The 124,546-nt window shown below is 44.8% G+C and overlaps 4 protein-coding genes across 7 annotated transcripts; all 4 read left to right on the top strand.

Moving 5' to 3' along the window:
* The first annotated feature begins 3,485 nt into the window (after positions 1-3,485).
* On the top strand, positions 3,486-68,023 carry PPP1R16B (protein phosphatase 1 regulatory subunit 16B). 3 transcript variants are annotated; one of them, XM_074843062.1, is made up of 11 exons: positions 3,486-3,631; positions 22,224-22,626; positions 51,740-51,810; positions 53,881-54,026; positions 56,237-56,340; positions 56,663-56,787; positions 58,795-58,920; positions 59,262-59,337; positions 60,389-60,518; positions 61,264-61,432; positions 62,044-68,023. In XM_074843062.1, the coding sequence occupies exons 2-11, from the start codon at positions 22,380-22,382 to the stop codon at positions 62,560-62,562; spliced, it is 1,713 nt and encodes a 570-aa protein (XP_074699163.1). In that variant the 5' UTR covers positions 3,486-3,631; positions 22,224-22,379; the 3' UTR covers positions 62,563-68,023. The 3 variants fall into 3 exon arrangements, with proteins under 3 accessions (XP_074699163.1, XP_074699164.1, XP_074699165.1); XM_074843063.1 differs by lacking the exon at positions 3,486-3,631 and adding an exon at positions 13,893-14,378; XM_074843064.1 differs by lacking the exon at positions 3,486-3,631 and adding an exon at positions 16,106-16,127.
* A 948-nt stretch (positions 68,024-68,971) lies between these two features.
* LOC141931130 (protein FAM83D-like) lies at positions 68,972-74,927 on the top strand. The gene is made up of 4 exons (XM_074842916.1): positions 68,972-69,439; positions 72,256-72,423; positions 73,309-73,433; positions 73,789-74,927. The coding sequence occupies exons 1-4, from the start codon at positions 68,987-68,989 to the stop codon at positions 74,741-74,743; spliced, it is 1,701 nt and encodes a 566-aa protein (XP_074699017.1). The 5' UTR covers positions 68,972-68,986; the 3' UTR covers positions 74,744-74,927.
* Positions 74,928-75,050: 123 nt separating this feature from the next.
* On the top strand, positions 75,051-82,773 carry LOC141931129 (protein FAM83D-B-like). Its single transcript, XM_074842915.1, has 4 exons — positions 75,051-77,798; positions 79,555-79,722; positions 80,323-80,447; positions 80,695-82,773. The coding sequence occupies exons 1-4, from the start codon at positions 77,346-77,348 to the stop codon at positions 81,083-81,085; spliced, it is 1,137 nt and encodes a 378-aa protein (XP_074699016.1). The 5' UTR covers positions 75,051-77,345; the 3' UTR covers positions 81,086-82,773.
* Positions 82,774-83,792: 1,019 nt separating this feature from the next.
* On the top strand, positions 83,793-116,321 carry DHX35 (DEAH-box helicase 35). 2 transcript variants are annotated; one of them, XM_074842914.1, is made up of 22 exons: positions 83,793-83,851; positions 86,088-86,221; positions 86,591-86,683; positions 87,524-87,601; positions 89,838-89,942; positions 91,162-91,223; positions 91,859-91,928; positions 92,497-92,556; positions 94,593-94,705; positions 95,043-95,139; positions 96,235-96,393; positions 97,654-97,864; positions 99,605-99,729; positions 100,520-100,574; positions 105,510-105,605; positions 105,955-106,049; positions 106,645-106,722; positions 107,880-108,009; positions 108,730-108,811; positions 109,370-109,441; positions 111,836-111,947; positions 114,568-116,321. In XM_074842914.1, the coding sequence occupies exons 1-22, from the start codon at positions 83,812-83,814 to the stop codon at positions 114,610-114,612; spliced, it is 2,112 nt and encodes a 703-aa protein (XP_074699015.1). In that variant the 5' UTR covers positions 83,793-83,811; the 3' UTR covers positions 114,613-116,321. The 2 variants fall into 2 exon arrangements, with proteins under 2 accessions (XP_074699015.1, XP_074699014.1); XM_074842913.1 differs by having other exon boundaries at positions 111,836-111,974.
* The last annotated feature ends 8,225 nt before the right edge of the window (positions 116,322-124,546 follow it).

The following is a 124,546-nucleotide window of genomic DNA, read 5'->3' as shown; positions in this document are numbered from 1 at the left end:
CAGCTTTCCCTTGGTGTTCTCCTGTGTCCTCTCTTCTCTTACTGATTTCAGCACTTTCCAAGCCCTTCAATCTGTTGTTTGTTTTTCACAGAGAATAACCAATGTCAGTGGTTTTGCTCATGTGTTCTTTCTCTAAGATAGTTTCACCACTGGCAGCTCCCTGGTTTGAGCATCGTTTCCTTTTCCTGTCCCTCATTGCTTCCTTCGAGACAGTGCACACCCCACAGCTGAATCACTCCTCCCCTGTCACCACCCCATGATTCCCCTTGCTCTGCACCACCGATTTCCTCCCACTATCTCTGTTTGAAACCTCTTGTCCTCACCATTAAGTCTGCAAGATTGCCCATTTCCTTCTGTTTCCTCATCTCCATCTCTCCCACCCTCATCTCCCTCACCCTCTGCTTTCTGTGCCTCCCCTGCCCAGCTGGCTTTGCCTCCTGCGCTGGGCAAGCCCCAGTGCTCAAAGCAGCCCCTGTTCACCAACTGCGACCAACTTCTGTCTTCGCTTCTTGTCTCATGGCTTGTTTCTTCTCCCCAGCCCTTACTGTGCCGCCAGATGTTGCCCATGAGCATTGCCCAGCAGTGCTGGGACACCAGAGTGTTGGTTGCTCCTCTGCTTTGCAGAGACTCGTGCTCATTCACAGGAGGTTTAAATATGGACATTCTCTGCTTGCTTGCCCCAAGCCTTGCTTCTTAGTGGCAGCAACTCTTGGCTGGAATAAAGCACATCAGGAGACTTTGAAAGATCATGAAAAGAAAACTTTGCCAGGGAATTAAAACTGTAGAGATGGAAGTGTAAATTGAAGAGGGGAAAAATGGGGCAGCACCTTCAGGTGGTGCATGGGGCCGCTGGCACAGCTCCTCCCACGGCACTCGGCTCCTGCTGCAGCCTACCTACGCTCAGCCGGTTTCTGCTTTGACAAGCTGTCACCACGAGAGCGTACGATGAAGCAGCAATCACAAGCACACGTACTCTGGATGCCTGCAGAATGAGGATGTGATTTTTACTGTCCCCTCACTTCTACATTTTCAAACTCCCAGCACAGCCCAAGACCGGCAGCTCCTTCTGTGCGTCCGAGTTACTGGGTCTGCTCAGTGTCCTTTAATCACTGCAGCTTTCTACCTGTTTTTTTTAATCCAGAAGACTCAGTTGGTTGACAGCATCTAGTCTGACCACTGAGTAACTTATGTATTACAAAAGCACAAGAGAAAAATCCTATCCTTAAACCTGGGTGAAATCTTTCCAGCAAATAGTGAACTTGCCAAAGGAAGGAATTCAAGGGACCAAAACTACCTATGAAATTGGATTGAACACTGGATGAGGAAGGAGACACTAGGAACTGGGTCTTTGAAAATGCTGGATGTTTTAGTCATGCTTTTGATGAATCTTTACTTTTGAAATATCTTTTTTCTTAACCTAGATCTTTGTAATCTTTTTAATTTGTACTCCCCCCCCAAATAAAAAAAAAGAAAACTTGATGCAGTGAATTCTGACTGTATCAGAAAACAAACAAATTGTATTTCTGTTCTAGCTCCAAATCTTTGTATTGGCAACCAAGGCAAGAGCTTTGATTAGCCAGCAAAAATGAGGATGACATGGATGCCTGCGGGCTCTCCCCTATGCTCTCACCCCTCCCTCTGCCCTGAAGATCTACACCTTCTCCATTCCTGGGCTCTGGGCACCGCAAGAGCCTGCTGACGTGGTAGCTGTCCTTATCTTCCCAATCTCAATGCTCATACCCAAATTTGAACAGAAAATGAGTCTTTTTTTTTTTTTTTTTGATCCTCTAACTGTTAAGATGCATTTCAGGTCTTTACGCTGACTCACTGGTCTGGCACGGAGCCAGTTTATTTATGTGACTCCCCCCATCATTACCATACGTGCCTCAGAAAGCAGCTGTGCTTACAACACATTTTAAATAAACAGACAACTGAATTATGGACTTCAGAGACTGATCCAAAGTTGCTCGGCTCTGCAGTGCTCTGGGCTAAGGCTCCAGCTGCCAGACTCATGCTCCTCCACCCTGTGCAGCCCAGGGCTGCCAAGGTCTCTGGCTGGTGAGGATCTAAGTCTAGTCTCAGATCCATAACTAACCTTTAGCTTGGCTAAAAATTTTCCCATTCCTCCCATCCCGCACCTACATCTCTCTGGATCCAGTGAGAAGGAGGACAAGGATGTACTTTCTTCTCACCATCTTTGTTTTCCAGATTTTTGCATGTACAAATGCAGCAAAAAGACAAGTTTGTACAGTTAAGGCACATCTCCATGTGTCACTTGGTGACTCTTAAAACATGGTTCTGCCGTGTTGCAGCAGTAATACGTGAAATCTGGACAGAGCTCCCGGACATTCATCAGAGGGAATCTCCCAACTTAATCAGACCTTCACACTCGGGACGCTCTCTCACACTCATGTACAATTGCAAAGATCTGGGTTTATTACCTGTAAACACTTATCCACGTATTGTCCTGTTCAAAGGAGCAAGTCACATTTCAAACCAGAAGGCATTAGTTGAGCTAGAACGTTTCAGTGAAACCCCACAGCTCGATGGTCAGCGCTGTCTCCCCATTGATCTGTTAGGTCTGGGCGGGGGCCCTTTCCCAAGGAGAAATAAGGCCGATGGTGATTAATCCTCCAAACCTTCCGGAACCTATTTCACCCCAGAAAAGGCAACCGATCCCAGACACAATATCTGACAGCGGCATGAGGAATCCTCTGTGCTCCGCTCCCGGCCCATGCAGGGTGAGTGTTGCTTTCTGGCCCAGGAGGCTTCTTGGCTTCGCTCCCAGCCCCGGTGACTGGCTTTGACTCCTGGCAAAGACTCTTATCTGCCTCTCTTTGTCTGTCTATAAAATGGGCATGAGGCATTCTTCAGGAATGGTATTTGTTTTCGGCATCAGTCACTGTACTTTAAATCCTGATGTGAATGTTACATTGTGTTGGGGGAGGGCTTTGAGTTTCTCCTAAAAAATGCTCTGGGACCCCGTCCCTAGCACTGCTCTGTGGCAAACAGGAACCTGCTGCTGGGCTTGGCTATTTGTGCTGAAAAAAGGGCCAAACAGTTTCTAACCCGGATTTCCTCCCCAGGCCTTCCAACTTCAGCGCAGGCAGCAGCATCCCCCATCCCGCGCCCAGCCAGAAGTCAGGGCAAATCCCCTCCCCAGCACCCTCGGCAGCCTCAGGAAGGCCGAGGCGCGGCTGCAACCTTCCACCAAAACTTGAAGACCTTTTTTTTTGAATATTTTATATTCCTTTTAATTACCCCACCACCACCACCACCACCCAGCCAGCCCCACCCGCCCAAAGGCGGACAAGCCCTGGTTTCCCAAAGGAATGGAGGGAGGAGGGACGCTCGGCACAGGCTCTCGCGGCACCCCCGAGGATGCTCCGCCGCTCCGCGCCTTCCACCTGCCGGGCCGGGCTGCGGCGCGACGGCTCCGCGCCCCCTCCGCGGCCGCGCCCCCTCCGCGGCCCCACCCCGGGGCGGAGCTGCGGCCGCAGCCGGAGCCGGAGGCGGGCGGGGGCCGGGGCTGTGCGGCGCCGCTGCCTGCCCTCCCTCCCTCCTGCCTGCCTGCCCGCCTGCCTGCCTGCCGGGGCGGCCGGGCCCGCTGCGCCGTGCGGAGCTGCCGCGGGTGAGTGCGGAGCCGGGGCCGGGGCCGGGGCCGGGGCCGGGGCGGGGGGCAGCGGCCGGGCGGGGGATGCTGCGGGCGCGGCGCCGGGGCTCCCCGCTCGCCTCCCCCCGGGAGCGGGGTGTGTCCCCGGGCGCAGCCAGGGCCGCGGAGCGCTCCGCGGGTGCGGAGCGGGGTCCCCGCCGCGGCCGGGGCAGCGACTGCAATCACGCCGCGGAGTTTCGGTAACTCCAGCCCTGTGCAATCTTAGACCGGGCTGGCGAGAGTGGCTTAAATCAGGTAGTCCGCTGCCTTCCCCGGGTGGCACCGGGCACCCGGCTAACCCCTCGGGAAATTCGGTTGCCCTTATCTTGGACGCGTCTCCTGATGAGGACGCAATTACCCCTCTCGAGGCAGTTTTTACTCCACTGAGCGATCGGCGTTAGTGTTTAAGTGCGCGCTTGCACCGTGGGTCATCATGCGAAACCCACGGCGCTGAAGATGCGCGTTTCTTGCGTTTGTTCGTGGATGGGTTTTGCTTATTGTGTTAAGAAATCCTCTTCCTTTTGGCATGATTTGGATGTGGAAGAAATATACTGGAGGTAGCATAAACACAAGCAACCGTAATCCCTGAAATGGCATCAAGGATTGCAAGTGCTGGTCTCTGTGTGAGGTGAAGGTCTTTCTCAGAGTCTCCTTCAGACACTGGCAGACCAGGTGAACTTCAGCCTAAACTTCACCCCCTTCTCCAGCTCCAGGGTCTGAGGTGTCAGTGGCGGTAGAGATGCTGTCAGTTGACTCTGTTGACAGGCCGACAAGTTCATGTTTGTATCTTTGCCGACTTATCGTGAAAAGATCTTTTCTGCACTGTGATAACTGCTTGAGGAGGAGGAGGATGCTTCAAGCTACGATGGAGGAGTAGAGAAAGTGGCTTCTCACAAATTGTCAAGGAAAGCAGAGGGCTCACAAACCTAGGGGAAAAAAAAAAGCTCAAACCTCTTGATTTGAGCCCTCCTGTGTTCCCTAACAAATGCTCGGGGAGCCTCGGGGGAAGCGGCTGCCTGGGCTGCCCTAGCGTTCACCTTGACCCAGCCTTCCTTGACCCGGGTGCCCTCAGCCCTGCCGTTACTGCTAAGTGCTTTTTCACAGATGGAAGGGCCAAGTGCTGTTACAGCAGAAAGCAGAAGGGGTTTTTCTGACTGGAACTGAATTTAATTTATCAGGGGATCGTGTTCGTTGTGAAAGACATAATGTATTAAATCCTGAATATGAAGAATACTTTTTCATTTATGTTTTTCCCTTCCTTGTTTAATCTCTACACTATGGCTTGGGCCAAAAACTGGTGGATGATACTGAAAATATTCTTATGACATTATTTTTATGGGTTTTGCTTCATGTCCTGAGATCTCTCATGAGGTTTTTTTTTTAAAAAAAAAAGTGCTTATTTTCCTTCTCAATGGAAAACATAAGTGACTATTTCATAAGAAAAATATGTTTAAAGTGTTGAACTTCAGATATCTGTGGTGGATGTGATGAAATGCTGAGATATCACGTCTTCTTTTTGCCATCAAGACCACGTGTCCAGGCTGCCCGTTTCTAACAATGTCTTGTTGTTGAGTCCGTCGTTCTAGGAAAAATGACTCTGTGTGAGTGTGCTGGTACCAATTGTACCGGCTCCTTGGTGCTTCTGCAGCCACTTTGTTGGAACCTTATTTTCCCTTGGTTTAATAATTTATAAAATGCCTGTTGCCTCTAGGCACATTTCATCCAGTAAGAAGAAAAACATCAACCAGTGTTTACTGGTTACGGAGCCTGAGGTTGACAAATAATAAAGCTTTTGTGGATGAGGGGATGTCTCGTTTTTATCTTATATAAACTCATGAAAATGCAGGGTTTGTGCTAAAAGTCTTCTGGGGATGTTGTTCCTTTCTTATCCGCATCCTTAAAAAGTTCTCTTGCCTGCTGGTGACAAAGTGGGTTTTAACTGTGACCTTCCTTAACCTGTTTTTGGGTCTCCTTCTCCTTTTTGCTTTTACCAATGTCGGACTCAAGTTTGGCAGCTCTTGGCTATTTAATGGTTGTGAATTAAGATAGCAAAATCAGGTCTTACATCTTCACAGGCTTTGTTTCTTCGGCATGAAAGAGGTCAATCTCTTTTTGGGCAATAAATTACCCTCTCAAATCCTCTGCCAGATACTTATGAACCACTATCACTAACTGCATTTTGAATCACTCATTGAGCTTGTGGGGGAAAATTGGCCTGCAGTTCATCTTGTCTGCTTTGAAACTGCTAAATGATGATTCAGTGACCTTAGTGGGCAAATTATATCACCAGCTAATTGGCCTAAGAAGAAAAACTTGCCTGATATCAAACAAACTGACTGCTACTGTTCTTCACTCTGAAACCCTCTGCTGCCCCAGGTGATACCTCCAGTTTCAAATACTTGTGGGGTTTTGTTGAGGCACTGGAAAGGGGACATAGTCAATTTTTTCTGTTAGCCATAGCTATGCATGGTCCATTCCACTTCCAGCAGGTTTTGAAGGTATCGTCCCTTAAAGTATAAATATCTTAACATTTCAAGCTTGCCTTCCCCTGTGGATAGCCCTCTCCTCTTCCTCCTCAGAGGGTGAAACTGCTCACTAGGGTGTAATGTTTTTGGAGGACTTGGCTCTGCCGGGGATCCCAGCAGAGCTGAATTTAGGAAGGAGGTGAAAGCATGACACAGGGATCCTGCTCGTCACCTTGCTGTCCCCATCTCTGCTTTGGCAAAGACCTTTTCAGGAGTGATGTGCCTTGCCCCCCCAGATGTGCCTCCCCCCCCCCCCCAGGTGTGCCTGGCAGCTGCATGGCCCAGTGTGGGTCAGGATTAGCCCCGGCATGGGCAACAAAATGTGCTGTACAGCTGGTCAGGGCTGGGGAGAGGGGGATGGTGAGCTCTGCTGACGCTAACGGTCAGCCCGACCTCGCTGCTTGTTTGCTTGTTGAAACTAATTCAGGGCTGGTGGCTTCTCTGCAAGGAGGGCTGTAATTGCAGGTGAGTGCCGGTGTAGAAGCATTCACGCTCCACACGTTCAGCCTTCCTTGCTTAAAGAGCTGCAGGAGTGAGCCGGGATGTGTGAAAGGGGTCAGCTGTTGGCTTTTTGCAAGGCTGTTAGTCGAGTTACACCACCTCCTAGGATGGCCTTGCCAGCTGGCTCATCCTTTAGGGAAGTTTAAAGAGGCTTATCACAATCTTACTAGAAATCTGTCGTCTTCTATTAATCTACTTGTCTCTCCATCTCCTTTCCATGTGCTCCCTTGCTCATTCATCTCAATGGCACTGTTCTGCCTGCTCTGCTGCTGGTTGACACCAGCTGTGCCACTTGCTAAAGCCTTGTTTAGGGCGTGTTCATTTGGAGATTGTCACTTTGCTGTCCAGCATGTTTTTTCTTTATATATGTATACATACACCATATTTAAAAAAATTTTTTTGAAGATGACACTCTTGAAAGGACAGCAGAGCCCGGGTGCTTTACTGGCTGGGGTGGGGGTGCAGGAGAATCACGGTACCCAAGAGCAGTCAGACTCCAGCTCTGAGTAAGCCAAAGCCCCCTCCTACGCCAGGTCCTGCCCAGCAGTGGGCTCAGCGTGGAGCACAGCTTGCCTTGCTGCTGGCAGCAGCATAAGGGACTGGTAATTGTGGATGTGAATCACTGTCTGTGCCTTCCCCTCTGAAATCAAGATAGTTCCCACTTCGGGGGGTAATGCTGCACTTGGCGTGAGAAAAGAGCACAGATGAAGGGCAGCAGGAAAAACTGCCAGACTTTGAGAGGTGAGAGGAATGAATGCTACAGGCCAAGTCTCATGGCAAAGCGGGCAAGGGCTCATCAGTGAGAACTGGTGATACTGGACTGAGTCTGAACTCAGTGGTGCTCCTGGGCACCTCCGCTAGCTGGGACAAATGTTACTTTCAGAGTAATGGGGTTCTTAATGGACCTTTTCCTTGCAGGTCTCACAGAAGCGTGTCAATACTGGGGTTAACAGCCACGTAGGCACCAAGGAAAAAAAAAGAATAGCTTGAGGAAGGCTAAGCCTTAATACCCATACAAAGCAAACAAATGGTATATCATTTGACATGGATTAGGTGAGCTGCGAGATGCCTGGCTCTAGAGGCCTGGGTAGGGAATGCAAAGCCTTTGACAAAGGTGGCTTGGCCATCCCTGCTCCCAGAGACAGATCCACCTGCTGATGCAGGTACTGGTGCTGCCAGGAGCCGTGTATCTCCTCGACTTTCACAGGGATGCGCTTTCTCCTGTACAGCACGTTGTTTGCTATCCTTGAGTGTTGCTGGCTGGCAGGGAAAGTGATCAGTGTGTTTTTTTCCAGAATAGTCAGCTGATTTCATCCCATGGGAAGTGGTTGAAAAGCAGGAGACAGGTGGGTTGGCATTCCTGCTTTGTAGCCTTCCGTAATTCCAGCAGGAGAAGGATAAACGGAGAAGTGCAGTTGCTGGGTACTTTTCTATGTTTGCATTTGAAAGAGCTTGATAGGCTGTGATTAATGAGGCTAAATGGAAGCTTGATAAATGGTAAATTCAAATGAACCTCAAACAAAAATGGCTTTATAAGGCTTTTGGTTGTGTGCAAAGTGCAGATTGTGGGTTTCATCTAGTGCTGTTTGGTTTGTGGTTGGCAGAGCGCGGTCGTCGCATGGACTGTGCCGGTGCCAAGGTGTGTCCCCGTGTGCCTGCTGCAGGGGTAGCTGCCGTGCAGCGGGTCCTGCCCAAGCCCTGTGTGTGCAGACCCTCCGGCAGGCGGTTGTTTCTTTCCTGGTTTAGGTTAATATAATCTTTCCAAATTTGGACTATGACATCTACATCCCGGAGCCCCTCATGTCCCCATATCCAGGCTCTAATTAAGGATGCTCTAAAAGCAGCAGGCCAGCTACCATGGCCTTGCAGATCAGAACCATTGGCCTAATCTATTTTTAAAGTGAATTAAACTAGAAAAAGGTACTGCCACTCTAGAATAAGAAGGCACCTGGGGAGTTAACCCAGAATAGTTGTTCTGCTTTGAATTCACACCCTATCTCACTTCAAGATAACTTTCCTTTCCAGATATGCAAGCTCTGTAAGCACAGAATACGGGGCATCACTTAAGCAAGATCACCCAACAGAGCTAGGAAAATTTTCCAGAGGTCTTCTCTGCATCATCTCCCAGTGATCTGCACACACTCCTTAAGTTAAGCATCGTTTTCTGTAATAGATTGGCCCTGTTTCTTGCTCTATCTTCTGCAGAGATTTGCACTCTTTTCCCACCCCCACCTCTGTGGTTTGCTGTGGACTGCCAGCTCTCTGCAACCTCTGCTCTCCTCCCCTGTCCTCTGTCCGGCTTTTGTGTTGGTCGAAGGCGGTGAAATGAGCATCCCGAGTGCTCATCTCCCCAGAGGTCCACGGCAAGATTGTGCAAAGATCTTTTCTTAGGCTGGATGGGACCTTATCACCTTTCTCAGTGAGTCAGTGTGAGCACTAGGTAAGAGGCAGCATCAGGTGCCTTTTTCTGAGCTGGGGCTGATAACCCGAGCTGGGCAGAGGTGGCAGGCGTAAATTATTTGCAACAGCTGACCTAGGCGCTGCTCTCGTGCTGCTCTCGTCTTGCGTTGGCTGGGAGGAGGAGGAGGAGTGGGGATATTTGCATGATGTTTTCAGTTGTGCTGAGACACTCTGCTGTTACATTGCTCCTTCAGATTTGTCAAGCTCAAGTTAAATGTATATAATTTTAACATCTCATGATTCTTTGGGGGCTGACTCATGTTTTTTTGGCCTGAATGAATCATAGCTCTTGAACTCCATTGCTAAATTCATTATGCAACAATTACAGGGTTGGAAATGCCACCCTAAGTGCACACAAACAAGCTGGCAGCAATTTTCCCCTCCTTTCCTCTCACCCTGTGTTGCCAAGAGACCTCCCTTGTGAATTTGCTCATTAGCTCTGGCCTCCGCTCTGTAGGTAAGGGACTGGTCGGCACGCTATGGTCTTGATGCTTTGCCCTTGAGCTGGAAGGGGCAGGAGTTGCAGGTTGGGTTTTTCTGGAAGAGAAGAGAGGCAACAGCCTAGGAGGGAAGGCTAGAGATGTGCAGCTTTGCTCATTGGTGCCAGTTGCCTTAATTTTGTCCCAACTGCTCCACGTGACGTTATGGCATAGTCATGGCATCTCTTATGATCCGAATGGGAAAACCCCAAGTATGAGGCATTGCTCTACAGTGACTCCATGTGGCAATAGTGGATGTTGGCAGCATTTCACAGGCACAAATTCTTCTTGGTTACCTGCTCAGCAGCTCAAAGGTCAAATACACATCTGAGGAGAAAGACTAAGGAAGGCATGAGCCCCATGCTGGCTGTGAAGTAATACCCACCATCATTTTCTCTACTTTGTGGTGCTAAGCTGAGATTTGGGGATTTGTGTAGGACTTGGTTTTTTTATTACTGAGGTCTTGAGCAGGAGTTCATCTGGTATGTGAAATTAAGAGGGGCTTTGTACTGGGTGGGCTTTGCTTGCTGACTTGCTTAACCCACCAAAGCAGCTGGTGGGAGTTGTGCTGTAGATCTGTCAGCGGGATGCGGAAGGGCCATCTCTGCCATCTGCAGGATCAGATCAGATTTCTGGCTTTAAGATGCCCATGCTACCGGAATTTGACTTTCACTACCAGAACACTGATTCTTCTGGCCATCCAAATAAAGCTGCTTCTCAGAACAAGTATTCAGCTGAGGTACATACCGAATGGCAGGGTGGGTATCTGTGCCCAGGAAGACTTTCAGAAAGTCTCCCTTAAGAGCAGCTATTCTTCCCAGCTGAGTTCTGGCCCTTAAATCTCAATATCTTTGGGAAGAGTCTCTCCCCTGGGCAGGTCTGGCTATTTGCACATCCAGGCACGGCTGCACATTGAGGCCGCAGGGAAGGATGTCTAAACCTTGTGATTATGGGTGGATGAGGTTCTCCTTGGCCTGTGGCAGCAGAGCCTTAGTACTTGTCCCAGAAATGGCAGAAGCAAAGTAAGAACTAGGTTGATGAGGAGGAGAGCAGTACCAGCAATTCTGGTACCATGTTCATAGTCAAGTTAACCTAAAGTATCCAAAATCATATTTTCAAACTAAGAAGTGGTAAATATTTGATGAAACTGAATGTCAGAGCAACTGTGTTGTCAGAGCAGCAAGTCAAGTCAATGTACCATCTCTGAGTGTGGCCAAGAGTAGATGCAGAAAACATAGAAAGTAGGGCATGTATGGTGACGTGCGGGTTGATAACTGCGCCTAAAAATAAGGTACTTTAGAAACATAAAATCTGCCTCGCAAGCAAGGCAGTGGCAAGCTGCTCTGAGTGTCTGATTTAAGACCGAAACTGGTGATGTTGGCACTGCAGAAAGCTGTGCTAACGTTTTGTTAGCATTTTGCTAGCAAAACATTTTGTTTCAGTCTGATGGTTTGCATCTAAGATAAGGCAAGTTATTCTGGAGCTGTGCTTGGGCAGAGGTGGAAGGGGGAGGCAGTGGTGGGGCTGTTGGCGGAGATGCTTTTCCTCAGCCAAGGCCCGCTGGCAGCAGCTTGCCTCGTGTGCAGGGTTTCTGCTGATCTGCGTTTTAAGGAGCCTTTGTCCCCTCGAAGTATTATGGTTTAAACTTTCTAGAAGATGTACTTGTAATATTCCTGCAGGCTTCAAGGGAAAACAGTCTTGATTGCTGTGTGGAAACAGTACCTGGTGGTGCTGATCTTTGCTGCTGCTGTGAATGGGCTGATACCAGAACCCTATAGCACCCATATGGTGCTACCTGTCAGCATGCTGCAGGGATGCCTGGCCGTTAGTGTTGGACCAGCAGCCTCAGGGCCCCCTTCTTGCATCCTGATGGCTGACCTTGACCTGCAGAGGCTAGGTGGACAGGAGGATGAATTTTTTGTGAGTGGTGGAATGTGTGCGGTTTAGCTTTGAAATAAGTAAGTCATTGTGGAGTTCACCAAGGTGAGGGCTGTGCCTTAGACAACAAATCCAGATGTTTGAGCCGTGTGGAGCAAAGCACCCCACACTGTAGCGTGGATAATTAATTTTTCCTGAAGTCTCACTTCTTTACTCTCCCAGCAGAGCCTGCAGGCACCCCACTGTTCCCTGCGCAGCAGAGGCAGGTGGACAATGCCACCTTGGGTAGCCATACAGGCTCCCTGATGGATGCAGGATGGGTCAGAGGGCACCTTTTTGTGTTATTTGGTTAAGATCTTTCGAGGATTATTGGAATGGTTATAGATAGGCTCAATAGTGTCTGTAAACATTAGAGTTGAAAGCATTTTGTTAGCAATAATTAAATACAACAGCTATTTAAAAAGGATAAATCAGATTGTTGGGAAGAGCAACCTCTCTTAAATCTCCCACAAAATCAATATTCCTCCTGTCAGGTGTGTAGCAAACACTTTCAAATCTTGCCAGTCGTTTCCAAGCCCACCACATCATCCTGACAGCAGCGCTTCTTGCCAGTCTCTCAAAACCTCTCTCCATGCTGCAGCGGGCTGTTTGACGTGGTTGGCTCTGGCACCTGGGTGCTCTCAGCTGGGTGGTGGTTGTGCCCAGTGGGTGACATCTGTCCCATGGCTGGGGGGTGGAGAATGCCTGGTGCTAGTGGGCTGCATGGTATTTGCTCCTGTGGTCTGGTAGTCTGGGGACTCTCCTACCTCCTGCAGGAGCTGATGCATCCCTCTGGAGCTGACCTTGGATCACTGTGTGCTATGTCTAGGTGTCCAGCTTGGAAGTAGTTATTATCTCTTGGTGTTAATGTTGGTATAGAAAACTCCAGTATGGATGAGCAGGGACAAGTCTTCTCTTGCACACCAGCATCATCTCACAGCATGAATCCAACATGTGATGTCCACTCCTCCTATCTGATTGTTGTTGTGGTGGCTTTGTTGGCCACTGACATTGTCACCACGGTGCCATAAAGCTGGCAGAATCAGGTCTTTGCCTCAGAGAGAGAAGAACGAGGCAGGACTGTCTTTTGGTGGCAAAGAAACCAGAAAAAAAATTTAAAATAGAGGAATGTAGTCCCATCGGATGGTAACTCCTTGGGGGGATACTGTGTCCCCCAGCCTGCTGCGGAAAGGCACAGCCACGGGGGCTGTGTAGCTGTGTGGGGGCAGGTGGGATGCCCGCTCTTGCTGTCACCTCTGGTGCATCGCACAGAGGTGACGATGAGAGCGGGTGTCCCCTGGGAAAGGCACATCCCTGTCAATAGCTGAGAGCCTGCAAAAGCCCTGCCGCTGAAACATCCCGTGTTGGCACGGCTTGAGCTGCTTAGGAGCTGTATATGGAAAATCCAGGCACTTATCTAGCTTGTTGCTGTGCCAGAATAGGGCTGTTCCCAGGATTTTTTTTTTTTTTTTTTTGTTCCATGGGCCAAAATGTGTGTAAGTGGCTTTAAACAATGGAAGGATTTCTGTTAAAAAGGTTGGGGTGCGGGCAAATAGGGCTTTAATTTGTATCTTAAGGGAAGGGTGTGGGCTCTTGCAATGGTGTTTTTGAGATTATGTTGGAAATTAGCTTTGGTTTTTTTTCCCATTTTAAAGCCTTTTGGGGAAAAAATTGTTGTCATTTTTCAAATTACACATGTCTAAAATGTAGTTTAAAATGTCAGGAAGGGGGATGCAGTTTTGGAAGCCTCCATGCATCTGTCTGTTGCAGGGCTGATAAAAAATGGAAGCTTTAACCAGAAAAACAAATAAAAGGAGGTAATATCACTGTCACAGATGGATCGGGCTGCTTTCCCTGCAGGTGTCTGCATTGCAACACACTCTGACATGTAATGTGCTGTGGAAAAAATAAACGGAGAGCCGAATCGGAGACTTATGCCCTCAATTAATTTTTGTTCCACATAATCGGAGCTGCTGCATGCCTTTCCTTCAATATTTAACTGCCTAGCTCAGAAGATGGGGCTGCTCTTGTGTGAGGGAAGTTGGGATTCTGTTCATGTTTGCACAGAAATCCCATTCTGATCTTTCTTTTTTTGCCTAAGGGCAGGGATCCTGCTGCTCCTCTGATGCTAGAGATAAATTTTGTTAGCAGATACTTTTCTTTGGGAGAGCAAAGGGGAGAGGGGAGTGGTGTGTAATGAATTCTTGAAGGAATAAAATTTCCTTGTCTTCAGCCATCGTCTTCTCTGGAGTCCTGTGTGCTGCCTCGAGCCTGTGTCTGCGCTGCCTTGGGTACAGTCCGTGGGGAGCAGAGGGGAGAGCTTTGCAGACTCTTGTACAGTCCTCATCTGAGGAAAAAAAATGAATTGGTACAATTAGTGCGTGCTCTCTGTGGATTTACAGGCTGTTGAATAGTTTTCTCTTTTTGCACTAGGTTAAAAGGAGACAACTTGTTTTGGTGTGTAGTTTGAAATTGAGCCCCGAACTTAGTTTCTGATTTTTTTTAACTCCATTCAAAATCACGGTTAGATTTTCAAGTTCAAACTAACTGAAATATCCCTCTCCCTTCTCTGCGTGGCACGCTGATGGCCAAGAGCCCAGAGCATCTGTTTTTACTGATTCACCAGTCGACCTGAAAGCAGGAGGCAAACCCAAGGTTTCACCTTAGAAAGCAAAAGGGATCTGAGTGGTTTCTGCAGCTCCAAGGTACCCTCGAAGGTGCACCCAGCACCTGGTCTGGAGCTACACCTCAACCCGGGGGCTGGAAGAGCCCACACTGCCCATGGATGTGGAGGGACGGCCAGCGAGAGCGGAGCTCGGCTGCCGCGCCTCGGGAGCCTGCTTGGTGAGTAGGATGCTAGGGAATTAAAACGGAGAGGGGAGGAAAAACCCGACTTCTGTGTGGATAATTTTTATGTTCACTACAAGTTCTGGATTTGAAAATCTACCCAGGCAAGGACAGTTTAATGTAGAAAAGTTGGCAGCCTTGAGAGAGCTGTGTGGAGCAGACATAGAAAAGAGCATTTGCTCTACGGAGCTTCTAGATTAAAGTTTTCTAAAACGCCCCCAAGTCCTGCTGCCTTGCACTGGGAATTGGGCTTAAGGAGCAGCTTTGCTCCTTGTGGAGGGAAGCACTGAATCGGTCTAGCTTTAATGCTCTGGCTTGCTCCTACATCATGCGTGTAAGCTGTGCTTGGGCTTGTGTCGTACTAAAGCAAAGCCCTCCGTGGCTGTGGCCACGTCCAGTGAACCCAAAGATGCAGCTCTCCAGCTCTTGATAAGAGCTTAATGGCCAGTGTGTATATGTCTGGGGACCACCACCAGGTTTCCTTTGCTTGTCACTGAGGTGCCACTAGAAAGAGCAGCGTGTTTCCAAGCATGCTGATGTGGGGGAGGACTGCTTGGCACAGAAGGTCCTTTTTTTAAGGAAGCCCACGTTGAAATATTGATAGGAAAAAGAATGTATATTGTGCTGTGTTGAGTGTTTACAGGAAATATATAGTGAAAATACTGAGGGGTTTTGCTCAAACAACTGCCAATATTGTTAGGAGTGGAACAGTTGGGAGGAGAAAAGAATGAATCACTTAAAATTTTCTATTACCAGCACTGGCTCCAAAGAGATCTTTTGACTTGCTGTTTTTGCTGTTTTCTTCTTGGTTGTATTTCATTCCCACTGCTAGGAAAGAGCTCGTTGAAGAGGGAGAGATTATCTGGAACTAGAGATTAAGCGGTCAAACCAAAACGTTTTTAATTCTCTGGGGAAGAATTTGGCTTTAAATTTTGAGCTTTCCACTAAGCTAGAAAAATAACTTACACTGATGCACCTTCACCACCCAACTTACCTTTGCATCAAGCAGCAATGAAACTTCCTTTGCTGCAGACGAGTAAAACAGTATCTTCACTTTAAGAAGGTAATTGGGGCACAGATTAAGTTACTTACTTTGCATACAAGAAACCTGCGGGAAAGCCAAGAATCTCTCCCGAAACTCCCAATTTCTGATGAGATCTCTCACCCAGAAGACTTCTGTACCTGTTCTTCCTCACCAGCAGTCCAGGGCAGACTGTAGGAGTTGTGTTCCCTAAGGGATCTTGGCTGAAAGAAATACCTTTTTTTTTTTTTTTTTTAAAGTGATGTTTCCTGCCACTTTCCTCTTCATTCCTTCAGGAGGAACCATTCGTCTGGTAGTGCTGAGCATTTGCTGCTTAAAATGCAGCAGAAGCCCCAAGTGAGGAAAGGAGCTGTTTGCTTCAGAGATACCAGCGAAATTAAATCATGCATCAACAACTCTCATAATTTTCACTCCTCTATGTGGTTAACCTGCGGGTGCTGTGGGGCTCACAGCACGGTACAAGGAGAATCACATGGTGCACGCAAGAAGAATTTGCTACCAGAAGCAATAGCCAGAGCTGTTGGAGTAGCACCGAGGGACGAGTAGGGTTTCACCAGTGCCTCACAGCTGGAGCACAGGACTAGAAATAACAGTCCTGAGGTGTGGTGTAGCTCTTGCAGTGCGTTTGATGCCTGAAGTCAAGCAAGTGACCTTGTTCTGTATTCATCTGTTCATCAGTGGATGCTCTTGACCTCTGGAGAAGGGTTTGTTGCATATTATTTTGAAAGTACTGGCTTAGGTGTATGTCAAGCTGTTGTTTAATGTGCTGCCTTGGGCTGCGTTCAGGGTTTGTGTGTTACCAGGACCAGGTTTCTGACTTCATCTTTGCTATCATCCCTGACGTGGTGGTCAGTGCCCACTTGCATCGCAGGTGTTGCACAGAGATCCAGACAAGGGAGATGGTACAACCTGTCTGGCAAGGTGTGATGATACTAGAGAAAAAAATATTTCAGTTTCAGAGAAGAAATTAAACCCTTCAGGAGGCTGGAAATGCTGCGTTTTGGATTGCTTACCACCGCAGCCTTTCACCTCGGGCATTCTCTCCTCCTCCACTGGGCTTTGTAGGAAATGTGTCTGTCTTGTAGCATTGCAGGCGAAAACAGGTGTTTTGGGGCTGTGGTTCCTCGGAGGGGCAGGCATGTCTCTTGTGATTTGAATTCCCCTTCCCATTTTGCTGTATGGTCGCTGTTGGTGTCTGACCCTCTGTCTGTCTTCATTTGGAAGACCCAGTGGCTGAGTCCCGTTATAGGTGTGTAAGTTTACAATGGTTTGGGTAGTTGGGTGGTAGGGATTGATGTAGTGTCCTTGTTGATGATGCTCTGATGAAATTTTTTTCCGAAAGGCAGGAGGCAAGAGAAGCAGTTATAATAAGGAAAGAAACCCTGGTTCTAGGCTATGCTTGTCTTAGCACAAAAGACCCTCTTGTCTTGATGCACCCTGTACTAATTTAAAAAAAACCCAAAACTGTACAAACCCCAAGAGCTCTTGATCCAGAACAGGGCTTGCTGTTCCCATCAGCAAGCCAGAAGAGGGGTTTAGTTTCCCATCTTGCTGGAGGTATTGCAGATTGCTGCAGGGAGCAGCTTGCGTGACGGTGGTGGGGTGGGGAGCTCCTTGGCAGAGCCGGCACGGTTACGTGCTCGGCAGTGACACAGTTTAGGAAATGACTTGGAGTGAGTTCCTCTGGGGAGGGCGGGAGGGGGACGCTGCTGCCCTTCTCACCCCCGGTCTGGGCTGTGGGGAGGGAGGGAATGGACCTTGGCTCTCTGTGTATGGTCAGCCTCATGGTACATCCATGCTTTGGGCAGCCCCGCTGTGTCCCCCGCCTTATCGTCCCTTGGGGGCAGTTGTGCCTTTCTTTCCCTGCTGCTTCTGCCTGTCCCGCCATCTGTCACCTCCTTCTCTCGGTGGCTTTCTGGCTGTCTCTGGATGGTGTTACTGCTGCTGGGCTGCCAGTGAGCTCTTCCCCTCATCGGCGAGGAAGTGATGAAGAGCTGCTTTGCTGCTTCCTCCAGACCTTGGGGAGATCCTGGCCAACAGCAGAAACAACAATACAGCACACACGTCTTTGGCTGCTTTGTATCAGCAAGCAGTGACAATCCTGAAGGTGATGCCTGAAAGAGAAGCCTGTGAATTCTTCACTGGTGCTCATTGCCAGAGGACGGGCTCAGCAAAGGGGCTGCGATGGGCTGGTTATCTGGCATTTTGTGGGGCACGAATAGCACAGGTTGGCCTTGGCCCTTGTATAAAGGCAGAAGGGGTAAATTTGGCAATTCCTCACCTTGCCATGGTGCAGGAGTTGACTCTTAGTGAAATAAATAAATCAGCCACCTCTTCTGCAGGCTGCCTATGTGCTTAGATCCCTGCTGTAGGCTTTCATGCTTAGCTTCCAATTCCAGCTGCGAGAAGATTAGCTTGGGGTGGGGAGGAGAGGGCTATTTCTGTCACTCTTCGTGCCACTGACTTGACTTTATGCTGCAAACGCAGACGCTTTGCCGAATCGGCTACGCCCAATCCTGCAGGTGCCTCCTCACAAGCAATCCAGTGAATGAGAGTGATCTCCTTGACTTCAGAAGCGGCTGCTCATGTGCCTGGGTCTTGAGTTTTACCTTTGCTTGAAAGATGTACAGCTTAGTTCAGCAACTAGAGAATTCTTCTATTTCAAGGTGTCCCATTCAAGGGTTGCTCTTCCATGGTTTGTGTTTATTTTTTTTAAGTGCAATAAAACCGATGTCAGTTGATGACACTTAAGTGAAGGGCTCTTGTGTTTATGTTCTGCTTCAGTGCCGTGCTGTGCTTTAAGTAGTGCCTTGGGGAGATGTGATGGAGGTTTTGCAGGTCTTAGCTCCAGCTTCATTGTCTGGTGGGGAGAGGAGGAGGCTCTTCAGCATCACTCAGCAGTGTGGCTGTTTTAATGGATCCAGCTCCAACCTCAGCAGCATTATGGCAAAGTGTCTGCAAGTTGAATCCTTTGTAGGAAGGTTGAGGGGGGCAGCTCTGAGAGTGTACTGGAACAGGAAAATAAGTGCACTCGGTTTTCTCCTTTGCAGGATGCGAGTGCCAACCTCTAAATGTGAAATGGGAAGAAGGGGAAGGACCCCTCCAGGCAGGGTTGGTGGTACGGGGTAGGCAGCTTGTTGCAGCCACTGACTCAGTAAACTCTCACTTCACAGAATCGCTGTCTCTTGTTGTATTGCAAGTGAGTAACCAGTGCCCTGAAAGTCCTTTTGAGCTTAGTGAGATGAGTATTGTACTGAGGTGAGACAAAATGTACAGGAAATGCAAACTTTTTAAAAAAAGATTGTGTTTGCCAACACTCGTGTGCCCTTTGTAGGGACTGATCTTTGACACAGCTCAGCAGGTCTTTCTCTGCCACAGCACCGAGAGAACAGCGATGGCACAAGTGCAATACAATAGCGAGCGTCTCGTCTTCCTTTTGGCCCCTGAAATAGTCGACTGTTGTCCCTGTGGGGCTGTGGGCTGCATGTGTCTGGCAGGATGTGCTCGGCACGGCAGCAGGCAGATCTGCTGAGCTCATGGAAACTCAGCTCGGTCGAACACAAGGAACGGCACTTTTTTTTCCTTCTTTAAATAAAACAGAAACCAAAATGTGATGCCTTGCAAACCACGGCGCCCACACAGCCAGCTTCTGTGTCGCTTTGCAGGTAAACAAATGCTGGGGCCTGAGACTGTGCTATAGTTAGACTGACCAGTTTGTGCAATGAGAAGTCAATGTGCCATTTTCTTGGTACAGGGAAGAAACTAGGTCATCAGAAAACAAGCAGCCAGAGTGATGGAACCAAAGTCTGAGGCTCTGGAGTCTGTGCAGGGTGCTAGGGGACTTGTACCTAAGTCTGGGAGAAGTTGAGCTGTCACCCTTTCAGGAAGACCTCTCAGGGATTCCTCTCTGCTCCTTTAGAGGTTCATTGCTGCTCAGTTTGAGGAGATGCTGGTGTCTGGTAGTTGTAGAAGATGTCTCTTGGTGTTTGTGGATCTCCCCTCTCTGTTTCATTCCTCTCTGTAGGCCACTCAATTCTCCCTTTTGTTCTATTGCGAGAGAAGCTGCTGGAGGTCAAGGTGCATGCAGGAAAGCTGAAACATGGGCAAGCAGAGCAAGCGATGCTTTTGCTCTCCGTATAAATCAAATGTCCTGTTGCTTTTTCCAAGGTGCAGTCCTAATACCACCAGGAGAGCTTCCAGGTTTTTTTGGATAAACAGGGAAACACTGAAATAAGGTTTCTTTACACTGATAAACCTGCAGAGTTAGGTCCTCATTTCTACTTCAGGTGTGTTTTGGAAAAAATATTTGTTCATCTTTCAGCGAACAATGGCAGAAGTGGCCTGGAAAAGGATCAGGGTGGGAGTGCCGCGTGTGGTATGCCGAGAGGCATTTCCTGCCCTTATCTCCCCTCCTTCGAGGTATTGTAAATGGGGCTTCAGATCTGCAGCCTGTGTTACTGGAGTGGAGATCGCCAAAAAAGATACCTTCCCGTGGATGCCTGCAAGGGGCAGGAGCCCTGCCGAGTTCACGAGAGGTGGTGAAGAGCTTTCCAGCTAAGTGCCTGTGCTTGGAAAATGTGTCTGCCCCAGAATAAAAGCTTTTTGGAAAGTGGGCTGCATTTACACTGCCGTGTTGTCAGCAGAGTTTCTGGGGGCCATGGTGAGTCCTGGCTCGTGGGGGCTGCAGGCAGGGGTCAGGGAGAGCTGTGCTGAGCTCTTATGCCGTGACACACTTCCCTTGCTTTCCAGTGGCATGCTAAAGTTATGAGTTGATATTTTCCATCTCAGGCAAGTGTTTGAATTTCTAGGTAGTATCTCTCATGAAAAACTTTGCAAGGATTTGGGTTTGCCCCTATGAGGAACTAAAGCTTTTTTTTTTTCCCCACTCTTAAGTTCTTATGGGATGGAACAGGGGTTTTTTGTTCAGGTCTATCCTGAAAGCCTCAAAATAAGGTTTGCAGGTGCTGCTGAAGCTGCCCTTGGCCTTCTGTTGGCCACTGGGTAAAGCAACTGCCCAGGACCCACCTGCGTGCTCTGGCTGAGTTTGTTTGCTTTCAGTTCTCAAACCAATTATCTTGCGGAGGAAATGGTGTGCCTCGCTGTCAGTCTGCTGAGATATTTATAGGTAAGGTCAAACCCCTGTGGAAGGTCTGTAGCAATGTTTGGAAGGAGTGGATGTATCAACCTTGCAAAATTCACTGGGATGTGGAGGATGTGCTGCGTGGCATGGATGTTTCCCTGCAGCTCCTCAGAGTAATGCCTCCCCGATTGGGCTGCTTTGCCCTCTGAAGAGGGATGAATGGTGGCTTTTCCTGGCTTGGCTGGATGGGTAAGGTTTGGTATCCTCACCACATCTTTCACCTGGGTCTAGCTACCTCTCTTCTGCTGCTATTTTTCCCATAGATGCTTTACATCCATTACTTAAAAGACCGTTGCTTCCTCTCTTTTGGGCAGGAGAGTTGAGCAAGGAATGGTTTCAGCTGCCTTGCTGGGGCTTTCTCAGGTGCTTGTGACTGCGTAAGCTCTCCACAGTCTCCCTTCCCCATCAACTCTTTTTATTTCTTCCCCCCCCACCCCCCCACCTCCAGGCTGTTTGAACCATAAAAGCTCTTGTTTCATACGTGGTTATTTGCAGCTTACCTCGATTTGGCATGCTCACCTTGATGTGCTTGGCATGGATCTGTTTGGAAAAGACTCATTCAATTTGCTCGTGACATTGGCTTTATTTCAAATGCACTTTTCCCTGTTGGACTGCTCCTTAAATCTGGGACATATTTCCTCCTCCTGTGCAGCAGATGATTGGGTGGCTGTCCATGGGTCCTCCGGCTGATCGCTCTGTGGGTAGTGCTGCTCAGAGGTCTCTGGTGTCATGGTCACACCGAGAGTCTGAGGCTGTGATTTAACTGCTCTCGTCGTCGTGCTTGTGGAGCCTGTACAGCAAAACCAGGATGAGCTAGTGTGTGGTGAAGAAAAACCTGAAAAAACACAGAAATTAACACAACCCCCCATGTTTTTAAGTAGCTGAGGCAGTTTAAGTGTTAGTAATACCTCTCTGGGAGCCACGTCCTATCTCTCTGCCCTCGGCTAGGGCTGGGGTGAGAAGGGGCCAATGGATGAAGTAGAAGAGCACAGATGATGCTCCTGGTGGGTAGAGCTCCTCTGGGAAAACCTGCCTGGCCTTGGGGTGCCGGATGGGTAGCCCCATGCATCTCCAGCCTCTGGCTTCTGGGTTATTTGTGCTGGGATGGCCTCATCTGGTGTCTGTGGCTGCCCTGGGCCCTGCCACTGCAGTCTTGGTCCCCTCTGCCCTGTGTTTTGCTACTCAGACTGAAATGCTTCAGGGAGGTGGCTGCTGGTGTGTATCAGTGCAGCACAGTCCTGGCTGCGGTGTTGAGGACACCTGTAACGAGGGGTGATAGTTATGCTGGAAGGAGCCAGCTGGAGGGAGGGATGTGTCAGTCCTTGAATCTCTCCTGAGTTGTCTGAGGAATGATATCAAATACTGTGAAAGATCTTTGCTCATTAAGACTTTCTTCTGCTCATGAGAGGGCTATCCTGAACCATAGACATGAATGGATTGCACACTAAAACTACTGCTTAATCAAGAGGGTTTTGCTTGGGTGTTTGGAGTGAGTGAAGGGCGAAATCACAAAGGCCAGTGAGAACAACCAAGCAATTAAAGTGAGCTGCCTTTTGAGATGGTAGGTGCTGTCTGTCATGTTTTCCAATGGACTGGTCTTAGTTGCTTGTCTGCATGGGATGATGAGACTTGATCCCTGACACTTTCCTCCTCATTTCAGGTTTCTACCATATTCTCCTCAGAAGCTGGAATGGGCCCTTCCCAGCTCGGCCTCAAGATGCTGGTATAGCAGCAGGCAGCTGTGAGCCAGAGGACCTGCGGTGGGACGTGGTTTCCCGCTGGGACATCCTTCACCCCCTCTCTCGCGGCAGAAGCGATGGATGCCCACGTGGACCTCCTGACGGAGCTGCAGCTGCTGGATAAGGTGCCCACGCTGGAGAGGCTGCGGGCAGCCCAGAAGCGGAGGGCTCAGCAGCTGAAGAAATGGGCACAGTATGAGAAGGAGATGCAGCACAAGAAGCGGAAACATGAAAAGAAGAGAAATGCTGTTAACCGAAAGAAAGTGTCTTTTGAAGCCAGTGTTGCTCTGCTAGAGGCTTCTCTGAGGAACGACTTAGAGGAAGGTACAGCGTTTTTATCTGGCAGTTTCTTTGGCTGGCTGCGTGTGAGGTCTATGTAGTGCTGTGGTGTGCAGAGGCATCTGTGTTGACATCCATGGACTGGACTACCCTTGATGTGGAGTTGGTCTCTAGAGTGTTGCCATCTCTGATATAGCTATGGGGTTCTCCAAGCACTGTGTGACACCAGTGTTACCTAGATTGACATCAGGAGTGGGCACACGAATGCCAGGATAGGGCAGGAGTTATGACTGAGATTTAGGGAAAGGTAGGCGGCTGTCATCTCTTTCCTTTTCACACTTTCTACTTCCAGAAGGTGTGATACACTTCTTTGCCTTCTGGATGTGCCTCTTAGTGGTTTTACAGAAGTCTGTCGCAGGGATTTACATGTCAGTGTAAATCTCTTCAGTCTCCCTGCTTGGGGGGATGGATTGAGAGCTACATGGATGTATGAATTTTTTCCCTATTCAGAATACTGAAAAGCATGGCTTTGCTTAATGCTTCCTATACAAGAGAACTGAAAATTGTTCAGAAATTGGTTTAATTGCACCATTTCAAAGTGGATCAAAGTGCTTTGCTTTTGCTTCAAAATCTGAAGGGAGGGAAGAAAAAAAAAAAGTCTAAAACTCAATCCCCATTAGCCTCAGCACAGCACGGGGGAAAACTGTAAACTCTGGAGAGCCAGAGCTTACTTCTCTGCAGAGAAGTAAAAACATTTCTTGGAGAAGACCTGGAGCAGCCTTTGAGGTTGCTGCTCTGCCAGGTAGCAAAATCGGTGTGATCCTTCTGATCCCTTGGCATGGCAGAGACAAGGGAGGTGCTTAGGAAAGCTGGCCAGTTGAGTTGCATCTCTGCTGGTTTCCAGCATCTTTTGCAAGAAGCAGTATATACTTGCCTGGTATGTGGGTGGAAGGCAAGGACCTCATCTTGTCTTGTGAGGAATCTCCCCAAGGTGGTTCCCTGTTTCTGAGAACACCTTTTGAGCGCTGTAACTTGTCCTCGTGCACGTGTTTTGCACCTGTTGGGAAACGGAGCACTTTGGTGGTGGGCAGTGGTGCCTGCCTGGGCGGTGTGTTACAAGAGTTTGCCAAGCCCTGCTGTGAGTCTCTAGTTTTGTGTGTATTTGTAGCCTCTCTCTGGGAGAGCAGACCTGTGATAATGCCCTGGAAACTGCAGGCTTTTATTTGTTTCTTCCTTGCTTTAAAGGTTTAACAGTTGCTTCCAGCTCTTTGCTTCAGCGAATGTGTTTCTCACTTAGAACCATTGTAGTGTTCTAGGAGAGCCCCAGCAGTGAAGCCAACTAGAGCCCTGCTGTGAAATTGTGTCTATTGGCATTGCCTGAGATGACAGATTTATGACTTGTATCACCTCTGCCTGTGCTGGCAGATACTTGGCAGGGCATGGCTTTGGGTTTTGTACCCAGCTGTCCACCTGTGACAGTGACAGCGCTGGGGTGGATAACGAGCGTTTCATTGTCCTCCTCTTCATGCGGCAGCAGCACCTCTGCTCAGTGCTTGGGCTGGAGGGTGCCATGGGGCTAACGGGTCTGCAAGAGGCCCAACCTTGTAGTTTTGCTTTCTGCACTTTCTGGCTTTGGATCTGGGCAGTTTGAAAGGAGGAAAGCTCCTTCACTGTCTGCCTTACAAATATTTTCTTATTTTGTGAGAGATGCCCAAATGGCAGAGGCGTTTGCAGACGTGGCACTGGCAGAGGGTAGTTGTGCACCCTGACGGCGGCGAGCAGGCAGGGCTGGCGAGTGCTGGCCACGGCACTGACACTCGTGTCAGAGGTCCTGTGGATGTCTTGCGCCGCATGTGGGCATGGATACTTTGCTGTTGGGGGTGCAGGAATTGAGCTTTCAGCTCACAGCTTCGCTCTTTTCCTGCTGTAAGGGAAAACCCATGGCTGCAGGTCTCTTTTGGTACTATAATCGTGTTGACCTGTTTCCATAGGCGAGCCCAGGTAGTGGGCTTTAACCATCGGTCGCTCTTTCCGATGCGATTTACACCAAACGTGATAAAGGCACTTCCCTGCTTGGTGGAAAATCCACCTCTCCACCCACCAGAGAGGGCAGGGGCAGTGTCCCTGATGCCACAGGTGCTTCCCCTCTGTATCTAGATTTTTCAGATGCCTCAAGTGTTTAAATTCCATTTGTTTTGTGGTCAATTAGTTTAAGTCCTAAAAATAGTGTGTGGGCACGTTCTGCCCTCTCTGTGCTGTGGGGGACCAGTATGAAGGGGAGGAGGGGACAGAGTCAAACCCAGATGCCAAACTGGGAAAATTCCTTATCAAGTTCCCTAGACCAAAGTGAGGGAATTCGTGGGCTTTTGGAGGTCCCAGGTGATTATTTTGGTGTGTGAATCATCTTTTGTTTCCATGTGGGAGGTGGAGGGGGAGGTGAAATATAAATGATTAAGAACTTGAGAAGTTAGCATGAGGGAGGTTAGAGAGCCGGGGGTGCAGCTGGCACGTGTCACCTCTAAGCTACCTCTGAGCAGGGTGCCATTTCCATTCTTTGTTACTTCTCTGTACTTTTGTATTTATTTTTAACATTCTCACTCCTGAAGTGGAAGAGGGGATGGTAGTAGGCACTGTGCAATGAAATCTGGGAAAAGAAAGCAGAGTTGGATAGTGAGTTGGCTCTTTGTCCAGAAGGTGTCTTGTGCTGTGGCGTAACCTCCTGATCAAGGCAGTATGTCAAGCCCTGTAGGATGGAGTCAGTGGGTGAAAAACCCCGCCCTGCTCTTCAGGGAGCAGCCCCGTGTCCCTGAGGCCCTGGACATGCTGACCTCACTGTCTGCCTCCACCTTGCCCAGGTGTAATTGAAAGAGCAGCGCTCGTTTTGCCGGGCTCCCGTGCGCCCACGGGTATCTGCAGCACCTTCCCTTGTCCCTGTTTCCTTCTGCCATCAACGTCACGGCCACTGGGCTGAGCCACCCCAGCTTCCCACCTAACCTGTGACCTCTCTGGCTCTGCAAATGTGACAGCCTTGGAGAAGAGGACTTCTTTCCCCTGTAAGAAATCCAGGTTTGTCTATGGCTGATGAGTCCACGGGTGACCGGGCGTGTTGCAGAATCGCTGTATCTCAGGGTGGTGGCAAAGCAGGACTGAAGGCAAGGGCTCCTAGGGATCCTCAGCCCTGGTGCGGGCAGGAGCTGCAAAGGGGTGACTGCTCTTGCCTGCTTGTTCCTTGCATCTTCTGTGACAGATCTGTCAAAGTATGCCAGGTTTATCAAACAAGCTGCTATTAAAAGCTCCTTTGGATCAGATCTCTGCTGACAGAACCAGGGTAGGGAGCACACCACAAACATGCTGGTAGCAGATGTGAGTGGACAGTTGCGCTGGGGAGAAGTAGGTGATGGGCAGCAACCCCAGACTGAGGGCAGCAGTCCCCCTGGGCTGCAGCATGCTGGCTGGGATTTTCGGTTTGGAAAGCTGAAGCATCTACAGACAGGTCATGGGTGAGCTCTGAGGTGACAGCAGAGCGCTCCCAGTTGCCACCCTGGACCCACTTCGCTCTCCCCCGCGGAGGAGCTGGGGAGGGCATGCTGTGGAAGGGCATCACACACAATCACCGTTTTAAGTGGAAATGTGTTCAAGCCCTCACCCAGCTCTAGGCATCATCTGAGCAGGTGACAGGGGGACGGTGCCATAGAGAGCTTACAGGGAGCAGCAGTGTGTATACCACCTCTGCGCTGTTGTAACGGCTGCGAAGGAGAGTTGCTTTATAATGCAGTAAAGCAATGCTTCATAAGCTACTGTACTAATTGCAAAGAAGTTGTGAGGGCTGCTGAAGGCTGTGGCCCTTCGAGGCCATCTGGCAAGGTGATGGACTAAAACCATGGGGAGGAGGCTGGTCCTGCCATTCCCAGGCGTGGCACCTCATCCCCGAAAACAGCCCCAGATGCTGCAGGGCTGTCGTGTCCAGCTGAGTGATAGATGTGTCTTTGTGCATCACTGAGCTCCTATAAAAGCAGCCCCAGAGCACAGGGAGAGGAGCTCGTGTTCTGTAAAGCAAAAAAAGATCCCAGGGGTGGGTATATTGGCTGCCTGTACAGACGTGTGGCATTTGCTGCCTGGAAGTCCCTTTGCACACCCAGCCCTCGAATGACAGAAGCTGGAGGTGTTTGTGTTAGCGGGGGGGTGAACTGTGTTCCCTTCAGAGAACCAACGCAGAAATAAAGCCCCCGAAGGGCCGACTCACCTTCCAGCAGTGCTGGAGGTGCCCTGGTTTCTCCTGCTCTGGGGACAAGAGCTGCTCCCCCGCGGGTGCCCGCTGCCCCCCTGGCCGTGGCTCAGGGAAGCTGCAAAGTCCTTCAGCTCCCACCTTCTGGCATCTCATCCTGCAAGCAAAACTTTGTCAGAGTCAGTGTGTTGCATAAACTAGCGTTTCTGCAGAAGTTTAACCATGCGGATCCTTACAGCTGGTGAGCCAGAAAGTGAATGAAAACTCGGGTTTGATGACCTTGGACTTGGCGTCCAGGAAGACAGTTCCAGTTAGCAGAGCAGTGGGTGCAAGCTTGGGGCTCACAGATCCTGCACCAGCATGGAGAAGATTTCCCTGGGGAGGGTAACAGTATTGTATGGCTGGCTTGTATAAATACATCCCCCATGTTTCCCTTACTGACGACCCTTAAATCTCCTGTAAATGTGTGGCAATGACAAGTGTGACAAACCCTTTCGGGAGCCATCCCCAGGCAGCTCCTACTGCGCTCCCTTTGCACCTTTCTGGAATAAAACCAACCTTGTCATTTGCAAAGACACTTTAAAAAGAGGCCCTAATTAGTGTCTATAAATTGCTTTCTTTAACCTTTCCAAGTTGATGTGAACTGTTCCCTTGTTACTAAAAACCTTTTATGAGGTGCCTTAATTTTCCACCCACATTATTAGTCTCCTGAAGCTTTTTACATGGGGTTCCTGTGTCCATATCTATGAGCAAGTGCATTTATCTGTCTGAGAAGATTTTTCTCCTGGGTTTCATGCCCTTTGAAGGGCTCTGAAAAAAAAAAATCTCTTTTATCGCCAGCAGTATGAGTGTATATCTGGGTATTTGGGGAATGACTCAAGTCAGAAATGAAAAGTTTCTGTTCAATAACAAAGGTGCTTCTTGAGTTTTAAGCTCCATGGGTCTGGAAATGAAAGCTGTCCTCTTTGGGAAGCTGCACGTAGGAGACCTTGGCAATGATGGATTTTGTTAATTTTGTTAATGGTGGTTGGTATGTCTTCCAAAAGCAGATTCACGTATTTGGCCACATTTAACTTGGCTTTTTCATTCAATCTGGATGTGATGCCAATGCAGGGTGGCTTGCATATGGCAGCTAACTAGATGGCATCTGGGAGCACAAGCAATATTGAATATACAACTTTCTCTGTTGTCATAACAAGTAAATAATCTTTTTCTTTCTGACTTCCTGGAATTTCAATCAAGTGGAAAAATTGTTTCCATTTTCATAAGAGCTTGAAATGCCAACTTTTCTGTTTGGAAATTAATGCTGAAAGTCCATCTCAGGTTTTCCCGGGATGAGGCCCTCTTCCCTACCCATATCTGGAGTCAACTTAAACATTTTGTTTCAAGCCCTTTCTTTAAACAAAAAAGTTTGCTCAGAAATACTTTTTAAATTTTTTTAAATAACAAAATGAGATATTTCCTTAACTTCAGAATGTGTTTTCTAAAATGTGACACCAGCTGTTGTAGAAGAGCTTTGGTTTCAGTGGGTCAAGCCTCCTCTTAATCCCTTTCAGAAGGATTGGGGTGTCTGTTCTTGGGGCGCTGGCAGTTGCATGCACTGAGCATTGCTGCTTGCTGCTGCAAGATGTGCGAGTTGGGAAACAGATTCTTTCCATACCAAGAGACCAGAAATTCTGCATCGACTGTGTTTCTTGATTCACAGCAAGGCTCATAGCACAAGCAGTCTCCCTCCTGCACCCCACACAGTGAGCAATTGCGTTTCTTGACTAAAACAAGAACTGGAAACCTGCACGCAAATGTGCTCTGACTGTCCTTGCTAAGAAAAAGTGATGTAGGGATCCCAGCTGGAATTTTTTTCTTTCAAAATTTAAACATACCCCCCACCCCCCCAATCTCTTGCAGGCCTGGCTGCCCACCCCCCCTTCCGTGGGCACATCTTTCCACTTACACCACATTTCAGCAGAGCGCATGTTCTCGGCTTGCGTGATGGGCGGGTTGGTTTCACGTCGCTTCAGTTTCTGGCTTTTACATGTGTGCCAGCTTCCACCATTTCTGATACCACTGAACGTATTTCTTATGTATCTTGCAACAGTATTACAAGATAATAAACACTGGATTCAAACTACTTGTCCCTCCAGTAAGGACGGTCTGTTTAGATTCAAGGTGTTTTAAATCAAACAGGGATTGGCCAATGACTGTTGCCCATCCCAGATTTTGTTTCTTACTAGAAGTGGCTTAATTCACTTAATTGGCTTCTAAAATTTGGCTGCAGTGTGTTTTGGAGGAGAAACTTGGAACCAGTGTCTCCTTGGTTGAGTGTAGCACTAAATGCAAATTGGGCGTTTCTTTAGTTTATTAGTATTGTCGATGGTTGCTTCTTAATGCAACCATGAGTAAGGAGTATTCCCTTTCGAAAGGGGATCTGGGCAGTGGGGAGTAAAGACTGAAACTCTTTGGGTTGTGCATGCAAGGTGCAGTAGGTAGGATATGTAAGGTCACCATCTGCTCTGCAAACCCTGCTTGGCCAAATCACAGCAGGGAGAGCTCAGGATGCAACGGCCGCCTTCGCTGGGAACGTCAGGAGTCCTGTCAGCTGAAGGCAGGTTATTGATGGGACCTTAATTCAACCAGGTGCCTGGGGATGTTCATGCATACAACCAAGTGCTAAATCCCTGGCATTTAACCTTTCCCTTCCCTGTTCTGGCTGCTCTGCTTCCAGTGACGTGGAAACAAGCATCGAAGCCTGAACTTCCCAATATCTGCTGATAGATCAGTGACTTTTTCTAGCCAGTAGCTTCCCAGCTTGGTTGTCCTTGTGATTTTCCCGGGGATATCAGTGGCTGCTGTCCACAGGAGGGGAACCAGGCATGCGAAGTGCAGCAATGGCTCTGGATTTGGGTCGGATCAAGCACTGAAAGCAGCATGCCTGGCTGCCTGCTCAGTGGGATAACGGTGTGGAAGGGCTGACGCTACAGCCCAGCCAGCTCCTTGCTCCAGGGGCTTCTTGCAGGCAACGTGTTTCTTACTTGCCTGGCTGCCTTCCAGGTGTGTGCTGTTTCCTATGCTCCGATTAACTGTGTGTTTTGTCCCACTCCAATAATGAGAAACCAGAGAGCATAAATAGCAGCTCAGTGGGGGACCTCTGGTATCTTCTGCGTAATAAGCTGCAGCAACCCGGAGTGAACTATCGTCTGTCTTCCCACCTTGGCCATGACCTCTGAGAGCCAAGGCTCTGTCTCGCTGTGGTGCTGTGTTGTGATATCTAATCCAATTCTGACAAAAGGACGTAAGACACTAGCCTGATCATCCTGAGAGCTCGCTGGTACCTGGCATTTTGCAGCATCATTCTGTTTTCAAGTGTATTTTGTAAAAAAAAAAAACAAAACAAACAAACCAACAAACCCACAGCTCTGCGCCAAGTTACTAACTCTTCTTTGCAAATGAATACTGATGGAGAAATTAATATTTTTGGAGGTGAAGCCTTCTTGCAGGGCTAAACCTCACGTGGCTGCTTTACCCTAATGCAGTTGAAAACGCAGTGCTTGGATATAGTTTCTAGACAGGAAGAACCTGGCTGTAAGCTGTGGCTGCGGGGTCTGCTTTCTGCCCCTTCTCCTGGTCAGGGAGAACATTAAAAGTGGATTAAATCTATTTTTTTTTTCCAGATTTAAATTCCTGCCTTTCTGGATTCAGACCAGCTCAGCTCCACTGGTGTAGATTTCTTCCTCCTAGAATCATGGAAAATAGAGGTTGAGAGGCCCTCAGGAGGTCATGTAATCCACCTCCTGCCCCAAGGCAGGATCAACTATATCTAAAATGCTTGCTAATGAGGTTGGAGTTAGGTGTCTTAGTGTATTTATAGGCATCTCCACAACACAAGAGCATATATACCTGTGCAAGTGGCACTGCTTCTCATTCAGTTCTGCATGTTTTTCCTAATTGCTTATATTTATCCTCCTTTATTTTGCTTTGCATCCCATCCTCATGCTTATTGACTGCGAGTTTTCCTACTTCCGTGAAGAATGCTCTAATTCTTTCTTTAATAGCAGTTGCTATGGCAGCTGGTTCAGGCAGTGCCTTATAACCTAATGCAGAGCTGCTTTTACATACACTTTCACTGCTTGTTTTTTCCTCTGGAGCCTGGCCAGATCTTTGGGAAACCTTATCACCTGCTGCAAATGTCTTGACAAAAAATTAAAGAAAAAAAAAAGTCAGATTCTGGCACAACTGTTAAAAATGTCTCATAAGCCTTGCCTACCCTCTAACCCATCACCCAGAGGATGCTAAATAGGCCAGGAAGTGAACTGTTTAATTCTGTCTGCTGATGCCTTTGTAATCAAGAGCCAAGATGCAATCAAGCACCCTGCACTCCTTTTAATTCGGGGAACAAGAGCCCATGTGCAGCTACTAGCAAGCGGATGCAGTTTCCACTGAGGTCCCTGCAATTTGCAACTGCTTATTGCTGAATTTGGCCTCTGAATTCCCTAGATAGCATGAGGTAAACTGACTGGAAATGTTACTCATGTAGGAAACTGGCTTTAGTTGCTCTGTGTTTCTCATGCTCCATATACGTTTTATAACAGTTTGCAGCATCTGTCAGTTTGGCCAAGGATTTCAAGCTCGATCTCAATTCCCTTTTTCCTGGTGGTCTCGTCTTCTCTGCCTGGATTTGCTTTCAAAGTGGCACAGGGGAGTGGTCCCTGCCTTGAGTATAAGACCACCAAGCTCTGAATATCAACAGGAAACTTCTAAAGTCTCATTTATTTTTTTGTGCCTTTGCCTGGGCTGACAAGAGAAATCCTATTAGTTAAAAAAAGAAACCAAACAACCAACACCACCACTACCCATTCATTTCCCCCCTCAACAAAAAAAACCCACTTTTTTTTCTCCTAAGGGCTACTGCTATAGTGTTCACCTCGAAAAAGCAGAGACTAGAGCAGGAATTAACCTGAAAGTCACTCTCACACCGTTCTCATTGGTTGCACCAGCCCTGTTTTAACTCGGTTGGCAGCTCATGGTTTCCGCAGTAGGGAAGAGTTGTCTGCACACAGCTTGTATTTTACCCTGTGTTACACCTACATCTGACTGGAAACATCCATGTTTTGAGTGGGTGGGGGAGATTCTGGCACCTTCAAAGTATTTCCGCTCTGGTCTGATTCAGAGCAGCAAAGGTTGGAGATCAAGTGCTGATACTTGCACGATTCCAGTTGAAATGACAGTAGTGAGACACAATGGCTTGGTGTATTCAAAGTCTCTCAAATTATCCAATCTGAAGGATTCTCTGTGTCAAAACCATCTATTTCAATAAAAGCAAAATTTTACCAGCAGAATATTATTGAATGAAAACCATGAAGTCCTCGCACAGGAATGGAGCAGCTCTGCTGCATCAAGGTTTCATTGGTGCAGGACATCTATGGTCTGCCCAACAGCCTGGGACAAGGAAGTCACCTGGAAATCCATGTGAGTTCTCAGCCTCTTGGAGTTGGAAAGAAGCAATGAATCTGCAGTAAAGAACAGCCATTTCACTCGTGTTAAGGACATGGAGAGAAGAGCACTTTCAGCATCTGTCTGACAGCGTTGGGTTCAATTCTCATGTGTTGTCAGAGGAGACAGGCGAGATCCAAACTGGGGTGCCGTGATTATCCCTTTGGAGAGTCCATCAGCTCTACCGAGACCAGGACCTAACTGAGAAACATGGGGCTGGACGACGCACGGTGCTCCCATGGAGAGTGAGTTTCAACCTACTTAGGAGCTCAGACTTTTCATGACTCTCAAACTTTTCAGACCTGGTTTATTTTTTCACTTCAGATCCTGTCGGTTTGTCTTTAATTAGCAAGGCTAGAGCAGGGCTCCTCGGGAACTTAAATGGGACTATTCTTTTAATTAAAATTTTGCTTTGGTAGCCTGAAATAGCAGGCATCAGAAAGAGCGAGAGCTCCAGCAAAGGAGGACAGTCCCTGTGGATCTGCAGTGACATCCTCCTGATTGTCAGGCAGTTGATCACAGGGTTTTCTTTCCTCCTAAAGCTGATGCTGTCAAAACAATGATGGAAGTCCTGAATGTGATATGAAGCTCCAGTCCAGGCTGTAACCAGTCAACTTCCAACCTGCTGCTGGATGCTGTGCCAAAAACACTACGTATCTGGGTTGGTAGGTGACAGCGGGATGTGGAGGGATGCTGGAAGTCCATTTTCTTTTATTAGAAGGGCCAGTGAGTTTAAAATTTCATCTTAAAGGGCATCTAAGCAGGATTTCTTGTGTGCTTTCATAGTAAATTTATTCTTCCATAACTTCAATCATGCAGTTGTGAAATAGCTATGAGCAAGCTGCTATTCTGCCCCCTGACCCAAATTATTCTCATCTGTGGCAATCTTCCATCGCTCTTCAGAGCAAAGAAAATTGTCATTTGAGTACTGATCACCACTGAATCTGTAGCGTGGATTCAAGATTTGGGTTATCATTGCATTGTATCACTCAGTGCTCTGAGATTTCCCATGTGTTTAGCAGCAGGAACGTTTGCAGCATTGATCTGTCCAGTTATCCTAAGGGGAGTAAGAGAACAGGAAATATTTCTTGCTTCACTTAGATTCAAAGACTTGCCTTCTAGCTGAGTGACAATATTTGTTGACTGATTTCCTCCTGTGAAGTGGGATTGACAGCTTGAATTGCAGCTAGAGGTGGAAGGATCTGTGCCCAGAGCAGTGCAAGGGTGATGAGACAGAGGTCTGGCCATCTGGCTTTGCTTGATCATTCTCTTGGGTTTAAAAGCTTCCAGAAACATGTTGCTTATTTATCCTTCCTGGACCAAGCTCTGATAAGAACACATTCAGCTAGCACTAACTGTGGGGGCTTCTGGTGGATCCCTGGGCATTTTGGCACAGATCTCTAAAGGTATTTGGATATTGTAACTTTTGCTGAAGTCAGTTTGGTTTGGTCACATAATGCATTTGTGGTCCTTAAGAAAACAGAGTCCATCTGAAAAATGCTCAGCTCTTTTCTGTTGGGTGCTGGTGTAAAGACCACCCAGTTGAGCACTCGAGCCCCATAGTATTAAAATATACTGACATGACATCTTGTCCCCCTTGGGGACTGCCATGATCAGCACCAGGAGTTCCCAGCAGCAGTGGTAACATCTCGCCTCTTTGCTGTGGGCAGGAGCGGTTCCCTGGGGCACCCATTACCACGTTTTGGAAACCGACCCCCGGTTCTGTGGGCTCCCCACCCTCCTCCTTCCCTTCCCACAGGAAGGGGCTGTGGGTTTTCCAGCCGTGGAACAGGGAAGATACTGGGGATCCTGTTTACCTACCCACTGAGCTGCTCACATCTGTTTAAAACTCTTCCTCACAACATGCAGCTTATCGCTGTGGCACCTGGTTTGCCAGCTGTCCTGTCTCTGCTGTGCCCTCTGGAAGGAGCTCCTCCATGGAGCGTTGTGTGTGGAGGTCCTGAGATGCCACGGATGGGATGCTGGTGAGGGCTTCAAAACCCAGCAGACTGATTCGAGGGGGTAAGACACCAGCGCTGGCTGCTGTGTAACTGGGAGATGAAAATAACAGCTTGGTCACCCCCAGACCATGCAGTCTTGGGACTGGGGAGCAAGAGGATATTTATTCACACTGCAGTGGGCCAAGTTACTCTTGCAGTTTTGCACTGTCTCAAAGCACTTTCTGTGTTGGACCCTAATAACATCCCACTCAATATCAGCTCCTTGGGAGGTGTCAGATAGTGTCTGACCTGAGCATGAGCACGGAGGTTTGGTGAGACTCATGCAAAGCCTTGGCCACATTTATCATCTCTCACTAAAATATGAGAGAACACAGGGAACTGGCTGTTTTGTTGTGGACATCCCTTTGCTCTTGTTGGGAAGTCTCTGAGCTCTCCACAGCTGCAGTAGAAGCCTGCAGCGTGGCAGACCTGCTGCGTGGGAGGCCGCCTTCCCGCAGTGGAGAGGAGATGGCTTCAAAGTAGGAGAACCAGGCATTCCTCCGAGGGCTGTGCTTCTGCATGGGAGCCGTTTGCCTCATCGTTACAGCTCTGGGGGCTGTTAGCAAAGGCAAGCAGGGAGACAGAGCTGTGACTGGAGAGGGTTTGCTGGTGGAAATGCTTGTGGGGTAGGTGAAGGCTGGAGGTTTCCCTGCCAGAGCAGGATGGACACAATGCAGGAGCAGGGCGAGCGGTGCAGCTCTGGAACAGCCTCCTGGAGCGAGGGAAACCTCATTAGATTTGGCACAACTTGTAGTGTACAGAGTGATCATGTAAAATGCTGACTTGTGGGCTTGGGCATTTAGCCTGAGCAAAAGGGTCATGGGCTGGGGGGGGATCTGCTATGGAAAGAAAATATGTACCTGTGCTTGTGCATCCCCTGGGATGTGCACAACTCCAGAAAGCAGCGGGACTGGCAGGAGCGCGCAGGGACGCGGCCAGGGCAGCCCTCCCCGAGCCTGCTGGTCGGGAAGCCTTTGGCACTGTCGTCACCCCGCGGGAGTGAGTCGTTCCCGTGGGGTTTGGGGAGAGCGGGTGCGTGAGGGGCTCCGTGGGGCTTTTTCCCCTGCCAGCCTGGCTGCATCCCGCTGCAAAGGTGATTGCACCGGCCGGCCCTGGTGTTAATGAGAAGCCTGGTAGCTGTGCTGTGCGTGCCAGAAGGTTTTCAGGTAGCGGTTAACAAGTGACTGGTGGAGCAGGAGCCCAGGCACCCAGCAAGTCACTGAGTGGCCCCATTTAACTAAAATTAGCCCCTTGTAAGCAGTGGTGGTGGCCGTGCATAACAGTGAGCTAATCTCCACGGGGAGAGGATTTGCTGGAGGAAGCGATGGCTCCCAGGTGCCCAGGTCCAGGTACCAGGATCCTGGATCTCTGTTGGGCTTCCTTTTGGAAGCCAGGCAGGATGCTTCTGGGGGGTGTGTTCAAGATTCAGCACTGCGAGCATCCCTGGAGAGCACTGACATGCCCTGGCTTAGTCCAAATGCTGGCTTGTATTGGGGAATACATAACCACTTCGGCGTGCATCCTCGGGGTGGGATGCCTGGGGACCCACGCATGGGCACAGCCAGTGCTTGAATCAAGTTCATCCTGCGTGGCTCTTCCCGCTGGCTGAAATGGGCTGCACCAAGAGCCTTGGTCTGACAACGCAGCACCAACCTGCCCGTAATCAGGATAAGCTGCCCAGTGCAGGGAGAATGGTACTGCCAACAGGCAACGAGCATCACTTACTCTATTTAATTAAATTGGGGGGGGCTTTTTTTAATGGTCTATTTCTTTTTGGACAGCTGCTTAACTGGGAAAGTAAGCTGGGGGAGGGAAGATGTCCTTATTTAAAAGGGTCTACCCTTAGCCCATAAATCTGGGCCAGATCCGCTGGTACATGCTGGCTGCTTTGTGCGACCCTGCTAAGGAAACAGCCATAAATGTCGCTTTAGAGCTGTTCTGTTTTGCTCAATGAATCTGGATCAGTGTCTCCCTCCTAATCAGGTTAGTTTTCTTTTGTCTACCCCTGTTAGGGGAAACCTAAACTGATTTAGCTATTCTCATCCATTTTCCATTTGCCTGATGGCTCTTTTTGCACAGGTTGGCTGTACCTTAATTACTGTTGAGTTGTTTGATGCTGTAGCAGGTGACGCTCTAGTGTATAACTTTGTAAATCTTAGCCAATATTCACTGGGAATTTTTTGCCAGATGTTTTGTTTCATTTTTGGACAGATTAGTTTTAAATTGGCAAATGCACTACATTTCAAGAGAAGACAATTGCTACTAGCTGTCAAAAAGAAAACACTAATTATCAATCATGTTTTATTGAGCCTCTGTTGAACTGATTTGCTGTAGAAAACATAATTTTCTCAGTACTCTATCTTCAGGAAATCTGATTTTTGTGAGTTCCGCTCTCTCGATAATGGTGATGTATGCTAGAACATAGAAGAGAGGAAAAATTAGCTCAAGATTAAAATCTGTGACACCCTGGAATTTAAATCACCTGTTTTTAGGAGCACAAAACCATTATCTGTGCTGGTGTGCCATAAAATCATTGCAGATGTGCGTTCCTTGTCGCTTCTGCATGTAAACCCTGTCCCTGCACATGATTTACAGTGCTTTCCCGGACGCAGCAGGGTTTAGTGAATGCGGTGGCTTGTTTGTTTGCTCTGAATAGGCCCCAGTTTTGAAAATGAGCCTTGAGTTGCTGTGAGACAAGATAAGAATAGTTGGGGGAAATTTCAGTGTTCCTGCCTCGCTCCGGGGCTTGGCTGCAGCGCTGCACTTCCCGTGACTCAGAGCAGCAGCAAGGCACCGGCTTCCTCTGAAATCACCCGTGTTTTGCAAAGCTGCTGGTACGGTCATTAAGTAAATCGGGTTTTAAGTGAGTTATTCTCCACTGCAGTTGCGTGTGATGTCTAAAATATATCTCTCTGTGCTCCTGTTTTCTTTAATGCACTCGAAGTGACTGCCTGGAAGGGTGGGTGGAGGCAGAGGGGCATCTTCCAAAGAGGCTCACGTAGCCCTTTCCTGACTCCAAACTGGTTTTATTTTTCTCTTGTGATAAGTCAAACGGGGGTCAGCAGTTTTCACCAAGCTATTTTTCTTGCGAAAGGGAAGTGTTATCTGTGAGGGGAGGTATGGTATACCCTGTGTGACATGGGTATGTGGGAGCTGATCCATAAATGTGGCCAAATAGGACCTGTCAGTGGGTCAGCATAGCCTGGCCCCTGTCTCTCACTGCTGCTTTAGTCCTGGGGGATATGCTTCATCAACAGCAAACTTCTCCTTCGGGAATACCAGAAAGGAAGGGATTTCCAGCCAAGAAGTTGGGGAAGCCTTTAGTCCACTATTTGAAGGAACTCCTTGATTTAAATACTCTGGGGTGGAGGAAGGAGGGACCAGGTGGTTGCAAAGCATCGCAAAACTGCTGACAATGTAAGGACCTCTTTATAAGAGCTCCTGCTTCTCCCACAGTTCCTTGAAGAACCTCTTTCTGAAGGAGGGGTTGCATATCTTGCCCAGCTGCTCTGGGGCTCAGGTCTATCTGAATTCCCATCTGACCAGGGCTCTTGATGCTGGTGCTGGTGGGCTGGTGCTGGTGGGCTGGTGCTGGGGTGGAGGAGATGGCTTTGCCTTACATCTTGTTCCCTTCCCTTGGTGACTCTGCAGATCACAGCTGCCGTGATTTGTTCCTCTCCACCTGCAGTGGGGATGGCCTTGCCTGAACCTCACCTGCGTGTGCTGAGTGTTCATCTCTGCTTTTATTTACTAGAAATCCCTGGTGCGTATGTTCTCCTTTTTAATCTTTTTGATGCTGTCGTGCATTACAGGCACAAAACACCTGAAAACAATTTGGTTTATTAGGTCTGTCTAGAGAAAACCCTCTTGAGGTCAGCCCAGCTGGGGAGCAAGGCTTCAGCAGTGAAGAGGTTAATGTGATCTGTCCTGAAAGCTATCTGTGCCTCATGCCAAGCCTGATTGTCATCTTGCTCCTTTTAGCCCCTGCAGTTGTTCTGTCCCCAGAGCACTGTATGTGGCCATTTGATCTATGAGGGATGCATGTTTGTTGGGAAACTGTCCCTCGCTTCAGCGCTCCCAGCTCCCTGTTCGGTGGCAGAGGCAGCGCCAGGGCCTGCTGCTCCGTCTTGTGTCCTTCAGCTGAAGGTATGTGGTGAGGCGTGGAGATCTCGGCCAGCAAAACGTGCTCCGTCCCCTCGTGATAGGTTGCACAGATGATGCAACTCATGCAACCAGGGCTCGTTTTAACTTGCATTGTGCTGGTGATCCCCTTCTTCCCAGGTGTGCCAGGTGGAGGAAGTGTAATGGTCCTGTCGGGGCATGGAGCCAAGCCAGAGGTTACAGCTGTAAGAGCTGGCAGCAGCCAGGGCAGAAGCATGCAGCCTTCACACGCTCCCTTTGCAACAGGGCATAGACAGAATTTAGTTCAAGGTTTGTAGGTCAGGTTTCCATTATACAACTGTACTTGTTGCAGCTGCTTGTGTGAGATCCAGACCTTGTTGGATGCCCCTGGTGGGCTCCTTTGCCTAGGAATTATTCTTTATGATGAGATGTACAGAAAGAAACAGGATTTCTCTGTGGTAGCACTAACTGGGATGGTAATGGAGGCTTGGAGTTGGATTTGCTTCAGTCTGGGACATGTGGGAAACATCTCAAGAAGCATTTGTTACAAACAACTGCTTGGAAAGAAATCAATTTTTTTAAGACTATGTTTTTTGCAGGCAAAGGTAGGACCAAAAACAGTTAAGGAGAGATCTTATAATTCATCACAGATCAAGTGAAGAGGATCAGATCTCCTGCATTCCCCAAACAGGTACAAGTGCTCTTGGCACAAGTCACACTGAGCATGTGGATCTCTGCCCATAGTTGAAGGACAGGACTGATTGTGTGAGGAAGGTTATACCCCTGGCTTAGTGAGAGTACAACCCTCCTATTTCATCTCACAAGGAGAAAAATGGTCTATCTTCAGGAACCACAGCACCTTGATTCCTGTCCTCACAATGGTCTGTAAGGGCCCTGTCACCCTGGCTAGCCAGCCCCACTCCTGTTCTGGAAGGACTTGCTCTTGAGGATGTTGAGTAAGACACTACGGGCCTCTTCTGCTGGATGTTGGTCAGCAGAAAAATGCATGTTCTTTCACCAGAAGCTGCCAAAGTTGCTTGGTTATACTTAGTGCTGGAGATACTGAATTTTGGTTTTAGTAGCAGCAGAAAGTAGGGGAGTGCTGGATCCGGTCCGAGCGGTTGCGCGGGACTGCATGTCCTCCCAGTACTGTGGATGAGCCTCGAACTGACTCCTGGTTCCCTGCGCTGTCACTGCGATCCACCTCTGCAACCTGTAATTAGTGCTGTCAGCAGAACAGTGTAAGCAGCCACTTAAGCATTAATTACTTTAATGAACTTACTAAGGTGGGTTTAGCTACTAAAGCATTTTGTTTTTGTTACAACTTTTTAAGTCAAAATATTAGACTGTGGAATCGATGGGAGATGACACAAAGCTCAAGCCTGGCTTTCCTGTTGTCTTAATGTTCAAAGTGTGGGGTTTTTTAGGTAATTTAATCATGCAGTCTTTTCTCCTCCACTGCACAGAAGCAGCTGTGGCCGGCAGCGTGGCAGGAAGGCATAAGGAGGCTCTCTCCCCTTTGTTCACAGGCAGGTGTAAGGGATGCAGTGAGTGCAGGGCAATCTGCCATTCAAGCCCAGAAGATGGATGTCACCTTTCTTGCATTGTGACAGCTAAAAGGTGGCCCATGATGCTTGGGCTTTTGTAGTGTTAAATATGTAATGAAAAACTCCCTGATGTGAGGGATCTGCTGGTGAGGGAGCTCTCTTATAAGCAAACAGGATGGAATAAAATGGTTCATTAACAAAACTGGTTTAATACAGAAGTAGGCAGAGTTTTCACCACTGTGGAGAGGAGAATGGTCCTGCCATTGCTAATGGCAAAACTTAATGGGGAATTTTAATGACTGCTAATTATTTTGAAACCTGCAGTTTTCTTGGGAAATGTGATATACTTTGGCAAACAGAAACTTTTCGTCACTGTTGCGGAAGGGAAAACTGACTTCTCTGAGCTGACTCTTGCTGAAGGGGGTATGGGAGGCATTTGACTTGCACTACTAATGTGGAGAGTTGGACAGGGTCTTTCATCTGAGGACAGGAGGCCTCCTGAAGGGACAAAGAGGGAGAAGTGGGATATATTGCGCTCTGCTCCCTGCTGTTGCCTGCAATTCCTTGTTCCCAGCATCAGGGAGTCACGTCTTTAGTGTTCAGAGATACTGCTCTGATAAATGGGATGCTTTAAACCTGCATAAGAGCTGTAGGAATTATGTATTTTTTTAATTTGGTGGTTTAAACTATGTGTTTTGTTAGTACTAATAAGCTCAGATGGAAACACAAAGTGAAATAAATAAAATTTTAAAAATCACCGTAGGCACTGAGAATGAAGCGCTCATCTCAGAAGCAGGATGAAATGTCAGTGACCTGGTCTGACGCACTAAGGCAAAGCACTTTCCGGAGGAGAATTTCAGCTTTTTTCCTCTTTACATTAAGTAAAAGACTCCTAGGCTGACCCCGAAGGCTGTTAGAGCAGTCCCGTAGGTGTTGGGAGTCCTGAGCTCACCTCCCCGGTGTGTTGTGTCTGTGGGTTTGGACCCCAGACCTCCCCATCCTCGTTCCTCTGCCACCAGGTACACAACTCCCCAGCAGTTTGTGACAGCGAGCTGGTTTTCTCTCTCCACCCAGCTCTGATCTGAAGGGGTTTTCCGAATTCAAGCCGTGTTCTGCAGATTAAAGTTTTAAGCTGTCTGAGATGGCTTGTGAAAGTGAAGGAACCACTCACTAAAAACGAAAGTGCTCCTGACCCCGTGTGTGGTTTCTTTCTTTACTGCATCAAAGTGCAGGAAGCTTAGGAGAGGAGAGCTGGCAGCAAAAGCTCTCTTGTTTTGAGTTCGCATGAGGCTGACACTTTGGTGTCTGCAGATATAGCAGGGATGGGTGAAGGCAACAAGTTGGACTTTTTTTATTTTTCATTCTGAAAAGTGCGAATGACCTGTCAAGCTCCCAGGCTGCTTTCCCCTGGGCTAACCTGGTCATGAAGCTATATTGCATCATCTGGCCTGGGAACACTCATCTGCTACTTCTTGAGGTGGTGGGAAGCAGAAATCACATAGAACTTGTGACAGAAGAAGTTTGAGAGAGTTTTCAACTTTGTCTGATGGAGCACGTGAAATAACTATTAAAACAAGGTGGTCTGTAAGCAAAGCACTTGGCAGTCAGGTTATAGACCAACCCAGGTTGTATTGCTGGTTCCCGTTTGTTTTGACCTAATTTAAAGGTTCTTTGTGCAGTCTCTGAAGAGTCATGGAAGGTGATTTCAAACCTTCTTCAATGAAATTAGGAAATGTTAAGAAAACTAACCTTTTGTCCACTATTCTTTTTTTTTTAATTCATTTTTTTTAATGTGGATGCTCAAGATAATGGGTCTTAAATTTGGATGCATGACTAGCAACCTGCAGCAAGTTTATACTGTGATCTTTATTGAGCAGACCATCCTCAACTGGATCAGACCCAGGGCCCATGAAATGGATGGTGTCCAGCTTCGGCCCCTGCCTGAGGGGACTAGTGTCCTCTGTGCACAGCAGCCATCACACAGATTTCATTATATACCTTTTGTCAGGCCTGTCTCATTGATTATAATTATTACTGTAGCTGTGAAACCCTGCATTTCTGCCAAGCTCAGGTGCTAACTTCTAATTCAACTCTGAAGTGTATGAAGTGGTTTACATGCAGTGCTGAATACCTTTGATGATGATGTTCATGGATAAACTCTCTTTGACTTCTCTGACAAGGGTCTGTTGGTTGCTGAGGGCTGGGAGAACAGTCCCTGTGGCTCTCTAATCTATTTGGTTATGCTGAAAACAAATCTGCAATGGAGAGTTGGGGAGCACAGGTATTTCTTGGAAGTGCCCCTGCTTGGTATGCAGTGGTACAAGGAACACCCCACCTCCAGTCCAGGTCCCACTAAGGGGCATTCTGCCACTGGCTGTGGGACTTTGTGTGGTTGCCTGGTGGCCCGTGACAGTTGCCTGTGGCTCCTCTGCCCCGCACTGGTGTTGGGCTGTCATGGGCACTGGGAGGCAGCAGCTGCGTGGGGGTGACGCTCGACATTGGGGGTTGCTTTGGGATTGGAGGTGTTTGACCTGGAGAGCAAACTGAATGCGCTTTTTTGTTAATGCAGAAAAGTAGTTCTGGACTGATTTGTCTGTGTGTCGTAGGTGCTGAAATGAAGATTGAAAGACAAGTTCGAAACTCTGGGGGAATGCTGGGATTTGATCAGCCTCAAAAACTTGCAGACTTCTGGGACTTGGGCTTGTGAGAGGGGAGACAAAAAAGAGGTTTTTCTGGCTGGGTTGCTGGTGAAGATCAGGGATGGTTGTCAAATATAGGCTTGGTGACCAAACATGCTCTATTCTCCACCTCTGTGATGGCGTCATTCCTGATTTGTAATTAAATGAAGCGTGCTGCCATACTGCAAGCCCTCCAGATGACCTTGCTCCCCCACCTCTTGTGACTCGCTCTCCTGGCCCAGCCCAGGTCCTCGATGTGGTCATCAAAGAGGTGCGAGCTGAGTGGTGGAGACCTTCCCGAGGGAGAGATACCAGCCGAGAGCTGCTGCTGAGCCATGGCTTTGGTTTCTCTTTTTAAAATACCCATGGACACAGTTAACAAACTCTGTCAAATACAAGGTTCACCTTGGGGTCTGGGGCTGTCAAAGGTACTGAGACTTCAGCTGCTTTGCCCGGTTCCTCTTGGCTGAACAACCCAGAGGACAGGGGAGAGGAAAGGAGAGTTTTCTTGTGCTTAAAGGGTGGAGCTGGACCTGGGACTCAAGGGCACTGTCACAGCTGTGCCATGGACTGTCACTGTGACCTTGGCAAAGAAACCTGAGCCTTCAGAGTCTTGCTCTAACTCGGGCTGAGATGTCACATCTGTGAAATGAGGCAAATACTGATTGTAAAATCCCGGGAGACAGCCTGGAGCTCTTGGAGATCTCTGGATGAAAGGCTCTGTTGAAATTCAAATCTCTGAATCATGTAAAATTTGCTGCTGAATAATTACAGCTTGCAAAAACAGAAGGGCTGCTAAGGATCAGCCAGTGCTTCTCTGGTAAAGTTGAGGTTGCTGCTAAACTTACGTGAAAGTTTTCTTTCTGTAGTGTTTGCTTTGTAAAAGGAAACGACGATCTTTCTTTATTTGACAAAAAAAAAAAAAAGGGGGGGGGAGGGGAGGACTTTCTGCTTTTGTAGACATTTCCCCTCCAGCACTGCATGGCAATGCAGCATTGCCCGTAAGAAATAGTGCTGTTGAGCAGGGGGTGGTGTTTTAACAGATTACACTTTTACTCCTGGCGTGCTCCCTGCGTTCTCCTGTGTGGGGTAATGATGTGAGACACATCTGGGCTGGGTGTGACCTGGGGGCTGGCATCAGCTCCTGCTGCTGCCATGTCACACAAAGCTGCTTTGGAGAGGGCTGCATTGTGGAGCGTGTCCCGGCACAGCACGCTTCTGCCTTGTGCAGGTGTTCAGAGCTTGGCTACGTGGCACCCTGTTTGATGAATGCATGAATCCGTGTGATCCATGGGATGTGACTCGGTCCTGTATCTCTTAAAGATCTTCATCCCCAATACACTCATCCTAAACTAAAGGGAGACAAAGTTGGAAGGAAAAAAAGAAAAACCAAAATGTGCTAATTGAGGTCAGAGTGGGTGCTGCTGAAGGTGGAGAAGGTACTGAAACAGCGAGAGCAGCTGGAGCTTCTCTAAAGACCAGGACAAGGTTAGAGATGCACAACAGAGAAAAAGGGTCTCTGAAGTGGGGCAGGCTGAGGAGCAGAGAAGGGGGAGGGCCTGATCTGCTGGTGAGCTTCTGGACTGTGGGGAATCCTTTGGTATTAATTCAGGGCAGCTTGAAGAGCAGATACGTATTTCCCCACCCCACCACCAAAACCTCTTTTCCATTACTTTAAATAGAAAGTTTCCTGTTTTATAATCGAGACTCTTAAAAACATTCATGTGATTCAGGTCAACGTACAGCTGCTTAGCTGAGGCCATAGGATGCCTGAAATATGAGCTGGGGCAGAGGCTGTTGACTCTGGAACCTAATAACGCTTTCAAATGGCAATATGAACTATTTCCTGCTACACAGAGCATATTAGAGTATCCTCTTGCAAATACTGGCAGACTGGCTCTGCGTGGAGCTCGGGGAGGTATTGCCATTCTGCTCCTCAGATCACCTGTTATGTTATTGTGTTAATGTAACTGGGGAAGCTCTTCATGTACTCAGACAGCTGCAAAAGCTTACCTCCTGACACCATTGCTCCCTTTTATCTAAATACTTCTTAAGCTGTAATTTCTATTAAAACCAATTAATTTTTTTGCTGCATTTCCTTTTGGGTGCCCTGAAAGATTTATTTTTCTAATAACTTTAGTATAGACATCACAGGTGATGACTGCTGTGTGTCTCAGTAGATAGGTTTTGGTTCAATACATCAAAAGTAGTTTCTGACCAGGTATATAAGTGGGATCCTCTGTGCTACTCAGATAAAAGGCTTTGATGTTGCGTTGTCTGAATGGATTTGCACGTCATGACTTCCAAGAAGAGTTTTTTGTAGGAAGAAAGCTGGAAGTAGCCAGAGCAGTAGAACAGGAGCTGTTGGTCGAACATTTACTTACTCTGTAGGTGCCCTTTGTCTAACTCTGCCTGAAACACAAAGGGAAGTAAGATGTGTTGCTTGCCTGCTTGTACCCACTAAACCTGACATTTTAGGTGGGAACTCAAGAGATGGGGGATGCAGGTTCCTATCGAGCTGCTGCTGGAGGACATGGCTGTCCTTCATCCCTTACCTTCTGTTGGTGTTCCCTGCTCAGGCCACTGGCTTGTGTGGCTCTGACCACAGCGGGACAATTCCTTCTGTGCGCTGTCAGTGCCTTCTGCTGAGCACCACTGCACCCTAAAAGCCAGCATTGCTCTGCTCTTCACTGCAGCTTCTTGAGTCATCCTTGGGAAATTTGGCCTTGATCATCTTGATCCATACCTCCATAAGTCTGACTTAATTTTTTTTTTTTTTAAATACTCTTTAAGTCGGCACCATTCAAATACGTACTCCAGAATGTCTCTCTTTAAGAGAGAAGAGGCTCTTTGGCAGCCCAGGTGTCACTGTTGCAGTGGCATTGGGGAACCTGCTTTTCTGGCTTCCTGCCCACAGAAATCCTGCTGGAAGGCACCTGAGCCCAGAGGTTATATAAAACACTCATCCCTTCAAAAGCCCATCATCTGTTTAAAAACCATACCAAAATGATTTATTTATTTTTCCACTAACAGATGAGGAATGGGAAACTGAGAAATAATCTTTAGTTTTGCTTTATGTATTTGGTATCTCCTGTGTGGACCAATTTCACTGTTAGTCTGAGCAAGAGGAGAGGATGAGGATGCTTTTGAACATGACTCTACATCCTTAGAAAGCTTTGTCAGATGGCAGCACCCTCTGATTTTTATTTTCCCTGTTGAAATGAATTTCGCTTTGTTTCTGCTGTGTCCTTTGAGCATTGCTGGTTGCAGATGAGTAACTTGCACACTTATCTGAGTAATCCCAAGTGGATGGCAGCCATTAAAGAAAGATGCTTTAGCATCACTAGCACTAAGTGGATTATCAGAGCTTGAAGTCCTGTAGATGTAGAACAAGAAAAATATGGGATACAGTAGAGTTTGGGCTGTGGCCCATTTATCTGAGATGCAGCTGTAGCTGTCTGTCCCCTTACAGTATTCTTCTGAGTGCTCTAGTACTGCAATGATGGGTAGGGTTCAAACCATAAAGCAAAGATTGATTGACGTAGACACAAAGATGGGGAGAAAGACTTGGACCCTACGCATTAAATAAATGTATGGGTTGTTGACAACTCTTACTTGCTGTCAGAATAAAACTTGTGTATGAACTGGGCCCCAAGCTCTGCAGGAAGAGCCTGCCACGTGAAGCAAGGCTCCTTGAGACTAAGGAAGGGTATGCCCTCTTAAGCAAGAAGCATCAAAATCAGAACTAGATTTTCCTTGAGACAAGCAGCACCTGGGCTGAGTGTAACCGCATGAAATGTCCCTGCCCGTGTGAATATGGCACGAAGCAGATGGGGCTCTGCTGGTCTCTTACCAAACTTCCCAGATTTTGTGGGTATATTAGAAAGAATGTGTGTGCCCAGCTATAAACTAGGTGGGAAGTGTCTTAACAGGCTTTGAACCTCCCTGAGAAAGCTTGCTGATCAATCATGACAGGATGTATCAGTTGCTAGCTCAGCAGGCAAACGGGACCATATTTATTTTTAGGTGTACTAAATGTTTGAAGCGGTCTGAGTGTGGGGTGTTGTTTTCTGTGGGGTTTTTTGTCTTTCAAAAAGCTTTAGGGAGCTGCAGAGTTTATCAGTGGACCAGGATGGGCTATCAGTTGTACATTGCAGGGAATGGAGGATAAGGCTGAGTAAATTCATCCTGTTACTGCTCAGGGTTTAGATATGCTCTTAAATACAAGTATCATAGTATGCTGTGTTAGGAAGCTGGATGCTTTGCTGGCAGAGCGCTCATAGCTTCAATGCTGTTTTCCTGGCAATGTTTCTCCTGTGTAATAAATATCCCTGCAAAACCGTAGCAGTAAAAATGCAGCTTTGAAGTAGCTGAGCCCACCCGTAGGAGCATGCCTGGCAGGCTGGGGATCAGTCTTTCTAGACCTTTGCCAACACACCTATGTGGCACAGACACCACCAGTATCTCACTACGGATAATGCTGGCAAGAGTTTCTTCCGCTACGCTGAGTTTTTGACTAAAGCTACATTTGGGTGGAAGTGACTGCTAGCAATGTGTAAAAGCGTGCATCTTAATCCAAGTGAAACTTCTCTTCATTTTATTCAGTGAAATCGGGTATAAACATACAAGACTTCTACTGCCATAAACACCTCAGTGCAATAATAACCTTTTAAAGGTGACCTGAGGAACAGAAAGTGAACTAGAAGAGTTTAAATATTTTCAAAAAGAAACCATTGGGTGCAAAGGATCAAGATAAACCTGGATTTTTAAAAATAATGTCCTGTGTGTATGTAAACTTGGAGCACACAGGTCAGCCTGTTTGCCGGTATGGGCAGTTTGCCACTATATATTTTTGGGAGGAATCAGGACCTCCTACCAGAAAGGTGTTTGGGTTTTTACCCACCCTGGTATTCATATCAGTTGCAGTTGGCTTTTTTTCTCTTATGAGTTATTAATACTTGAGGCATGCAAATGCTGGGTATAGATGGGAGTGTAACAGTATCCAGAATTTTATGGTGTAGCTTATTGACCTAGGGGGAAGTGCACTGACAAAGGCATTTTTTCTCCATGGACAAGTCTTCATCTTCATTTAGGAACTTTTCTGGAAAAGCTGTTTCTAGTATAAACTCAGTGGGATGTAACATCAGTGAAAAATGCTGGTGCTGTAGTATCTCTTCAGGTGAGAGAGCGGATTACCCCACACTGAATTTTCCTTAGGGCCTTTGCAGTGTTTGTTTTTTTGTCTTCCCCCTGATTTATAGGTTTTGGGGAGAATAAGCGAGGCTTTGACATGCTTGGGAGGAGAGGGAGCTCCTGAGAAGTGGGTTTGTTGTGTTTGGGGAGGAGAATCTGCCTGAGGCTGCCCCAGGACATGTGATGGAGAGTGACTTAAAACCTAGGATGTATTTTCACAGCTGTTAAGGGAGCTTTTTCCGTTTAACACAGCACAGATGTGAATGATAAAATATAAATTGAAGATTAATGTACACCATCTTGGCGTGTGAGAGGTTCAATTATAGGCAGAGCAAGCAGAATAATGGAAAATACATTTGAGTGATTGTTCAGTTAATATAATTTCCAATGAATTATTCACAATTTGTTCACCCAGCTCTTATTGTAATCATTTTCGTTCCTTCATTTGCTATGCATTTGGAACTGCTTCCCACAACTTGTGCTTGACATGTAAGAAAGTATATCCACGCATCCAGTCCCTTCTCCCCACCTGCCCCCCGCCTACACAAAGGACAGATTTTAAAGAGCTCAGCATTTGAGGCACTGAGCTCTAAGAAGTTAATCGTAAGTGTTAAAGTGGAGGCTGCTGCCTGCTGAACCCGCTGATGTGACCCATAAAAGCCCATTTTCTTGGGCTTGGAGTGACCTGAGCTCACAGAGGGGCTTGCAGAGCGCCCATTTCCACACTATATCTTGTGCATATGGGGGGGATCTTCCTTCCATGAGTGGTGTGCTGAGGCTTGAGCTGGCAGAAGGCGATCAGCTGGCGTCGAGTGATTAGTCTGCGTCCTTGCGAGCTGAAGCGTATGCTTCCTACCTGTATGGCAGCATTCGTGCCTAGGGGTGGGAGGAGAAGGTGTTGGGCTTTGCAGCGAGGCGTGTGGCACCAGCAGGCTTGAAGAGGAGCACTTTGCTTGCTCAGGTCCCTGTCCCTTATGTTGTGCATTAAGCAGCAGAGTGGGTTGGAGGCAGTGCCACAGCCCTGGAGCTGAGGGTCTGGCTTCCAGCACTGCAAAGCATCACAGTTGTGCCCTCCTTTCCTATTCTTAAGGCACTGGAAAACCCACAAATGCACATTTCTCCTGAAGTTTATCAGAAAGGAGGACTCGTTCTTCCCAGCCATGTGGGAGGGACTGTTCCTGGGTAGTGGGAATGGGGAAGATGTCCATGTCCTCCCTCCACACCCTTCTGCAGGTCTGCCTGCAGGGAGCAGGGCGTGATGAAGCTGCTCTTTGCCACCCCCTGCCCTGCTGCTGGGGATGGTGGGTAGGAATTGGGGCTGTGTTCTGCTACGAGCTTGGTGGGACAGTGGGTAAATCCCCTTACTTGTAAAAAGGGGCATATGTAATAGGAAATGGCAGTTGTCGAAGCCTTCTGCGTAGTTGTTGGGATGTGTTGTTTGGAGCATGGGGAATACTGGAGACAACATCCCTCTGGCTGTAGAGAAAAGATCCAGGACTTGTTGCTGCCCAGCCCTGTGCTTCCACTGCCAAACCCCAAGATTCAAACTTCAGCTTAGGACCAGTTGGAAAGGAGTTTGATCTCTCCTTCAAGCCATGTTTGCCTGGACTCATTGCTACCATATCCATACCTAACTTCTTTACCTGACTTTTCTGTGCTCTTTTCTGGTGTCTTGTCGTTGTCAGTCTTCAGTGTGTTGGGAGATACTGGGAAATGTTTTGAGGGTTGTGGTGAGCCGGGCTGAGGGCCGATGGGAGCCAAGGGGAGGTGCACTGCAAACATGAGGGCTGCTGCAGGGGTTAGTGGAGAATTCAAAGCTGCTTTAGGGTAAGATAAATCCTTCTCTGAACCTTAACCCTTCAAGGACTCTAACAAGCTCTGTCAAGCCATGATGGCAAAGCCTTCAACACAAAGCGTCATACTCCATAGCAAGCTGGGATTTATGCTGCTGCTTCTTGCCATGGAGGGACAGCACTTGTAAAGTTAATCTGCCAGCATCTACTTGTCCAAGTCTCCGTAATCAGGAAAACATGATTATGGAGATGCATGTCATTGTACACAATGGCTCTTAAATGACTGAGATTGAATTAAAACCCTAATGGCAGAGCATCCAAAGTAAATAAGATACAACCAGATCCACTCATGAATGACTCACGTATCACTCAGCTTGGATTAGGAGAGCAAGAGCTTGGGGCTGGCCAGAAACAGTAGAAGCATAGTCTTTAAATTGGATATATTGGCTGGGGTTCAGCGCTCTTATTACTGTCAAGCATGCAAGTGTTGGGGGGTGTGAGCTGAGTGTAGGCGTGGGCTTCCTGCACTGGCCTTTGAGCTGGAAAAAACTCAGACTCTTTGGACTCGCCGCGGTGGGGGATGAGTTTTATTCTTTGTTGTATTCTGCTTTTTTGTATCAGTTTCTTCAAGCAAGTGTCAATGCCTTGAAATTATTTCCAGCAAACGTAAATTCCAGCATTCGTTTTGAGTTGGGTGAAGCAATCCTGTGATATGAAGTGTTTGATTTCACTTCTGTCTGGTTTTGCCTTCCTTTCTGATAACGTCAGACCGGTGGCTTCCAAACAAAACTTCGCTTTGGTTTTGATTTGCCTTTCTTGCAAGTGCCTTTTCCAGATCTTTTAAACAAAGCTTCATAAATCAACATTGATGTCATTGTGGACATGTTTTCCATGTTCCGCTTTGGACGCCAGCAGTGCTCTGTCCCCAGGGGCAGCCCTGGGGCTGTGTTGGGGGAAGAGCTCCCTCTAACAGCAGGACAGCCACTGGGCAAAAGCAGCCGAAGCAGGGGCTGCGGGGTGCTTCGGGAGTGAGCAGCCTTGCAGTCATGTTGATTGCCAGCTCTGAAGATGGTTGTTGTCCTTTTAGCTTTGTTAGTGTTCCTTATTTTGCGCTTAATGGTTGCATCCCTGACATCAAATAAGATGGGACTTGAATATCTGTTGCTACCCTGGCCCCAGGGAGATGATTATGAACTTGTGTCTGTGCCGTCAGTGACGTTTGAGGTGGGAAAAGCATTAGGTAGTGAAATCTCTGGAGAAAAAGTAGGGAATGAACAAGTAAACAACAGAAGATGGGTACAGATCATCAAGATCTGTCAGCAGTGTTGAATTTGAAGAATTCCTGGTGTTGCTATTAATTTACATCCTCTGCCAGGCTTATTGCTATTATCCTGTGCAAGATTTGTACCTCAGAGCAAACTTTATTTTCACCTAGGGGCTACCAACTTTCCATGTGTTTCAGAAATTTGCATTTTAATGGAATAAATCTTATCCTTTCCCCCCAAAGCAGCAATTAAAATAATAAAGCCTCTGGGAAGCTTTCTTCAAATACCCAACAGCTCACGTGAAGTGTCCAGAGCAACCCTGGTGTATTTAGATGTGGCAGGCCCCTGAACATATTAAGCTTCTCATCCCAGATTGACAACTTCTTGAGGCAAGACCTCATCCCTCCCACAGTGAGATCTCCCTTACGTTTGTAACTGAGGACCCAGAAATACTGATTGCCTTTGAGCTCTCCGAGGCTTTGAGCAGAGGCTGCACTCAGATGTCGCAAGGTGCAAGATAAAAATGTAGACTGTTCCAGCACAACCATATGAAAACGATAGCTGTAATAGCAGTCTCCTTTAGAAGGAAGTTGGGAGAAAATTGTATGCTGGTGCTCTCTGCTGGATAAAATCAAGAAAGCTTTTTTCCTCGACGGCACTGCGGCGGCTGCGGGTTCACACCAGCGTTGGGCTCTTGGCCGCGAGGTCTCCTGCAGCTCTACCCACACTGGAACAGCCCAGTGGTGCGGGTTGCCTTTGTCTTGAACTGGCCAGGGCTAGCTGAGAGCAAGAGATGTGTTAGGATTGCTGATCTGACTCTCCTTTCCTCCTGTCTCCCTCCCTTACAGTGTGTTACTTGCTGAAGAGCAACATCAGCCCAGACCTGTGCAATGAAGATGGATTAACTGCACTGCATCAGGTGAGGCGTGGGAGGAGGTCACAGCTCTCTGCTGCTCCTCACTGTCGTGTCTTCCCACTGCCCTTGAGCAGACCTGTCAGGGTAAACAGAGAGAGTTCTTCTATTTCATTTTTTTTGCTCAGCTAAAGCAGTGAAACTTTACCATGTTGTGCTAGCGATCCTGTTTCTTGGGGAGCAAACTGAGATCAAACCCTTCTCTTGTATCCCAGATTTTGCTCAGTGATAATAAGAGCTCAGGAATCAGGGCTGGATTTCAGACATGAACATCATTTCTCCCACACTTTAATCTTTGCAGGGCTGGGCTATAAACTCTTAAAGCAGATTAACTCAAACTTAGAGACTTTGGCAACCCAAGAGTTTTGAAACTGGTTTAAATAAATGATGCACAGGATGCTTGGAGAGCCTGCTGCTGCTCTCTGAGACTCAGGGATTTCTGAAAGTCTGTATGAGATGGCAACAGTTCATTGCCACTAAAATAGAGACTTGCTATAGTGGTGTGTAGGTCTGTGTCCTTCCACAGAGCCTCTGCACTGATCCCGTAAGGTTTTTTCTATTCTTCTTCCTAAGGGCCCCATCCCCACCCCTCCTCACGAGTCCTGATTTTCAGTGCAGAAGCACCAGGAGAGTCAGCCTGCAGCAGGCCCGTGGGACTCGCCGTGCCTGGCAGCTGCCGCCTCCGCTGCCGTGAAAAACAGTGGTGCAGTTGTCACTCGTTCCGAGGGCGGAACGGGGACTCATGGTTTTCTTGCCATTAGTCCCTGCTATAAATGTTCCCACTGATGTGGGATTTTGGATTCTTCTGCAAGTTGCTTGCTCTCCTCAAAGCTGGATGGATATTTGCTTAAATGCAAACTGGCTTCTAGAAGAATACAAGGTCCCCCCCACCACCACCTCTTCAAAGAGAGGTCATTCTGTGCACAGAGAAGTGCTGACAGCCTTGTTGCTTTCCCCACTAGGTACTGAAGCCGTGGAGAATCGCCCCTTGCCCACTGAAGGATCAGTTATTGTAAAGGTGCATTTGGGAGTTGCGGTGGGAACTTTGCATTCACTAGAATTAGTTGAATCCCTGAGCAGAGAGAAGCTCCTAAGTGAATGCTGTTGCCCATTAGCAGTGGCTTCCAGTGAAGGATGCAGTTATGCTTTTGTGATAACTTGGCTGGTGACAGCCGTGATTTTAACCTCACTTCCATATACAAATAGTAAACAGAAATAGAAATACATAAACTGTCCTTGTCACTCAGCTGCTGAAATGCTGCTTGTGGGTTGTAATTCAGCCCCGTTACAAGCCCATACTGCTGTGCTGAGCTGTGAGTCTCCTCTGTGGGTCTGCAGTAATGTGTAGACCACGCATAGGCTTCTTGCACAAGAATGAATCTTATTTTAGTGTCTTTATGATATGCACATTCATGTCAAGAAGTGAGCACGAGGTGGATCAAAGACCAAATTCCACCTTCCCCAAAGGAAAGCGGTTGAGGCCCTTCTTGCAGTCTGCCTCTGGAACTGTGGGGTAAATGCATCGAGGCTGCTGATTTTTCTCAGGAGATGAAAGGTGCCCTGTGAAGTACCTCATAATTCTGGGAATCTAACTTGCATCTCTTCAGATAACTGTGGTAGGTAACGTGAGCTGCTGAGAAGACTTACGCTCATCACATGCCACTGTGTGGGATTTTCCCTAAGAAAAGGGAATGTCAGCTTGTCAGCTCATCCCTTGGTATGTGGTTATACTGGTTACATTGAATTTCTGCTATGTTTGCTCTTGAATATGGAAGACCACAGAACAGAAGCTGTGCACGTATTTGCTATTATTCCCTGCTGGTTCTGCCCCCAAACCATAACGCCCTGTAAAACACCAGTGACCTTCAGTCTTTCCAGTGTAGGTGTTCTGCATGGTGCCTTTTTGACCTGCTTGTGCTCAATTTGGTGTTTAACTCTGTTGGAGAAGCTTGTTGCCAAACACTTCAGGATAAAGTAGGTCTCCATGTCCAGGTACCCTGGTACAACTGAGCCAGGTATGAGCCCTAATCTTCCCCCAAAGTTTAAAACAATCTGTCTGCATCTCTTCCTCACCAGTGCTGCATAGACAACTATGAAGAGATAGTCAAGCTTCTCCTCAACCATGGGGCCAATGTCAACGCGAAGGACAATGAGCTGTGGACTCCGTTGCATGCAGCGGCTACGTGTGGTCATATCAACCTGGTGAAGATTCTCATCCAGCAGTAAGTGGCTTTTGTGTCTGTCCCCTTCTGCAGATCTGATTCTACCCACAGCTTCTGTGGATGGAAACCGAGACCGCTTAGTAACTTGTGAGATTGCAGTGGTGGTGATTATTCCCTGCTTTCAGGCTACTCATGGGACTCCTTCCTGCTTGGGGGAGAATGGGGTGGAGAAGGAAGAGCAGAAAGGCTGAGGAGATAACACTAGGTGACTTGACTCAGTTTCATGAAGCTGCTGGAGACTGGGCGAAAATTTGCCACTTTTTGCCTGTGCTCTGGTGTGTACGTGTCTGTGTGCTTGTTGAACCATGCTCGCTGGATAGGTAGAAATAGGAGCAGCCAGCAGGATCCACCCTCAAGCTCTTAAACATGACTTCAGGTCTTCCAGCCACAGAGAGACAATGACGGTAGGAGGACAGCAGCATGTCTGTGTAGCTCAAATACATGGGGGAACTTTGTGACCTGTCTTACTGGCTCCTAATTAGTAACCAGTTAGCTTCTTGTAATACATTTGTTCCCCAGTGGTGTGACACAGGTTGCTTGCACTGGACCTCCCACTTGACTTTACCAAGACCCTAAAGCTCAAATCCTTTCTAGCAAGCAAGATGCCAGCAAGGAGGAGGAAGCCAGATGTGTTTTGAGCTGTACCGTGTGCAGCATTTAATGAGCACTGTGAATCCTGACTGGAGCAGATAGTCCTGACTCTGTAGAGCCCTCTCCTCCATTTCATGGGGTGATGGTGTAGGGAGCCGAGTGTGCTTTGTGAGCGTTAACATGCTGCCTGGCACAGCCATGCCTACTGCTTCTCCCTCGAGGAGGGAGACTTCTCCCTGGGATGCTGTCATCTGGGAGACAAGCATTGAAAATTTGGCCCCCCTTCTTTGGCTGTGTAGTGAAGGGAGCGGAGCAGAGGACGCAAAGAACCCTTGGAGGACGGGGATTAGAAAATTTTTGGATGGGGGGCATAAAAATGGAGCAAACAAATGTGGAACAATATAGTGCATTCCTGACTCTTAATTGAAGATGGGATGGGTGGCAAGGTGAGGAACTGGAGTTTATGGCCCTAGTTGTCATAGACTGCCCTGTGTTGAGTAGCTGCCAGCAAATTTGGACTCTGATAGCCTACTGTCATGATCCCATGGTCAGAAACAGTTTTCCCCCAGACTTTTAAGGAATGGGGTGATTTAATTTGTTTGCTACAATCAAAGTTGTCCTTTACAGGAAGTGTCACATATCAAATTACTGGTTAAACACTGCCTTTGAGGGCAATGTTACTGGTGATAGGACCTGAACCCTTAGAGACCATCAAAGGAAGTAGCCCACAAAAGGTGTCCAGTTCCTTGCTTGTTTTATTTGCTGATTAAACTAATGCTGGTACTTTGCAAATGTGAATTTCAATGTAGTTTGCTCTGCTCAGGCAAAGGGGGAAAAAGTAAAGAAACAGGAATCTAAATGCAAGTGGACACTGTCTGCTGTCCTTCCGTGGCTGGTAACTGTCAAGGTAGATCAGAATTCAGCTGAAACTATTTCACAGGTAGCTAAAATGGCACAGTTCAAAAGGTGTCGGAAACTTTCTACTATGTGGGAATATGGGGACAGTGATCAATTTAGCTGGCAATTTTACTTCCAAATAGTGACCTCCAGGAGGTCACTTAAACACTTAGAGAAGTGCTTTTGAATAATCAGATGCAAAAATTCACCAGTTGACAGGATATTTTTTCATTACTATTTTTTGCAAACATGCCCTTGACTAGATGGAAGGCTCCCCCCACCATTCAGCCCCTATCTTTCCCAACTTTTCTAGTCCTTGTGAAGTTTTCATTTAAGGACAGCCGGGTGCCCAGATAACAAGCACCTGGTAATTGCTTGGCATTGTTATCCAGAAATTCAGCAAATAAATTGCTTCTATCACTGAGAAGCTGCTAGTCTGTCCAGTGCCAGGATTAGGAGAGAACAGCAACAGCTCAGTGGCTCATGTGCCCCACAGCCCAGAAGAAGGCATAGTGTGCTGCCTTTCATCTACTTCTGGAATTTATCTTCCTCGTTCATAGCTCCATGGCTTTGCTTCAAATCTTTCTTCTCTCACAGAAATCTTGGTGACATTTGGGCAACTATTAAAACACAGTTAGTTTTTGCTGAGCATTTGTCCCAGCGCTTGGCACTGCCCTAGGTGTCTAAGGCCCTTCTTGTGTAACACCACTCTCCCCTCGCAGCGGAGCAGACTTGTTGGCAGTGAATGCAGATGGCAACATGCCGTATGACCTCTGTGAAGATGAGCCAACTCTGGATGTCATTGAGACTTGCATGGCCTATCAGGGTAAGGAGACTGAGTTTGTGTAAAATACAAAAATGGGTCAACGTAGTACTAAAAATTACCTTGTTTCTCAGCTCTTGATTTGCCTCTGGAGAAAAGCAGAGAGCTGCTGCCTAGCATCATTTCTTGGAACCTGACTCTGTCTAGTTTCTCTGATTCCTAAGTAATGATGAGGGTGAAGGACAGCTGTCAGTCCCCTCAGCCCCACAGCCTCTGAAAAGAATGTGAGGTTGGATCAACCGGGAATTATTAAGTCTAACTTTACTCAACCAGTGGAGACAAAGACACTTTCCAACTCTTCTCTCACTAACTGGAATTTTAACAGGAATTACACAGGAAAGGATCAATGAGATGCGGGCTGCTCCAGAGCAGGTCATGATCTGTGACATTCATGACATACTTGCGACTGGACAAGACCTGAACAGGACTGATGCCCAAGGTGCTACGCTGGTGAGTGAAACTGCGGCAGCTTCGGTTTTGCCTTCCTTCAGCCGTAGGTTACGAAACCTGCCCTGTGGCAGGAGTTATACAAAATCAACACACACAAGTTACTGAGAGGAGTGAGGAAGCTATTTTGATCTTTTTCCCTGTTTTAGTTTATTGTCACGTAGGAACAGGCTCTGTCCTTGAGTACAGCTGACATAACTTGGTGTCCTAACCCTGCACTTTGTGAAGCAAATCCCTTGTTCGTGTGAGCTCGGTTGGTTGTCCTGCAGCAAGGCTGCTGAGCTCCTGGGTCCTGTCTGACAGTGGCTGGTACCAGCAGCTTCCAAAGAAAGATGCAAGAAATCCCACAATGAGGAGCTGCAGAACATAGCACTTCTGCTGACCCCTGGGGAAATGGGACTGACAAGACTTCCCACTAACCTCTTGAGCTCGCTAGTCTCGTGGTCCGATCTGACTCCTACAGAGGAGACGTGAGAGTCCTCTGGTTTTCATGGGAGCAGGATCTGGTGTTGGGCACTCTGGAGACTTTCTGCCTTCTTTCTGCTTTGCATAGCATCTGGCTCACACAGAGTCGATGGAGTGCCGTGTTCATTCACATAGGATGGCATCTGCCCCTGGGCAGAGGAGAGCACCTAGGACAAGCGTACAGCACAAAGCAAGCTGGCGTCTGATTTGACTGGACAGGGACCAAGAAGGCTGAACAATCCTAGTCCCGTTCCCTTCTTTGTCACTGCAAACATGTCTCTTAAATCCTTGCTTACAGCAGTCCCCACTTAGGGAAAGGTCAGTAATGCTGTCATAAATGTTGGGACTTTCATACAACCGTGGTCATTTTGATGCTTGGGTGCAGACATAACTGATTGCAGGCCACTTGGTGTCATTTGTTTGATGGCCAGACCATGGCAGTGTATTCAGGTTTCTTAATCTAAGCTGTTGCCTATAGCATATACCAGAAGCATAAGGGGAGGGCAGACTCCCTCCAAGATAAACTTGGATGACTGAAGCTTTTATTGCAGCTTATTTTTTTAACATGTTTTTCCCTATAACAAGGATTATATACATTTAAGCAGACCTCTTGATTTCCTTTTTTATATCATCCTCAAGTGATTCCTTGTTAATTCATATGGCCTCTAGAGGGTATGACCCAGTGTCATAACATTTATGTAAAAATTAATTGAATTGCCAGAAAGCCTCAGAATTTATTTCCAGATGAAGGTTTAACTTTACGTGGTGGAATCCAAGCTTTCATCCTTCTCTTCAGCACAGTTGAAATAGAATGAGCTCTGAGTGGAGTTCATACCTTCAGAGTAGTGCATAGGTCAGTGTTTTGCTCAGAGATGCAACAGCAGACTGCAATTATGAAAACCTTCAGAGACACAAAGTGGGGGACTAAAGGAGACTATTACTGATGTCTCCAAAGTGGTGGTTGTAGTTGAAGCCAATATCTGAAAAATCATATTACCTTACCTAAAAGTAGCCAAGGATTAAAACGTTTTTGATTTCCAAACGGTGAAAATAATTACAGTGTGAGTGGAAGTGCAATTGCACAAAGGGAGTCCTGACTAAAGCAGGCTGAAAATTTGATCAAAAAAATCATATCCACAGCACTTAAGTGGGAAAGATGAGACATTCTTTTGGCATGAGGAATGCAGCATTTAGTGGATGATGTTCTCCATTGCAGGCTTGTGTTTTGATGGTGCTGTTTCCCTACAGATTGGGAAACACTTAAGAGCCCTTAATTTTAAAAGTAAAAACATTATTTTTCTTACCTATATATGTAAGTTATTTTAAGAACTGTTAAGCAGTTTCCTCTCCAAACAGAATTACATGCAGGTAATACTGAGTTTTAATAACAACCTGCTTTTGACCTGATGGCATCTGCCAAATGTGAAATGTGCTGCCTGTCCAGATCTAGCCTCAGATGTTATTCAAGAAATTCCACTGAAACTTGGTGTATAAAACCATTCATAGCCCTTGCAGGTGGTTCATGCTCTGTTCCTTATCTCCTAGTTGCATATAGCTGCAGCCAATGGTTATCTGCATGCAGCTGAAGTCCTTCTTGACCAGGGGGCAAGCCTGGATGTTAAGGACTGGGATGGCTGGGAACCTCTTCATGCTGCTGCTTTCTGGGGACAGGTAATGATTTTGTTGCAAATGTCATGTATGAGGATGACATTTCTTTCTCCCTGGACAAATTGTGGAGTACTCTGCAAATGGAAGAAATCTGTACTAGGGCTAGACTCTCTGGACAGCACCAGATGGAGTCCCTGGGGCTCCAAAAAGAATCTGTTGCTGAAAGTTCAGTCTGTGCAGTTGAATGGTAGGAACAATGTTTAACATCACACACATACCAGAATAATTTGAGGTGAGCATGCACGCCATTGCTTTTTATCTTATTCCAACTTTTCAGCTTTGAGGAGGAAAGTGATTTTGCCTAAAATGCCTCTATCAACTTGGCTTTCTTTCCGTTTCTTTAGATGCAGATGGCTGAGTTGCTTGTGTCCCATGGCGCTAGTTTGAGTGCCAGGACATCTTTGGATGAGATGCCAATAGGTGAGTTTACTAAGCTTAAAAAAAAAGGATTGCTAAGAAAAGCTTTTCCCCCTAAGCATGCTGGACTCTTCACACGATGCTTTCAGAAGCATTAATGTAATTTTTCAGGTGCCTTTAGATTCAAAGTTGCAGTTACTTTAACTGGGACTGAAGTTTTAAAGTGCCTACTTTGTTACTTCTGAAAACACTTCCTCCTGCTCATAAAAACAAGGGAGAAGGAATTTCTCAAGCACCCAGTCTTTCTCCTGTGTGTTTCCATTGTTACCCCTCTGTACCTGTACCTGGGAGTCTCCCTGCTGTTATGTTGTAGTCTTGAACCTGAGCATCTGTTAAATGCAGCCCTAAGACTTGGGTATCTAACTTTTGCTTTGATTCAATGAAGTAAGCTATAGGGGTCGGAGGGGAAAGGGAAAGCATACACAAGTCTTGGAACAGATTGGAAGTAAAAATGCTAGTATCTGACCATGTGTGTTATAACCTTATGCCACATTTTCTTTTGGCGAAAGGTTTCCTGAGCCTTAATTGAAAAATCATTGCATCCTCATTTTGAAGGTTGAAAGTTCTTGTCTTCTGATCTGGTCTGGTTTTGTCTGCACCTTTTTTCTTTTTTTTTTTTTTTTTTTTTTTTGGATGTGTAAGTAAGAATGCTGTATTCAGGGTAGCTGCAGTCTGGTAATTACAGAAATTTCTTTTCCTTCCATCTTGAAGCATTGATATAGTGGTCAGTATATCTCTCACCCTTTCATGGGTAAAGGCACAGCATGCTGCAGAGATGGGACAAAACCGAGCTCGATAGCTGGGTCATGGCAAAGCTGAGTCCCCGTCACAATCAGCAGCTCTGGTTTTCTGCTCCTGTTTAGGCGTCCAAACCATTCTGCCTCCCCTAATTTGTTTAGAGATTAATGTGCCTAAGCATATTCTGCTTAAATTTCCCTTCTCTTCCTCGTAGCGTTTGTAGTTGTATATACAAGGAAGGCACAGTTAGTAAGATGGTGTTAATGGTACCACATTTGAACTGTCTGATTAATGGCTTGGTTTGTGTGTGCCATAGATCTGTGTGAAGAGGAGGAATTCAAAGTATTACTTCTGGAGTTGAAACACAAACATGATGTGATCATGAAGTCTCAGCTGAGGCATAAATCCTCCCTGAGTCGAAGGACCTCCAGCACTGGCAGCCGCGGGTAAGTGTGTTGTTCCCTGCGGGTCACCCGATGCCAGAGCTTGGCCACCCAGATGTAGTTGCAGAGCACCCTGTGGTCGGTGTGCAGAGAACAACCCGCCTGTCCTTTCCGAACGACTTCTGAAAGGCAGAAGCTGACTTTTGCTTGCTGAAAGCAGATCTCCGCTGAAGAGTGGTTCTTTCGCTAGAGAGACGCATTGTTTCTTGGGGAGAAAATGGCTTTGTGCTGTTGTGGTTTAAGAACTGCTCCGAGCAGAGGACCAAGTGGTGAGAGTTCACCCTGATAAACCACTGATACTGGTGTTGGAGAATCAGTGCTTCAAGTGGATTAACTTCAGCTTCTCAATAATGTGTCTCATGGCCAGGATACTGTCCTCAGACAGAGTTTGCACAGGTCTTTATAAGATGTTTATTAGGCTCCAAAGCAGACAACAAAACTCCCTAAACAGCCCATGGGCCATTTCCCTCTATATTTACTCCACTGGTTGCAGAGTAGCTGCATTAGGTGAGCTGTATAAGATCTAACGCAGATTTGCAGCACTGCTTTAAGACTCCTTAAAATTCCTCCCACCTTTTAATATCCACACTAGTGCCTTTGCTTTGCGTGGGTGCCAGGAAGCTAAATTCACGTTCCATTCCAGTGGGAGAGGCTGTGAAATGCAAGGAGGAGGTGAGAATAGCTACAGGGTAAGAGGAAATGTCATGTCATGCTCACAGTGTCGATGCCCCTTCTCCCTGTCCCACAGGAAGGTGGTGAGGAGGGCCAGCCTTTCGGACCGAACAAACCTTTACAGGAAGGAGTGTGAGAAAGAGGCCATTGTCTGGCAGCAGCTGGGGGCGGCAGAAGAAGGAAGAAACTCAGGTCTCATTGGAGAAATTGGGGAGACTCGGTCTGACCAGGAGAATACAGACCCTGTAAGGCATTTTTTCTCTATTATGGGAGTCACCGAAGAGGGCTGGTAGCACAGGTTCAATAGCAGTGGGTGCCCTGGGATGGAAGGTGGCTGAAAAATTTGTAAACCTCCTCCATCAGATGTAAGCAACAGACCAAATTCTCATTTGGCATAAACTGGGATATCCCACTCAAGTGGAAAGACTGTTTTGGATTTACAGCTGCATAAATAGTTTTGAGATACGGCCCTAGTGAACCAGGAAGTTCAGAAAAAACAGGGTGTGCATTTCTCTTTACAGGTAACACACTAGTAATCACAAAAGAAATGTAATCTTGCTTTGCAATTACCTGTTTTTAATTCAGTTATTGTCATGTTATATGCTTATCTATCTAATTATTTTTTTTGTAAGTGAGCTCTTCTAAGTTAATGTTCCACGTTCCTGGTTGGGAACCAGCTCCTGGTTGGGGCTCACAGCATTATAGGGTCCTGTTAGTGGGTGAATTCAATGTTTGTGCTGCAGCACCTGTCTGGTGGAAAGGCCGAGTGTCAGCAGGCTTAGGAACTTGTCACAGGGATGAACTATGCTGTGGGGAATGGTGGAAGATGCTCTTCTTTCATGTCTTCTTGTTACAGAATTCAGTGTTGGAGAACTCTTCCCTCCTTCCGGAGTTAGCAAACAAAAGCACCCAGTGCGACTCTGAAATCCCGCTCCAGAATGGACTCATGGCATCTGCCAGCCCTTACCAGTACACCTTTTCCAACGGGGACATTTGGAGTATGCACGCTGAGCCTGACAGTAACCCAGGCCACATGGTGCCCTACGGCAACCCCGGCCTCCCTGACAGACAGGAGTTCTGGGGTGCCTACAAGGAGCATAACCATACACTCTCCGAACTTAAGCGGCAGCGGGCTGCAGCCAAACTCCTCAATCACCCTTTCCTCAGCACCCACTTTGGCAGTGGCATGGGAGGAGTTGCTGAGAATGGGGGTGAGGCCAAGTCGCACCTAATCGGATCCAGGACTTCTCCCTACAGCTCCAATGGGACCTCAGTGTATTACACAGTGTCCAGTGGTGATCCACCCCTCTTGAAATTCAAAGCTCCCATGGAGGAAATGGAAGAGAAAGTGCATGGGTGCTGCAGAATTTCCTAGTCTCATCTGCTTCTCACACCAGAAGAAACAAGACGTGGGTGGGCTGGTTGTATCTATCACAGCGGCCAGGTTGTCTGCATTCCAAAGGGAGAATTTGGTTATGGACATCCTGACTGTGGTGGCCTCATTCATCTTGAATTGTACTTTACCCTGCCAATTACTTCCACTGCAGTTGAATGAGTAAGGCAGGTGGAGCAAGGCTCTTATGAGAGGAAGGGATGTGCATCAATATAATGTAAAAAAGAGTTGCCCGAGTCTTGCTCCCTGGGGAAGAAGGAAGGTATGGTGCACTGCCTCCCTGTCCTTAGGAAGTCATGAGATGCCTTGGAACAAAGAAGGGATCTGAATTAAAACCTTTGCATCTGAGCCTCTTGCTGTAAGTCACCAAGCTTCTGGAAGGTGACAGTTTTTTTCACTCTTGGGTAATGCATATATCCTGGAGGGGAGATCAACCCCCACACAGGGTTTGCAAGAGTGGACGGAGCTGTTTTCCATACAGCTGGATCCAGCACTCACAGGGCCTGAGCAACAAGCAAGCGTAGATGCGGCGCTTGCTGTAGGAAGTTTGCAAGGTGTTATCTCCTTGCAGTGACAGCTCACCATCAAAAACTGTGCACTGGCTGGGTCCTGTTCTGCTCATGTAAACTCGTCACTGCAGACTGCCATCAGGTTTGAAGCAGAACTTTTTCTGGAACAGGCTTCACTCAATAGGCTTTAAAACTGATGTTGCAATAAGGGGCCCTGGCAATAGAATTTTACTGCAATAAAATACTGACAAAGGTCTATATTGGGATAAGTAATTTAAAAAACTTATTTGTACTATTTAGACTCTTAATTTGTTAAAACTGAAAAGACTTTTGCTGATCTCTTTCCTATTGATTCTGTTTGTTTACTCTCTACGCTCAACACAGATACTAAGGGCAGTATGCTTTGCATTCTGATTTTTTCTAGTTTTCCAGAACCACAGGGCTCAGGAGGGATGAGGAGGAAAGGCTTGCTGACACTAATCTAGAAATTCCATGAAAGCATTTCTCATCTCCCTAGATGTTACAACACCTGCATTAACCTGCAGTCTTTGGCTGATAAATAACTGTTAAATCATTGCTTTGGTACTTGAGCATTGCAGCAGGGCAGGAGAATTTTTTTGTCTGTTTTCCAGTTCCCATGCTGAAGTCATCAGCAGTGGTTAGTAGCTGTCAGAGGAGGTCTTAAAATGCCTCTATGTATAAGGGAGCTGCCTAGCACTGTGCAGTACTTGGCAAAGTCGCTCTGCTGTAGGGCAGTTGGCACACCAACACCAGTGTTTGACTGTAGTTCATGTTAACTCTGACAGACTACCTGAGAAACACTAGCACAGTATAACCTGGGGCTTTGGCACTGGCTCTCAGCAAGTTAAGGCTTTGCATACCTGGGGGAGGTGAAAGGAGAGTGCCCCATGGGAGACAGCGCTGAGAAGCTGGCCATGGTTGAGTTAACAGGTTGTATCTAGGAAGTAACTGTAAATCTTCAACCCTTTTCCTGCACAGAGGGGCTGTTGCACATGTAACTTGTTGCCTGCATGAATTTGTGTCGTCTTGGGCAGTTTAAATTCCAGACTCTGAAAACCTGTTTGGGTCTCTGTAAGCCATCAGTGGATTAAATCCACCGCACATAGTTGTTCTTCAGCCAAGCAACAGCAAATGCAGCTTCCACCCATCTTCCTTTTGGCTGGTGGCTGTAAGACATCGATATTACACTTCACATGTATGCTTCCCCTGTGGGAATCCTCACAGCCTTTTCTTTTTTCTGGGCTATAAAAAGTTGACTTAGGCTGCCAGTGACTGTTAAGTGCTCCCCATCAAATCTAGCCCAACACTGGGGTGATATATTATGATACAGGGCTCTGGGGTCTTCGTTCTGGGCTCCTCGAGGCAGCAGAGGTGGCTGTGTCACCACCACAACCACACTGTGCAGGAAACACTTTTGGACCTGTGAGGTTACTACCAGGCTGACAGTTTACTCTTTTGAACTCTTGAAGATACAATTCTCTTCCCTCACCAGTTTTAGGAACAAATTAGAAAATGGTAGCAGTTGATCTGATTTTTTTAAAACCTCACTTCAATTAAAGGCAGGGGGTTTCTTTGTATGTTTGGAAACATTCAGAGAAGTTGCGCTTCCTCCATTATTGAAACGCATATGCTAAATATAAGACTAGGAAATACTTCTTGTGCTTGACTTAACTTTAAGGGATTTTAAAAGTCTTGCTCTAGTAGAAAGAAGATGATCTGGTAACTGTACAGACTTTACCCCATCTGTGTGTGATTAACAGTGGGTCTTCTGACTACCTGGAGAAAATTCTTCTGGGATAACGCCACGTGTAGTCTGGCTGTTACTGAACAGGGGGAGATGATTTTTCAGATGCGTCTTCTCCCACGGTGGTGACGATTGTCTCTCCACATCCATCCTAATGAGAATTCTGGACTCAGTGTAACAAATATTGGTGCCTCTATCCACTAGGTTGTAAGTGGTGTAAAATTTGGGCCCTGCTGATGCCTTCCCTCCCAGGGAAGGAGGAGTTGGGCCCTTTTCCTTCTCAGAGCAATTTTGTGCTATCGAGTGTATTGAATCCTACCTAACCAACAGGACACTGCTGAATGCAATAGCGTGAAGTAGTTTAAGGCTTGCTTTCACTGAAAGCTGTTCATGCATTAAAACTGTAGGAAGCCAGTCCGGTTTAGACAAACAGCTTTTAGTCCATTGGTATGTCACTCTGTTTATATCTAAAACTCCAGGAACTCATCACTCTAGCTGTGATCTTGAACAAGCCAACAATTAATTTGCTATCAGGCAAAAGATATTACAGGTTCTAGATTACAAAACATCCCCCTCATTGGAGTTGTATTGTAACTGTAAAATTGACTGTAATACAGCTCTTCTGGCTTTATCACTGTAAGGTAACATGCTCACTGAAGTCTAGTGGTGTCTGATCAAATGTAATCAATTCTTATTCAGACGGGAATCAGTAGTCGATAAATCTTCCAGGATATGTTTCACAGCCATGCCAAGTATTTATCTACCACTGGCTTTGGGTTGAAGTTGCATCAGTGTAGGACTTGCAAAGGCTGATGAAGAGTGACCTAGAATGGATTCATGCTTATGTGTTGGTGACATGTGGGATAGAATGGTCACTGCCTGTGGGGCGCTGGCAGATACGCTCAGGGAAGGAGCTGGCAGTTCTTGCTGCATGCAGAGCGGTTGGTTGTAGGTCTGGGATGAGCAGTTCTGTAAAGTGGATATTTAACCTGCTTCTGGTAAACTATTTTGCAGAGACAAACAGGCTTTTGGGGCAATAACAAACACATAGATACTCTTATATGTGCATTGTAGGAGCCAACCTCTAGGAACAGAGCTTTTTATTATAAAGTTTAGCAGTGTTACAACAATAGTGTTTTTTATATCTATGTGTTTTAAAGGCCATCCCAGTGGAGAGCTCTGAGGTACACAGCAGAGGGCACTTGGCTATTTCATTGGATCTTAAGATTCCTAAAAAGCTGTAGAAATTAGAAATCATATTGTGACTGGCATATCTAACACTTGGCTTATTAGAGGAAGATTTGGGGGGTTTTATGCTATACTCGGTGTTTTTAGGCTCAATAAACATCTAAGTACAGATTCAAGGTCTGATTAGAGTCCCACTTTTGTTAGCAGTAAGCCAAAGGTTGTGGTTGTTCATACAGACTACGCAAAGATTTGAGAACATGGATATATTGATGGGTCTATTGTAGGCACAGCCGCACATGAGAATTAACCTTTCTGCTTGCAAAATCTTCCTGTATGCTGAAGTCATACTGTTTCTAGCAAACTTAACTGATTCATAAGAGCAGCTTTACTTTCCATGTTGAAAGACTTTTTTCAGATGGAAAAAGAGTTGTCTCTCAAACAGCGTCTCCACTTTACTGAGCTCAACCAAGAAAGTCCCAGCACTGAAATGTTAGATAAGGGCTTAAGTCCCATTGCTGGGACCTGTTTGATGTCAGACCTGGATCTGTATTTCATGTACCAAGTGATGCAATTTTAGCCCACTTAGTCTCACTTCTGTGGCACTCCAGAACCTTAAAACCCTCCCAACTTTGGGAAGAACTGAGTCTAGCTGATGTGATTCTGTACCATCTTGGAGGTGTAGTTGAAAAACCACGTGGATGAGGAACCCCTGGTAGGGAAGGAGAAGAGCATGGCAGGGCAATAGCAATAATGAATTGGTGCAATACTCAGTGGAGGCAGTGAATTCTCTAGTTTATTGAACAGGGTCTTATTTCATGGGGTTGAAAGCACCTACAAGCTCCCAAATGGCATTGCAACGTCTATTTAGTGTCCTTTTGCTTTAGTCTTGGAGCTCTGTTTACCCAAATCATCTCTGCTGAAACTAAATCGGCAATACCATGAAATAGGAATATCTTAAACTGAGAAAGCAATAGCACTGGTCTCCAGTGAGCCACAGATGAACTGTTATCTGTCTGCTGGAAGGTGTTCTCCTTACGTCTGGATATTTCTGTGCCTTATCATACTTGCTAAAGGTAACTCAGTAACTAGTCTCTGGAAGGTTTGCGGTGACTATACAGTGCTGGTTTTTAACTTGGAGACTGTTTTGCAGATTTTTGAGTTTTTAATTTCTTTCAGTTTCTCTCATGAGCACCAGTTCTCTTCCTAAATACACAGAAAAGAAATGGACAGGGTCTTCATTCTGATTTTACAGATCACATTGACCTGCTTTGTTATATCAGTTCTCTACAGGCAGAGTCCAGAACACGCTTGTAGCCTCTTGCTACAGAACATGGCTAATATTTACATTTTTTGTTTTGTTTTGCCTGTGTCTGTACAACAGACTTTATTGTCTCCGATTGTTCTTCAGCTTTATTCTGCTGTTTTCATGTTGGCCAAACTGGTAATGGACTTCTCAATTCCCCCACACAATTTGAGTACCACTGGGTTTTGCAGGCAACACCCGCCATGGCACAATTACGACCTAGAATATTTTGCTGTATTTCAACTGCTGAAGCTGTAGTAGAGGAGATTCTGTTTGAGATAGCTGTTCCCAAACCTACACCAATGCAGTATCTCCACCCCCAGCTGGAGGGAAGATACGGATTTTTAAACAGTGCAGATGCAGCCTTAGTATTGCCACCTCTACATCTTTGCAGTGTGAGGATGGACTGTAGGATGTTGGTAACCCAGGTACAGCTCGGCGTGACTGCTGCATGTACAGGACGTTAACAAATGATGGCAAGCCTTCTGCAATAACTCGTAATTCCATCCATCAGTAGTAAGCGATGTACAAATAAAACTTGATGAGATGTATTTTATGTGAAAAAAATAATGTAAGAACTGTATATTGTATTAGCAGCTTTGTGTATAAAATGGCATTTTGGCAATCAGAGTCTAATATATTTAAAACTTTTTTTAATAAAGGATATTTGATATTGTATGGAATTGACTTTATTGCTACTGTAAGTATGAAAAGATGGTTTCTTAACATGTTGAAGCAATGCATCAAATCTTAAAATTGTATGTAAAACTCATGCCAAAAGGGTATGTCTGACAGTATTAGCACCTGACTCAGTGTCTTTAATAGAGAGATGGAATTTTTTAATTTAAAAATTATATTAAATTTCTTTTAATAATACAAAAATGCCCTTGAGTTTTATTTAATCGGTTTACATGTTGGGATTCAGCCCAAATGTCTCTGCCTCTCTCTCGGCCAGGAGCGGCCTAGGCAGGGGGTAGGTGGAACTTTCTGTTTTTCAGCCGGTACCAGTAATTTGGGACGGGATGAGCAGGAAGGGCAAAGCCCGAACGGCCCTTCCCGGATTTCGCCACGTCCGAGGCAGTAGGAGCGCGTTTCTCCGAGGGGGTGGTTGGGGCGAAGGCGAAAGCCCCCTCGCCTTCCCAGCCCCGCCTGGCGGGACTGCGGGACACGGCGGGGGAGGGACGGGGCCTGCGGCAGCCGGGGCTGAGGCCTCGGGCGGGACCGGCCGCGGGGCCGCTCCGGGTCAGGCCCTGAGGCCGCACGAAGGGGCTCGGCCTGCAGCCCGGGCAGCGTGAAATGGCCGCCTCAGCCCGGGCACCTGCGGGGCCTGAGCCGGGCCGGGGCGGGCCGGGCCCGGGCACTAACGGGGCTGCGCGGTGCCGTGCCGTGCCGTGCCGTGCCGTGCCCTGCCGTGCCGTGCCCTGCCCTGCCCTGCCCTGCCCTGCCCCGCCCCGCCCCACCAGGGCCGCGGTCGGCTCCGCCCGCCCCGCTTCTTCCCCTCGGCCGGGCGGGGCCGGGCGCTCCGCCGCAGCCAACCGGGGCGCGGGGCGGGCCGCGGCTGCCCCACTGGCGGCGGGAGCGCGGCGCCGTTGGGATTCAAAGCCGCTATAAAGGCTCCGCCGGGGCCGGGCCGGGCGCGCCATGGCCAACCCGTCGCAGTGCCTGGAGGAGGGCGCCGGGCGCTGGCCGCCGCGGCCGCCCGGGCCGTACAGCGAGGCGCAGCGGCTGGCGCTGGAGGAGCTGGTGGCGGGCGGCCCCGAGGCGCTGCGGGCCTTCCTGCGGCGGGAGCAGCTGCCGCCGTTCCTGTCGGAGCCCGAGGTGCAGGCCATCGCGCGGGGCGCCCTGCCGCCCGCCGCGGCCCCGGAGCCGGCGGGCGAGCCCTCGGCCGGCGCCTCCCTCGACGCCTCCTCGCTCACCTACTTCCCCGAGCGCTCGGACCTGGAGCCGCCGGCGCTGGAGCTGGGCTGGCCGGGCTTCGCCAGCGGCGCCTTCCGCGGGCTGACGCGGGTGGAGGCTCACTTCCAGCCGGGCTGCGGGGACAGCATCTACGGCTGCAAGGAGGCGGTGCGGCGGCAGATCCGCTCCGCCCGGCAGGTCGGTGACTGCGCTCCGCGGCCGTGGGGGGGGCCAGGGGTGCGGGCTCTGCCGCGGCGCCCCCCGAAAGCAGCGCCCGGCCCGGGGCCCTTCTCCAGCGGGGCTGCGAACCGGAGCAGAAATCAGCGTCGGTATCGACGAGCATCTTCTTCACGGGGCGCTCGGCACGGCCGAGAGGCTTTAAACCCCCCCGCCGAGCCGAGAAAGGCCCGTCCGGAGGGCAAAGCTCGTGAGCGCGCAGCGGGCAGTGCTCGTCCTGACACCGCGCATCTCCCGCGCAGTCTCCGTTTCCCGGTTACGGCGCTCCAGGGGCGGTGGCCAAGAGTTCCCCGCCGCCGCATGCGGCCCCACCGCCGCCGTCCCCGCCCAAACCACCCGCTGGTCTCGAGTCGATCTTGATCTTACTCAAAGCAGAAGGATTTCTATTCCAGGTTCCCAACTGATGTGCTCAGCGAGCCAGATCTGCTCGCAGAAAGCTCCTACTCTCCTTTAAAGGACGTGACACAACAAAGGTGTCTCTTATAAAGCAAGGTTATCTACAGAGATGACCCTATGATTATACATCCCTTCTTCACCTCATTAATTGCCCCTAAGTGATGTGCAGACCTGCTCCTAGCAGGATTTCCCTCCTACAGGAGTGGGTGGTTTTGATCCGATACAGACAATGGCTTAAAAATCATGCGGCATCGTAACTTCTAACTGTTCTCTGTAATTCATTATGTTACCTGAGTTTATAGCCTCTGACTGTAATCCCCGGAGGGAACCGCCCTTCTCGTTAGCAGCCGTTCAATTGGCTTAGCTAAAATTTAAATGTATAGCTTCCTCTTCAGGTGGCCAGGTGAAGCAATCCCTGGCTTTGTGTAACATGTGCTCGCACATGGCACACCCTGAATCAGCCACTGAGCTTAGTCCCTGCCTGCTGGTGAGTGCAGGAGCTTAAGGTGTGTGTGAGGCTGACACGAACGGTGGGCTTCTGGCCAGAAACGGTCCCAGAGGAAGCTCTGTTCTCAAAGGATCCTTATCAGATAGATGACACCGGCCTGGTGATTTGACTAAACTCCGTGAAAACATGTTTCTCTAAAACGCTACTTGTTTGTAATGTTCTTGCTTGTAGCATCTTGCCAAACGCCTTCCCTTGCAGCGAGCCAAGAGCCAGGCAAGCTGTTCATGCTGAGTACATGCCTGATCCAGGGAGTGTTTTTGGGGACACGGAACGGAGAGAAATTTTGACCCCCTATAATTTACTGAATATCAGATGCTGTGCGATACTGCTCAATCATGTCTGAGTTCTTCAGGTTAATGTGAGGAACGGGAAAACTTCAGATGCTCTATAGTTTCTTCTCAGCTTGCTCAAATGGGGTTAGCTCAAGTGACTAACGGGGACACTGTTGCTATCTTGCCTCTGTTATCCCGAATGGATGAATGTAGAGAAAAGGGTTTTCTCTCTCTCCTCTAAACACAACTACTTTTGCTCATTTTGAGTAGAAGTGTATTTTTCAGCTGCTAATTCTGGAATTAGAACTTAAAGTGCTGTTAATTGAGTAGTCATTTGAAGGCACCAGTGTTTCTAAGGGATTTAGTGTGAATTGTTCTGTTTTCAGGGGTTATTTTCTTACTCATCTGTCTTGTCAAAAACATCTTATTTGGTGGGTGGACAAAAGCACAGGTGACACATAAGAAGCATAAGCGTAAACTAACTTTATCTGGAAATATCAATGTGCCTGTGTGTGTTATACCTAAGAATTCATCCATACAGAGCCAATGCCTTAGGGAGCAGGGCACAGGTGGGAATGCAAAGCTTAGCCTGTTCTTGTGGGAAATGTTTCCCCTGAGTACAGGCAATGCCACACACAGAGCCGCTGTGTTGCATGCACATGCCCTGGGTGTGTTGCAGCAGTGAGCGGATGCCTTCTCTGTCAGGTAAGGACAGGTGCCAAGTACCTGCAGTGGCTGTATGATGGTTGTCCTTGATGCTGGTCTAATAGCGTAGAAAAGTAAATCATGAAGCCAAATCCTTTACGCCTTTGTGTTCCTGGTTTTGAAGGGTGAGAATTCTAGCACTGAAACAGTGTACAGTGTGGTTCTGAATTAGCTGGAGAGATTGTTCATAAATGAACTGTCGCCTTGTCTTTGGCCCATTGAGACAAAATTTTCCCGTCTTGGGACTTGCCTTCTGTAAAGAACTGTTGAGTGTGTGGAAGGTTTTCTTGTCAAAGTATGGAATGGAAACTCAGAATATATCTAGTAAGAGTCTGGAAATTGTGTATTCAGTTTATATCTTGTCACAGAACTAGTTTATCTCTTGGTAACTTGTGTAGGGACAGCATTTCCTTCCTACCACACAAAGAACAATCAGTTGGGGTTTGTGAGATGTTCAGCTGTGACAGTGAAGAGGCCATTCAGGCTAATTCTCCTGAAGGCAGTGGCTATCTGTGGCAGGTATGCCAGCCTGGGAGAACAGGAGTGGAGATCCAGGTCTAGATTCCAGGTTCTGCTGTGATAGCTTCCCCAGTGTTATCAAAAGGGCAGATCATGGGAGATTATGTAGGAAAGCAGGCTGTGAAAAGTGTACAAAAGCAGCAGCAGACATGAGGAAAAACCTCTTCAGGCATATGCTTTCCACTCCAGGGCAGAATGAATTTACAGAAACATTGTGGGAACATAGAAATCTTGTACAACTTGCCAGAGCCTGCGCAGCAGGGCAAAGAAATGTGCGTTCTGGCCTTGATAGCAGCAGGAGAAAATGGCTGGGGAGGCAGTGATCGGACCTTGTGTAAAATAAAGACCCTGAACAAGTGTTGTCACTTTTCTTGTAGGTGATTGCCCTTGTGATGGATTCCTTCACGGATATTGATATCTTTGGTGACCTTCAGGATGCCTATAACAACCGCAAAGTCCCTGTCTATATCCTTCTTGACCAGGACTTTCTACCCCATTTCTTGGAAATGTGCAAGAATTTGGGGGTTTGTCCTGAGCAGGAAAGTGTAAGTACTAAATGTGGTGGGTGTGGTTTGTTTTTATATCTTGTGGTACATTTTATGGTTATGGCTATCAAAGATACCCTTCTGTAAAACATCAGACTCCCTTGAAAGACTAAAGCATCCTGTAGTTTGATAACTGATATAAAAGGGGATTTTCTGAAATGTTTCTCAGCTCCTGAAGATCAAGGCTCAATATCACATGGTTTCAGTACAGTATCTAATCCAACATGTGAAACTGCTCACAAACTCAGCAAAAACCGTGCAGAAAAGGCACATCTACTACCCTACGCTACCCATATGTAGGAGCTACAGCCATGCTATGCAACAGCCCGGTGTGCTGGGCAGAGTGTGCACTGTGAGACCCGTCCTGAGGAAGCAACAATTCTCAAGCATTTAATTTTGCGAGATCTAAGTAGCTTTATTCTTTGGCTCAAGGAACTGCTTGCTAAGGAAAACAGAAACACAGGAAGCTCAAGGGTGGTATAGCTCTGGTAACATCTAATTTCTTTCCTAATACATAGTTCCTTCCTTTTAAAAGGGTTTGGGTGATGTGACCCAGGCGATTTACTTAATTTCTCTGAACATAAGCTGACATGTCTTGGGCAGGCTTATGTTCACCCCAGTGAGAGTTTCTCTGGATGGGGAAACAATCCTAGCTTCACGGTCGTAATTAATTAGAACTGGCTGTTCTCTCTACAGACTCTCCTAATCTAACAGAAATTTAGCACTGTGTAACTAGTAACACTCAAACGCAGGCAATGTATGGAAGTTCATTTCATTCCTGTCTTCCATAGCGTGCGTAGCTTCTTTTCGGTAGAATTGCTAATCGAAACTTTTTGGAAGTTAATGCAAATCTAATGTTACTTTTTCCCTTCTTTTCTGAAACAGCTGATGAGAGTTCGAACTCTCACGGGGAACACATACTACATGAGGTCAGGTGCCAAAATTGTTGGGAAAGTCCATGAGAAGTTCATGTTAATTGATGGCATTAGAGTGACAACAGGCTCCTACAGGCAAGTATTGGGGTCTGCTGGTCCTGATGAAGCTAAGGGGGAGTTTCTGCAAGAAGGATGTATTAACTTTGCTGTTTGCCTGGTATTAATGAATGCCAATGGCACGGGGACTAGCTGAGTCTGAGTGGGACTAATGCAAAACTGGAAACAGCTTTGGAAAACTGTTTTGCCCAACTTGTTGCTAATAAAGCACTTGGCCATGGCTAAATAGAGCTATTCCTGAAGAAGAGTGAATTGTATATTGACTTTCTACCTTCCTTATGCACAGCACTTCTAAGGTGAGTCTTGCTCTCTGTAATGGTATGTGTTGAAATGCACTGAAGATTAACTGTGAATCTTGGTTTGTTTTCAATAGTTTCACGTGGTCCGATGGGAAGCTGAACAGCAGTAACTTGCTGCTATTGTCAGGTCAAGTGGTTGAACACTTTGACCTCCAGTTCAGGATTCTTTATGCCCAGTCGATGCCCATCAGCCCTAAATGGCCGTCCAGCTGCAGGAACAGTGGGATATTTGATCATCTGACGAACAGAATAGAGTCCCCCAAAGAATATACTGTGGAAGGCAACTTGAGAGCAGAATTTGCCAGGTTGTCTAGTACTCCAAAGAAACCCTTGGAAGAACTAGATCTGGCTGAAGATACTCCTGGAGGCAAAGCTTGTAAGCTGGGGCATTCTTGCCTCTGTGAAGAGGAGTGGTTCAGTGATCAAGTGGCCATAGTGGAACGGAAAAGCACATCGACTCAGACTGGCCCATGGGAAGAGAAGCCTGTAGTGACGGTGTGTAATGCTGCCATGCAGGCCGCTGCTGTAACGGCAGAAGCTGGCACTCAGACGTCTGTCGCTGCTAGAATGACGGGCACCCAGACTGCAGTTTTGCTGAAGGCTGCAGTGACACAGACAAAGGAAGATGAGTACACAGAAACACCCCTGCTTCACAGAAAGCTGTCAAAAGAAGGATTTTCTCTGTCTGGAAAGGCTGTATCAAGTTCCAGTCTGCGATCACTGTCTTCGTCATCATCCCAGTGCTCTCTTGCAAGCTCTACCGGCTCACTGTCTTCTCTCCGGTCCTTTGAATATTCTAGCAGTTACAGGGCAGAATATTTCCAAAAACTGCATAAAGAGAGGCAATTCCACTATTCTACTATCAGGTCGAAGCTTAGCCACATGGTGGATATCCTATCCCGGAGGGGACGCGCACCTGACAACTACATGACCCAATACACTGGAAGATGCAATCTAAAACAGAGGCGTGACATCAGTGCTAGCCTGCGCAGCCTCCGGGACGTTTCACTCTTTTCTTTGCGTAAATGATTGCTGCACTGAATGCAGAACACAAAAGCTCCAGTCTTGAATTGCAGTCACTTCATACCTGATGATTCTTCCACTTCCTTCCAGCACTTTTTCTTTTTGAATACATGTGTACATCACTCTCCAGCACTTTGTTTTATACTATGCAATTTAAGCAATAAAAATAGAGGGGTTTGTTTATATTGTAGCTACTTGCATGTTCCTTTTATATTCATTAGCAGTGAAGGTTCATTTTAATTCTGGATGTTTAACCTGAAAAGTAAGCTTGTTACTGCTTTCAAGGGTTGCTGATGGTCTGGCTTTAACTTATGTAAACTTGGAAGAATCTGAGTCAGGCTGATCTTGCTCAGAGTGGTTTTGGAGATTTAGCTTACATCAAGGTATACTCAATTTTTTTCTTTCTTATTAATATTGGCTTTTATTTCTACTTTGGCATGAGGGAAAACAACTTTTATAAGGAGCCATAAAGCTAATTTTGTTCAAAGTCTGACTTCAGTGATATGTACATTACTCTTCCACTAAAGTTGTGAAGGGTCTGTTGGAGCAGTTGCAGGTTTTTATCTTCAACTGTATCCTTTTTTCATTGTTTAAGCCTTCTGAAATGGACTGAGCTAACTAGCCCTTCAGTTTGATCATCCTCTCATGCCTTTGTGTAGATACACATGTATAAAAAAGTGTGTGTGTATATACACATCCTCAGAAAAGCATCTCTTTAAAAGCAAGACCTGGAAGTGGCAGCTTAGCACTCCAAGATAGCTGTACCCATTTTAGGTGCAGCCCGGATGGAAATGTTTCTAGTATTCAGAACTAAAAGCTAGATACATCGAACCTGTAAGATCTGGGAATGTATTGCTGAAGTGTTGGGTTTTTGTGCTTGTGAGTGGGAGATGAGGTGATATCTGGCGTTCAGTGTCGTGCTGCAGCACATCTGTTGTACTTCTTTTGGGATGACTTCAAAGAGCTTTGTCTTTTGTGCAACTTGTTACACAGAATTAGGACTCTTAGTCTTAGCTCTGTGAAATGAGCTTCCAGTTCTGGTTGGGCCTAGGAATGTCTAAACCATCTAGCTTCCATTAAGAGACCTGTAAACACGTTCCTTTTTGGAATGAACTTAGGTGAGACAGTCACTGAGGGCATGTGACAAAGCCCCTGTTCAAAAGTAAACTGACAAATGCACTACGAAATGTTATGGGTTATGTTTGTTAATATTATAGTACAAGAGTGAAAAAAAATATTTTTCTCCTTAGGCTGTCCTATCTGAAATAGTCTGTTTCCTGCTCTATTTATCCTTTATCTACTACTAACTTGGTTTGAGGAGCTGAAGTGCCACTCTCGCTTTTGAAAATACTCTACTTTCAATATTAAATGGATCTTAGGTTAAGTTGCTTTGCAGAGACGTTATCCGAATATTTGTTAGCAATATGCTGTGCAAGTGTGCTCATGTCTGTGCTTGCTGGATCGCTTATCTGAGCAGTGTGTGGATTCTCTCAGCTCTAACCTGTACTGTTTTTCTTTAGACCTACATCCTAGGATTTTAGTGACCAACCAGGCTGAATTCTGCCCACTCGAATCAGTCTGGGCTACGTATTTTCTTATTTTTGGGCCCGTGTGTCCAGTAGATGGCACATTTCAGCTGTTGTCTTGAATATTCTCCTAAACAGTAATGAATGGGTGAATGAACAGAAAAATATCCAAACTCAAAAAGGCTGCAACTTCAGTGCAGAGAGCAACTAACTTTAGCAGGTCTATCTCTGGAATTTATCTGGACAAAAAGGCCTAGCTACTTTCATTGTTGGATTTCAAAGCAGCCGTGCCTTCCCTAAAGCTGTAAGGCAGATGTATGAAGAGGTGCAGGTGGGGAAAAAAAATTCTGCCTGCACTTGTTTAAAAAGATGGGATGCTTTTTTGCCCGACCCCTGGAGCTGGAACACCAGGAGCGAAGCAAGTTGTAGAGAGGGAGCCACGATGTGCCTTCAAAGCCATTCTCGAGTTGTGTTTTTAAGAGCTCATGTTCAGCAGTGCTTGAATGTATGTAAGTACCCGATGAATACATACATGAATGTATGTAAAATCAACCTCTCTGCTCGATGTGCTTTTTAACTTTATTACACGGTGCAGCTGTTACGGTACTCTCTGAGCAACGAGAAGCAGTTTACAAATAAACTCCTTTTGCCGCGGGGGTTTTCACCCGATCCTGGCCGAGCTTTGTGTTCCCTTTGTTTGGCATTTCGAGCCTGGGTGACTAAGGCGGCGCTGCCCCTGTCGCCGGTGCCCTCCTGCCGCTCGGGGCGGGCTGAGCCCCGGGCCCTCCGACCCGCGGAGCCTTTTGATGCGGGCCGGGAGCCGGCCGAGGGCTGCGCGGCCTCTCGCTGCTTAATTCGAGGCTCGCGTCGGCTGGGGCTTCCCTGGGCGGGGGGAGACACCCGGCGCTGCCGCCCCAGACCGCCCCGCGGGCGACGCTGCTCCGGCGCCGTTCCCGTCCCGCTGCCGGCTCCTCTCTCCCCCGCGGGGCTCCCGGCGGGAGGCGGGGACGGGCGCTCCCGCGCGTGGGGCCGGCCCCGCCGAGCCGCTATAAAGGCTCCGCCGGGGCCGGGCCGGGCGCGCCATGGCCAACCCGTCGCAGTGCCTGGAGGAGGGCGCCGGGCGCTGGCCGCCGCGGCCGCCCGGGCCGTACAGCGAGGCGCAGCGGCTGGCGCTGGAGGAGCTGGTGGCGGGCGGCCCCGAGGCGCTGCGGGCCTTCCTGCGGCGGGAGCAGCTGCCGCCGTTCCTGTCGGAGCCCGAGGTGCAGGCCATCGCGCGGGGCGCCCTGCCGCCCGCCGCGGCCCCGGAGCCGGCGGGCGAGCCCTCGGCCGGCGCCTCCCTCGACGCCTCCTCGCTCACCTACTTCCCCGAGCGCTCGGACCTGGAGCCGCCGGCGCTGGAGCTGGGCTGGCCGGGCTTCGCCAGCGGCGCCTTCCGCGGGCTGACGCGGGTGGAGGCTCACTTCCAGCCGGGCTGCGGGGACAGCATCTACGGCTGCAAGGAGGCGGTGCGGCGGCAGATCCGCTCCGCCCGGCAGGTCGGTGACTGCGCTCCGCGGCCAGACCCCGCGCCCCGCTCCCGCCCTCCGCCTCGTCCTTCCCCCCGCACTGTCTTCTACAGAAGCCCCCGGGTTTACTCTGCTACTTTGTTACTGCTTTGGGGGTTTCCTGCCACCTTTGTATTTATTTTTTTAATAGGTTCGTTAATCGCAGCCGTTTTTGCCCCGCACTGATGCAAACCGAGCCCGCGCTGTCCCGGCCTCGCTCAGCTCCGCACCGGCGGGCGATGCGTCCGCAGCGCGCCCGTCCCCAGCCCCTCGAACTCGCCGTTGCTTCCCCGTGGTGCGGCGGGGACACCTCGGCTCGGCCCGCGGGACAGACCTGCGAGGGCAGGAGCTGGCTCCCGGGGGAGGTTTCACTCGAGGAGCTTGGGCGAGTACTCAGATCTTGGCATAAAATAGCGTGAGAATCTGAATAACTTGAAGACAAACTTCATTTGTATCTTAAGTGGGGAGGTGAGATACCAAGAACAGTCAGACACCGGTGAATTTTTTTACTGTTTCTTTTCATATTTGAGAATTTTGAAAGACTCTGGAAATAAGGTCACCTTTTTCTTCCGGCAATGCTTTTGAGGAAAACACATCTGTCCTCACAAAAACCCCCTCTTGCCTAGGAATCGGAGACCAAATTTGTCTAACACAGAACTAGACCCCTGTTTTGGCCGTATCTCAGGGCGAGGAGGAAATCTGAAGCGATACGTTTATTTTACCACTGTTCTGGTTCTTCCCAGATATTTTCGGCACCACCAAACACCTCCACGATCAGCAAGGTGCTCCTGTTACACCAAAAGTTACTGATGTAGCTGCCGAGGCTGACAGCAATGTCTTTCTTTTCTGATGCAAAATACTTTTTTTACCATCTCGCTTCAGTTTTTGGAGAGTCTCCTGCTGCCTTGTAGGTCTTGGCACTGCTCTAGAGGTGGAGGAAAGGAGAAAATGCTCAGATTTCCATAATTTCTTCTTGAAAGTGAAGTTATGTGGTAAAAAAGGGAAAACTTTTGTACAACCTTAATTAAAAACCATGAACAACATGCTACTGAACAGATGCAGGGGCTATCGATGCTGCTAACTAGTGATGAACTCTGATTTTTAAATAGAGGAAAGGTGTCTTTCTACAACAGGCTTTCAGGCTGGGTTGTTCATACCTATTGAACAAAAAAAAGATGCAGATCCTGGCAAAAGAAGCTTCAATGCCTGCTGCTGAAATTATAGTAAAAAGTGGAATTCTACAATGCAGTAATAAAAATCTTAAATGATGTTATCTGCTATAAATCAGTCAAGTGACCACAAATTGGGGCAAATAATCTTTAACAACAATTTCTGTCCATAAATTCAATACATATTTTTTTATATTTAACTACACAGGGACATGAGTAAGTGATCATAGTGAAGAGGCAATGTATGTTGTGTCTCCTGTACCTCAGTGTGCTGTACTCAGTAATCACCTTTACCAAAATACCATTCTCTTCACAGAACTTTATTCTAATTAGTTTTTTTTCCTTTCTCTTCTCTTTCCTATATGCCTGTTAAATGTTTCAGCAGTCCTGTGAACAACAGAAGAATACACCATATCACAGAAGACTGTACCATGTTCCATTACCACCAGGAAAAAAAAAAACAAACCAAAAAGAGGGAGGGGTGGGAATATTTAATTTGGAAGTCAAATTCCTCATATGCCATCTCCCTTGGGATGCTGTGGAAACAGCCTAATGATCTCTTCTGAAACTTGTTGCAGATGATTGCCCTGGTTATGGATTCCTTCACTGATACTGATATCTTCAAAGACCTCTTGGAAGCTTGTAGCCAGCGGCAAGTAAAAGCATATATCCTTCTAGATCAGTCTTCATTTTCCCACTTTCTAAAAATGTGCAAGGATCTGGGAGTTGACCTCGAACAGGAAAAGGTGAGCCTTGTTGTATTTATAGGGATAGAGAGTCGATCCTCTTATGACTGTAATCTTTGAGCTATCAAAAGAGGAAATTATTATGCCTGCTGCCATAAAATGGGGTTTATGTAGCTCTAGTTCTTTCTTGGAAGATTTAACAGTTCTTACATAAGAAGGCAATTAATAGAAAAACCAAAATCTTTACAAGTGGATGTTACAGGTGCTTTCTGAGCACAAATATTAATTGGCTATTCAAGGAAAGGCAGGAGGAATGTCCAGTTGCTAAAGCATGACTGGAGTTGCTCAGGCTCGCCGAGACCTTGAAGGCTGGTGGAGAAGCAGGTTCTGTCACAGAAGAGTCTGTGGAGTTTGGGTCCCTCCAACAGGAGTTTTTACAGTCACATTCTGCACAATCAGCGTATAGGTTTGCCCCTTAATGCCACCTCTTTGCCTACTGAAACAAGACAAAATTCTCATTTGGTTCCTAGAGGCTGAATCTTATGGCACTGTGCAGCAACCTTTGCTAGTTCCTCAGTGATCGTTATTCTTGTGCGTTACTCCTTTACATGCAATCATTTAACTTTGAAATCCACGTCACGCTTGCCGTATCTTTAACAGCTGATGAGAATTCGAAATATCACTGGGAAAACATACTACACGAGGTCTGGTGCCAAAATTGTTGGTAAAGTCCGTGAAAAGTTCATGTTAATTGATGGCATTAGAGTGACAACGGGCTCCTACAGGCAAGTGCCAATTTCTTTCTGTTGCTTAACACGGTTTCTTTACATGGAAAGGAAAACCAGCCATGTTGCAAAACTGCTTTCCTTATCAGAGTTTTTGTGTAATGTTTGTCCTAAAAAGAGCACACTGCTCATCATTTGCATTGTAAGAACAATTTAACTAAATGTGATGAAAGAGAATTTTCAGTTAATACTTTGTTTACTATTTATTTTTAATTAACTCAGAGTTTTCTCATTCTTCCTTTGCTAGTTTCACGTGGATGGATGGGAAGCTGAACAGCAGTAACATTTTGATTCTCTCAGGCCCCGCGGTTGCACACTTTGACCTGGAATTTCGGATTCTTTATGCACGGTCAAAGCCTATCAACCTCAAAGAGTTATCCAGCTGCAAGAGGAACAGGGTGTTGGACCAGCTGGTCAGGATAACAGTGGCTTCCAGAGACTCGACCAGGGAAAACTTCCTAGGAATGGAGTTTTTGTATCTTAGAGCATTTGTAGGAAATCTAAAAAGGAAGCGAAGCTGGCTGCATGCCTCAAGGGAGGCAGTCTACATGTCAAATAATGCAATGCATGCCTCTCCGCCACTGACTAAGAGGAATGGCTCTCTAGTTATGAGGCCACACTGGATCGTAGAGAGATGAATTGCACATTCACTCGGTGCGAGAAGCAGAACCTCAGGAAGCACGTCCAGCCGTCCATGTCCAGTACTGTCTTACTGTATGTTTGTGAGAGCAGCTGGGAAACAAACCTCGAACTGAGAGAAAGCGATACTGGAATTGTGGTTTTGTTTGAAGACCACTGTAATGCAGAGCAACAGATACAGTTATGGCATTGTCTTAGGCTCAGATGTGTTTTAAAAAAAATACTCTAACACCTAGAAAGCAGTTACTGACTTCTAGTATTCTGTCAGATTTTCATTTTTCAACCTATTCTTTACATGTTTTAAGCTGATGGGTTAGCAGTGTCTTAGCTCAGTAGCTCAAACCTTTTTGTAAGGAATCCAGGTATAGAAAATAATACTACTTAAAACTCTTCCAAAGATGAATATCAGGACTGCTGTACGGCTCTGAAATCAGTCTAAGTTTAGTCTTGTGTTGCATGAACTCTCCACAAACTGTTTCATGACACAGAACCGGAGTAATCATAATCTAGAAACTAGTAGACCAGTACCATGCTGCTAGTCCTCAAATGTCACATTTTCTTTACATGAAGCTGTGCTGCTAGGCAGAATGAGCTAACATGTCAGGCAAACAAGGCTTTCACAATGATTGAACTTCAAATTACCTTTTCTTTACAATTATAAGAATACTTAGATTGTTGGACATCATGCAATAAATGTATGCAAGGGATAGTATTCCTAAGAACTTACTATGTTTGTAGCAGAGCCAAATGAGGCCATTTTCTTGGCATTACTATATATTACTATACATACTTTTTGTTTTATGGTTGCTACTGCTGTCTGATCTTATGGGAAAAGCTGAGTAGATCTGAAATCTGTGAAGCTGCTGCTACTCCTCGAAAGCCTTACTTTTACCAGCCATGAAATAACATGGAAGTCAGAAATAGAACCGTTTATTTTTAAGGTTTCATGCAAGCTAGATTTTTAAAAATAAAAATCCATCCATTTCTGGAGAAAAACAAAAAAACCCAAATGAATAAACTGTCCTCCCAAACAGTTGTAAAGAGGCACTGAAGTTCCAGCAGCCTGCCAGTGCAGAAACTCTCAGCCCAACCACGGCAGCTGTGGCCAAAGCAAAGGTTCACCATTTCTCGAGTTGTTCTCGAGGCTCTTGGTCGGATATATGCGTGTGTAAGTGTCTCGTGGGTTCTGGGCTTCAAGGGGGAAGGTTAAAACTTAGCTGGGGAATTTCATCTGGGTCCGTGCTCAACATCTGCAGGACAGCATTAAATTGGACATGTGGAGCTTACAAACATGACCTTTATGGACAGTGCAATAATGTACTGATTAGGATAGAACTAATCTGCGCCCTTTTGCTTCTGCGCTTACAGTCATGGAAATGTAATAGTTTTGACTGTCCTAATCTGTAAATATTCAGTAGTTTAATCTTTTATCCAGATGTAAAGAAGTTTGAAATAGAAACTTTTATTCTCAACTATATTTTCCATACACATAAAACATATGGTGTTTTAGTCTATGCAAAATACTGTTTATGCAATCTTATTTTCACAGTGATATCTGTATATGTTTTCTCAAATATAAGTTTTTAACTTTATTATTCATCTCATTACTTTAATAGGCAACTCTTTCCATGTGCCATCAATAGGGTTTTTTCTCAACAGTTGCTAATATACTGATGATACAAAATAATGTGATGAGTCGTGTTTATTTTGAGAGTGGACTTAATCTGAAAAGTACATTGAAATAAATAACCAGAACTTTAAGAATGTCTTTAATTATAACTGAATAACCTCTTTTTCAAGTGGTTACCTACTTAGCATACGAAATGACCGTGGAGGGACAGCGTTGTGAAGTGCAGTCTGTGTGAATCACCACAACAGCACTGCCAGTGTATTGTTATTCATGGAGAATGATTAGTAAGAATATAAAGTGATTAGATTTTTTTTTTCATAAGCATGATTTTTTGACAGCATTGCTATAGTTATTAGAAGCTGGTTTTTTTTTGTTTTTGTTTTTTGTTTTTTTTTTCATTCCAGACTATACTTAGTTACTCAAAGTCTACACTGGGTTTGATTCAATAATAACTTCCCTAGGCTGTAATGAGCCTGTGGTAGGGCACCGCTGCATCTATTAACTATTACTGTAATTGTTTTCTTTCTAGTCCTTCAGCTGCCCGAGTGCAACAGCTGTGGTGCACGTAGTGTGGAGGCATCCTCTGTGTGCGATTAGCTTTACTTATGAGACAAGGACTTTTTGGAGGCGATCTTTCAACCCCGTTAAATCCTAGGTTTTCCCCCAGGTTTTACACTTCATTTTAGTACCCGTAGTTCCTGGCAGGCTTGGCTCACGCGTTATCGGTATTTCACCCTCCTCCCCCGGCTCGGAGGTGAAGGCTGCGTCTGTCACACCCGGGTTTCCTCAGCAACACCGCTTCTGCGGGGCTGACTGACCGCACGGGGCTCCCACGGGCTGTCACCCACCGGCAGCCGCTCGTGCCGTTAAGATACGGAAACGCCCGAAGCTGCAGCACTTCATGCTTAGCGCTGGTAACGGACGGGACCCTGGGCCGCCCCTGGAGAAGCGGGGGCAGCGCTCGGCCGGGAGGCGCCTTCCCTCAGCGGGAGCAGCCGGCGAGGCCGCCTCAGGCCCGGGCCGGGCCCCCGCGGCTACGGACGGCGCGTCACGTGGGCCCCGCCCCGCCGCTTCCGGTTGCCCTCTCACCCCAAGATGGCGGCGCCCGTGGGACCGGTGAAGTTTTGGAAGCCGGGTGAGGGGGCGCGGGCGGTGCGGGAGTGGCGGTCCCGGGGTGATGGGGGTGCGTGTCAGAGAGTGCCTTCCCGCGCTGTCTGTGGCGAGGGCGCCGGCAGCCGCCGGCTGTTGGGGGTCGCCCGGATTTTAGACGCCGAGGACAGAGGAGAAACGCGCTGTCCCTGCGCCGCCGGGGCCTGGCGGGCGGCGAGGTCGCTGCGACTCCAGCTGGGAGCTGCCCGGTGCTGGGGGCGGCAGGGGAGGGGACGGAGTCCGCCCTCAGTCCTCTGGGGTGGGGGTGGATGACTCGCCGGGTGGGTGTGCCCCCCCCTCGTGGGGGGCTCGGCTGGCTGGAGAAACGCTCTGGGGAACCTGAAGAAGTTTATTAAAGGGAGGTGCGAAGTCCTGCCCCTGAGGGGGAGTAACCCCAGGTGCCGCACAGCGGGGAGAGCAGCTCAGCAGAGCAGAGGGGACCTCGGGCTACAAGCTGAGCGTGAGCTGTTGGTGAGCCCTGGCAGCAAAGAAGGTCACCCACACCCCCGGCTGCGTGAGGAAGAGCGCTGCTCTTAGGCTGAGGGAGGTGATCCTTCCCCTCAGCGCCATATCGGGGTGCTCTGTGGGCTCCCCAGCACCAGAAAGATATGGGCTTACTGAAGTAGGTCCACAAAGTGACAGACCAAAAAGCCAGTTGAGAGATGGGAGCATGCAACATGCAAGGGGGGGCTGAGAGAGCTGGGACTGCGCAGCCTGGAGAAGAGGAGTCTCAGGAGGATCTTTTTGTTGTATATAAATACTTGATAGGGGGGTGTAAAGAAGAGGGAGGCAGACTCTTCTTGGTAGCGCCTACTGACAGTACATGAGGCAATGGGCACAAGCTGAAACATGAGAAAGTCAGCTTAAACATGAGAAAAACCTTTTCTACTCTGTGGGTGACGAGGTTCTAGAACAGTCAGGTGGGTTGTGGGGTCTCCAACCCATCTGAACGAGGACCTGTTGTAAGTGACCCTGTAGTAAGCAGGGTGATGGTCTAGAAGGTCTCCAGAGGTGCCTCCCAGCTCTGCTGTGGCTCTGTGATTGTTCCCTCGGGGTATGGGCAGTTGTATACCTTCTCATTCACTTATCCCAAAGGGGAGCTTAGTGGGACTGGGTTTGGTAAATTTTTTAAAATTGGTCACTGTATTGTGGTATGCCATGGCTTGCAAAGCTATTCCACAGCCAAGATTAGTTTAGCAAACAGCTTCTTAATAATTTGAATATTATAATAATATGTGCATATATACAATATGTATATATGTAGTAATATGTTGACAGTTGTGTATTAAAAAAAGCACAGAAAATGCTGTGAAAGAAAATCTGTGGGTGGTGAGAAGCAATATCTGTTAACTTCATTGATTTGTCAAGATCCAGATATTCAAGTCCCTGGTTCTTAACTTCCCCATCTGTCCTGGGTACTGAATAGTTATTGGAATCATTGCTAATCACTCTTAAAATTGGATCAAATTGCCATAAAAGTTGCTTGGCAGCTTTGAATAGGGACTGTTTTTAAACAGTGGAGAAAGTGGAAAAAGCCCAAACAAGCAAATCCTCCAAACAGGGGAATCCTTCTCTTTGCTCTCAGACTTTTCCAGTTGAATCTGCAGCTGGAGATGACACATTTTGTTACTGAGATGAGTTTTTGTTTCTAGTTCACTTGCATGATTCAGCATTTTCAGTTGTCAGTAGTTTTATAGTAACCTGCAGCAGGAATAAATGAAGTTTCAGTTACTGAGGTAAATTCAGATCTGAACCAAGTGGCATATCTCATGAGCAGGCGAGGTTGAATGTTTATACAGTTGAGGTTAGTCAGGGAAGTTCTGTTGCACGTCTGACCGGCTGGCTTAAAATCCATGGATGTACTTCTGAGAAGGATACTGAAGATATATCTGAACTGTTGCACGGAAAAAGAAGCTCCCAAGAGCTTGCTGTATATTTTTCACATGTTCTTTTTTTCCTCCTTTATCTTCTTTTAAGAATTCAAATACTTATTCACGTTAGATTTGCTTTTTTTTAACCAGCAGGGGACACATATTTTATTTGAAAGAATTTCTGCGTGTTTACTGTTAGCTAATATTTTGATTATCGTCACAGAAAAGTTAGCCTTGATATATGCTGCTACTCATGATTCCTCCTTTTAAGGAACATGTTTATTTTGGTTGTATTGTGATACACTAGGCAGAAGTGTGCTCTTCTAGTTAAAATTCACTTTCCTCATCTAGGCACAGAAGGTCCTGGTGTCAGTGTCTCAGAGGAGAGACAGAGTCCTGCTGAGAGTAGTGGCATAACCATCATCTATAATCCTTATGCTTCCCTTTCTATTGAACAACAAAGACAAAAGCTGCCTGTTTTTAAGGTACGGAAGTTCTTTTTGGTATATTAAATCTATTGTATGATGTTTGGCTCATGTCTTTTCTTAAAAGAGCAGGAGAGAACTGCTTTACAATATAAAGTAATAATTTTATGACCTTGCTCTCTTCATTTGTTGGAATTGATTGTCCTGTTTGACAACTGTTAGTGACAGTTTTACAGGCTTTGAGATTTAAGTTATTTACTATATGTTGTACATATCATTTATAGATTTCAAAGAACTGTTTAGCTTTTGGCAGCAAACTCCATGTAAAATGAGTTTACTATGTCTGTTAGATATGTAAATATGGTCATTTAAATTATTTTCTTATTTTTGTACATGTTTTTGATACTTAAATGTCATCTTCTCTTTCAGCTAAGAAATCACATACTTTATCTAGTGGAGAACTATCAAACTCTAGTGATTGTTGGGGAAACAGGTTGTGGCAAATCAACACAGATTCCACAAGTAAGTGTCTGTTAAAGTTGGTAAAATCAGGTATTGCCTTGTGGGATTTTACATGAAACCTTAAACCTGCAACCCAGAACTGCAGTGTGAGAATGGAATTCACCTGTGCTCGTGTGTGTGACCAAAAGGAGAGAAATATAAGGAGAAAATAGCAGGAGCTGGTATATCTGTAATATAAAACCTCCTTCCACTACAGTAAAGGACCATATCCAACAAATAAGTTTATGCTGGTACAAATACTAGTCACTGTGCTATAGTGGGTGTTTATTACTCTATCAGAATCATGTTTAAAATTTTGTTGAGGATATGTTTTTAAGAAGGAAAAAAGGTACGATTTTCTTACAAACTTTCCTCTTGGAAATTTCTGGAATGTTGTATTTTTTCTGGTTTTGTAAAACTTTCTCTTTTGTGACAGGAGTGAAAAAAGTCTGATAATGTTTCAATGTTAGTTCTTGATTTTAACTCAAAAATTTGCAGACTAATGATGAATGCCACCTGCCTCACTGTGAGCACAGGTCTTGTGCTGCTTAGCTTTTTTTCTTAAAGGGATTATAAAATAAAGGAAAGAAGAGAAGATGAAGTAGTTAAAAAATACTTGAGACCCAAAGAACTGCTCTTAGATGCTTTCTGAAAGCACGTGTGCTTAGGAAGTAGGTATTGTACTGTATTACTTCCAATGGTGAGATTAATAATGCACAAAATCTCTAAGTGACTAATTTGCCTAAGGTCATGCATCAGTTGGTGTCAGAACCAGGAAAAAGCACATAGTGTGGAGAGCTAACACCTTGCTGTAATCACAGCACAACCAATTAATTTCTTATCCTCGATATTTGTTTGCAGTACCTAGCAGAAGCTGGCTGGACAGCTGAAGGAAGAGTTGTTGGAGTGACGCAGCCTCGTCGGGTTGCTGCTGTTTCAGTGAGTTTCTCCACTGTGTCCAAATTTTCCCAGTTTGTTGTCATAATAACCTCCAATTTATTAGCAGGTTTTGCTGAATAGCAGGAATCACAACTGTGTGAGCTCCTGAATGAATAGATGTTTCCGCTTATCTTCCTCACAGGATGGCTGGTACTATACACTGAATTCAACCTGATTAGTAGGTCTTGCCAGAGATTCTGAGTCCAGAATTGCAGATGTGGAAGCTTTGAAATAAAATTGAATGGCATCAGCAGAACTGTGTATAGAAGTTAGGGCTGTGCAGGTTTGAGCTATGATTGACTGCACTAGAACTGTGCTTGTGTGACCCTTAACTTCTTTCACAGAGTAAAGTAGTGATATAAATCAGTGTACATTAACATAGCCAGTAGAAGGAGGAGGAGGGTGTGTACCCCTTTCTAGCAACTCATACGTAGTGTTTTTTTAATTTTTTTTTTTTGTTCTTGTGGGATTTTTTTTTTGTTTCTTCCTGTAAGAGTGTCAGGGAAAAGAGGAAACAATTTTATTGTGAGAAATCTTTTTATATACATAATATGTCTAGGAGAGCATAATGTCAACTGCATGTACTAGGAGAGGAAGAAGACAAGATGCTGAGGGCAATAACCTGTAGTCTCTGTTAATACTCTGCACAGAAAGCATCCAGTGTTCCTTGACTTCATAACTGAAGCCAAACACTGACTTGGTGGGGTGAAGTTTCTGCTGCAGCATTCTTTTTGTACAGAAGACTGAGATGCCATTTTGTAACCCTCATTGTGCCTGTTCTTTATAATGTATTAAACTGTACCTGCAACAGATCAGCTTATGCCTCTGCTCAAAATGTCGTAGACTGAGCAGCTGTACAGCTTGCTGTTTCATCTCATCCAGTGGTCTTTGACCAGATCCAACGTGGTTAAGCAAACAGTCTCTAGCAGTGAATCGGCATCCTGTGCTTCGGGCAGTCTGCCTGCAGTGCCCTCCCTTTTCTCCTTCATAGGACATCCAGCTGACAGTGCGTGGTTCTACAGGAGATACTGTGTATACTGCAATGATTTCTCACGTGACAGACTTACTTCTCTTTTCTCTTTCATGTCTTAACGCATTTTTAAGCCTAAAATAAAAAGATTACTCAGTTAGGGCTTAGTATATAGACGCAGTAGGATTTTTCTTCAAGAATGTCATTGCAAACTGTGTGGACTGTGTGGCTGTTGCAGGGACGTGAGAGATATGGTTGATGATTTACTGCTTTGTCTTGAACTGAAAGCAATCTTTTAAGAGGTGTGCTTATCTGCGTTCCCATCTAGAGTATGGGGGTTGTCAGAAGTAAAGATAAGTAGTTTCAGAGGCATAAAGCACAGTTTAGAAATTCCTGAACTTCTGTTTGCATTACCCAGACTGACAATTATCCTGAATGCTTGGGCTGAAAGTGATTCAGTGATAAGATTCCATGTGAAATCATGAATTTGCTGCCTGCTGGTATAGTTTAGAATGTCACTCAAATGACTGAGAGTAGCTTGCTTTGGGAATTCTACTAGGACTAATGTATGTATTGTGGAGTTTTATTGTGTCTTTAATAAATGTCTTTCCAGCTTGCTGAAACCATGGCCTGATAATACCTAATATTCTGTAGAGTAAGTCCAAATAACTCAGGATTTTTAGCTAAAGGAGCTCTTGGCTTAAAACTGGCCCAGGTAGTACTGTTCCAAAAACTGTTGCTTATTTTAATTATTCTGCCAGTTCTCTGTCTGTTTTCTGCAGAGAAGATTATGTATTTCAAAAAGTACAGTAGCATCTTTATTTAAAAAAAAAAAAAAGGACAGATTAGGTTAACTGGTAACTTTTTTCTGCATGCCATATACCTGTACTCTTTCCCTTTTCACATGCCAACTGTGTTCTTAAATTGAATTCCTGCAATTGCTGGTAGGTGGTCCTTCCCCAACCTTGTGACTGGTTGAGTGGCTGCCTTTGTAGGTCTGTCAGAGGACTTACCACAGAAAGGTACCTCTGTAGCATTCCTGAGTAGAAGCAGTGTGAAACAGATTTATTAAGTTACTCTAAAACACTTTAAAAGTATTTACCACTTGTATGTGCTGTTACATCAAACAGAATTTTGAATGAGAACAAATAATTCTTTGGAAGCATTAGCTCTGTTCCTGTTTTGATGCCAGTCCTCTATGGACAAAATGAATACAATGAAGTGTGTTGTGAGCTGTCTCTTGTTTATAAGAATCTCTTTCCTCAGGTTGCAGGACGAGTTGCTGATGAAAGAGGAGCAGTGTTGGGGCATGAAGTTGGATACTGTATTCGGTTTGATGACTGCACAGATCCACAGGCTACAAGAATTAAGGTGAAACATGAACAGTATGTGGTTACTCTGAAACTCTTCAAGTACTTTTGCAAAATTAATGAGAACCTTGTGATGCCCCGTAAAGAGTGCCCCAAAAGTGTGCTTGAAATGGCCATGGCTATCCAAACCTTAATAAAACGAGTACGTGTTCAATTCTGCTAGTCTGGCAGCTACCATTTTAAACCTAAAGGAGGTTTTCAAGGTAGATATGGCCAGATGTTGGTACAGTGCTAGTGTGATCTGATAAGTCACTCAAAGTCAGTGAAAGACTGCAGTGAATCACAGCTAAAGATCCTCACCACCCTAAAAATAGATTTTGATTAAAAGTGCAGATAAAACATAAAATGAGTAGGCTAACTGGGAGTAATTTGATGTGGATTAAATAGCAAGCTTTGCAGCTGTTCTTTAGTGCTGTAAGCAATATTAATTTTGCTTGTGATGTGTACAGACGAGAATTTGCTTTAGTTATTCTGGAATAGCAATGATGATCAATGAGACAATTTACTCTGATTTTTTTTCTGAGGCTAGTAGCCCTTTTAAAGTGAAAGAAATGGAGATGTTTGTTCATTAAATGCAGCTGAAATAATCTTTATTTTTTTTGAGTGTGATGATTAATCACTTGGGGTTGGAAATTTGAAGGTTTTTACCTTGCATACCAGTTATTGCCCAGTTCAAGGCCACCGTTGGAGTCCCAAACTACTGTTTTGATGGCTACACAAAGCTGGTGGGTTTCCACTAGTTAGTATGAAGAAAGTATTAAATTAAAATGTTGTGTTTTCTTGAAATGTTAAGGTTTGTGTTCTGGTCAGAATTGTGTAATAGATATTAAGTAGCCTACTTTGAGAGGGTCAAGTCTGGTTTGGCACACAGGATGTTATTGGTAGAGCAGATTTAGCCATGTTACAGACAAGAGTGAAGACACTTCTATTGCCATGCTCCAGTGCTGCCAATCTGTTATTTTATTTCAATACAAAAATAACTAATTTTTAAAAATTCAATACTGATTAAAAAGCAGTCACACTGCTTATCTCTGGATTAACACTCAAATATATATTTGGCTTCTGTAGCTGAAAATAGATCAATTTAATAGATCATTAGAAAATTAAAGGCAAGGAAAAATTTAAGCAAAAACCTAGAAAATCATCTTTAACAATCACATGAGCAATCAAGACTGCCTGTTAGGATATTTTTTTACATTTTTCTTTGCATTCACTTTTAGTTTCTAACTGATGGTATGCTGGTGAGGGAGATGATGGCTGATCCTTTATTAACAAGATACAGGTAAGGAAATATGGTATGAATACTTGCTGAAGTGTGATTTGCTAAAAAAACTGCATTTTTTTTAGACATGGTTATTATAAATTAAATACTAAAAGATGTGAAAATTATTTTAGCAGTTTGACTTCTTTATGTTGTAAAGACTGTTAGAAAATCAATTGATCATTGCAGCAACAAAGCCAGGAGGATTTGGTGCTGTGATTTTGTAACAAAAGTTAAATGGGCCTCATGGAGTCTGAATGTGTTCATTTACTAGTTTTAAATTCAATTTTTCTTTCTGGTGCTAATCAAATTAAAAAAAAAAAAAAACACAACAAAAAACCCAACAACAAACACAGGCTATGCTGGTATCCAGAAAACCCATGCAATACAGTAAAGATAGACCTTTTTTCTCCTTCCCCTTTCCAAAAGCTAGCCTGAGTAAAGAACAGTATGTATGTGCCACATGATGTTATCTACATTTTCCTCCCTACTTTGTCACTGTGCTTTTTTTAACTTCCACAATTTTCTAAGCGGATGTAAACAGTAATAGTCCAGCAGCAGATTTCAAATAATGATATTTCTAGAAGACAGGAAGACACTGATTCTAGTGTCAATCAAACCACTTCTGAAATCTTGTCTTTCTGCTTTATTCACAGTGTGCTCATGCTGGATGAAGCCCATGAAAGAACTCTTTATACAGATATTGCCATTGGCTTACTAAAAAAGGTTTGGTTTTTTTTAATGTTCTCTGTAACTGTTTTCATTTTCATCCTTTTCATTAAACCTCTGATCCTGATGGCTGTAGTGAACCCATTTCAGAGAGGGTGGTTTCTAGTTCCTCATTCATCCTGCAGCTTATTGTACATACCCAACTATTTACTTTAGACATCTGACACTCAGGATCCTCTATTTCCTTCCCTTGATTGTGAAATGTCTCCTTAGATTATATTAGCAAAAAGGTAGTCTTCATTCTGCTGCTGATGATCATGTGAAGTGATCTGATAGGGGGTTGTTGCTGACTTCAAGCTACTAAAGATCTGACTCCCACCAGAAATTAAGAGTAAACTATAATGATTACAGACTGAATGCCCTTAAAATGAATGTATAAAACTCCAAACAGTCATCAGGTTGTTAGATCTATGGGGTGACATGGGTGCTTCAGTTCATTGGCTGTCTTGTAGTTTTAAAGTATTTTTAAAGAAGTTATTGGTAATCTGGATGCTCTAAAACTTGGGTCTAGTCTTATATCTCAGAAAATAGTTTTTACTCTGGATGTTCTTGATCTCTGTCCTAGGTTCAAAAGAAGCGTGGGGATCTTCGACTGATTGTGGCTTCAGCCACCTTGGATGCAGAGGTATAGCTCACAGATTTGGTTTGAAACTAAGTGACCTTAAGTGACAGCTCCAGTTCTATTTATATACAGCTTATCCTCTGTGCTGTTTGCTTCTTGTGAAGCATTACTGCTGTTTGAGTGGTGGAGAAGAGAGGAAGGAGTGCAGGAAAAAAATCTGCTGTAGTTAAGTTGCTGTGTTTGGCTTTCATTTTTATTAGCAAACTTTTTCAGAAGTGAATTTAAATACGAATCTGCTTTTCATATATTGATGCCTTTTGTCCTTTTATTGGCATTGTTATATAAAAAGATGTTCTCTTGGCTTAATGTAGCCTGGTAAGAGACATTGGTTTAGCTCTGTTTTGCTGATAGCAATAATTTGAGACAACCACAGACCAGTAAAAATAAGTGATTAAAAAGTAGATTTAATTTCAGTGAGATTTTACTATTTCCCTGATTGACTTCGGCCTTGGGAACTTATGTAATGTGACTAAAAATGTTGTTAATTTAATTTTGAGTAGGAACAGAAGAAAAGCTCTCCTAGCCCAGAGCAGCATTTCATCCAGGCTGGTGTTCTGTCTGTAGCAGCAGCAGCCATAGGAGATGCTGTTTAGGGAGAGCATATGAGCCTGTTCACCTGCTGTGGGTCTGTTCTCTGTGAGCTGCCTCAGCATCCGCAGTGGTTGTAATAAAGATACTAGACAGTACTTCCTGCTGGTTCCTTCTTGTGTGTGTTTATGGACCTGCTGTTTGTTAATTTGTCTTTGAATCTGCTTGAGGAAGCTGTAAGTCTCCAGGACATCATGTGAGAGGCAATTTTCATAAGTTTGACACCTACTATATAATGAAGTACTCTGTTTAATTTCTTTTAAACCTGCTAGTTTCATCAAGGACCTCCTAGTTCTAGTAGTGTAGGATTCTTTTTTTAAAACAAAAACAAAACAACAACCAAACCAAAAACTGCACCGGTTTTACATTTACTTTTTCTGTACCTTTGATTCTGTAAACCTCAGCTGTGTGTCTTCTTAACCTTCTTCTCCCCAAGCAGAGCCCCAGCCTTTTCAGTGTCTCTTCATAAGGCAGCTACTCCATAGTCCATCACGTTCATTGCTTTTCTCTGTACTTTTTCTAACTCCAGTGTCCTTCATGAGATGTGGTGGTGAGAGCTTGCATGTAGCACTGAAGGTGGAGGTGTACTGAGATTTCCTTTAGTGGCAAATATATGCCATAAATCTTGATAGTGTGCTGAGCTTTGGTAGTACTTACACTACTGTGTATTCTGTATTATATTAGATAACACTTCAATACTTTGCCTTTGCAAAATTTTATCTGCCAGAAATAACACATTTCAAATAGCTTACAGTTAATGTGAAAATACGTTAATACAAGCCAAATGTTTAGTATGACTATGTATACATTTGTTTAAATACAGAAAATTTATGATATCGGTCATAAAAGTTGAGATTCTTTATTTGGGTTCTTAATGTTTATTCTTTTGCTGTTATGTATTTAAAATACTTCATGGCAATAAATCTAAATTTCCAAAGATGTCTCGCAACACATAAATCAAAAACATACATCAGTCAGTCTGACTCTGCTTTTATAAAGTGAGATCTTGGTGTTCAGTGAGAGCTGTACAATTTATTTACTCATCCAAAAATGGATGAGAATATGGAAGCTGTACCCAAAACTTCTAGGACCAATTATTTCTATCTTCTTCTTAGGTTTGAGTTTGCTACTGTTATAGACCCAATAAAAAGTTTATACATCTACTTTTTCCAGTTGTATCAGCTGATTTAATTAATTTTACTACCCCTTTTTGATCTTTGCTTCTGAAAGTAATAAAGATGCAATACAGTGTATTTATGCTAAATGCCTGAATCCCAGACAGAAGGCAACAAAATCAAACTTTAAAATGTTTAAATTGGAACTTTATCAAAATACTGTCAAATTTATGACGAAAACATCCAAGCAGTAGTAATTTAACTTCGTGTCTTTAGGTTTCTCCCGCAATTCTTTGAAGTATCAAACTGAAAGTGTTTGTTTTTATTTTAATGTAGAAATTCAGGGATTTCTTTAATCAAAATGAGAGCGGTGACCCCAGCAAAGATACCAGTGTGATCCTTACTGTTGAGGGAAGGACGTTTCCAGTGGACATCTTTTACATCCAGAGGTGTGTTTCTGTTTGATCTGGTCAGTGGTGATTAGGAGAGTGTACAACTGGTGTTGTTTTGTCTAGGCTGGAGCTCAGAAATTCCAGACCAATGGTAAGGAGGTGTAACATTCAATTTGGGAAACATTTGGATATTGCTTACAGCAACAGAAGTGTTTTTAAGCTTACTGTAGTGTAAAGGAAACAAATTAATTGCTGAAGACTGATTCCCAAGGATGCATTGTGGACTAAATGTGGTATGGCTGATACAAAGCTAGCGCTCTATTTGTTCTGTATGGAAGTGAGGAGTCTGGACCTATTTTTCTGCTAATGTCTCTGCTATTTTTTCTCCCTGTAGTCCTGTTCCAGACTATATAAAATCAACTGTGGAAACTGCAATGAAAATTCACCAGATGGAGAATGATGGTGATATATTGGCATTTTTAACTGGCCAGGTATAGACATAAGATTTTTTTTTTTTTTTTTTTTTTTTTGCTTTACAGTGCTGTATGTGGGGGCTTTGTGAAGCCACCTCAGTCCCTTGCTTTCCTTAGCTGTGCTTACTTTAATCTCATTAAAGATGACAAATATTTCTGCATTGGTGGGAGCAGAATTAGGCCAGTCCGAAAGACTTTTAGAAAAAGTAATTGTGGTCTGGATTTATCAAAGCTAGTGATAGATGATAGTTTTTCTCATTTAATGCTGTATGCTTTTGGCCTTGTTAATAACTGGAACAGTATGTGGGTTTTTTGGTGCTAGTCACACCTATGAAGCTGACAGTGAGTCATCATTATTAGCTAAGGCAAATGGAATTTACATTTATTATGCTTAACATCTGAAGTCTTTGACAGAAAAGCAAATTGCTGTGGGATAAAAATTTACTTGTCCCTTGTGCTGTATTTATGCCTGTCAGCTCACTTTGCAGCCAAGAAGAGTAAATGGGAGGTAACTTATAATTTTTCCACTGAGGAGTTACCTTGAAAAGCTTCAATAACATCTTGCGTATTTTCAGAATAAATTCTTCATCCCCGTTATTGATTTGACTTTGAAGGAGTGAATTGTGTATCTGCATCTGAACATTTTGTTGCCTGTGTTTTTTAAGAGTGAGATGCCACAGCTGATATCTGAGATTAAATGTGAAGTTGAGCAATAGGTGTTAATACTGTGTCAATCCCGATCAAGACCTACAGCATTCTACACAGTCAAAATAGATTGGCCTCCCATTTTGCACTCACAAGTTGAGATACACAGGAAGGTACACCTGCTTCCTCCTGAACTTTGTTCAGTCCTTCCCTTGTGATTTTTCTCATCTATTTGTGACATTGTCTTAAGTAACAATGAATATAAATATTTACATATATATTTAGTATGAGTAGTGATTTCTGTAAGAATATTACAGAACTGAGGGAGCTAGTCAAAAGATCCCGGAGTTTGAACAACTAAAATTATATGTGGGTTAATTTGATGCATTTTTTTGTATATAAGTAACAGCTATGTGATATTGAAGTGAAACCTCTCTCACTCGGTCCTTTCTCTTGCTCTGGCTCTAGGAAGAAGTCGAGACTGTTGTTTCTATGCTCATAGAACAGGCTCGGGCCCTGTCTCGCACTGGAATGAAAAAGCACCTCCGTGTTCTCCCCATGTATGCTGGGCTGCCTTCTCCTGAGCAAATGAAAGTGTTTGAGAGAGTTTCTCGCAGCGTCAGGAAGGTAAGGCAACATGTTGCGTATGTCTCAATTTCTACCACCCAGAAGGGTGTCTGCATTACACAGATTGTATGTATTGAGTTCACATCACGAGACTATTGCAGACACTTACCACCTCCTAACGCTGCCTGTCAGTTTTCAGACTGTGAACCAAGAACATGTTTTCTGGCTTCCCTTTTCATCTTTGATCAGTCCTAGACATGTCAGTTCTAACTCTCCTGTTTACCTCATCGACTTCTCAATTTTTAAGTCTTCATACAGCCTTGTATTTGTCTATGTCCAGTTATAGTTCCTTACACTCCGAAGTGCTCTACTTTTACCTGGTTTTATTTTTCTTTTTGTGGTCTAAAGGTCTATGGCTGGTTTCCACCAATAATGGAAAAATTAGTGACAGACTGGGAAAGTGCTGTATCTTCACCTAAGAAAGAAGTTAAAGCTTGCTTGATTTTAGTAGAAAAAAAAAATCTTTGTTTTGACTTCTGCAAGTCTTGTTCTGTGACATTAAATAGCTGAACTATATAATTGGTCATGATTAGCGCTTTCTGTGTAGGCAGAGCCTGTGTTGGAGCTGAGATAAGCTGACAGAATTATGCAGGGATGACTTGTTATAATTCTTGTGCCTGCTAGAGTCTTAACAAGTAAAATCGTTCATCTGGTGTTGGAGAATGCTGAGTGTAAATACTTCTTTTCTCTCCAGGATATGACATTAGTCAATTAACTTCCAAGATTTACTTTTTTAATTTCAGATGAAATAAGGATTAAATTTCCCTCTGTAGTCTAGGAACAATTATTTTTTAACATTTTAGGACACACATATAAGTATATCTCTGCAGGAATAGTGAATGAAGAACACCTAATCAACTCTGCTTCTCTGCTATCCCCTGCCCCATTCCAGTGTTACAAGTAACAGTTCAGTATAACTGAGAAGCAGAAAGAAAATATTTTCACTTCACTACGTAAGAACATTTGATTTACAGTCAGTTAATGTTTTTCTCTGCCGAGTTCTACTTTTATGAAGAGAGAATAAATTTGAATAAGAAAATGACTGTGAAACTGTAAAAACTGGGCTTGTTTTAAGCTGACAAGCTCTTTCTGCTGCATGTACTGCATCCTTTTGTACTCTAGTAGAGTGTTTACTGGAACTGTCATATCTGAGATCTTTCAAGTGGCTTGTGTTGGAGTCCTGGTGCACTGATGCTAGGGTTTGATAGTGTAACTGAGATGGAAGAGTTCACAGTATCCTCACTGTGTCTGTATCTATAGGTGATAGTAGCCACCAACATTGCTGAGACCTCCATCACAATTCACGGAATTGCATTCGTAATCGATTGTGGTTTTGTGAAGCTTCGGGCCTATAACCCCAAAACAGCCATCGAATGCCTTGTGGTGGTACCAGTATCTAAAGCTTCGGCTAATCAGAGAGCAGGGCGTGCAGGACGGAACCGCTCTGGAAAATGTTACAGACTTTATACAGGTCAGTAATTTGATGTGTAGGGAAGGTGAACTTGCTGGGGTGACTTGCATTTTGTTTTACAGTGGTTTTAGTATTAGATAAAGAACAAAAGACCTGTATATTTTTCCTCTCAGTGAGAGAGAGAAATTTCCCTTCATTATTCCTCTGGCTTATTTTATTTACATTGTTCATATGTGCTAAGCATTGGACACTGCAGCCTTTTATGAAACAGAAACACAAACTGAGCAGGGTAGGTGCTACAAGATTGTCAGCAATTGCAAACCTGTAATGTTAATGCAGTTCTGGTTAGTCTACTACGAAGTTTTATGATCTTGGTTTCTGAGCAGTTGCTTCAATTTATAATACTTACCTATGATGATCTCTTCTGTGACAAGTCTCCTTTAGACCGTGCATCTAACAAAGGACTCTGGAAATCCTTTAGATAACTGAGGGAAAACTTCTTTGTGTCCCCTTTTTCAGAGGAATAGATGCCAACCCCAAATGCTTCTCTTGAATCAATGACCTTGGCACTGTACAAAAATTACTGTTACAAATAAATCTGATGGCCACCTAGCAGTGTTCAGAAAGCCACAATCCAACTGTCTCTGTTCTCATCTATTTAATGAGGAAAGGCATTGCAGTTGAGCACTGCCATTCCTGATGTGTCTCAGGTTCCCACTAGTTTTACTGGAGCTTTGAGACTTGGAGAGATGAAGCATATTCTTTTAAAATGTGTGTGTGCTTGCCAGCAGTTGCCATGTTAAACAAAGACATGATTTATTATCTAAATTTCTGTGTTCAGTAAGAATCAGCAGTGAATGTCTCCTGCTTAATATATCAAGCTTACATTGCTTTTTAAGTATTTTACTGGAGAAACCATGACTACACTGAGGTATTTTTGTATGCTCAGGAGCTGGCCTAATGAGTTCTTTAAGAAACATTTTAAAGGAGAAAAAAAAGAGAAGAAAAAAGTGCACTGAGTGGACAAAAGTAGAGAAAATGTACACTATCTTTGTCTTGGGGAAGGTCTGAGATAGACCAGAGATAGAAGAGGGTTCTGTCTAGAAATTAAAATAATTCAGGTGAAAGTAATGTATTTCTTGTCTTGATTTGGAGTTTTAGACCAACATAGGGATGTGTGTGCCTTTTTCTTTACTACAGAAGTGTTGGTTAATGGAAGGTGCAGAAATTTTGACCTTATATGAAGTATTTTTCCAGACTTAGACTTTATAGCGAGCATGCTTTTAAAAAGGCATTGTTAAATAAATTGTTTATCAGTCCTTAGTGTTTATTTTAAATGCACTTTTTAAACTTCCTTTTGTTTGAGTAGCTACTAAAAATAGTGTTCTTAAACTGAAAGCCTGATGGTTTTGAACTTTTCCATGTCCCTTCTTTAAAAAAATGGCTTTTTTTGTAGTATTGCATCCTGCCTTTTATTTTCTGATTAAAAATATTAAAGAGAAGAGAAATAAAGCATTTCCAGATTTCTGTGAATAATTTATAACATTTCAAATTGAAATGTGGGTGGGTCAACTACAGAATCAGCAATGTAGCTACAAACATTGAATCTTCTATTTAAATAAAGTATCTTAAAATACAATAGTTGGAGAAAGATCGTCTTTGACTTAGAGTTCTTTTAACACCTGTTAAGTATTCATACTTGATCATTTTAAGTTGAAATGGGTGTGATTCTATAATGTTGACTGCGTAGAGTGGGAGTTGAAACTCAGTCCCAAATTGCTTTGTTTTCTCCTACAACAGAGGAGGACTTTGAGAAGTTGCCGAAGTCCACTGTTCCCGAGATGCAGCGCAGTAACCTTGCCCCTGTCATCTTGCAGCTGAAGGCTTTGGGAATTGACAATGTGCTTAGGTTCCCCTTTCTTTCGGTGAGTCCTAGGCTGTAAAGTCTGTTATCTTTCCTTAGTGTGAAGAAAGGTCAGTAGATGACATGTTGATAACCCACAGAACCATTAACCAGTAACCATCGCCCTGTTAATTTGGAAAGCTCCTTGTCCACTGTCAGGCAGCAAAGTATGTTTTTGGGAATCAACTAGTGCAAGTAGTGTGTGACACCTTAGAAACAATGACTTTCTAATAACAGCATTCTAGAGTTTGCTGTTAGAAGTGTTGAGAATTCAAGAAAGGCCTAGAAAGACAAACTCTGAAATTCTGCAAAACTGTAACTGTAGTCCCTTTGTATTGAATTTTTGAAGAAAAAAGGAAAAAAAAAATTGATATCTACAGAACTAAACCTGTGCTTGTCTGTCTTGTTAAAAAGAGCAGTGCCAATTTTTAGATTTTGCTTTCTGTAAGGTTTCTACCTACTCTTGTATTGATGTGAAAAACTAATGGTGGCGTTAGAAGAGGAAGTTAAGTAATTGTTCTGATCACTGCTGGCATCACTGTTGGACAAAGCAAGTACGTCTGTTCTAGCTTGAATCTTGAGAGCATCTAGTGATGATGCTGAGCCCGTTGAGATGGTTTTGACTTGCAGTCCTGGTGGTCAGTGGAAGGGTGATAGGAAGAGTCTGAGAGCTCTTTCTTCATTTTGCATTAATAGAAAGGTAGGTAGTTAGAGTTTAAGGATTTTGCAAAAGAGGAACATCTATGAATTTTTATAAAAACTTGTGTGTTTTATGATGATAACTTTAAACAATGCACATTTTTTCTTCACAGCCACCTCCTGCACAGTCAATGGTGCAAGCTTTAGAATTGCTGTATGCTTTAGGAGGTGAGAATATTATGCTTTGCTTTATTTATAGCTACGTTATGGGAGTTATGAAAAAAAATGTTAATTTGGATTTGGTGATTGGATGGATGTTAATCAAACTTGCATTTGAGAACTGTGCTTTGAGAAGGAGAAAATGCAGCCTTGACTGGTAGAAGCTTTTTGTTGGTGTGTTTTTAAGGTGTAACTCGGTCTCCTCTGAATTTACTTCCTTTTCCTCTGGTTATTTTAGACAGGTAAGCAAGCAAAAGGCAGCAATAGCTTTCTGGGAGGAACTAGAAATCTATTGCATAGAGTATAAAGTAGAATTTAACTGTATAGATTGGGCAAATGTGTATTCTATAGCTGTCTGCTGTGTATTTCCTTGCACCTTCATGGGAGGAACAAGCTGTTTGTCCTTGCTAGGAACAGGGCTCTGAGCTGATGAGGGTGTTGGCTTGATTCTCTCAGGCAGATCCTCTGTTTGTGTTTCTTCAGTCCTTACAGAGTGGTATGACAGTACAAATGAAGTTCAGATGCTAATTAGACCAGTACATGAGTTAGACACTAAATTTACCAGCAACATTTTATTAGATAAGTTGTTAGATACCCAAGCTTTTAGTGTGGTGATCTTTCATTTTGTGTTACTGTGCCAGTTGCTGGAATCATGTAAAATTGAAAGTAAAGGCTTGACATCTCTTTCACAATCAGACTGATTGTAATAACCTAGAATTTAGCAACCTTAATATAATTGCTGCTTCATTTATTCCTTGGTCAGACTTTAAAGAGCATAGTGTATGTATTTTAAATTTTTCTGTTAGCGTGTTACATTCATTATCTGATCTTGACGTGTGTGCAGGAACTCTGCCTAAACACTGTGAGTAAAATCTGATGCTTGAATCTGGGAGAGGCCAGTCACTGGATGCTAGAATTAAACCCAACAGAGAGCGTCCTTCCCGATGATTTAGCAAAGCAAGTGTCACACATTAGTTTTCACATTGATAAGATTTTGAAGGTATGACTGACAAAAGTTATTAAGAGCTAATCTACTTATAATTTTAAAAATGAGATCTGGTCTGTGTCTCTGCTCTGAATGTAGTATGGCCTATGAGTAAAAGACTGCACCTTAAGTAGCGTAGTGCTGTTAGTGTTGTTGGGCCAGCAGTTGGGACAAAGTTCAAACCTGTAGCAAGTCAAATTGTTCTGATTCTGTTAGCTGTGAATACATGATGCAACCACTAAAAAAACCACCCCTGATCATTCCTAAAGGCAGCACATTTCCTCCTGGATGAATTGGAACTATGTTTCTCACACTCAGTGTCTGTGTTTCAGTGCACAGCCTGCTGGCTTTTCATGCTTTTAAATGCATAGGAGCTCGTTTGCATGCAGCTCGCAAAGAGAGTCTGCTCTAGTTTCAGTCTTGAACTTTTTGATTATGGACAAAGGAACAGATATACACAAACTTCTAATGAAAAGAAGAAAAAGCTAGTCTAACAGACCCTGAGAAAAAGCTAGTCTAACAGATCACATCATTCAAAGTACTTTTCTACTACTTAGCTACTTAATAGAATATCTTTTTCTATTATGTTCTCTGAATTACTAATCACAGCTTGTTCTCAAATTCAGTAGAGAGTCTGAACAACACTCAGTCATATGGTTCAGTTTTAGGTAGTCCTGCAAGGAGCAGGGAGTTGGACCCAATGATCCTTATGGGTGGGTCCCTTCCAACTTGAGATATTCGATGATTATAGGATTCTAAATGTGTTCATTTTGGCTCTATTCGTTAGCCGCTGTTGGATACCTTTAACACTCAAATCACACTGTAGTAATGTTTTTATACATAGTTTTCAATTTCTTTTTATTGTGGTGAGTGGAATGTATGCTGTCTAATTTTGTTTATAGGAAGAACTGTTATATTGTTGGTCTTTTTGACAGCTATTTAATCCTTTTGAATGCAGCAAACTTAAACAAAGCAGAAACTTGATACAAGAACATGTAATCAAAAATCTTCTTATTCTCATGGAGCTGTAAGTCTGGCCACGATTTTGCTCTATGCTGATTCTGTTCCATCTTGTAAAGGAGGGTTTCACTTGAGGCACTTGGTTCTTGGCAAGCTTTTCAAGCTTGGAACAAGGACCTTCACAGTGGCTCAGAAGCATGTTGCAAGGATGAATTCACAGCCAAAACCACCTTAGGGAAATGGAGAGGAAAGGTCAATAAACTCACTGATTAGCTGTTTGATGTTTTGGCAAAAGTGTTATGCTCCTGGTAGATTCACAGAAAAGTACAGAGCTGTTACTCTCTTGGCTGCCCAGCTTTTGTAGCAAAGCAGAGAAGTGCTGACGTTGGTGTTTAAGGTAGAAAGAAATGTGTGTGCATGTGTGTGATATACGGATTCGCTCTTCAATTTTTGCTGGTTTAAGGTTTTAGGTGTTTTTTTTAATGGAGATTTCATATAAGTTGCAGAGGTGAAGCTGCCCAAGCATTTGCAAGTGCAGTAAGGATTAAATTTTTCTCATGCAAGTATGAACATGTATTTCATCATTTGCATTGTAATAGCATGCAAATGTGCAGTTTAGGGTCAGGACCCTATTGTGCCAGTGCGGTGCCAACAGAGAAACTTGTGCAGAGCAGACACTCTTAAGGTTGAGATAGTTCTGTTGAATAAACACATCACTGGTTTTAGACTGATTATTTTTACAGTGACGCAAACTGATTACATCAGGAGTATCCCTTCTCAGCCTTCTCTTTCAATGCCCCTTTGGAAGTCTGAGTTGTCAGTTCGAGTTTATTGTTCTTAAGCATAATTTAGGAGGTAAATAAGCAGGTAAAAAGTGGCTTTATTTTTAGCTTTATTTCAGATCCAGATTTTGTTGAAGATTTGTTAGTTGTCACCTATCAGAAACCACTGCTCTACCTAAGTTTGAAATAGTCTTTTAATCCCTCAGCCCATCACATGCAAGTGGTTGTTACTTGAAACTTTTTAGTGCCAACAGTACTTGAATAAACTCTCCTGAGCATGTTCAATAAAAATCTTTGTAATATCTTTTTCTTAAGATTTCCAACTTCCTATAAGTATATATAGATACAGTGATTGCTTCCAAGATTATTTCAAGGAAATTTTTACCTATTCCAAATTAGTATCCGTTGCAGGCCTTTTGGGTGTATTCAGGCTTACTGCTACAAAGACATCTGTGCACAAGCTGTGTGTGTATATATATATATATGCATGCAAAATTGCATTAAGATTTCTAGGATTCAGCAGAAGCCAAAGGATTTTTGGCTTGATGCACCTGTAGAAAGTTAAAAAGGTGGTAATTTCCCCTTTTTCCTACTTAGGAATGCAGTTATCTTTCTAGAGATGAAAGTATATTCTAAGCTATTAATTTGGTGGCACTTAAACTTTTCAAATTGCACTGGTCAAATGAAAGCTATCATACCTTAATTTTGCAGTTTCTGTGACTTTATGTTTAAATATATTCTTTCATTTTTTCACATAAGCTGCCTTTTTTACCCATTTCTGAGGAAAATATTGTGACATTCCGTGAAATGCCTGTTAAGTTTTGTTGAACAGTGTAGGGGTGTGGTGAGTATTCACTCACCATTGTCGTAGTAAGTGAGATCATAACAAATCATAAAGGAAAGTAAACACTTGATAGAGGTATCTGTGGTTTTAGATATGCTGACATGAGTTATAGGAGATCTCATTCCTTGCCTTGATTTGTGGTTTTGCTTTTCTCTGTGAAATATGGATGAAATACAACTGTGGTTTTTGGCCACCACGCAGTTTGACAAATAATATGTTTATATAATGCGTGGGCTGCAGTTGTATTTCCTCAGTCCACTCTGCTGTGGTTATTCATGCAATCTACAGCTCCCCAAAGTCCTATTATTGGGCTCTTGTTAGTCCCTTGTTGTGTAGCTTTTCTCTTGTGCTCTGCCTCCTTGTAGTACCTTATACAACTTGGCTCACTTGCAGTTTTCTCTTTCAATTCTCACTCTTGGCTGCTTTTCTTAGCAAGCTCTTTTCTTCTTATTGTTTCCTGTGTCTGTATTCTTTTTTTATTATTATACTTCCTATGTCCTCTTGCAAAGGAAATGCTTTTCCATTTAAATCGTTCCCTGAAATTTCCGCGTAGTGCTCTGGATTAGAATATGGCCTGGTGGTTTGCATGGGTAAACCTTACTGCAGGTGTTTGACTGTAGGCAGCCATACAACTAAACTGGTAAATGTGCAGGGTTGCTCAGTGATAACTGGGAATTGAAAAGCAAGCTGTCGTGCCTACCTCCTGTATAATCTCCAGTAAAAACGTTACCGCTGGAACGTGGCTGACAGTTTACTTATTGATGCATGAGGCAGACTAAACCGTAAAGAATCATCAGCTGTACATCTCTAGTTTAGATTATATTAAAGTTAAATTATTTTTCTCTGTGACCTAAGGAGATGTGACTCAGAATAATTACACCCTACCCCACCCCACCCAGCAGTGCTTCCTGTTTCTACAGTTATGCCTGTTCCATAATTATGCCCTTTTTAATTCTCATCGGGACTCCTTCTGCTTCCGGCCCCCATGAACAAAGATGTTGCTAAATATTTAAAAAGGAGATTCATAAGTCTAACAGCTAATAGACACTCTGGCCATTGCATTGACACTGACTGCAGGTTTTCTAAATCGTTGGCACTAGCAATGAAACTTGGTCAAAATGAAGAAACTTGTGTGTTCAAGTATGTTTGGGGGAAAAAAAACCCAACAAACCGGTGACTGGTGGGAGAGTAAATGGATATTAAGGAGTGCCTTTAAGCTTAGTTTCATATACATTCAGCAACTCTCTTTAGCAGCTATAGCATTTGCTATATTTTAGCTCATAATCCTGCTCTTTAGTACACATTAAATTCTTAATGAAGACTTGCTGTGCTATTTTTCCTGTATCACAGCTACATTTATTAATATGCTGCAGGTTTGGATATGCACTGCCGTTTAACAGAGCCTCTTGGAATGAGAATAGCAGAGTTTCCTTTGAATCCTATGTTTGCAAAGATGCTTCTGGAATCAGGTAGGAGAAAAAAAAAAATCAGATTTTCTGTATAGTCTTGTGATGAGGACACTGCCTCTTGTAGTGTAGTATAAAATATTTGCTAAACTTGAAACCAATTGTATGCTTCATCTTGGTATGGTGTTTAGTGAAAAGAATTGGTTAAACTCATGGACCTCTCTAAGTCTAATGCATTTGTCTTAAGTTTTCTAGTAAAAACATTTACTGTCACACTAAAAAAATTCAGGAGTTTCAGTATTTTGGTTTTATATACTATAAAAATATATTCTGCTTCTTTCCCTTTTTATTCTATATGGTGATAAGTTGAATGGAAGATTTCCTTTACTGAATTTCTCTATTTACTCCTCAGGAAATTTTGGCTGCTCCCAGGAGATTTTGACAATTGCTGCCATGATGCAGATTCAAAACATTTTTGTGATCCCTCCAAATCAAAAAGCTCAGGCTGTAAGTTCAATCGTGTCTCATTTTCTTTTTGTTAGTTCCACATTTCTGGATTTCTGCCAACTCTTTTAGAGATACCCACTACAGACTGCAAGTTTGTATGAAAATGGAGCAAGGTATTGAACTGTACTTATTGGTTATAGGTAAAAGAAGAAACAGTAACGGTGGGAATCTTAGAGTCCTTTACTAGTGGTAAAAGTCTCCTTCTGAGGACCAGAAACATGGAAGGTTATAAACCAAGAGTAAGAGTTTGCCAGATAAACCAAACCTCCCCGAACACCACTTCCTTTCAAGAGGAACAAAAAAGAAAGTATTGGGATGTAGCAAATTCTTAATAGGTAGCAGGAGCCTAATTTTAATACATCCCATTCTTGGATTTGGGGGGTTCATTTTAAGTTCATTTTTCTGATTTCAGTTTTAGAAGTGGTCCTGAATATAGTTGGGCTAGTAAAATATTGCTGTTGCCTAGAGGAACTACCCTGTATGGTAAGAACTTTGATAGTCACCAGGAAATATGGAGATGATGGGAACAGAGTGTATTGGACATGATTTTTGCAAAAATCAGTCTGCCTATAAAAATATATTTCTTCTTCTCCAGGCCAGGCAACACAGAAAGTTTGCTGTGGAAGAAGGTGATCATCTTACTATGCTTAATGTTTATGAAGCCTTTGTCAAAGTAAGTCAGTTCAAGTGTATGTGGATTTGCAGGAATGGGAAACACTGAGGTCCTCAGTTCTGACTTTGGAAGTTCTGGATGTAGCATCCTCAAAGCTGAGGACTTACCAAGTCTATTAAGTGATAGATCTGCTTTAAAATATTTTCTGGTCATATTTTGCCACAGACCTTCTGTAGTTTTTCTGAACAGGGAATAGAAAGAATTTGGTTTGGGCACAGCATGGAAGTCTTACGGGTGGACAGCTGTATTTTCAAGGAGACTGGGATTTTTGAAAGGGCCTAGGAAAAATAGGAATCTGAAATTAATATTCTCTCATCTTTTCTATAGATGTATCAGTTTCACTGTTTATAAACTGCATCTAAATCTAGCAGTCTTTTTTAAAAATTGCCTCATTGATCGTCATATCCTCTTTTTCAGTGACCTTACATATTTACCCTAAGGTTTATCACTGATCTTAATACTCTGTAAGCTGAGGTTTTACTTAATTGTTTTGAAGTGCTGTACCTATTTGGGAGAAGTATATTTTGCTGGTGTAAAGCACTTCTGTAATAATATATTTGCAGCAGTGTTGAGTTGAAGCAGTATAACCACTCCAGTGTTTAAAAGACGACTTCCCTCTCCCCAACCCCAAAGCAATCAGTCAGGCACCAACTGAAATTTTGCTGTTTGAATTTTATATCCACCTAATTCTTATAGAAAGAGCCAAATGCAGAGGCTCTTGGAGTAAGTGCTGGCTTCTGGTGGAATAGTTCTTTGCATGGAGAAGACGAGTGAAAACAGTGTACAGAAAAAGTTGTTTACATTTTGAGATTGAAAACAGACTAGTTTATGATATGGTGCTCTTGTGTGTGAAAATGGAACGACTGATGCTATTCTCTTTCACCACATATGAAGAAATGAAGCACATATCTATGAAAATATCCCATGGCATTTGTTCTACTGCTATTTAAATGTTGTTTGAAACATGTCTTGTAGTTGCTGGTGTTACATACCCTTGTTAGTTGCTATGTAAATAGGTAATTTTCAGGGAAAACCACAATAAATATGTTGTAGGAGACAGAAGAAAAACAGAACAAGGCTATGTGATCCAAGAGACTGGGTTTTGTTTTGCTGATGGTATTTCATTGTAATTTTTTTCTATTCTTCTCACTGTACAGCACAGCAAGAGCTCTCAGTGGTGTCAGGAACACTTTCTGAACTACAAAGGGCTTGTCAGAGCTTCTGTTGTAAGAGAGCAGCTGAAAAAGCTTCTCGTCCGCTTTAAAGTGCCAAAGAAGTCCAGTGAAGGTGAAATTATATTTTTTTTTAATGTGTTTTCCAATACATATTAAAGGTAGTCTCCAAATTGTCAGTCTGCTTCCTGCATTTCTTGAAGCCTTTGAAGTATTTTCTCCCTGGCCTAAAAATAATGTTAATTAAAACCATTTTTTTCTTTTTCCTAAAAATGACTGTGGAAGAGCATTTTAGCCCGTTTTTGAAATTAACATTTAGTCCAGTCTTCATTAGTTAAGTTTTCTAGTAAGAGATTATCACCACTGATTTTATATATTTAATGGACAGACTTACAAAGAAAGTCATAAATAGGTCACCTTGTTCTTCTTTTGATTCTTCAAAAAGCTGTTTTTCTAGTATGTTCAAAATGATGTACAGTCATTGGGATCTGATTTCCAGCTGTGCTGTGTGTGCATGGATGCCATGACTGCTTCTCAGCACTTGTCTCTAACTGCTCTGAAAAATCAGACTTCCGTGCTTAGCTGTCACACAAGGTTGCTTTAAGGACTGTGAAACTATCTTCATGGAGACACCAGTGGCAACAGTAGTTTCTTACATGGTAATTTTGATTTGCTGTGAAATTGAAGTCAAAATAGATTGCAGGGTTTGTCTGCCTTCAAGCCTTTGCTATCAAAGCCTGATGCAGTGTGAAAAGTTGTCTGAAATGATTAAGTGGTATTTTAGGGATTTTTACCATTTCGTTGACTCATTTTACATAAAAATTATTTTCTTCAGGTGATCCAGATCCCGTTTTGAGATGCATAGTTTCTGGATTCTTTGCTAATGCAGCTAAATTCCACTCTACTGGAGCTTACAGGTAAATGTATATAGCTTCATTACAACCCTTGCTTAGTTTAAAAGCTCCTTTGACTGAATACATCTATCTAAGTATAATCAACAAACAGATGCTTCTCTAGACACCTGCAATAAGAAACACATAATGTTTGATTTACTAAATATTTGAATTTTTGTATCTTCAGACTGCATCAATGTTCATCTCTTCTCTTTGGCAAATATAAATAATCAGAGTTATTGATAGTAGGAAGCTGTTACTAATAGCAATTACCTTGTGTTAATAGAAATAAGTACAGAGTCTGTGTTGTAGCACTCCCAGTGCGCTGAATAAAAGCCTGAAACACTACTTTTTCATTTAATGTAGATAGAACTCATTTAGGACATTAAATTATCATTTCTTCCTTTGGCCAAGATTTAAGTCTGGTTTCATCTGAAAGCCTGTTCATTAAATGCAAATTTTTTTAATTTGCTCCAGCTCTTTCATTGTTGCCTTTTATTAAATGTTCTTACTGGGGATGGAAAGATCCAAATGTTAAGCAATAAATAGACGCATGGTCTGAAATAGTATCTTGCTTTCAAGGACTATCCGTGATGACCATGAACTTCATATCCACCCCACTTCAGTGTTGTATGCAGAGAAACCTCCACGCTGGTAAGTTAAAGCTGCTTTCACTTGCTTTGTGATTTTACAAGACATCCTCAGTATCCAGACATTTTCATGAATGATTTTCCTCCATCCGTGGAGGAATAGATGTAAAAGGTCATGGTTCCCTCAGAATTCAATTGGCATTTCCTTTGCATCTCTTTGTAGGCAGTATCCAAATACATCAAGGAAATAGAGTGATGTTTAACTGTCAAAAATCCTGCAGAAGTTAGAAAGCAGAGTCAGGTGATCCTTTTTTAATAGGCACCATATTTTGCACTTCAAATTGCTCTTTGAGTGGTCTCTGTACCTAGATAGAACTAGGATTAATTTAATTTTATTACACCTATTAAATAAATGTCCTGTCAAATAGGTGCTGCAGTAATTGCAAATGGTTTGCTAGGAGAGGGCATACATGTCAAATCCATGATGCAGAAAGTTTGAGAGAAATTATGCCTGTCTAGCAGATAGAGGAAAGAAGTTGTTGTACTTTGGAATTAGCTGGGATATTACAATTCCCTTTGTGTGTCAAAGATGCTCAGATAACAATTAGAAATGTGTTTCTAATTACCAGGTCAGCATGATCAACCTGAAGTATTTGGACTCTTGTCCTTCTTTGCCTGTTGCTGCTGACACTTCAAAGGATAAAGTTGACTGGTGTCATCTGTTATATTCGAATTTGGGCTCCTACCCTGTTGTGTAGGGTCTGCAGGAGTGTAACTGATTGGAACTTGGCCATCAATTACATTGGCTCACAAAATAAAAATGAGTGCAGCATGCTTGCTCTAAACTGTACCAGTTCTTCAGGGCTGAGTTGAGCAGAGTGTAGCTAAAGTAATTTTAGCCACTGAAACAAGTCTGATTTGCTGCTGTTTTGCCAGGTTTTTTAACCTTCTGTCACTGCTATTAAAAATAAAACACATTTTTTTTGAAATGGTAAAGGAATACTTTGCAGATATATTTCTGAAATTTTCTAGCTTACAGTAGGTAACATCCTGAAGGAGGTTGGGTTATGGGAGAGTGACAGACAGTAAGAAGAATAAATTGAGAAGAAATTAATCCAGAAAGAAAGTCTAGTGCTTGGAGAGTACTGGAAGAATTCTTTACTCCAGGACTCACCTCCTCCAGGGCTCAACTTTTAGATGACGAGTCCTCAGCGTGGAACTTCCATCCCAGGCTTGGGCACTTCCAGACATACAGAAAAGCAGACCTGTAGAGGCTAGCTGGAAGTCTTAACTGGCAAAGCCTTAAGACTGTGCCTTGCTTCAACAGCCTGTTTTGCTGTTGGTGGCAGCATTATTGCTCGAGTTTTTAGGAGTACTGATTCTGGGCTTAAATCTCTTTTTGGACCCCTGTGTGGCAGAACAGGCACAGAGCTGTCTTCCAAGGCCACGTGGTATTGTCACCACCAGCCTAAAGATGCTGCTGACTCATGGCATCCTGTAAGACAGGCGTTAAGAACTTACTCAGCAACCCTAGTTTCAGTGCTACTGCTGCATGGGCACCCATCCTATATTGTGAGCTTCAATTCTCTGTTACAGGTGTATATAAAATGTGTTCTCATTCTTTGTTTTCCTCAGATTTCTCTTTAGGGGTATTAGTTGATATGTCTCGGGCTGCATCTGGCAGAGGAGAGAATTTTGGACTCTTTCCTCTTTAATTGGTATTTTGCTCTCAAAAGCAATGAGAGACCACAAACCTTGTGGGTTTGCAACTCTACTGTGTATAGAAGGCAGATAATGACTTATGGTTTTGGTGACTAACCCTTCAGCGCGTGGGTTTGCGCTGCTTTGGTAAAAATTACTTTCCATACTGAAGGGTGACTTCAGAAATAGGTTACCCATGCTGGCAACCTGTTCATGCTGGCAGCAGGGATTGAGTCCACATGGCCGGCTGTTTCTAAAGCTCTTAGCAGGAGATGTTCTGGCAGTAGTTAGAGCTGATTTCTTCCTCTAATCTTTACCTTGCTTGTCTGCAGACAGGCACCAGGGATAGTCATGCTGTGATTTGTGCCCTACTTGTTATGGGTCCGGGGTTTTGGTGCTTTTGACATGCTTCCCCATGATACCACGGAGTAACTAATATTCTGTCTTCCAAAGCATCTGTTATGAGTCCCCCTTGGCCCTATTATAAGAAATATTCTTTCTTTTATACCTTGCATCCATATGTCCTGGTAGTATGTGAAGGTGTTTTTAATGGCAGTCTAAAGGCTGTCTTAATGCAGCGTGCTCTGAACAACCATCAGGAAAGAGGTAAGAGACTATTGTAACTTAAAGACTCTCTTGTCACTCAGTAAATACTACCTCTGGCAGCATGTATGGGAAACTGTCTAAATGTGCTGTTAATCATCTCTCTCCCTGATTGCTTGATAGCAAACACTTTTATTTTTTTTCCTTCTCCTAGGGTAGTCTACAATGAAGTCATACAGACCACTAAATACTACATGAGAGATGTGACTGCTGTTGAATCTGCATGGCTCTTGGAACTGGCACCTCATTTTTACCAGCAAGGAACGGTACGGAATCGGCATAAAGCCCAAACGGTACCATTGCTGTATTAGCAGCTCTTGTATCTGAACTGTTTAAGTGTTTATGTTTTGGTGTTGTTTACTTAATGGTACAAAAATGAATTTGGTTTTGTTAATTCTCTGCCTTTTTTTCTAACGCATTTGGCAAAGGCAGTAACGACCCCTGCAGAGTAGACCCCTGAGTCTTTAGTGGTTTTAATATAAAGAAAGAGGATAATAAATTGATGCATGAAAGCTTTTTCCCTGTTATCCAGCCAACAGACATGATCTCAAAGTTACTAAATAGTGTATCACTCTGGTAAATGAAGCCTTCAACCATTTTACACTTGAATATAGGCACTTGGTAGCACTTTTCTGAGCAACAGTATGGCTAGGCAGTGGTCATACTTTGCACAATAATTTTAGAGGAGTCTTTGCATGCTTTGCAAATGCTTGTGCAAGTCCTGAGCCTTTTTTAGAGCATTAATTATGTTTACTGAAAAAAAATCAGCTCTGATCTGTTCAAACTTGAAATGGCAAAGAACAGCTGCTATTTGTGCAAACCTTTATTGCAAATGCTGTTGTGTGTGATACACACACCTTTTCTTTACAAGTGTCTTTTAATAGTTGTCACAATCCTTTATCAACCATGTCCCATGTGAATCTGTCAATCTAGACCTATTCACTGGTCATTCTGAGAACTGGATTGGTATTAAATATTATCTAAATGTTAGTTATGCTGGAGCTGTTGATACCACATTGCATGTAAATACTGTACAGGCAAGATTGCCAAATTGATCTTGCATGTGAATTTCCCATGGGAGGTTAATAACTACTGAGCTTTATATTCTAAATTTGTGAAGTATTTCCAAAATACTGAGTGAAAAAATGCACTTGCATATCAGACCTATGCAAAACAGGAGATATGTTCACGTGTATGAGCAGCCGTGTTGCAAAAATGGCTGTTTCCAATTCACGCATCTGTTATGTTATTTGACTTTTCTGAAAATCTGATGTTTGTTTTCTTTCACTTCCTGGGGCTTTTGGAAAAAAGAAAAACACTGAGGTGCATGGAGCACCTTAGAACATACCTCTGTGGTTACAGTGTACAGCAGCATTGGCATCTGTCCATGTCATTGATTTGAAAGGGTTGGGTTTTTTAATGTTGAGCTTGGATAATTCATCTCAGTTATCCAGACACTTACCATCTATAAATGCACTTACTAAGTAACTGAATATTTTCTGCCTTTTTGTCTATAACACATTTGACAAAGGCAGTAATGACCCCTGCAGGGTAGACCCCTGAGTCTTTAGCTGCTGTTAGACATTCTGCAGGTATGATGTAAAAAGGAGATGAGCCAATCTTCCAGTTGTATCAAAGCTGCTCCTGGAATAATTTGCCCTTGTGACTCACATATGTACATGCTGTAACATCCCATACACAACACAACATCCCATTAGGATATGACCTCTCCATGGTCTTAGTTTTGGGGCGAGGTAGGTGGTGTTGGGGAATGTGACTCAATGATTTGTTCAGGCAAAACTTGAGTTGCTTTTTGTAAGTGAAGAAGGCTTGTCTTGAATACTACCACCTACCTGACTGAGCTAACTTGTTTTTCAAGGTGGTACTACTACTGTTGTAGATATTCTATGAAATTACATCAGAACCTAATTTTTACCATTGCCATCCTTTTAATTTTATAGAGATGAACTCATTTTGTGGCATGACCTAAGCATTGCTTTCATCCTAAAATAAATGGAAGCTCTGGAGGATAGTGCTGGTTTTGAGGAAAATTATCTTTTCCAGCTTGGTCAGTTATCCTTATCAGCCAGAAGGCTTGGGTGTCTTTATAAAATGTTTAAAAATTAGAAATATTCCTGTTGTTTAAAGCTTTGAATTATACATGCAAATTTTGAATAAGCAAGTCATTGCAAGACACACAAATTTATGCTAATTTGTAGACATTCAGACCCTTTTTCTACTGAAGGATACATCTTTGTGCTAATAAGAGATTCCTGAAATATGAGAATTTTTATTCCTGTATCAAGTTAAAAACGAATTTCAACTGAATAGGATTCTGTATGAAAATATTTTCTTCCACAGCTTGATCATGGTCTCGGTCAGTTATGTCTCATTCCAAATTTTGCAGGACTTCCTTCATGTTTTCATTCCACATTTTTGTAGGCCTTTTTCTTTAAGAGCATAGAGGTTCAAAGGTCCAGTGCAACTAGTGCTGCTGTGTTAATACATTAGTTAAAATCTTGTCCTTCATGTACTTACTCCTAGCATTTATGCATATGTTGTTGGGAACACATGTCATTTTGGGTGCATTTTTACAAGCTGGCAGCTTGCTTCCAGGGGGAAATTGTTCCTATGCTTGCAGTTAGGACAGAAGTACTAGAAGATGGCATTTTGCACCAAGTCAGCATATCGCTTTGGGATGCATGTGGTTTTTTGATTTCATAGATTTATTTTAGCTATATCAGTAACAAGCAGTGCTTCGGAAGGGTGGTCTTTGATATCTGTCTAAGAATTTAATTAATTTGGAATTAAAGACTGAAAGCATTCTAGTTGAACATTTTTCTAATTGTGTATATGCTAAGCAATTTTTGTTTTCTTTTCTTGCAGCATCTTTCCTTGAAAGCAAAAAGGGTTAAAGTAGATGACCACTGATTTGACATGACTTAAGTCTTGTGACATCAGACGCAGAACCTACCAGTGATTTCAAGCTGGCTACAGTCCATTCAGCAGTCAGTTCATTAGCAATTTGATCTTACATCAACTTAAATGTTTAAATGCCTGCCAGGATCTGTAGGGGTTTATGCATGACCAGCACATTGTAAACCTATGTAGAGCTTGCATTGTGGACATTTTATTCTTTGCCTACTTGACCACTGTTGTTAATCTGGGCATGTTGCTCCTTTTAAATAGGTAGAAAAACAATTTAAAAAGTAAGAGGACATACAGGACCACAAAAAACTGAAACCTTCAAGAAGAAAACTGATTTCCTGGAGTGGTACGGCTGCCTTATGAGAGTGGGGAATAGGGTACCCTGCCTCCTATTACCTAGAGCACTGTGACTACTACCGGCCAAACTGAGACTGACTCCTGACAGTGGGAGCTCAGGGCAATCAACTAGCCCTTGAAATGCAAGGGGCTGCCATGGAAACATTGATTTCATGTTGGACCATCCCAGACTGGTGCAGCTTGTGCTCCCAAGCAGTAAAAGTCTCCTGCCTGAGGCCGAGCTGCCCTGGCTCCCTGTGCTGTACCAGTCCTTCTGTAGGCAGCATTGTGTTCAAATGTCTTGTTTCCGTACATAGGAGTTGCTGTTTGGGGAGGGGGAGGAAGAGTAGCTCAGTATTTTTAAGAAGGATTAATTTTTTGCTCAATCAGGGGACTATACACACATGTTCATAAACAATCAAATTCACAGATGGGACTTTTTTTTTTCCTAACGACAGAAAAGATGTTAGCCTCTCACTGCTTGGAAATACCAGAAAATTTCAGCAGGGGTATATCATGGAACACCGTTTTTTAGCCTCTGTCATTCAGCAAAGATGAAAATGCTCTATACTTTCCTGTAAGGAACACAGTCCCATATATTTCTTCTATTAAGAATCTGAAGATGCTTAGGACGCGTCTTCATGTGTTACTGTAAGAGAAGTGCTTTGATCGGGACTCCATGGCTACTTTTCAGTAAGGAACTGTACCTTTTTGTGTTTTAACAAGATAGCTTGGATACATGTATTTATTTTTTCCAACCCTATTGGTATTTATTTTAGAAATACATTGTTTGAAAATTTTATTTTTGTAAGGTAACTGATTTGATGAATAAGTTTTTGGCATGTTAACTATGATTTTATTTTCTTTTTTAAAAAAAAAAAAGAAAGTATGTAAATAGGCAAAAATTTCTATATAGAACAAATGCCTTCCTTGTCACAGGACTGCCTTGAAAACTTTCTTGAGAGCTTCTTCTTTACCTTCTCCCTTCCAAACACCTGCAGAGAGAACATGTTGTGTCATGTGCAATGTGTGGTCTATTCAGCGTCTACGTACTGACTGCCAGCACAAAAGGATGTACCAGACTCCATGTATGGCACCAGCAGCATGACAAACTGTCACCTTCCTTGTTGTTTTCCCTGTTAACTCACCTTTGTATTACTCCCTCCCTTAGTGTGGAAGCTCTTTGGGGCAGGGACTGTCTCCTACCCAGACCCGAGAGCAGTGTTGGCACTTACTAAAAAGATTCAACGTGCAGGTTGGTTTTTTTTCTCTTAAAGGATCGGAGAAAGAACTGAATATGAAGACTTGTAAAATGTCTGTGTCTCTCTGTCCTCTGGAAGTATTCTTAAGAAAAATAAAACCATTGAATCAAGGAAGCTTGCGAATGCGTCCCTTCAACCTGAGTAGCAGGTGATTTCCCAGCGTGCTGGGCAGTCGTACTGTGCTGGTCTGAGTTGTGGTGGGCTGTCAGTGGATGGCCACTTCATTTGCCAGTTCTGAGAATTTCGGATGGTTTTGGAGAACTCTCTTCTCCAGATGTTCTTTTACCTGGCAAAATTTTCACTTGGAATGATTGTGACTCCTGCTGAGTTCAGAACCCAGGGATGTACAAGCTTTTTAACATGATGCAAGCAACTGTGCTTTTGTACAAATGAGTGCAATAGGTCTTTGTAAACAAAAACAGAAATTGAGGCTTGTCTTTTTAGCAGTTTTACAAACTGTTGAGGTATTGCTGGAGGTGCAGAGGAACAGGCAGACTTTATACTAGAGATGCTGGCTAAGAATAAGTGGTTTTGGTATCCAGATTGAGGTTACCTTTAGCAAAAAAGCACTGCTTGCATCAGAAATGTGGACCCTTTGAAGATGTTTGAAGACAGAGACCCAAAACTTAAAACACCTGAAAATCTCTTTACTTTGTAAAATTTTGGCCTACAGCTCTGTGCTAGATTTGTACATAACATTATGCTTTAAATAACTTTGATTATGGAGATGGGTAACAGTGCCTTGTTGTTGGCTGTTTGCTGCATAAACAATCTCAGTGCTGTTGTGGGGGAGGTTGGAGTCATTTGAAGATGGTTGTCAGGAGTTTATGAAACAGTTTAAGGATTTTAAACCTAGTTTTTAGAGAATGAGGTTAAAATATTAGGCTCTTGAATCGAAATGCTCCTTGAAATAGAAGTCATGCCACAGCTGGCAAGGAGACAGATTTTTTTTTTTTAAAAAATAAATTTACAATCCATTAATGTCAAATTACTATGGGGAAAAAAAGAAGCTATACTCCTCAAGTCGATCAGAAAGTGCTCTCAGTGTTTCTACTCGTGACTTCAGTATTGTCAGTTATAGAATAAAATGAAGCTAAATTGGAATAAAAATTCAGCCAAGACAATATTAATTGAAATATATTTCTCCTCTTGTAGATTAAAAATAATTCTGATAAACTGATGGGAAAACAGTCACAACTCTTCCTGGTTAATCTGAAGAAAGAGACAAATAATTAAAAGACTAAAATGGAAATAAATAAGGGAGAGGTAACTGGCAGTCCTTCTCAGTGCTTTATGATAAAAATGCCTGTATAATAGGATATATAATTGAGCCATACACACAGCAATGTTCTCTAAAGGTACATCAAGGTAATGTGATGTAATTTGTTTTTAAGATGAGTTAATTTTATATATGTGTTCCAATGAGCACATTACAGACAGGCATTGGGGGAAAGACACATTCATAGCACATGCATCTTTAAATCAAAAAAAAGTAGTAGTTTACCAGAATCAGATACCTGTGTGACTCATCCTAGATCTGGTGGTTCAGATCTTTTCTGGCTCATGGGCAAGTGCAAACAGTGAATAGTTTCCTGTTCCAGCAGATGGGAAAACAGGACAGAGATGCTGAGATGGGGCAAGTGTTGGAGCAGCATTTCTGCATGAGGGATGACAGGGCTGTAAGACACAAGGAATGTTTCCGTAATTCCAGCCAGATTCTGCAAAGGCATTTCTGATTATGAGGGAGGGCTGGGCTTCTCTAAATCTGTTGGGAGCCTTGGTCATAGGGAAGGAGGGAGAAAAGAGCAGAGAAGCAGAGAGAGATCTGCAGGGAAGGTGCAAATAGGTGCAGGATTTCTTCATCGTCAGGTCACTTGGTGACTCACGGCAGTGCATTGATTGTTTACTGCTCTGATTGCTGCTGAGCAGGTGGTTCCTGAGCTGCTGGCTTGGTTGGTGGGAAACTAAACTTCCAGAAGCTGGTTGGGAATTGGCTGAGCCAGCTGTGATATACTTGTGCCCTTTGTGTGACTTTTGTGATAAAACCCCTGACCAGCGGTGCTGGAGTCGAGGACCAGACTGCTTGTTGGGGAGGCGGCCGCTGATGCGGGGGCACAGGCGTGGTGACGTCAGTGCCATGGAGGTTGTGTGAGGCTGGGCTCAGCCCTTCGCCTTGCTGTGCTGGAGTGGAAACCACCCAGACAGTACACTATCTTTGGGTTGGAAAGGGAATTCTGTTCTGAAATGTAGTTGTCAAAATCATTCCTTATGTGTCAGCTGCTTTCTCTACCGAGGAAAATTATCTGTACCTGTGTTTTCCACTAGCCCTTCAGAACTCCCTCATTTGGGAGCATCGACGTGCATCAGTACCTGTTGTCATCCCATCATTCTGGTAAGTGTCACTTACTGGACTAGTTCACCACTTTTGAGCAATTCCGTTGAAGGCAACTTGGAACCAGTGTTTCTTACTGTAATTTCATAACTTATTCTCTATCAAGTAGATGTACTATCAACAGTTGGCAAAGAAAGTCAACAATACAACTCAGCATTTAAAGTAAGTTCCTCAACTGGGACTTAGAATAAACAAGTTGCAAGATGAACATAAATAGCATGTGGAAAAACTGTCCCTATAACCAGTTTCTGATCCATTCTCAGATTTGCAGAGCTTTTCCCCTTGAGAGCTTGTACGTGGTTTTTCTTCTGTCAGTTAATAACTTTATCTTTCTCTATAAGCCTTCTCAGAGACAGGCATTTTTGCCTTAAAACTTAACTGCATTTTGAGAAAGGTGCCAGTAGATGGCAGGCATCAGTTTCAAGTAGTAGTATCTTGGGGAACAAGTAATTGGCCCGTTCTTAAAAGTTTTTCTTATTCTTCAGTTTTAACATTAAATTAGTTTAGTGGTAAGTGGGATGAGAAAGTGTAAAGGAAAAAGCTATCGGTGGCTGTGGGATAAAGTCAGTATTTGAAGTGCAGAGATTAGTGAAAAAGCCCAGAGTGCTGTGTGCCCCCCTGGTTTAACAATAAACAAAATGTTCCCAAAAAACCCAAAATCCCAACCAATAAATTCTATAGCGGTTCTTTCAATTACACATTGAGTCATAAAAATGGCACCTTTGCTGTAAACTGTAGCTGGAGGTATGGCAGCGTGTGCTGGGTGGGAGGGTGTTAATGCTGCAAGGAGATTGACAGCATTTGTTACTGGCTTTTATACTTAGCTTATCCGAGTGACCGACCATAGCTGAAATTAAAAGAGGGTTTCTTCACTTTTTTTATTCTGCTTCCAGCTACAGCTCTCAGCTTTTCAATAAACTAAATTTTGCAGCCTTCTTGGCTAATAGAAATACTTTCATAATAAGAAAATGAAGAGCTAACAGAATCCTTTGGGTTCAAAATTCCAGCATGTGGGCTCTGTACATCCAGAGTTCCTCCTGTGGAATCAAAGCCTAAGGCTGGAGCAATGGGCCCCATTGACAAAAGCTATTCCCTGGTGTTTTATTGAAGTGTCAGTCTAAGGCTGCAAGTCTTCTTGGTAAGGCTGCAAGTCGTCTTGGTTACTTAGACCTTTCTTCTTTCCCCACCCCGGTATTCTTTTCATATCTCACTTTATAAGTAAGTTAGGTGTAGTAAAATGCTCTTCTAGCGTTCAATTGCTGCAGCTGTCTTGGTTGAAACTCAGCATTCACCTTGCTGATTTTCCTCTCTGAAATAGTGGTAAACTAGCAAAGTGACTCCTTCCAGCAAAATTTTGTAAAATTGAATTCTGCTTACAGATGCACATGGGGCGCTTTGGAGACGTGCACAAGGCTCAGAGCAGCACAAGGACCAGAAGACCATGGCCTGTACTTTGAAAATACATTTATGTCCAAAATGGGGCCAGCCCAGTGACACGTGTGAAGTGATGCACGTCTGGGGTAGGGACATGCTGTAAGTGTCAGCTGGTGGCTCTGCTCAGGCAGGTGACGGTCGGGAGGTGCCCTGGCGTGGCAGTCCTTAGGTGTGCGTTTTCCTGGTGGTAGGTGGATCCAGGCCACCCTCCCGCTTGGCTTTTAGCTCCTTCCCCGTTTGTCCACGCTTCAGAGCAGCAGCTGTCATAGCCACTGCAAAGAAATTTCTGATCTGTGTTGGATTCTAGCCACTATTGTCATAAATGAAATTAACAGTTTAGGGCAAAAAAAATCCTGTTCTGTTCATGGCAGCATGGTAGCTGTGATTTCTCTGAGGATGCAAAAATGGCTGCCTGCTCCGTTCCAAAATTGTCTTTTGCAGGGCTGCAGTTTTGCAAGGCTGTGAGATGCAGAGGTTGTACTTAGCTGTGTTGCCAGTTCTGAGACATCAAAAATTGCCTAGAAAAACTCCACTTTTCCTCCTTTCTAGAATCATAATTATAATTTTAAATAAATAAATATATTTAATTTGTCTTTCAATTTTGTTTTAATTGTCCTTAGCAGTTCCCAGAGTACACAGCAGCACAAGGAGCACCACACGAGGAAACCCCTGATTGCCATTTGTGGTGTAAGCACAGGAGATGGTTGCAGCTGCAGATCTCACCCTCGCTGCTTCCATGACGGCTCCCAGGTCCGAGGGTTGTTCCCTGTGCTCTCCTCCTCCTAAGCTGGTGCTGCAGGGAGAGGCAGGAGGGGAAAAGGGCTTAGATAGAAGAGCTTTGCAGGTGGAAGAAGTCAGAGGAGGCTGTTTCCTATCCTCGGGGTGAGCGATGGACAGCACAGTTTCCCATCGTCTCTCACAGATGCCCTGGAAGCGGGCAGGTTTCCCTGTAGTGCAGAGGCACGAGTCCTGCTCTGCTTGTGCAGCCTCTGCCTGCCAGGGTCCCTTCAAGGTCAGTGGGTCTCATGGGGATCACCCACCAGTTCCCTCTAGACTTTCCATCCTGTACTACTTTGCTGGGGGAAGCCAAAACTTACAGAAGAGAGAGCAGGGCAGAGAACAAAAAATCATAACGGCTTCTTGGTTCCCTTCAGGCCAAGAAATAGTTGTTTATTGCAGATGCCTATTGGCAAAAAGATAATCCCGTTGGACAGGGGATGTTTTAATGCTAGGAAACATCTTCTGTAAGCCAGGTTTTGCAGAACTCAGGCTATTTTTCTTTTCAGTATCTGGTGAAATACGAGGGTTTCGTAAGCAACCCATGAGCTGTGCGACAGCCCCGCTGAAGCGAGGGCAGGGAAGGAACCCTTTCAGATGAGTTAGGACCTGACAGAGCCGGGCTTATGTTCAGTCCTGCTACTGAGAGCAGAATCTGTTTGTAAGGCAGAGTTAATCCTTCCTCCTTCCTATTCTTCCCCTTGCCTGTTAGTGTTTTTGGAGGCCAAAGACTGTTTTCAAGTGTGTGGGTATGCACATGGGTGGTCGGTATCTGGGACAACAGGGCACAGACCTTAGCAGATGCCTTCAGGCACTGCAGGGATGGGAACGCTTTGGGGCTTAGGAGGAGAGTGGAGAAGCAAGACATGCACTTTAACTAGAAAAATAAAAAATCAGCAAAACTGTGCCCCAGAAGGTACTTGTCACCAAAGGGAATGCCCTTCCTCTGCTGAAGCCCAGATGCCTGCTATGGTTTCAGAGACGACCATTAGCAGGGGGGTGGGTCCCACACACGGACACCCAGGCTGGACCTGCTGCTCTGTGGGCTTGCGTTGGGGTAGTGCCTGTGTGAGACATTGATCACAGCACGTGCTCTGACATGTAAATACAGATTGAGACAGGATGACATAGTGATGGCCATCAGGAGCTGTCAGACCAGTCAGGATACCAAAAAGGGCTCTGGAGGGGTGCTGGGCAGGCCAGCACATTGTTGGGGGGTTGCTCAAAATCTCTATGGTTTCTTGGAAATTACAGCTGATGCTGATTTAACCCTTTGCACTGCAGGAAGAGGCACTGATGAGAAAGCGGTGTGTTACAGTGCTGAGGGATTGATCAGAGAAGCCTGGAAGCCTCTTGTTTTAGATGGAGAAGCAGGAAGCGATTCCTCCCACAGCTGCATGCGTGGGACCTGCTGCACTTGGAGCATTTCCAGAGGTGGTCATTCCTGGCTCTGTTACAAAATCTGCCTTCACAACTGGCTGGCCAGTCTGAGCACCTACGTGACAGAGAATCAACCCAGGGTTTGGATGCACGATCTAGCTTACAGGGCTCACCAGATAGCGATGGAACCAGTTATTAGGGCTTGCGTATGTGCTTCTCATTTGCACCAGTGCACATCTCTCTTGCTGTGGTGAGAGCAAACAGGCTGTCATAACCCCCTTGTCTGGCTAGGGGTGCCCACATGGCCATGGTGAAGTTGTAAGGCGTTCATGTCCCCTAGCCTTGAGAACACAGATGGATGGTTTTCCATGCAACTGTCCAGACTCACATTATGTTCTGGTTCTCATTCTGTCAACAAAACATCTATGGAAAAAACTAATTTTGAGTAAATTCTTTAAAAGGCAAAATGCACCACTTGGGAACCTCTGTTCAAAATGTACCCACTGGTGCTGTTTTGTGAGCAGGATTTGTGGCACATGTGGGTAGATAGGTGTATCGTTAGTGTTATTCATCTTTGCACCTTTCCATTTAAGTGCCATTTGGAGGCCTCCTGAGGATGTGCTGTGCCACAAGGAACTCTTATGAAGATGAGGGAGGAGGTCCAAGTGGAAAATGCTCGTCGTTAAATGAAGAGTGAAGGGAACAATGGTGAGAGGAAGGTTGCAGATACCTGGTTGGTAAGAAGAGCTGCTGCTCTGGATCTGCTCTATGTCCTCCTGTGGTTCTCCATCCAAAAGCTTTTTAAAGATGCCTCCTAATTCTTGTTACTTTAGCAACAAGTCCTTTTCAGTCTATTTAAGGCTTGTCAGTGTGAGGAGTGGAATACAGAGGGAAGATGTATTGCAGGAGGAGATCCCAGGGACTAGGAAAGCTGAAATATATGGGAACCCACTACTTAATTCTTAGTCATTTGAGTGAAGTTGCCATTAGGATTTGGAAGCTTTTCAGGAGCCTTTGTACCTAAGCAAGCAATAACTTCTGTCAAGACAGGTATTTTAGGCTTTACCAGAATTCCTGCATCACATGCAGTGACAGAGGAGTTGAGCTGAGACAAACAGAGCTTTGACCAGGGCACCCAGCAGAGCCGTGGAGGCAGGCACAGCGTGAGCTCTTGTCATCATCACAGGTCTTCCTGAGGCAGGATGTCCAGGGAGAAACACCTTCAGGGAGTCCAGGGGTACTACAGACTGCTTTGGAGTGGGCTGGTTTCTGAATTTTTACAAAAGTTAGAAGATAAACATTGTGTATCCAGAATTCTAGTCTGGAATGAGTTTTTGGTTGGAGACAGAAAGAACTGGAACGTCTGAATTTTGCTGTTGACTTTGTTTCTCACTGGGTAAATCCACTTGTAGTTCATTTTACTGAAGTGTAAATACGGGTGAAATTTTATCTCCTACAGCAGTAGGAGACTGTAACGTCTGTCAGATATATTGACACCCACAAACACGATGCTTCTGGAAGGCAAAAATGTTTTTGGCAAGTGGGTTTGTGTGTTTGGAGTTTTCTCGCCAAAGCTAGCTGAAACGTTTTGAGACAAAACTCTTCTTTCTAAAACTGGAATTAGCAGATTGCCGACATCTGATATTTCTCAGTGCTGACTGATCTTTAAATGCTATGCTTGATTTGAATTGCACTTTTTTCCTCACTTCAATTTCTCTTTTAGGTTTTTGGGTTTACACATGTCAGTTGTCTCCCTTTAATTCCTTCTTTGTGGTCACTGGAGGAAAAGTAGTAGAGAAAGTGAGTTTTCCATCTCTCCCTTCTCCTAATGTAGTCGAGTGGCAGAAAGCAGTTTGCCACATATCTCTCCTCCCCATGATTTTCCACTGCAGAAAGATGCCGACTTGCAAGAGAGGGTTGCTCCCCCTCCCTTTCTATTAAAAACAAAAGCAATAGAAGCAGAGTGAAACTTCAAAGCATGGATAAAGTTTTAGAATCTTCCTTGGAAAAAAGATCGAAACTTTTTAAATGAAGTTTTCTGGAAAAAAAAAACTAAGGTTATGGCCTCCTCTGCAACTGCCCAGCTATTTAGGCTTCATCTCTCCAAGCTGTGCTCTGTGTACACATGTGCACACTCACAGCCCCGCAACTCACTGGGCCTTTATAACGAAATGAAAATGCTGTTCTTGAGACTTCTGGCATTTCTCATTTGCTTCTGCGTGCCTGTGTTGTTTTGGCTGGATTGTTGGTGTGACACAATCAAGGTGGGAAGTATTGAGAAAGCTCCTGCTGTCAGCAGGTTGCTGTTAAAATCTTGGTGCTTACGTGATGCTGGATAGGCAATATGGAACTCCTA

The sequence above is a fragment of the Strix aluco genome, chromosome 17 (genome assembly GCF_031877795.1).
Source record: "Strix aluco isolate bStrAlu1 chromosome 17, bStrAlu1.hap1, whole genome shotgun sequence".
NCBI classification, from domain to species: domain Eukaryota; kingdom Metazoa; phylum Chordata; class Aves; order Strigiformes; family Strigidae; genus Strix; species Strix aluco.
The sequence above is the reverse complement of the archived record's forward strand: the minus strand, read 5'-3'. Positions and strand labels throughout refer to the sequence as shown.

Bases quoted from the DNA above. Each gene is read 5' to 3' on its own strand.
- PPP1R16B (XM_074843062.1), top strand. From the start codon at position 22,380: ATGGATGCCCACGTGGACCTCCTGACGGAGCTGCAGCTGCTGGATAAG. The intron at 56,341-56,662 runs GTAAGGAGACTG...GAATTTTAACAG, and splicing joins GACTTGCATGGCCTATCAGG to GAATTACACAGGAAAGGATC. The intron at 61,433-62,043 runs GTAAGGCATTTT...TTCTTGTTACAG, and splicing joins ACCAGGAGAATACAGACCCT to AATTCAGTGTTGGAGAACTC.
- LOC141931130 (XM_074842916.1), top strand. From the start codon at position 68,987: ATGGCCAACCCGTCGCAGTGCCTGGAGGAGGGCGCCGGGCGCTGGCCG. The intron at 69,440-72,255 runs GTCGGTGACTGC...CTTTTCTTGTAG, and splicing joins AGATCCGCTCCGCCCGGCAG to GTGATTGCCCTTGTGATGGA. The intron at 72,424-73,308 runs GTAAGTACTAAA...TTTCTGAAACAG, and splicing joins TTTGTCCTGAGCAGGAAAGT to CTGATGAGAGTTCGAACTCT.
- LOC141931129 (XM_074842915.1), top strand. From the start codon at position 77,346: ATGGCCAACCCGTCGCAGTGCCTGGAGGAGGGCGCCGGGCGCTGGCCG. The intron at 77,799-79,554 runs GTCGGTGACTGC...AACTTGTTGCAG, and splicing joins AGATCCGCTCCGCCCGGCAG to ATGATTGCCCTGGTTATGGA. The intron at 80,448-80,694 runs GCAAGTGCCAAT...TTCCTTTGCTAG, and splicing joins GTGACAACGGGCTCCTACAG to TTTCACGTGGATGGATGGGA.
- DHX35 (XM_074842913.1), top strand. From the start codon at position 83,812: ATGGCGGCGCCCGTGGGACCGGTGAAGTTTTGGAAGCCGG. The intron at 89,943-91,161 runs GTGAAACATGAA...ATTCACTTTTAG, and splicing joins CACAGGCTACAAGAATTAAG to TTTCTAACTGATGGTATGCT. The intron at 106,050-106,644 runs GTAAGTTCAATC...CTTCTTCTCCAG, and splicing joins CAAATCAAAAAGCTCAGGCT to GCCAGGCAACACAGAAAGTT.